The 131898-nt window shown below is 39.5% G+C and overlaps 3 protein-coding genes and 1 long non-coding RNA gene across 5 annotated transcripts; 1 reads left to right on the forward strand and 3 right to left on the reverse strand.

Moving 5' to 3' along the window:
* Window positions 1–298: 298 nt before the first annotated feature.
* On the reverse strand, window positions 299–922 carry LOC127932682 (uncharacterized). Its single transcript, XR_008146348.1, has 3 exons — window positions 804–922; window positions 645–716; window positions 299–545 (listed from the first exon to the last, which is right to left on the reverse strand). It is a non-coding gene; the product is annotated as an uncharacterized LOC127932682 (long non-coding RNA).
* A 3991-nt stretch (window positions 923–4913) lies between these two features.
* Window positions 4914–11118, reverse strand: LOC118388255 (F-actin-capping protein subunit alpha-1). The gene is made up of 10 exons (XM_035777113.2): window positions 10969–11118; window positions 9109–9172; window positions 8937–8988; window positions 8779–8842; window positions 7233–7439; window positions 7061–7140; window positions 6775–6853; window positions 6466–6537; window positions 6082–6144; window positions 4914–5964 (listed from the first exon to the last, which is right to left on the reverse strand). The coding sequence occupies exons 1-10, from the start codon at window positions 11005–11007 to the stop codon at window positions 5824–5826; spliced, it is 861 nt and encodes a 286-aa protein (XP_035633006.1). The 5' UTR covers window positions 11008–11118; the 3' UTR covers window positions 4914–5823.
* Window positions 10911–39577, forward strand: LOC118388254 (suppressor of tumorigenicity 7 protein-like). 2 transcript variants are annotated; one of them, XM_035777112.2, is made up of 15 exons: window positions 10911–11058; window positions 11949–12031; window positions 12242–12401; window positions 12538–12592; window positions 12790–12905; window positions 13118–13196; window positions 13341–13429; window positions 13552–13652; window positions 14127–14241; window positions 14756–14828; window positions 15066–15168; window positions 18911–19061; window positions 19191–19283; window positions 19408–19547; window positions 37231–39577. In XM_035777112.2, exons 1-15 carry the CDS (start codon window positions 11016–11018, stop codon window positions 37324–37326), a joined length of 1497 nt encoding a protein of 498 aa, XP_035633005.1. In that variant the 5' UTR covers window positions 10911–11015; the 3' UTR covers window positions 37327–39577. The 2 variants fall into 2 exon arrangements, with proteins under 2 accessions (XP_035633005.1, XP_035633003.1); XM_035777110.2 differs by lacking the exon at window positions 10911–11058 and adding an exon at window positions 11127–11295.
* A 5871-nt stretch (window positions 39578–45448) lies between these two features.
* Window positions 45449–69660, reverse strand: LOC118389619 (protein Wnt-2b-A-like). Its single transcript, XM_052526535.1, has 5 exons — window positions 68913–69660; window positions 55678–55898; window positions 51478–51755; window positions 50909–51173; window positions 45449–50065 (listed from the first exon to the last, which is right to left on the reverse strand). The coding sequence occupies exons 1-5, from the start codon at window positions 69080–69082 to the stop codon at window positions 49830–49832; spliced, it is 1170 nt and encodes a 389-aa protein (XP_052382495.1). The 5' UTR covers window positions 69083–69660; the 3' UTR covers window positions 45449–49829.
* Window positions 69661–131898: the final 62238 nt, after the last annotated feature.

Raw genomic sequence — 131898 nt, forward strand, 5'->3', positions numbered from 1 at the left:
CAGAAAGACAGCAAAATCTGTATTTTGAATGTCAGGTTGAGAAGTACCTCCAGTATGATCTTAGTAGTACCTGTACAGCGTCGCTGGTGTCGAGAGGGTTTACAGCCCAGTCCTCCACTCTGGATGGACCTGCTGCTGGAGGTCCCTCTTCTCTGTTGGACCTGAGCCAGACTCCACCAGGATTTTAAGAGAAACCAGAGTACCCCAGTGTACACTGGTTAGTGTTCTGAGACTGTTCACTATCCTCCACACACTGTGTGAACAGTCTCAGAACACTAACCAGTAGGTGTACAGTGTGTTCTTGTTAGTGAGGAAGCTGAGGTTAAAGTCTTGGTCTATCTTGAAGTAGACACCAGTGGCGGCTGCTGAGGGGAGAACGGCTCATAATAATGTCCGGAACGGGGCCAGTGGAATGGCAAACACCTGAAAACCATGTTTGTTGTATTTCATATCATTCCACTCCAGTCATTAAGGTGCCACCAAGCTCCTGTGGTGGACACCATGATCTTCCTATCCCGTCCCTACAACTCCTCCACTGAACCCACCTGGAACAACAACATGGTTAAGAAACAACAATCATCAACACTCAAGGCCTAGCCTGAACAAGGGCCCCGTACACACTCAGATTTGAAGACGGGACTCACCTTGAGCTCCTTGCTGTCCTTCCATTGATTCAACTGTTTGACAGACTTTAGAGCATTCTGGATTTTCTCAACCTGTTTAAAACAGCAGATGAACGTAGGTAAAACTCTTCCTTCACATAAGATATTTAGTGATGGGTGCTTTAACTCTCCTGTACGGACCGATGATGTTGATGTCTTTAAGGGAGAGTCTGCCCTTGGTCTCCATCAACTTGGTGAGGTAGACCACCAGGACCTTCTTCAACGTGTTGGAGGTGGGGGACGGACTGTTGGCCTCTCTCTCATTCTTCCCCATCACTTCATAGATTATCCCTGTACAGAAGCACCACTGAAATGCATCCCATACTGGAGACTTTTCCACCCCCCACACAATCACAACTTAACCCATGATTACCATCCTGCAACAGGGGCACTCATATTTGATATAGCATTTTATTTTGAAATATTCATGAAAAAAACTCAGGAGAAAAAGGTGTCGAAACAGACCTGTAGCTGCATGTTTTAGACAGAGGAAGATGTCTTGTTAAATATGCTGCTGCTAATGAGGATTCAGGAATAGCTCTGTGGACGGATGGACAGACAGACAGACAGACAGACAGTGAGCTGCCTGTGGAGAAGAGTCCCACAGACAGACAGTGATCTGCCTGGGGAGAAGAGTCCCAAAGACAGACAGACAGTGAGCTGCCTGGGGAGAAGAGTCCCAAAGACAGACAGACAGTGAGCTGCCTGGGGAGAAGAGTCCCACAGACAGACAGTGAGCTGCCTGGGGAGAAGAGTCAGACAGACGGACGGACGGACGGACGGACGGACGGACGGACAGACAGATATTGTGAGCTCCAAAAATATTGGAACAGTGACAGATTGTTTTGTCTCTCTACTCCAGCACTTTGGATTTGATACAATACATGACTATGAGGTTAACGTGCAGACTGTCAGCCTTCATTTGAGGGTATTTTCATCCATATCGGGTCAACCGTTTAGAATCTACAGCACTTTTTCTGCATAGTCCCCCACATTTTAGGGGACCAAAGGTTTTGGGACAGATTCACTTATACAGTATGTGTATTAAAGTAGTAAATGTTAAGTACAGTATTTTTGGTCCCATATTCATAGCACGTAATGACTACATCAAGCTTGTGACTCTTCATATTTGTTGGATGCGTTTACAGTTTGTTCAGGTTGTGTTTCAGATTATTTTGTGCCAAATAGAAATTAATGGTAAATAATGTATTGTGTAATTTTATAAATAAGAATATGATGTTTCTAAACACTTGTACATTAACGTGGATGCTACCATGATTACGGACAATGCTGAATGAATGGTGAATAATAATGAGTGACAAAGTTACAGACTGTTACAGGTTTTGGTTTTTCCTTTGAGGTTTTGAGGTTGGACTTCAGCACGTATAGCTTGTTAGCATGTAGGGCTCACCGATTGGCGTCACCTCGTTCGTCAGTATGTGTTACACCTGTGCTGGGTGCCATTTCATTAGTGGGAAGGTATTAAGAAGCCTTTTGAACCTAGACTTGTGTCATGACGTGGCCCTTTCTGGGTATAGATCATGGCATCCCCCGCTCTCTCTTGTACACCCAGGTTCTGTTATCTCAGGTCATAAATTCCTGGAGGAGACTCTCTTCGCCTGGCCATGGAGAAAGAGAGACACATCGAGAGAACAAATGAAACCTCCGTTTAAAATAAGCGGTCTAAGGCACTCAAGCACTAAGGTCTCAGTGCTTGAGGAGTCACTACAGACACCCTGGTTCGAATACAGGCTGTATCACAACTGGCCGTGATTGGGAGTCCCATAGGGTGGCGCACAATTGGCCCAGCGTCATCTGGGTTTGGCCGGTGTAGGCCGTCATTGTAAATAAGAATTTGTTCTTAACTGGCTTGCCTAGCTCAATAAAGGTTTGAAAAAAGTCCCGTTACTTGAAAGCTGCAGCTCTACCCTTAAGCTCAGTGTAGATGTTGCCTGTAATCCATGGCTTCTGGTTGGGGTATGTATGTACAGTCACTGTGGGGACGACATCATCAATACACTTATTGATGAAGAAAGTGATGTGGTGTACTCCTATATGCCATCGGAAGAATCCCACAACATATTCCAGTCTGTGCTAGCAAAACAGTCCTGCAGCTTAGCATCTGCTTCATCTGACCAGTTTTTTTATTGACTGAGTCACTGGTGCTTCTTGCTTTAGTTTTTGCTTGTAAGCAGGAATCAGGAGGATAGAATTATGATCAGATTTGCCAAATGGAGGGCGAGCTTTGTACACATCTCTGTGTGTGGAGTAAAGGTGGTCTAGAGTTTTTTTTTCCCTCTGGTTGCACATTTAACATGGTGGTAAAAATGAGGTAAAACGGATTTAAGTTTCCCTGCGTTAAAGTCCCTGGCCACTTGGAGCACCGCCTCTGGATGAGCGTTTTCCTGTTTGCTTATGGCCGTATACAGCTCAATGAGTGAGGTCTTAGTGCCAGCATCAGTTTGTGGTGGTAAACAGACAGCTACGAAGAATATAGATGAAAACTTTCTTGGTAAATAGTGTGGTCTACAGCTTATCATGACATACTCTACCTCAGGCGAACAAAACCTTGAGACTTCCTTAGATATCGTGCACTAGCTGTTGTTTACAATTATACATAGACCGTCACTCCTTGTCTTACCAGAGGCTGCTGTTCTATCCTGCCGATAGGGTATAACCCGCCAGCTGTATGTTATTCATGTCATCGTTCAGCCACGACTCGGTGAAACATAAGATATTGCAGTTAATGTCCCGTAGGTAGGATATACGTGCTTGTAGTTTGTCCTATTTTATTATCCAATGATTGTACGTTGGCTAATAGGACTGATGGTAAAGGCAGATTACCCACTCGCTGCGGGATCCTTACAAGACACCCCAACCTTTGTCCTTTCTCCTGCGAATGACGTGGATGAGGACCTTGTTGGGTGTCTGGAGTAAATCACTCTCATCCGACTCAATAAAGAAGATATCTATGTCCAGAAGCTCTTTTTGGTCAAAGAGACGGTAGCAGCAACATTATGTACAAAAGTTACAAACAATGTGAAAAAAAAAAAATCCAGTTGTTTAGGAGCCCATAAAACGGCAGCCATCCCCTCTGGCGCCATTATAGTGAGTGACATTTTTGGTTTTCTTGCTGGGGAGCGTAACACAGACTCAATTACAACCAATAGATTACAGCAACACTCCCAAAAATGGAAGAGGCAGCGGGAGTAGGTCAGGAATTGGTCTTTCTGCCCAATATAAAGAATCAAAACTGGCAGAGGAAAATGGCAGAAATAGGACAGTATACCAGTTCCATTTGAGGGCCAGGATGTGGACTGCTGTGCTATACAGATTGCAAAATAGCTGAGAAGAAAATAAATACACTGATTCCATGGCACAGGATGTATGAGTTGATATTTAAACCGACGCAAGATTCAACACTTCGTACAGCTTCATACAGGACTAGAAAAGGAGAAGGCAAAAGCAGGAGAACGTGAAAACCGCAGGTTGACTTGGAAACATACAAGATGAACTGGCACAGCGAGACAGGAAACACAGGGATAAATACACTGGTACAGAGACAGGAAACACAGGGATAAATACACTGGGGAAAACAAGCAACACCTGGAGGGTGTGGAGACAATAACGAGGACAGGTGAAACTGATCAGGGTGTGACACATAATGCAAATCACTTGTCTGATCTAAAACATGGAGTTTTAAGTTCTGTGCTTAGTTTTAAGATAACTGATTGTGTTGTCTGTCATCTCTTGTCCTGTGAATTGTTATTTAGTCATATTTCATGTTGAAAACCTCAAATGAAAAATGTTACAATCTAAAATGGGCCGTAAATGCTTTCACTAAAGCAGCACAACAGCATGTGGAGATACGATTTATCATGCCGGTATAATGAAGGTAAGGTCATATCAAAGCGTTCAGTGAAAGGGACTGAAAGCAGAGAATAATTGTGTTTTTGTCCATCAACACGGTTTTACACATTCGACACAAAATGTGCAGACAACGCAGATTAAATTTACCGACACAAAATGTCAAGAGGCGCATTTTAAGGTGCGCTCCATTAAAGTGATATACAATAATCTGTTTCTTTATTCAAATGTCCCTTTTACTTTTTGCTGTACTAGCCAGCATTTACACACAAATACACATTTGGCACCAAATCAGATTATTTCCCAATCAGCATATTTCTACATAATGGTAAGTAAAACGCTTTATGGTTAACGGTTAATGATGACAATAGTTACAGCATAGTATTTGGTGCAACTTCTTTATTCCTTTGAATTATACATGTTCTTACATTTTGTATAAAAAAATATAGCAAAAAGCTAAAGGAAGGCATGTGGGCGGTAAGGAGGAATATAGGTATATTATATATTAAGTTGGCCGAATCACTGATAGTGGATACTGATGGTGCTCTGCTTGTTAAGGCCTGATTAAACCTTTGTACAAGTACATCTCTTTCCAACGGGAAAGCTTGCAGGGGACAGAGCTGATATTTAGAACCTTAAGGGGGTGTACTAAATCTAGTCACTTAGGAGTATACACCTCACTTGCAGGAGACCTTGGGTTATAGATATATAGGTCTTGGCCAATCTAAAATATAGGTCATGATTCAATCCAATGACCTGTGCACAGCGATAGGCTTTTAAAGGTAATTTCCCAGACATCACGCAGCGGATGGCAGCTGAGTCAGAAATCGCCTTTAAAGATGAACCACAATGCACCGGGTCGTTTATCTGCATTTGTTTGAATCCTGGCCATAGTGGGTTACGAAATGGGCTTAAACGGATGACTACCTGTGGCCCCCAGACACAAAGTGAACCAAATGAGGGGTATGAGGATATGACTGATTTTTGAAGCATCAGTGTGTGAGAGCGAGGTTGACCCATGTAATCCAAACTTTCAGTGTCACTAAAGGCATTTTGTTCAAATGAAAAATTTGCAAATGAGCGAGAGCTAAACAATCCAAAATGTCCTCTTAAAATGAAGCCATCCCTCCTAATGCGCCTGAAGAAAGCATACCAACTCCATACACCAAATCAAACCGTGGCATTCTTTAACAAAGACAGAATAGAGTAGCATTTATTCCCACTTTGATGCCTCTTTTCCCCTACTCTCTCTGTCTTTGCAGTAACACAGTAACAATGACCGACACACTGTCCTCTAAGCATTCTGCATCTCCTTGCCAATCTTGTAGCTGAGGATCTTGTTCCAGTCAATCTTGGTGCGGGTGACAGGAAGCTGCCGGCGCAAGGCTTTGAATGTGGTGTCAGACATGGTCTGGTAGTTCTCACTGATGGCCGTCTGGAAACAAGGAAAACAAATGTTTAGACTCTTGCCCCCCTCATTGAGGGAAAAAAATACATTAAACTGATTTATTCCAATTATGGTAATATTACTGTGAGGAAACATGTTGCATACCTGGTATTCATTTTCTGCATCCTCAATGATTTTCACAAACTCCTTTGCAGTCTGAGTCTCACTCTGCCAAAACAAGACAATGAATGCTTTTGACAATTGAATTGCCTGTAAACTTGACAGATTGAAGACCATCTCTATCATAAAGGACATTTCACTTGTTATTTTACTTCATCCTACTTCTCTTGCACTAATGAACAGCACTAGGGTTGCAAAATTCCTGGAACATTCAATACATTTGAGGATTCCCAGAATCAGGAGGAAATAAGCAGGACATCCGGAATTCTACAACCAGGATTTCTGTAGAACAAGGAAAAGGTTTTACACCCTTCTCCCTTTGAATGCTTATGTTCAGGTCCAAAATATCCTACTGAAAGGGGAACTCACATTTACAGTGAGGGATTCCTGTACTTCCTTGTGGCTGACCAGCTGCACATTTCCATCCTCATAGTAATGCACCTGCAACCACAAGATGGCGGGTGAGGGAGACTATATACCATATGACAAAACAATATCCATTTTCAGTTCATCAATTTAACTTGCATGGGCCTGTGCCCTAGCCTCGTACGAACGATCCTGATCTCACAAGCTAACATTCTGCAGGCTACCTGTGCCCAACCAGTTGTCTTTGAACAGGCTTTTAGACAGCCTGACAAAATGGTGGACAACCCTTGGAGATGGACACTACTAGCCTACCTGTATTTTGAGGACCCCAACGACTTGAGCTGTAGATTGGGAGATGCTGAACTTCCATTCAGACCGACAACGACCATTCCTGAGAACAGAAATCAAATATTAGTCCTTTCCCAAAGTTATAGTGCTTTTGCGTTATGTCTAAGACACTATTAGACAGAATTACATGTTTAATACAAACAATGGACATATAGTATATTGCTTCAAAATGCACATTTTAGTATACTCCTTCCCTGATAAATGAAAGGTTAGATAGAAAAATTATTGGTAACCATGAGACTACACTTACCAGAAGTTCTTTGGTTGAAATTGATGACCTTCAATACAAGCAATTATGGTTTGCTGGCCGTCAATAGTTTTCCCATAAACCTGTGATAAATAAAACAAGGTCCTGTCATTGTTTAACATGCTCATGTTAAAGATAACGTTATTGTGTCCTGCAGGTGAAAGACGGGACGTACAGTGCAGACGCCGCTGGGGTAGTGCTCCTTGACGTAGGCCCTCAGAGCGCTGTCACACGCGTCTCTCCAGGGTCTGAGAGCTGCCTCTCCCTCGTGGGGCTGGGGGTCACTGGCCTCCTTCCTCAGGTGGTCAAATTTGAATGACCGCTTGTTGCGGGGGTCAAAGAAACGGCCATTGCCCAGGTCTCCATGCTCTGTGATCAGCACCTGGAGGGGAAATGGATCACAGGGACACAGATAGAGGTCCTCAGTTGCTGCATTGATCTTACAGGGATTTTTCTACCATAAAAACTCTTGGGCAGGCCTCCTAAGCATTTTTGCAGGACACCTAAGTTCAAACTGTCAGTAAAAAAAAGTTTATAATGTATATATATTAATTAGAAAAAAGTTTTTATATATACACACTTTCGTGATGGAAAAACGCTTTCAGCATAAATGCTTATAGTGTGAATTTAAATGACTAAAACCAGATATAAAAGATAATGGACCTATATTTTTTATTATAATATAATATTTGAGAACTAAAACTACCAAGATAAAAGCTAGAAAGTCAGTGGAATTGAAATCCAAAAACAATGACTTTAACAGTATTGATTTTGCTATTATGTCTAAGCAAAGGAACACAGCATTAGCCATGGCAAAATGCACAGGAAAATAACTTTAAATTCTCTCTCAGTTCCATTGCAGAATATGTAGAATCCCTGGAAATGTGCTTTAAACTACTAAGATTTATTGGCTCCATGGAGAAATTCCAGGCTTAAAAATGCTTTATCACCAAGATGGGGGGCATTAAAATTCTAAAATTTTGCAACGGCAACCATTGCCACGCCCCCTGCCACGCCCCCTGCCACGCCCACCACCTAAGCCACCTTTTTATCCAGAAGAAAAACTGTATTTTAATGATGCGTTCAATCTACACTGACTGCAAAAAACATTAAGGACACCTGCTCTTTTCATGTAAAAGACTGACCAGGTGAATCCAGGTGAAAGCAGGTGAAAGCTACGATCCCTTACTGATGTCACTTGTTAAATCCACTTCAATCAGTGTAGATGAAGGGGAGGAGACAGGTTAAAGGAGGATTTGTAAGCCTTGAGACAATAGACATGGATTGTGTATGTGTACCATTCAGCTGGTGAATGGGCAAGACAAAAGATTTGTGCCGTTGAACAGGGTAGGTATGGTAGTAGGTGCCAGGCACACCGGTGTGTGTCAAGAACTGCAACGCTGCTGGGTTTTTCACCCGCAACAGTTTCCCGTGTGTATAAAGAATAGTCCACCACCCAAAGGACATCCAGACAACTTGACACAACTGTGGGAAGCACTGAAGTCAACATGGGCCAGCATCCTTGTGGGATGCTTGACACCTTGTAGAGTCCATGCCCTGGCAAATTGAGGCTGTTCTGAGGGCAAAAGGGGATGGTGCAACGCAATATTAGGAAGGTGTCCTTAATGTTTTGTACACTCATTGTTGGTTTCATACTGTGATATATACAAGACTCAAAACAGCTGGGAAGGAGTCACAGCTCAAATGACTGAGCATCTTACCTGATCATCATACCCTTCAAGTTTGGCAAGGGTGAACTGATCCATGTTGTACTGGGCAAAGGCACTGTTTTCCAATGGAGAAAAACAAACAAAATACAGCATTTAACACACACATTTGCACAACAATACAGTAAATAAATCAATAAAATACTACTCACTGTGCTGCACCCTCCCTGAGAAGATTGTCATTGTTGAGCAGTAGCCGCACATCTGAAACGAAGAGACTGCCTTATCAAGAGATTGCCAACGCCTTAACAGACTATATAACAAATCAAGTGTATTGGTAAATAAACAAGTAGTACAAAGAATAAGATTTCTAAGCACACTCACCGTTGAAGACTTCATTGAATTCTCCAGGTGGAGCATGGACAACAAAATTAGCCGCAATGCGCACCTGAGGGAAAGAAAATACGAGGTAAATAGGCAACTATCCACTTTTTGGCTAGACAGCTTTTACACCTGAGTGCCAACGGAACATTTTTGGTACTATATGATAAAATGTTTACTCTATTCTACCGAGTCATTTGCTTTATGTTCATATTCTTAACTTTTCTTATTTATGTTGCATTGTCGAGAAGAGACCTGCAAGTAAGCATTTCATTGGATGGTGCATACCATGTGTATCCTGTACACACGACTAATAAAACTTGAAAAGATATTGCATATACAGTTTATTAATATTTCTACCACTGATATGAGACCCAGAGACAGTGTAATTATGCAGCCAAGTAATTATTACACTGGCCACTAGGGTGAAGCAGAGAGCAGTGACTAACTTGGCTTCCTGACTAGCCTACCTCTGCGCTGCCCACGCCACTCCTTAGACGGCAAGAGCTTTTCTTAGCAGCTGTAATGCATGTGTAAGCATGTGGTGTCAGATCAGAACCAAAAACAGTGAGGGGGAGGAGGGGGGGGGACTAGGCAATCTTCATTAGGGCTCCCCTGAACCTGAAAGTCTAGAGTTGCACTGAAATCAGTACGCAGAACGTCAGTATTTTAGGCTCTAATGTATGTCTTCATGTCCAGAAACAGACCCAAAGGTTGCATGGGTTACACACAACACTTCACAGTATATTGTAATACTACCAACAGGTTCTGGAACTTCTGGTGTGTGTGTGCTGTTGCCATATAGTTAGATGCTCCCAAACACTGTTCCTTCCCATGCTAAGTATTGTATTTACAAAATACCTATGCCCATTCTACTGGTCTGTACATGTATCTGACCGCATCCCTGCTGTGGGCCTGCCACTGAAGCGGAAGGAATGCGAGACACCAGTAGGCAGCCTCAAACATGTATCTATCTGCATGCTGCTGACAGCAACAATGGTCAAACCCAAGCTCTCATATTAAGGTTGTTTAGTTTTTGGTGATTCAATCTCAATTGGTTGAAAATGCCTACAATCACTTTTATCGTGTATGACCTTCAGAAGTCTTGTAAATAGGGTTGTATGTATTTGTGGACTTTTTCATGAAATCAGGACTTCAATGATTCCTACACCAAGTAATTGGTCAATCGAAAGTTTGTGTTGTAATGCGTTACAGTCAATAGGCCAGGGGCCATCCCAAGACAGAAAATGGGATTATAAAGTATGCCTAATATATCCACAATTGTTTCTAGAAGGGTGTGGAGGCTGTTGCAATCAATACAGGAAGTAGTGGCCTTTTCTAGCATATTAGTTCATATGTTTTTAGACTAAAGCCATTTGCAAATAACCCATGAACAATTGTATGACCATGTATTGCTAGATAGTAACTACCTGACCCAGGGGGACAATTGCCATTGTAATGTTAGCTAGGCACCGTGCAAAAGCCCAAATGTGGCAAAGCCCAGTTAAAGTCAGACTTGACAATGCTAAGGCACATACTGTACTAGCTAATATTTGGCTAAGGAACATGGCTAACATTTACAAACATTTTAGCTAGCTAAGCAGTAAGCAAACTGCTTCTTGTGTATGGTATGTTTTAGCATGGTGTATGGAGTTGTATCTAGCTACTGTATTTAACTAGGTGATACAATGTATTCCCGTGTCAGTTTGTTCGCTAACTGTAGCTAGAGTGTAGTGTTAATTTAGCGAGCTAGTTGTAGCTTAGCAAAAAAAAAATTTGCGGCCAAAATATTTGAGTAAGGACACAAACAACCGAATTTACTAAACTTCGTAAAACAATGAGCAAAGCTTCTCAAGACTATACCTTCTCTTCCTCAGTGAGCTGTTCTTCGAAATCGGCCATCTTGGCTCATGAGACAAACCTCTTCTGATCCGCGACTGACTGCAGCGGACGGTGAGGAAGCGGATCTTGACAGTGCCACTGGCACATGATTCCTCTGTTTACAGCCATCCGTTAAAAACATGGAGGACGCGACCAGCAGTAATCCTCAATCTCTTGGATTTACAGATAAATTAAAATCATGGTTGTCCTGGTCATGGACATACATATGTGCCGTTTGGTTTGCTATGGTTTTAACTATGATCTATGTTCTGCGAAGCCCCTTGAAACTGCAGGACACTCTTACCTCAGGTGAGTTAGCTAACGCTAGCTTTCTAAGAGTGGGCTAGCTAGCGAATGTAATGTAGCTAGTTAGCCAGCCTTCTAACGTTAGCGAGCTAGCAAATAGAAATCGAGAGACAGTGGAGGAACTGAAAGTTTGACAGGAGGCTGGCTAACTGTATGACAACACATTGCACAAAAACATATCCCAGGTTGGTTTATTTATTGAATGGTAGCGAGACATATTAGCTAGCTAATGTGGCTACTAGCTATCTACGTTAGCTATTTTAGCTACTAGCTGTTAATGTTACTCTTGTGCATAACTAGCCAGCTAGCTAACGTTAGCTAACATCATTCAAACAATGCATAATACTAGCTAGAATTTCATTAAAAAATATATATTTAACTAAGCAAGTCGGTTAAGTGTACCTGCCGTCCGCGGAAGTTTATTTGTCAGTGTGTCTATTAGCTTGTTACATAACATTAGCTATAGCTATAACATTAACATCATGGTACTTCAACATCACACCGAATCAGTCAGCATCTGTCAGTGTGGTGGGCTCTGCATGATCAGCAAGGTACTAGCTACCTTCAGAGTTGCCAGTCTGAATCTCTGTTAGGCAAGTGTCATTCATTTTTTGTGCGATGTGTTTGAGCTAACTTAGCGTTCATTGTTGTTTCAGCATCTGTGTTCTTGAATACACTGACCCCTAAATTCTATGTTGCACTCACTGGAACATCCTCTCTCATCTCTGGCCTAATCTTGGTGAGTTGTAATGATCACAGTTATTTGTAGTTTGATTATAGACACTACATTTGGAAATGTGGATTTCAAATACCAACACCAAAGGTAGCATATATTCATTGTACAGTTGGTGCACAATAATGATATGATAATCAAATAAATTGTTTGTGTAGAAGATTTGTGTACCGGTACATTGCTCTCTGTATGACTGTCCCAATCCCCTGTCCCCAGATATTTGAGTGGTGGTACTTCCGTAAGTATGGAACCTCATTCATCGAGCAGGTGTCTGTTAGCCATCTGCGACCCCTCCTAGGTGGGGTGGAGAGCAGCTCAACCACTGGCCTGTTCTCCTCAGTCAACGGAGAGGCTGAGCCCAGACCCAGTGTCTCAGGTAAACATTTCATCAACTAAAATGTTTCCCCATTTTGCAACAGAAAACTAAAATGGCCGTGGGTTAAATATGTGATTCGGGTTTGCAAGGCCATCAATGTAACAAAGTAATGATACAATGACACTGTCTTTTGCAGAGTGTAAAGTTTGGAGGAATCCATTAAATCTATTCAGAGGAGCAGAATACAGCAGGTAGGGTGAGACCCCACAGAATGTCACTGTCTTCATGTTGTACTTTAGCCTAATACTGTCTTCATGTTGTACTTCAGCCTAATACTGTCTTCGTGTTGTACTTTAGCCTAACACTGTCCATGTTCATGTTGTACTTCAGCCTAACACTGTGTTGTACTTCAGCCTAACACTTCCTGTTGTACTATACCCATCTAAAGGTACACCTGGGTGACTGGAAAGGAACCTTTGACGTACTACGATATGAACCTGTCTGCTCAAGACCACCAGACTTTCTTCACTGGTGACACTCAGCAAATCAAGGCTGAAGATACTGGTTAGAATCCAAACTTTTTCATCAGCATATCATTGAAAAGTGTTAGCCAAAGTGTAAATGTCTGCGAAGGAATAGAACACTTTAATTCCTTTTGAAAGACTGCTTTGGTCCTCATCGGCCTCATTCCTACTCCTGTGTTGATATTTTTCTGGATCCGTCTCTTTGTAATGCATTCAGTTGAGTATTTGTTGTCTGGTTCTGGCCTGTTACAGTGATGCAGAAGGCCTGGAGGGAGAGGAATCCCCAAGCCAGGATAAGAGCAGCTTATCAGGCCATAGAGATGAACCACGAGTGAGTTCCACCGTAACAGTTTCTGTTTAAAAGACTGCATGCTCATTCAGGAAAATCCCAAATTAAGTTTCTCATTCAGTAAAACAAGTATGTATATTCTTATGAACTAGATTGCATAGCAAATGTCTTCCCTGTGGTTTTTAGGTGTGCTGCTGCCTATGTGCTACTGGCAGAGGAGGAAGCCACTACCATCACAGAGGCTGAGAGGCTGTTTAAACAAGCCCTGCGAAGTGGTAAGAGAGAACAGAGTACAGGACACCGTCACAAGCCTTAGGCCTCTGACCCTTAGTTTAAAAGCATTAGTCAGGGTTGCGATTGTTATAATAAAATGTATTCATTTTCCTCTCTTCCATAGCTGGCAAAGACATCAACTTGCTGGTGTACATCAAACGCAGACTGGCCATGTGTGCACGCAAGCTGGGACGCATCAAGGAGGCAGTGAAAATGATGAGAGATGTGAGTGTTGCCATTTCCTCAATCAGGGGTGTTCAAATCAGGGCCTTGAATTCTGCATTATGGCTGCTTTTCTTTGCTCCCTAGTAGCTGATGTCATTGATTGGCTAGAGGGAGTGTTCACACACATGTTGTCCCAGGTCTGAACCAGTCGCTGTTTAGAGAATAGAAGAACAACCATAAGTATTGTTGAACTGGAGGCCCTGGGGCGCACTCAGCAGGACGCAACGTTTTGGAACCTTTGGATATAAATATGCTATGTAGAACAAACATGCCTTTGACATGTAGAATGACAAGGAATCATGATGGCTCTATTAGAAGAATTTCCATCTGCAACGTTCATGAACGTTTGACTACTGAACGTAGCCCTGATATGTGTAGTTGTGTCTTTAGTCCTCTTCTATGCTCCTTTAATACTGGTTAGTCCTGCCATTTTTATGATTCCTTCGTTCACTCACTGTTCCTTACTTCTCCCAGTTAATGAAAGAATTCCCACTGTTGGGAATGTTGAATATACATGAAAACCTCCTGGAGGCACTACTGGAGCTGCAGGCCTACGCTGATGTACAAGCAGTCCTCGCCAAATACGACGGTAAGATATGTGCCATGTAGCAGATGCTTTTATCCAAGGCGACAGTAGTGAGTCTGTGGCCGGCAGTGGGAATCAAAGCCATGATCATGGCGTTGAAAGCATCATGCTACCAACTGAGCCACGCAGGACCACATCAGCAAAACAGGATTCAAGCCAACTAACAACATACAACATTGAACCAGTCCTTTGTCACTTTACCCCTACCTATATGTACTAATGACCTCCGCTAACCTCTATTCCCGCTCATTGACTCGGTACCGGTACCCCCTGAATATAGTCTCGTTATTGTTTTTTTTGTTGTTTTGTTTTTTTACTGTCATTTATGTAGTAAATATATTCTTAACTTTAATTTCTTAACTGCATTGTTGTTTAAGGGCTTGTAAGTAAGTATTTCACGTTAAGGTCAACACCTGCTGTATTCGGCTCATGTGACAAATTTGATTTTGATACTCATGATTTCCAGACTCCTCGTTTGAGTTTAAAGTGAAATAACCGTCATGTGTTCTCGTTGTAGATATCAGCTTGCCAAAGTCAGCCACTATATGCTACACATCTGCACTGCTGAAAGCACGGGCTGTATCAGAGAAGTATGTCCCTGTGGAAAGACAGAACTGTGTTTTAACATTTTTAAGATATAAACAAACAGTATGATCTATACTTGACATGGATGCATCTGTCTTTATAGGTCAGACTAATCTTTAAGACTTGTTTGTGGGACATCAAACCCCCTATTTGTGACTGAAGTGCATGACATCTCCTACTTAAAGCTGTCCTGACTCCTGTGTCTTACCATGGGTGTGTCTTCTCTTTCTCTTATCTCCCAGGTTTTCTCCTGAGGCAGCATCCCGGCGGGGCCTGAGCACTGCAGAGATGAACGCTGTGGAGGCTATACACAGAGCCGTGGAGTTTAACCCACATGTGCCAAAGGTCAGTCCAGACCCTCAGTCACAGATCTAGTATCAGTTTACCCAATCCAAATCCTAACCTTAACGATTAGTGGGGAGAAATGTACAGATCTTGGATCATTTTAGCTTATCCTATCTAACTCCTGACCTGAACCAATGGTGGGGTTAACACGACTGATATACGACATTGTCTGTATATACAGTTTGCTTTATTTGTATGCCATACTCCTCTTGAGTGATAACTGCAGAGCTGACTTTGCTCTACTGTATTACCTGTAATGATCTATGTTAGCCAGCGGGTGTCAATATTGCACTGCATAGTAAACGTAGCTGCTGTTGTCAGGACTGGACCTGTGAGCCACTTCTACTCTCTCCCTCTCTGCTGCACAGAAGAACATGGTACCAAACACTTTGTGGATTTTACTAAAAGAGACACTATTAGTCTAATTATTATTCCTTTGTCATGGCTATCTATCAGTGGACGATAAAGAGTTCATAGTGAGATCTGGGTCGTGTTCAGTACGGCACATTGTAGCAAAATCTTTTGCAATGGAAAATACAAATCTGTGTTATTATTGCACAAGGTCAGGTAGTACATCCCCAGTTTCAAAACTTTTCTACCTACTGAACAGGAAGTGCACCCTCTCTGATCATACGTCTGTCTGGGCTCTGGGCGACAACAAGGGGCCCCTGCCTCTCTGATGTATCTCCCTGCAGTAGACGGACAGAAACAATTCCTGCACATTTCTTCCCACAGGGATTAGGCTTGGATGCCCCATACTAAAACACACTCTCTCTCTCACACTCACTCATATGCACACACACACAGGTCGCAGTACCCCCTACAGCAAAATGTAGTCTGTGTGTTGCATCCTGTGTGCTCCTTGTGTGTGTGTGAGCTGCAATGTGTGGTAGTCACAGGCAGAGAGGGGGAAACTCAGCTCTTTGATCCAGGCTTTGATGACAGGTCCCTCATCCTGAGTGTCACCCGCCCCCAGGGGCACTGCTGCCCCCCCGCTACGGCGTTGACATACACACAGGGAGGGTCAGACTATAAAGTAGTGATCCCAGAGATAGTTCACATCTACAGTACCTCGCTTTCAACTGGTGATACCCTAGACCGTTGAGGTAGAAGAGATTAGTCTCTCCTATCTGTCAATCTCTGTCCCATTGAAGCACAGCCTCTCCCTCAGTCTTTCACATGGGCTTCACGTCTCATAATAGACAGGCAGACAGACAGACCGGCTGAGCTCTGAGTCTGAGACAACCCGAGGAGGAGGAACTCAGCTGTGCTGTCAAAATGGCCGCTGACATGCAGCGCTGTTGATGTGACGACCTGTAAAGGGTTGTCGGTCGGAGTGTTCTAAGGAGTGAAGCATGTTCTGTGGCCTCACCGTGTCAACTCACCTCATTGACTCCACTAATGTTCTTATAGTGAAAGCTTTTGGCTGTTGTTGACTGAAATTTAGCAGTTAGTGGGAATATTTCCATTTATTTGTGTCAGACCTGTCTTTCTTTATTTATCAAGTTGAGTCCCATTGAGATCTTCTGTATCTCTTTCGCAGGGGAGCCCTGTCTATGTCTGTCTAAATGGTCAGTGAGTGCACCTGTAGCCGTAGAGCCTGAGGCATGCCTGGCGTGGGCTGTTTTCTGCCCAGAAGCCAGTGTTCACACACAGATACCAGTGGTTCACTGGACTGGAGCGAGCTGATCTGGCTCTGTTGTGGGTGGGCTTCCATTCCCAGCAGCTTCCCCACATTCTCCGCTTCAATCAACGAGTAAGACCCCTCCCCATCCACCCCAATTCCTTTCTTGGCCTTGGCAACTTGACCCCTCAGCAGCCAGCTAGCCAGCCAGTCCGCCAGCCAGTCAGCCAGCCAGCCAGCCAGCCAGCCCCCCAGCTAGCCAGCCAGCCAGCCAGTCCCCCAGCTAGCCAGCCAGCTAGTCCCCCAGCCAGACAGCCCCCCAGCCAGCTCCCCAGCTAGCCAGCCAGCTCACCAGGCAGCCTGGGAAGGGCAGTGTAATGAAGGCCAGATTTCTGTGGCGTGGGGAGTGTTAGGGCCAGCATCGCAGCAGGCCTGAAGGGATAATATATGGACATCACGCTACATCACATGAACAGACGGCACTAAATGCTCCACACACCCAGCTGTTTCAGTGCTCAACAGCCATGCTTGCTCCACCTTTAGCCTGTCTGTCCCAATCAATCTCTCTCCCCCTTTCTTTTTCCTTCTCTCTCATGCACTCTCTACCCCCTACTCCAAGGTACGGTAGAAAGGTTGAGCAACCGGACTGAGGGCAGCCTGCTGGTCATGTGTTAAGGACACCTGAATGTGTTTTAAATTTATCACACTCCTGTGGTAACAATTCCTCACGCCTTTGGAGTGGGCTTCTTTGTGCCTGGTAGCCTGTGTTGTGGCGATGGCCTCCTCAGCTCTGTTCAGGATTCAGGGGGATGGAGGCTTCACATAGGTAGTAGCAGGTGTGACGCAACACCTGAGACCGAGAGTAGTAGTTATAGACTGACTCTAGTAGGAAGAAGCCTTAGCACAGATCTAGGGTCAGCTTCCCTTCACCAGACCCTAATCATCGGATGAAACCATTCAAAACTGACCTAAGATCAGTGTCTATGGTCAATATCATTCTCTTCTCTGGATCTGTCCAGTACCGTCCACAGATGCCTGAGGGTGACCTAACATGGTAGATGGCCTCAGAGGTCATCTGTATCCTCACCAGCACTGTGAGCCAATGAGACGATGGCTAGATTATGTCATTAATGTCGAAGTGTTCCATTGTGCTAAATGCCGAAGATCTGAGGGAGGCTTATGAGTTAAACTCCAGTTCATCAGTGTTCCAAGATAAAAGGGGAGTGTCAATGAAACGCAATCTCTTCATCAAAGAGGCGACTGGGGATGGGCTGGGTGGGTGTTACCCACCCTTATGCCAGGACATGCCAGGCAGGACAGCTGCCAGTCAAATGCTTTGGTAAACATCACCTCTATCCTCTTATTAAACTCTGGGATACCTGGGTAAAGATGCTGCTTGCAACAGTATAGAGAATGACCAGCACCTTTTTGTAGTAAGTGCTGACCCACGTTAAAGTCTCAACTTTGGAGAGGACATGAAAGTCGCACGACTTGGCAGTCAAATAAAACACAGCAGTGAGGAGTGGTGTGTGTGCAGAACATGTTTGAACACTTATCCAAGCATACCCATCACCACCACATCCACACTGTAGCCCGCTAGCTACCACCACCTAACTGTCCCTGAGAGAAGAGCAGAGGGTTGGGGCTTGTCTCCCTCTCCTGCCCCTGGGTGCGCCCCAGGGCGGCTCTTCACTGGGCTGCTCTGCACTAGGCTGGCTGGTTGGCTGAGCTTGTGACCATGGGGGGGATTAGACAGGATTAGCTTTATGGTAACCTTCCCAAAGTGTCAGACTGAGACTCATAGTCCTGTGAAGCAGGCGGCCTGGGAATCCAGCAGGCCCAACGCCAATGGCCCCCGCGGCCTCCACAGCCCAGGGGACCAGTTCAGAGGGGATTAACGCCACAGCCACGCCGCCATACACACACCACACACACACACACACACACACACCGTGTCTGCTAAATAACTATGATGTAAATGCCTTTGACTATAATCTAATCGTGTTACTTTCCTGTCTCCCTCTGTCTAGTTTTTATTAGAGATGAAGAGTGATCCTGTCTCCCTCTGTCTAATACTTATTAGAGATGAATAGTCTGATCCTGTCTCCCTCTGTCTAGTATTTATTAGAGATGAAGAGTCTGATCCTGCCTCCAGAACATATCCTGAAGAGGGGGGACAGCGAGGCGGTGGCCTACGCCTTTTTTCACCTGCAGCATTGGAAGAGGGCCGAGGGAGCCTTAAACCTGCTCCACTGCACCTGGGAAGGCAGTACGTACTAGGTGTAGGACATTGATTGATTGATGAATTAGTGGGTTAATTGGTTGACTTAGTTAAAGGATTATGCACTCGCATTAAAAGTCATTGATGTGTTTTTTTTTCTTAATTTCTCTCCTGCAGCTTTTCGGATAATTCCCTACCCTCTAGAGAAGGGTCACCTGTTTTACCCCTACCCTGGGTGCACAGAAACAGCAGATCGGGAACTGCTGCCCTGTAAGTAGTAGGACAAGTCACTACTATACAGTATACTCAATGCAATGGTCAATTCTGCTGTCCACTCATGATATGTGCCTCTCTACCCCCACCCCACCTCTCTCACTCTCCTTCTCTTCTGCAGCCTTCCATGAGGTGTCTGTGTACCCGAAGAAAGAGCTTCCCTTCTTCATCCTCTTCACAGCAGGCCTTTGCTCCTTCACTGCCATGCTGGCCATGCTCACACACCAGTTCCCTGAGCTCATGGGTGTCTTTGTCAAAGCAGTAAGTCCTGCACTTCTCTTCCACTGATCCTAGAATAATTGTTTGATATTGGCCTGGATCTGTTTAAATTAGAAGTTAGTTTTAATGGGAACAATTCAATTACTGAGATGTGTATGCATGGCTTCAGTGCCTCTCATTACCAAATACACATAGCATCAGCAATCCAGCAAAACACCGTTGGTTGTATGCATGTTATTATGTACTCTGACCCGGTTGACCTCTGGTGTAGTCGCTGCCTCTCGTCTCTGTCAACAACGAGGCTCATGGGATGCCTGGGTCTGGTGGTCGAGACGCCGGTTTGTTTCACTGCACATTCACTCCCTACACCTCAACTGCTGCTCTCCAACAACTTGTTGTGCACCGCAGTTAAGCAATCCAGCCAAAATCGTGTATGATTTAATATCTTATTTCATGGGTCTGTTTTGTTTCCAAGGTTTGAGAATGAAATGAGGCCTAACCATATCCTTTTGTAGATTTCAAGAGTACTGTATGACTTGGCGCAGAATAGGGATGGCACAATTACCGTATAATTGTGTATCCGACAATTATGGATGAAAACCATAATGAAAATAAAATAACCGTCATAACCGGTATGAAAAAAATAAACTGGAACGAGCATCTGACTGACGACGGGATGGCCGGGAATTTGTGCGGTTGAGTCCATTTCCGCGGTAACATGGACACTTTACAACGTGATGAAAATGTGTTGCTCCTTGCTGAAGCAAGCAAGGTGTTGTAGCAATCAAGTCTTTGGTTTCCTAGGCAACGTCCCCTCCCTGCAGTCAAGAGCGGAGGTGGGGGGAAGAATGTGTGTATTAAATAACAAACTGACAATTATAACGGTGACCTGCGGTCATTTGACTGACGAATAACTGTCCTCCAAAATTCCATGAATGTCACAGCACAGAAGCAGCATCTCCATCTAAGCTCTGTCCCAGCCAGGTAGTTAGTAGTTCAGTTCACTGTATTGGATAGCAGGACTTGAAGACCATCCAAGAACCAACAGCTAGGAGGGCCACTCGTGGGTACTAGTTCAGATCTAGGATAGTAACAGTCTTAACTGGCTCGTCTTGCATTGCCAGTTCCATGTCTCGTGGGAAAGACGGAAACGTTGGTTCAGAACAGGCAAACGACACCTCTGTTCAACAGCACTGTACTTGGATAGTATATCAGACCTGAGGATGTAGCTTGCTTTGATGATGCCAGTTTTCCACAGAGCCGCACCCTGTCAGGAGGGTCAGCTTCAGGATGATAGAGTGCCTGTCACTACGACAACAGGCTAACACCGCCACTCAGTCATTTTCAAAGGGCTGTTCCCAGGCCAGCCCAGGCTCAATTTCTTAGGGCACAATGCCAGTTAAACATCAAAAGCAAAGAAAACTGCAGTCCAATTGCCCCCATAGACGAATTCACCAAGCCCCTTTTCCTTGACGTTATGGCCATATATGGTGGCCGAAAGAGTGTGTAAGCAGCTGATAACACAATGCAACATATACTCTATACCCTTGACAGACAGACTTAACGGTATGTTGCCAAAATAATACAAATCTGGCAATGTTTTTTAGAGACAAATTCATACAGTCCCATTTTGACCACATTCTTTCCGGGACAAGCCTTTTATATATATTTGAATAAATCCATTGAATATACACCATTACAAAGAAATCCATTTATTAATGTGTTTTAGGCAGGTTTTAAGAAACATTATTAGACTAAAATATAGACTAAAATATATTTTCAAAAGAATAGAATGGCACATTTTTTGTTAAATGATGTTACTGGTCTGTGCAGCCTATAGGCTACATGGCTGCACAGGAAATCAATAGTGATTTTGTTCATTAAACAGACAAGACACACTTAGGCTACCCTGATCACAGTCAAAACACATATTTTATAATGGGTTAAGAATATAAGGAAATATAACAGAATCAAATACAAGTCATATTTTTCCCACAACTTTTGTGTCACGGCAACATCTGGAACCGCTGTCATATAAAAAAAAGTGATATTTTGAAACAAGCCCAGGCTTTTTACCCACGTTTCATCTGTTTCCTACTCTCGCATTCACTTTGTTAGGGAGCAGGCGTAGGGTCTTACATTGAGAATATCATGATACCGATAGAAAATAATAGGCCTACACTTGATTAAGACTACATTATTGCATGCTAAATGGTTCTGATCAGCGATCGATGAGTAAACGAATAGATGAACTACCACCTCCAATTGTTTGCCAGCCAGAAAATTAACCAAATATACAGATGGAGAATCAATGAGAATAAAAATCCAATTGATTAAGACAAATACAGGCTTTTGGTTGCCTGTAGGCCTAGGCTACTGTGAGTGAAGTGAAAAACAATCCACTTGTTAAACTACATAACATGCTGACAAAATGTTCTGATCAGAGCAAATGAATGAGCCAACTCGACATTTCCACAGCCTAATTCTAACCTAACCTATATAATAATATCCAAACAGATTCAGTAAAAATACAAATCTGACATCGATTGACATCGATTGATTATCAAGATGACTCTCCACGGTGGTCTAAAAGCAGCAGGAAATGGTGCTGAAATAATGAACACACTGGCAGGCTATTGTTTCAAATGTATTATAACATGTGGATGACTTTGGGAGATTCAATATACGCAACAATTTGACTTCCACTTGCATTCGCCTTCTTCATTCCTTCCACTTGCATTCGCCTTCTTCATTCCTTCCACTTGCATTCGCCTACTTTATTCCAATATTTACGTCAACCAGTGATATTTATTCCCCCAGTAATTCTTTATGGATCCATCCAGTTGTGGTTAAGAAAACAGTGCCTCTGGTGGACTATGTGAAGAGACGGTGAGGTGACATGCCTCGCAAAGTTTAGAACTGGCAGGAGGATAGTAGTAACGGGCGCTGCCTAGCAACCATCAAGAGCTTAATTAAGAGCGTAGTTGGTGCGTGCCAATGCCGCCTCAGCATTACGACTACATTTCATACTAGGCTGTAGGCAGAACTTTACAAAATTCATGACAAGGTTGGTTGCTGGAAATACACTGAACAAAAATATAAATGCAACATGCAACAATTTCAATGATTTTACTGAGTTCCAGTTCATATAAAGAAATCGGTCAATTTAAATAAATTCATTAGGCCTTAGTCTATGGATTTCGCATGACTGGGCAGGGGCGCAGCCATAGGTGGGCCCGGGACGGCAAGGTCCACCCACTGGGGAGCCAGGCCATGCCAATCACAATGAGTTTTAGCCCCACAAAAGGGCTTTATTACAGGCAGAAATTCTCCTCATCAGCTGTCCGGATAACTGGTCTCAGATGATCCCGCAGGTGAAGAAGTGTGGAGTGGAGGTCCTGGGCTGGTGTGGTTACACGTGGTCTGCGGTTGTGAGGCCGGTTGGACGTACTGCCAAATTCTCTAAAACAATGTTGGAGGGCGGCTTATGGTAGAGAAATTAAGAACATTAAATTATCTGGCAACATCTCTGGTGGACATTCCATTCCAGTCAACATGCCAATTGCGCTCCCTCAGCTTGAGACATCTGTGGCATTATGTTGTCGGGCAAAACTGCACATTTTAGTGGCCTTTTATTGTCCCCAGCACAAAGTGCACTTGATATACCACACCTGTCAGGTGGATGGATTGTCTTGGCAAAAGAGAAATGCTCACTAACAGGTATGTAAACAAATTTGTGCACAAAATTGGAGAGAAATATGTTTTTTGTGGGTATGGAACATTTCTGGGATATTTTTCTCCAGCTCATGAAACATGAGACCAACATGTTTTAATGAATGTGATTTAGTCCCATTTCTTATGTTTTCATAAGACACGTGTTGCAGACTCTGCGTTTCTGTTTTTAGCTTGTTTGGCTAGGCCCTCTATCACACTAGGCTAATCCTCTGTTTACAGTGGCCCTGTTTATTAGCTCTCACCTTACACAGCAGGGCTATTAGCCTGGGTAAAAGCAAGCCCTCAGAGACCGTCTCATGCTCAGACTTTTGTTATGGGAAAGGCTACCTCTAGATAGTGGAGAGCCTGGTTTTTACATCACGGCGGAGAGCCTGGTTTTTACAGCCTGGTGGAGAGCCTGGTTTGTGTAAGGGCCAGATAGAGAGAGGCACTACATGAAAGCCTCAGAGGCTGGAGGGAAGAACGGCCAGGCCCCCACCATTCTCTGAGGTTAACTGCCCCCCTGGCTTCCTCTTATTCACTCCTATTCCCACTACATGACAGCTGTAATCTACTCCTAGTCACACTACATGTTAGCCATAGCTGTCCTCATCTAGGACTGTGCGGTATACCGTATTTTACTATATACCGGTATTGATGCATGGACCAGTTTGGGTTTTTACTTTACCTTCTATAACTATTTGAATGTTTGGTTTGTTAAATGTGATATTCCGTGTGTAACGTCCATTTTTATTGTTTACACTGCTACAACTTAGACCGCTGTGCCACTCGGGAGCCCTAAGGCACTGCATCTCAGTGCTAGAGGCATCACTACAGACCCTGGTTCGATTCCAGGCTGAATCACAACCGGCCGTGATAAGGAGTCCCATAGGGCAGCGCACAATTGGCCCAGCATCGTCTGGGTTAGGGGAGGGTTTGGACAGGGTAGGCCGGCATTGTAAAAAAAAAATGTACTCAACTGACTTGCCTAGTTAAATAAAGGTTAAATAAAAAACATTAAAAAAAAAAAAACTTGAGTCATCCCCCCATCCTGTCCATCTCTCCATGCCGCTTTCCTCACATACTTCGCCCCGCCCCCTATCACTCAAGGAGCGCATTTGTTGTTGCTTGACCACCAGACACTTGCGTTCAGCCTGCATCGTCAATGAAGCACATGCAACAATTTTGATGACATTTGCTTAATATAAATCCACAAGCGTTCTATAATTACACTTCGTTTCTTACATCTGCAAACATCTAGTTTCTCTTTTCTTAGTTAAGCTAAATCGTGTTAGCCGCTAATTCTAATCGTTAGTTAGCTGGCTAGCTAGCTAATAAATGTACTGAGTCAGAGCAAACGTAGCTAGCTAATACAGCCAAAGATTATAGTGTCCCAGATGAAACACTGATCTGCCTGCAATTTTCATTCATTGTCATGTCAAACAACACTATACAAAGTGCCCACTATTATATTCTAACTATAGAATTAGAATGATTATTCTATTTCCATGATTCCTACAGTTCACCCAAGTGTTTTGACCTAAATCGCAAGTCAAATTGCAATTGTTGGTTAAAAATAAGGCCTAGTTTTTCCCCCATATTGTGCAGCCCTACATGGCAGTGTGAAAATTACCTCAAATAAGTGCAGTAAATGCAAAAATGTATGGAAATGCAGGAAATTGAATTGAACAGTATTAAACAATCAGAATGGAGAAAGACCCATTTGAAATCACTTAGAATGTATGTGTTACCACCCTAGGGTCACGCACTACTCATAAAGCAAGTTTAGAACTTTTATTATTGAAAAAAAAAACATAAAATACCATCATACTGTCAAAAAATAGGCTACCTCATTGGTGGCAGTTGGTCAGTAGAGACTCGCCTAATTCAATGTGTGCTTTGTAACTCTCTCCATCTTATGGAGGATGGAGGATGTTTTCAGTTTTCAGACGTACAGTGTTCACCCCCTTGGCATTTTCCCTATTTTGTTGCCTTACAACCTGGAATTAAAAATAGATTTTTGGGGATTTGTATCATTTGATTTACACAACATGACTACCACTTTGAAGATGCACTTTTAAAAAAATTGTGAAACGAACAAGAAATAAGACAAAAACTGAGAACTTGAGCATGCGTAACAACCCCTCCCCCCCTCCCAAGTTAATACTTTGTAGAGCCATCTTTTGCAGCAATTACAGCTGCAAGTCTCTTGGGGTATGTCTCTCTGAGCTGGGCACATCTAGCCACTGGGATTTTTGCCCATTCTTCAAGGCAAAACTGCTCCAGCTCCTTCAAGTTGGATGGGGTGTACAGCAATCATACCACAGATTCTTAATTGGATTGGGGTCTGGGCTTTGACTAGGCCATTCCAAGACATTTAAATGTTTCCCCTTAAACCACTCCAGTGTTGCTTTAGCAGTATGCTTGGAGTCATTGTCCTGCTGGAAGGTGAACCTTCGTCTCAGTCTCAAATCTCTGGAAGCCCGAAAAAGGTTCCCCTCAAGAATTTCCCTGTATTTAGCACCATCCATCATTCTTTCAATTCTGACCAGTTTCCCAGTCCCTGTCGATGAAAATCATCCCCACAGCATGATGCTGCCACCACCATGCTTCACTGTGTGAATGGTGTTCTCAGTGTGATGAGAGGTGTTGGGTTTGCAACAGACAGCGTTTTCCTTGATGGCCAAAAGCTACATTTTAGTCTCATCTGACCAGAGTGTACCTTCTTCCATATGTTTGGGGAATCTCCCACATGCCTTTTGGTGAACACCAAATGTGTTTGCTTATTTTTTTCTTTAATCAATGGATTTTTTCTGGCCACTCTTCCGTAAAGCCCAGCTCTGTGGAGTGTACGGCTTAAAGTGGTCCTATGGACAGATTCTCCACTGTGGAGCTTTGCAGCTCCTTCAGGGTTATCTTTGGTCTCTTTGTTGCCTCACTGATTAATGCCCTCCTTGCCTGGTCTGTGAGTTTTGGTGGGTGGCCCTATCTTGGCAGGTTTGTTGTGGTGCCATATTCTTTCAATTTTTTAAGAATGGATTTAATGGTGCTCTGTGGTATGTTCAAAGTTTGATATTTTTTTTATAACCCAACCCTGATCTGTACTTCTCCACAACTTTGTCCCTGACCTGTTTGGAGAGCTCCTTTGTCTTCATGGTGCTGATTGCTTGGTGGTGCCCCTCGCTTAGTGATGTTGCAGACTCTGATACTGAGATCATGTGACAGATCATGTGACACTTATATCACACACAGGTGGACTTTATTTAACTAATGATGTGACTTCTGAAGGTAATTGGTTTCACCAGATCTTATTTAGGGGCTTCATAGCAAAGGAGATGAATACATATGCATGCACCACTTTTCTGTTTTTTAGTTCATAGAATGTTTTTGAAACAAGTAATTTTTTTACATTTCACTTCACCAAATTCAGCTATTTTGTGTATGTCCATTACATGAAATAAAAATCCATTTAAATTACAGGTTGTAATGCAACAAAATAGGAAAAGCGTCAAGGGGGATGAATACTTTTGCAGGGCACTGTAGGTGATTGAGTGTTATGACGAAAGAGAAAGTTGTTTCCTTGTAGATCTTATCTGATGGAGTGTCTTTAAACACTTTGAAACATCTGACTGCTCGTCACTGCACACTGTTCTGTTTGGGTCTGGGTGGACGTGTCTAGATTTCTGATTATTGAAATGTTTACCAAGAGACGTGTTTTTATAAACACAAGCAAATAGTTGGCCAAAATACACTTCAACAAGGAATGTATGAAGACCACACTCCAGATGAAACTTTGCAATCTTGTATAATGTCGCTTACCTGAATGTGAAAAACCATAATCAATTGTGCTGATATCTTAAAACCAGGATCAATTAAGCTGATATCTTAAAACCATGATCAATTGGGTTGATATGTTACGTGAAGTATAGACATTATACATTCCAGTTGTTGTACTAGGTGTGAAGAGTCACCTATGTTATCATATTGTGTGGTGTCTTCGCTGTATTTTGCACAATTTCCTCATTACAGTCCCCTGCTTCATTAAGGATTGAGTGTGTAGGCTTGGGCGGTATACCGTGTATGTACTGCATACCAGGGTATTTTGAAATACTGACAGACAGTATGATTTTCAATACCGTTTGGGGCACCCTAAAGCTTGAGGGGTGCGTGCTATGCCCTTGCTTAACTATCTTAGGTGTGCAAAATAAATTTTCTCCAACTCAGGGCTCCAGCTATGCATTTGGTCATGACACCCTGTTCTGTTTGAGTCTGGGTTGACGTGTCTGTAGACCTGTGACTATTGAAATGTTTACCAAAAGGCTTGTTTTTATAAACGCAAGCAAATAGTTTGCCAAAATACACTTCAGCAAGGAATGTGTGAAGACCACACTCAAGATGAAAATTTGCAGTCAGTACTTTGCAGTCTATAATGTTGTCTACCTGAATGTGAAAAACCATGTTAACATGAAGTATAGACATTATACATTCCAATTGTTGTACTAGGCATAAAGACTAGCCTATGTTTTCATATTGTGTGTGGGGGGTACATCCTACCTTAAATTATTTGGCAAATCTAAGATAGTTATCTCCAGCTCAGGGCTCCAGCTATGCATTTGCTTTGTTAACTTGCTAGCTGAGTGACTCTTGCAAAATCCAGATTCTTGGTCACAGTAGAGACAACCAATCCCCTCCTGGATGAAGATCTTTACTGCTTAAATTTGCTTTGCGAGTATAAAAAAAAGTGTAAAAATGTAAATAACTCATGGTGTGATTGTGGTAACGTTCAGGAACACAAATCCTTTTGTTCTCCCGATCTGGAATATTTCACCATCAAATGCCGAGCACATTACCTCCCGGGATAATTTTATTCTGTTATCTCTGTTATCGTCACGGTCGTGCATATCCCCCAAGGAACTAGACTGGACTTTGTGGAAACTGCATATCCTGAGGCCACATTTATAGTAGCTGGGGACTTTAATAAAGGAAATAAGAGGAAAAGGTTAACTAAGTTTTATCAGCACATCTCCTGTGCTTCTCGCTCATCGAGCACTCTTGACCATTGCTACTCCCCCTTCCTGGATGGCTATAAGGCATTGCCCCCCCTTCCTTCGGCAAATGAGATCACACCTCCATTTTGCTCCTTCCCTCTGTTGTGTCTTTACTATCATTAACTGAAGACTGATAGTTTTTTATCAAAGATTCTCTGTAATTAGTTATTACGCGATCAACTGATTAATCACGTAACTAATTAACGGCCTTCCCAAGCCGTGTCCTCAGAGCATGTGCAGACCAACTGGCTGGAGTGTTTACGGACCTATTCAATCTTTCACGATCCCAGTCTGTTGTCCCCACTTGCTTCAAGATGTCTTAACATTGTTCCTGTACCCAAGAGAAGCGACAGTCATTTAGTTCAGTTACCATCGCCTTATAGCACTTACTCCTGTCATCATGAAGTGCTTTGAGAGGCTAGTTAAGGTTCGATCCCAGGCTGTGTCACAAACGGCCGTGACCAGGAGTCCCATTGAGTTGCGTCCGGGTGAGGGGAGGGTTTGGCTGGGGGGGGCTTTACTTGGCTCATCGCGCTCTAGTGACTCCTTGTGGCGGGCCGGGTGCTTTCTGGCTGACTTCAGTCTTCAGTTGAACAGTGTTTTCTCCGACACATTGTTGCGGCTGGCTTCCAGGTTAAGCGGGCGAGTGTTAAGAAGCACGGTTAGGTTGGCTCATGTTTCGGATGATGCATGACTCGACCTTCGCTTCTGCCGAGCCTGTTGGGGAGATGTAGTGATGAGACAAGATCGTAATTGGATATCATGAAATTGGGGAGAAAAAGGGGGGTAAAATACACAACAACAAAAAATAAGAATGCTCAGCCTTCAACACCATAGTGCCCTTCAAGCTCATCACTCAGCTCATGGCCCTGGGTCTGAACCCCGCCCTGTGCAACTGGATCCTGGACTTCCTTATGGGCCAACCCCAGTTGGTGAAGGTAGGCAACAACACCTCTGCCACATTGATCCTCAACACAAGGGGCCCTACACGAGTGCATGCTCAGCCCCCTCCTGTACTCCCTTTTCACCCATGACTGCGTGTCCACGCACGTCTCCAACTCAATCATCAAGTTTGCTGACGACACAACAGTGGTAGGCCTGATTACCAACAATGACGAGACAGCCTACAGGGAGGAGGTGAGGGCCCTGGTGGAGTGGTGCCAGGAAAATAACCTCAACGTCAACAAAACGAAATACCTGATCTTGGACTTCAGGAGACAGCAGAGAGAGCACACCCCCATCCACAATAATGGGGCCGCAGTGGAAAGGGCGAAAATCTTTAAGTTCCTCTGCGTGCCCACCACTGACATCCTAAAATGGTCCATCCACACAGACAGTGGTGAAGGCTTAACAGCGCCTCTTCAACCTTGGCCCCTAAGACACTCATACACTTCTACAGATGCACCTTTGAGAGGATCCTGTTGGGCTGTATCACCGCCTGGTACGTTAATTTCACCATCCACAACCACAGGGTTCTCCTGGAGGGAGTGGTGCGGTCAGCCCAACACATCACCGGGGGCGCATTGCCTTCCTTCCAGGTCATATACAGCTCCTTGTGTCACAGGAAGGCCAAGAAGATCATCAAGGACCTCTGCCACTTTGGCCACGTCCTGTTCACCCCACTACCATCTAGAAGGAGGAGACCGTACAGGTGCATCAAAGCTTGGACAGAGAGAGCTGTTTTTCAGTCTATCTCAGGCCATCAGGCTGTTAAATAGTCACCACTACCCGGCCTCTGCCCAGTACCTTGCCCTGAACTTAGTCACTGTTACTAGCTGGCTACCACTCGGTATTCTGCTCTGCACCTTAGAGACTGCTGCCCTACATTTTTTCTTCCTTTAAAAGTTACGAGCTTATGCCGCGACCGTTAGTGGTAAATGGTGGCATTCTGGCATTGCACCACACTATCACAAGGGGGAGTTAGAACGCTGATCTATCGGTAGTCTAAACTGTGGCAATTAATGGAGGTGTTTTCAGTCTGAGAGTCTCCTGGCACTAGAGTCCTGCATCAGTCAACAACAACAAAACTGTCGGTGGTCCTGGAGTTAAGAGAGAACTTGGGTAAATACAATGGGGTTATTTCACTTGACATGTGGACTGACGATTTTCGAAAAATAGCAACGGTGGGCTTTTGGTTTCTCTCCCTCTAAAAAATCCCTCTGACAAATTCGTAAGAATGTCTCACCCCATGTTCAATAATGGCCTTTTTACCTTTATTTGGATTACAGTTGCTCACTTGAAACAAAATAATCTCCAAATTATTGTTATTTTTTAAACAAGCCATAGAAAGTTGGTTGCAAAAAAAAAGTAAGGAACTTGTCTGTCGGCCCTGCATTAAAGACTAAAATTGGTTAAAGAAAATTGTGATAAATAAAAAATATATACCAGTTTCATTTAAGGACCAAAAAATTGACAGCAGTGCCATATAGGTATTTTCAATGTATCGATTACATGGCATATGGTTTATGAATTGACATGCAATTTTCCGCTCCTCCTGAAAGCCCTAATATTAAAAACAGTCAAATGCATGCTCTCCGTCGCCCACACGCACTTTAAACATTTGCATAATAAAGCATTTAAAGGCTGACATTAGTTGATTTTAGTACTTCTGACAGCCAAAATTCTTACTCCACCCATAACTTCTGGACTTTTAAACATTCCCAGAAGGCTTGGATTATTATAACCTACTGCAGGCCTAAAATGTATGGGTGCAAACAAGGTTTCCATGATGGGCTCTTAGCAGGACAGTAGACTCTTCAACCTTTACAAAAGGATAGCTCGGGCTAGGTGTGGAAATAAAATCCCCCTAACTTGCAATGCAGTAAGTACTCTAAAGTTTTACATTTCTAACTCCAAACATCATGCAACTGCAAAATGTCGGGTAAAGCATATACTGTACACTATTTCTTCATCAACATCTTAATGCTTTCGTTAATAAAATAATGATAAAAAAAACGTTTTCAAAATGCAGAATAAATATCACTGAATGACATTGCATGGGGTCTGGTCTTGATAAATCAATCATGGGCCTATTAATATAATGAATATGAATTCAGAGGGCAGAAATTATTAAATATTAAAGCATTAGACCTCTCACTAAAGGCGTCAGTCATACAAAAGTTATACTTAAATCCGAACAGGTTTTGCAGTTTGTCACGAATCATTGGTTCTCCCCAGACCTGACTGCCCTTAACCAACACAAAAACATCCTATGGCGTTCTGCATTAGCATCGAACAGCCCCCGTGATATGCAGCTGTTCAGGGAAGCTAGAAACCGTTATACACAGGCAGTTAGAAAAGCCAAGGCTAGCTTTTTCAAGCAGAAATTTGCTTCCTGCAACACTAACTCAAAAAAGTTCTGGGACACTGTAAAGTCCATGAAGAATAAGAACACCTCCTCCCAGCTGCCCACTGCACTGAAGATAGGAAACACTGTCACCACTGATAAATCCACCATAATTGAGAATTTCAATAAGCATTTTTCTACGGCTGGCCATGCTTTCCACCTGGCTACTCCTACCCAGCACTGCACCCCCAACAGCAACTCGCCCAAGCCTTCCCCATTTCTCCTTCTCCCAAATCCATTCAGCTGATGTTCTGAAAGAGCTGAAAAATCTGGACCCCTACAAATCAGCAGCAACTCTGTGTCGTTGTATCTGTCGAACTGCTTTGCTTTATCTTGGCCAGGTCGCAATTGTAAATGAGAACTTGTTCTCAACTTGCCTACCTGGTTAAATAAAGGTGAAATAAATAAAAAATTGGGTCGAAACTACAGAACAGTACAAAACAAGAGAACACACATGGTTAATGTTATGGAAATAAATAGAAAATATATATAATTTTTTTAAATGTATATGTACAGTGGGGCAAAAAAGTATTTAGTCAGCCACCAATTGTGCAAGTTCTCCCACTTAAAAAGATGAGAGAGGCCTGTAATTTTCATCATAGGTACACTTCAACTATGACAGACAAAATGAGAAGAAGAAATACAGAAAATCACATTGTGGGATTTTTTTATGAATTTATTTTCAAATGATGGTGGAAAATAAGTATTTATCGCTGTATTTGGGGAGTTTGTCCCATTTTTCTATGCAGATCCTCTCAAGCTCTGTCAGGTTGGATGGGGAGCGTTGCTGCACAGCTATTTTCAGGTCTCTCCAGAGATGTTTGATCGTGTTCAAGTCCTGGCTCTGGTGGAGCCATTCGTGCGTTGTCTTGGCTGTGTGCTTCGTGTCATTGTCCTGTTGGAAGGTGAACCTTTTGCCTCCGGTCCTGAGAGCTCTGGAGCAGGTTTTCATTAAGGATCTCTCTGTACTTGGTTCTGTTCATCTTTCCCTCTATCCTGACTAGTCCCCCTGCCGCTGAAAAACATCCCCACAGCATGATGCTGCCACTACCATGCTTCACCGTAGGGATGGTGCCAGGTTTCCTCCAGACGTAACTCTTGGCATTCCGGTCAAATAGTTCAATCTTGGTTTCATCAGACCAGAGAATCTTGTTTCCAAGTGGGCTGTCATGTACCTTTTAATGAGGAGTGGCTTCCGTCTGGCCACTGTACCATAAAGGCCTGATTGGTGGAGTGCTACAGAGATGGTTGTCCTTCTTGACAGTTCTCCCATCTCCACAGAGTGACCATCGGGTTGGTCTCCTCCCTGACCAAGGCCCTTCTCCCCCGATTGCTCAGTTTGGCCGCTCTAGGAAGAGTCTTGGTGGTTCCAAAATTCTTCAGTTTAATAGTGGAGGACACTGTGTTCTTGGGGACCTTCAATGCTGCATAAATGTTTTGGTACCCTTCCCCAGATCTGTGCTTCAACACAATCCTGTCTTGGAGCTCTATGTAAAATTCCTTCGACCTCATGGCTTGTTTTGTTTTTTATATAGACAGGTGCGTGCCTTTCCAAATCATGTCCAATCAATTGAATTTACCACAGCTGGACTTCAATCAAGTTGTAGAAACATCTCAAGGATGATCAATGGAAACAGGATGCACCTGAGCTCAATATCAAATCTCTTAGCAAAGGGTCTGAATACTTTTATGTAAATAAGGTATTTCTTAATTTGAAGTTTTATACATTTGCTAAAAAAAATTCAATTCTCACCACTTGACTTTTTTCACATTTAGTTGTTTTACAGCCTGAGTTTAAAATGAATTATATTGAGATATTTTCTGACAATACACCTTAATGCAAAGTGGAATTATTTTTTGTTTGTTTGTTTTTTGTTTGACAAATGTATAAATTAAATGCTGAAATGTCTTTTAGTCAATAAGTATTCAACCCTTTTCTTATGGCAACTACAAAAAAAAAATCAGGAGTCTGGGCTTAACAAGTCACAAGTTGCATGGACTCACTGTGTGCAATAATAGTGTTTAACATGCTTTTTGCTACTTCAGTCGATCAGTGAATTTAAAACAAAGATTCAACCACAAAGACAAGGGAGGTTTTCCAATGACTCACAAAGAAGGGCACCAATTGGTAGATTAAAAAAAGAGCAGACCTTGAATAGCCCTTTGAGCATTAAGTTATCAATTACACTTTGGATGGTGTATCAATACACCCAGTCACAACAAGGATACAGGCTTCCTTCCTAACTCAGTTGCTGGAGAGGAAGGAAACTGCTCAGGGATTTTGCGATGATGGTGACTTTAAAACAGTTACAGAGTTTAATGGCTGTTATATGAGAACTGAGGATGGATCAACATTGTAGCTACTCCACAATACTAACATAATTTACATAATTGATTGAAAAGAAGGAATGCAAATATCCCAGAACATGCATCCTGTTTGCAACCAGGCACTAAAGTAATACAGCAAAATAAATTGGTAAAGTAATTCACATTTTGTCTTGAATTTAAGTGTTATGTTTGGGGCAAATCCAATACAAAACATTACTGAGTCCCACTCCAAATTTTCAAGCATAGTGGTGGCTGCATCACGTTATGGGTATGCTTGTAATCGTTAAGAACTGGGGAGTTTTTCATGATAAAAAAAAGAAACAGAATGGAGCTAAGCACAAAATACTAGAGGAAAACCTGGGTCAGTATGCTTTCCACCAGACTCTGGGAGATGAATTCACCTTTCAGTAGGACAATAACCTAAAACACAAAGCCAAATCTACACTGGAGTTGCTTATGTTCCTGAGTGGCCGAGTTACAGTTTTGACTTAAATCTGCTTGAAAATCTATGGCAAGACCTGCAAATGGTTGTCTATCAATGATCAACAACCAATTTGGACTGGGAAGTTTATTATAAATAAATAAATTGAGTCACCGAATCTGCAATAGAAATAATAAAATGTAGCTCCTGTAATATGGGTCATATTTGGGTCATATTTGAGCAGTTTGAGATAGAGGCCATTAAAATACAAAACTATTTTTTCACAAGCTACTCATTTACAGCCTGCATATTTTGTTATTGTGTAGGCCTAATTAGAAACAAAGTAATGTAATTGCGTTTTGGTTTTTAGAACCATGCATTTTTTATTCATTACTGATTTCATTCATCATTGCTACACTTATGATGTATATAGTGCTATTTCTGTTGTTCTATGTATTACCATTTTCATTGTTTTATTTTTACTTAGTGTCCGAGCTCCAACATGTATGACTAAGATGTTTACTGTACCCTGCAATCACACCTGCAGTCCTGTACATGTGACTATTAAACACTGAATCTGAATTATGAGAACAAAAATCTTTCTACTGTAGCCTACCTTGAGAATCTTGCCTTTTTTAAGATGAGTGAAAATTAAACGGTTTTACGTTTGAACAAATCTGTAGCCTGCAACTACTATCAATTGTCATTCTGTTTAATAGTGGTCTTTTTGAACAACAACCATTGTGAGGAGAATATAAACAGAATAAGCATGAAAAGTATGAGGAATAACAAAAGTGTAGTCTCAGCAAGCACACTAGTGTTCCGCTTCAACTCCGACCATCGTTTGAAGCTCCGTCTCCATCAACATGTTTAAATTGAACAGCACCGTACATATTTGATGAGAAGAGGGTTGAAATGAGTTTTACCAAACCAAGCAGAGCTGTTTTATCGTGATACAAATATCCTGTGCTTTTTCATTTGGGCGTAGGTGCATTTGGGCGTTGGCTACATTGTAACTCTGAAGCGGCCACAGTGCGCTGGCATATGGGGCTCACCCAGGAAATGACACAATGAAAATGATATGTAACAACACCATTGGACCAAACACTGACATGAAACAACAATACAAATGAAACGACAGCGCAACAAAATAGATGTAAATAAATATTTAGCAGGTCATATTGAACACCAGCGGTGCAACTAGTGCTTTGTAACTTTACGGAACATCACAGAGCATGCAGGAATGAAGACTTTCTATTGGTCAATAGCGTTCATCTTGAGGCAACGGGGAGTGGGTTCAAATTGTATTATTATATCTTTTGTGACTGATTTAACCATTATTTAACTAGGCAAGTCAGTCAAGAATAAAGTCTTATTTACAATGACTGCCTACCCCGGCCAAACCTGGACAACGCTGGGCCAAGTGGACCGGTGCGCTACTTGGGAGCCCAAAATGCAATCTGTTAAATATTATACAGTGTCATATATAAAATGGACATATCTATTTTAATACAGACTACTTTAAAATATTACTAATCATTGGAAATTACATTACCCAATACATCATGATCATTTTTTGGTAAAAAAGTGAGGGTGCAAAAACATACGTTTGCAACCCTATTTTGAAAGTGTGGGTCCAGCTGCTCCATTGCTCAGGCACCTATACGTATACCCCAGTATGGTACAAGAATGGTATGAACATCTGGATACCACCCAGCCCTAGTTTGTGTATCTATTAAGAGAGGGTTAGAACTGGGGAAGAGAGACCCATTACATGGCATGCTTGGCCATAGTTCCACATACTACAACAATGCTGCTTCCCACATCCTGTCAAAACCATCTGTTCACCTCGCGAATGTATTGCTTCATAAACACAAAGTGTTGTTTATGGTGGATTGAACTATTGGGGTTGAACATATTTCAGATGTGTGATTGTGGATGATTTCTATTGGTTATGCTGGAGAGGGAGAGGCCTCAGTAAGGGTTATGGTTCTCCTATCTCTACTTGCTTACTTGTTTTGGGAGAGCATTTTATAGAATTACACGTGGGTTACCTAGTAGTAGTAGTAGTCGTAGTGATGCAAGCTCTGGTATTCAGCCTTAGATGAAGGGTACATTCTAACGTGCCCCCTGTCCTCAGTACAAGTTGCCATGCTTCTGCTGGTATTCAGCCTTAGATGAAGGGTACATTCTAACGTGCCCCCTGTCCTCAATACAAGTCACCATGTTTCTGCTGGTATTTCCACTTTAATTTATCCTCCCTATGTGTAACCTTTATTTAATTAGGCAAGTCAGTTAAGAACAAATTGTTATTTACAATGACGGCCTACCCCTCAAAATGACGGCCTAACCCTCACAATGACAGCCTACCCCTCACAATGACGGCCTAACCCCCACAATGATGGCCTAACCCCCACAATGACGGCCTAACCCTCACAATGACGGCCTAACCCTCACAATGACGGCCTACCCCTCACAATGACGGCCTACCCCAGCCAAATCCGGACGACGCTGGGCCAATTGTGCACCGCCCTATGGGACTCCCAATCACAGCTGGATGTGATGCAGCCTGGATTCAAACCAGGGACTGTAGTGATGCCTCTTGTACTGAGATGCAGTGCCTTAGACTGCTGCGCCATTCGGGAGCCCAGCTATATAGTGCTCTAAATACCCCCAATTCATGTTGTTAAATTCAAAAGAATACAACATAAAAATTGCTGACACCATTCAAACCAATGGGGGTTCGGAATTAGCCAATTATCTCAGAATCATATTTTTTGCATATAGAACCGTATATATCCCCATCTCTGGATGGGTTGTAGGCTTATTGAATGTGGTGTATTGAAATGACTTTGTTTTGTTCCTCAGTTCTTCAGCACCCTCTTCACACCCCTGGGTTTCTTCGCAGACAAGATGGAGAGCTTCATGCCATCCAGTTTCTGGCATCAGCTGACTCGAATCTGACCCCAACTCACACACGTACACATACACACCCCTCAGACACCAACACTCCAAAACTACAGACAGAAATGTTTGCTCTCCTGTCTTCAGCGTGCACACACACTTGTTGTTTTGGTACTGATTATGTTGGCCAAGTCTTGTATCAACATCCAGATGCAACTCAGAGATGCAACTGCTAAGAAGCCAGGTTTTTAAAGTAAACATTTACCAGATATTCACGCAGTTATTCGTTTATTATTATTATAGGAACTTGAAGTTATGTTGAGTTACACAGAACGGTAAATAGAAAGTATTTCAGCCTACATTTTACTTCCAAGTCCCACCTCTAAATTACGTCAATCTCTCATACACTTCTGAATTAAGTGCTGAAACAATAAATGTATTATTAGGTCATGTTTCATTATTGTGAAGGCTAACACTACAGTTCATGGAAGTAGTATCCCTCTGTTCTAGTTAGGGTTGCAAAATTTCAGGAACATTTGATAAATTCCCTGATTTTCCTGAGATCCTGGTTGTAGAATTCCAGATTTCCTCCTGATTCCTCTACTGTTTCCCGTACTGATTCCCCTACTGATTCTGGGAATCCTCCAACTGGGATTTTGGGAAAAACATGGAATTTATTGAAAGTTCCCGAAATTTTGCCACCCTGGTTCTAGTGTTGCTATTCATAATATCTTGCCAAATGTATTGTCTGTTAGCTGGTGCAGCAGGAGACAGATGGATGTCTATAGAAAAGCGTACTAGAAGGCCTGTTTTCCACGATCGCATGTCTGAACAGACACATTAATGTTCACTAGAATAAGGTAGAGCCATGTATTTCGAGAGTTAGGACATTGTGGTTTCTGCTTTATGATGCATTTACATGAGACAACAATACATGGCAGCCATGTTAGCGGCCATTTACATTACATGGGAAATATGTCTATAACAATGTCTAGAATTAGAACAATATCATTTTAAAAAATCTAAATACATGGCTCTGGAATAAGGTATGTGTGTCATGCCAGTTCAGATGAGTTGAAACAAAGCATAGCCTTTATGGTACATAGTCATCCTATGGGGCAGAGTTTAAGTTTGTGAGACCTAAAAACAGATCCTTGATTTACTGCTTCACTCTGTCTGTAGTGTATACAATGCCTGCAGTGTTTTGCCAGTTGTTGCCACAGCATGCCACCTCCGCGCTATATCACTGGCAACCTGCGCCCCCTCAAACGTAGCATAAACATGTAAGTGGGATTATGACCGGTTACGGCATGGGTAGTCATGGCATCACTCACAGCCAATCACATAACTGAACGCTGCGTTTCCAGGTCCTCTATGAGTTGTAGTCAACTCGTATTGCTCAGGTGTAATCAGCCAATCACAACAGGCCGCTTTGTTTGAATCACTGTGGTTTCACCGTAGCCTCAACAGCAAATACTCTGAACCGTGATCTAAGACTAGTCAATAGCCTACAGTATATATTGTGGCAGGACTCGATATTTGATCATGAATAGCACAAAGGGCCTTTTGTACCTCATTGGCTCAACAGACAGATTGGATTTAAGCAGCTTGATGAAATTAAAAGCTATTTCTCACAATACTCCCAGATATGTATTGTATTGATGAACCAATGTTTCGTCACACAGTGGTTTCAGAACCTGCTCATTCATTTGCTAATTCCTTAAACTATTTTATGTATTTTATCATACTTAAACCCAATTATGAGTAAAGATGGCAGCAAGAGCTGACTGTTTATTGGTTGCTGGTAGTGCATTGCATCCAGGGCCGGACTAATGCATTTTGGGCCTCGGGGCCCCAAAAAATATATATTTTGGGAGGAGAATACAGCTAAATTTCTGCATTTCAACATGTGCAGTTTTATAATGCAATTCTACCCATTTTGTCACGTGCCCGTTTGGTAATCCCGCCCTGTTTGCATAATGTGATATTTGTGCACTGTGCTTGAACAGCACTTAAAATTGGTTTGCTACTTTCATTCAATTTATGTGTCAGAGCTATCAACACTCCTACCTGGCTATACTGTGCACTATCTGGGTGTAATTACTGTACACTATTTTAATTCCATACTGTTGGATTATATTTGGGATAGTCCAGAATAACAAGATGAAATGCTGAAGACAGAAGTCCTATTTGAACTTACTACCATATGAGTTAGATAGCTCACAATAAATTGGTTCTTGAATGTAAATCTAATGCGTTTGTGTTTTGAATTTTTGTTGTACTTTGTGAACAAATAAATCTAAAAAACAGATTCAAGACTGATTTGTATGTTTTGGGGATGTGGCCTAGGCCCTATGGTTTACCATAGACCAGGGATGCCCAACCCTCTTCCTGGAGATCTACTGTCCTGTAGGTTTTCAGTCCAACCCTAATTTAGCGTATCTGATTCAGCTAGTTAAGGTCTTGTTGAGCAGCTAATAAGTAGAATCAGGTGTGTTAGGGTTGGACTGAAAACCCACAGGATGGTAGATCTCCAGGAAGAGGGTTGGGCAGCCCTGCCCTAGACAGTGAACATACATGTAAGACAAGCTGAGAGTACCTACATTGTACGTCCTTACCATTTCGCTATATTTGGTGTTTGGATGAAAAGCAGCTTTGACGTTATGACCCACATCAATGTTCCCTTTCCCCCACCGCGAGAGAGAGCCCATCTCCTAACACTAGACTAGGGGTTGTTCAACTGTTATATTTACATTTATACTTGCAGTTTGGCGCTTAGAGGAAGTTGGCCACTTATTGAAGTTGTATCAGGTCCAGGGGTTTGTGACAGTTACTAATGATGATGTTTGTGTTTGAACCAACAAATTGCTGGTGAATGTTCCTCAGACTCTGGGGCCGTGACAACAACAGCAGGGACAAAACACTCTCATCGGTCCCCTATAAAGATACACAAACAGCCACTTTGTCTTTGTCAGTAGAGATACACAGAGACTTATAGAGAGTGGTTACCATGACTCATTGGCTTGGAGCATGGTGCTTGGGTTAGGGTTAGTGCTTGCAACACCAAAGTGGGGGGTTTGAAACAACCCTTATCGCCTCTAGGTATTTGTGTATATCTGAAAGGATTGGGTAAGCATTACTACAAAATCCCACTTCACACTCCATATCCCCAGATGGCAGTAGCTATACTGTTAAAGCTACTGTTCTATATACTCTCAAAGCTACTATTCTCTATACTCTCAAAACGCCAAACTAGTTTGGGACTTGCGGAGGCTATGTGGTGGGATAGAGGTGGACGTTTGGTGTGCTCCTGCACATGGAGACTGGATGGACTGATGTGGGACCCAAGTCCCTTTGATGAATCTCATAATTTATTGTATATACCTGGTATCACCTCATCTACAAACCAAACAATACAGGAGCTGGCCGGCCCGGATAGTCAACTCTGTTAATCAGAGGTCAGAAGCTGGAGAGGAGAGGGTAAGCTGACTACCTCGGGGTAGACAGACTGAGGCATGTAAGATAAACCACTAGCCTGGTCCCAGATCTGTATGTGCTTTAGCAAATTCTTGTCTGTTGCATATGTAGGCTATACAACAATAGTGAGAGGTGTTGGTTTAATACAGATCTGGGGCCAGGCTAATAATCCACCAAATGGCAGGGAGAATAAAACCCTTGTCACACTACTGAGTCAAACAAAGAGATGCTAGAGTTGCTGGAACCGTACTGGAAGAGACAGAAGAAATCTGAGCCAGCACAGAGCGGTTCAAGTTAATCTCTCGTAGACAGACTACGTAAACATAAATGGTAACACAGATCTGTCATGATACAACGGCATGCGTGAGATAACCAGCAGCATTAGTCGTGAAATAACCAGCAGCATTAGTCGTGAGATAACCAGCAGCATTAGTCGTGAGATAACCAGCAGCATTAGTCGTGATATAACCAGCAGCATTAGTCATGAAATAACCAGCAGCATTAGTCGTGAAATAACCAGCAGCATTAGTTGTGAGATAACCAGCAGCATTAGTCGTGAGATAACCAGCAGCATTAGTCGTGATATAACCAGCAGCATTAGTCGTGAAATAACCAGCAGCATTAGTCGTGAAATAACCAGCAGCATTAGTCGTGAAATAACCAGCAGCATTAGTCGTGAGATAACCAGCAGCATTAGTCGTGAAATAACCAGCAGCATTAGTCGTGAGATAACCAGCAGCATTAGTCGTGGAATAACCAGCAGCATTAGTCGTGAGATAACCAGCAGCATTAGTTGTGAGATAACCAGCAGCATTAGTTGTGAGATAACCAGCAGCATTAGTTGTGAAATAACCAGCAGCATTAGTTGTGAGATAACCAGCAGCATTAGTTGTGAGATAACCAGCAGCATTAGTCGTGAGATAACCAGCAGCATTAGTCGTGAGATAACCAGCAGCATTAGTCGTGAGATAACCAGCAGCATTAGTTGCGAGATAACCAGCAGCATTAGTTGTGAGATAACCAGCAGCATTAGTTGTGAGATAACCAGCAGCATTAGTCGTGAGATAACCAGCAGCATTAGTCGTGAGATAACCAGCAGCATTAGTTGTGAGATAACCAGCAGCATTAGTCATGAAATAACCAGCAGCATTAGTTGCGAGATAACCAGCAGCATTAGTCGTGAGATAACCAGCAGCATTAGTTGTGAGATAACCAGCAGCATTAGTTGTGAGATAACCAGCAGCATTAGTCGTGAGATAACCAGCAGCATTAGTTGTGAGATAACCAGCAGCATTAGTCGTGAAATAACCAGCAGCATTAGTCGTGAGATAACCAGCAGCATTAGTCGTGGAATAACCAGCAGCATTAGTCGTGAAATAACCAGCAGCATTAGTCGTGAGATAACCAGCAGCATTAGTCATGGAATAACCAGCAGCATTAGTCGTGAAATAACCAGCAGCATTAGTCGTGAGATAACCAGCAGCATTAGTTGTGAGATAACCAGCAGCATTAGTCGTGAGATAACCAGCAGCATTAGTTGTGAGATAACCAGCAGCATTAGTCGTGAGATAACCAGCAGCATTAGTCGTGAAATAACCAGCAGCATTAGTCGTGAGATAACCAGCAGCATTAGTCGTGAGATAACCAGCAGCATTAGTCGTGAGATAACCAGCAGCATTAGTCGTGAGATAACCAGCAGCATTAGTCGTGAAATAACCAGCAGCATTAGTCGTGAAATAACCAGCAGCATTAGTCGTGAGATAACCAGCAGCATTAGTCGTGAGATAACCAGCAGCATTAGTCGTGAAATAACCAGCAGCATTAGTCGTGAAATAACCAGCAGCATTAGTCGTGAAATAACCAGCAGCATTAGTTGTGAGATAACCAGCAGCATTAGTCGTGAAATAACCAGCAGCATTAGTCGTGAGATAACCAGCAGCATTAGTCGTGAAATAACCAGCAGCATTAGTCGTGAAATAACCAGCAGCATTAGTCGTGAGATAACCAGCAGCATTAGTCGTGAAATAACCAGCAGCATTAGTCGTGGAATAACCAGCAGCATTAGTCGTGAGATAACCAGCAGCATTAGTTGTGAGATAACCAGCAGCATTAGTTGTGAAATAACCAGCAGCATTAGTCGTGAGATAACCAGCAGCATTAGTCGTGAGATAACCAGCAGCATTAGTCGTGAGATAACCAGCAGCATTAGTCGTGAGATAACCAGCAGCATTAGTCGTGAGATAACCAGCAGCATTAGTTGCGAGATAACCAGCAGCATTAGTTGTGAGATAACCAGCAGCATTAGTTGTGAGATAACCAGCAGCATTAGTCGTGAGATAACCAGCAGCATTAGTCGTGAGATAACCAGCAGCATTAGTTGTGAGATAACCAGCAGCATTAGTCGTGAGATAACCAGCAGCATTAGTTGTGAGATAACCAGCAGCATTAGTCGTGAGATAACCAGCAGCATTAGTTGTGAGATAACCAGCAGCATTAGTCGTGAGATAACCAGCAGCATTAGTTGTGAGATAACCAGCAACATTAGTTGAGATGTGAGATAACCAGCAGCATTAGTTGTGAGATAACCAGCAGCATTAGTCGTGAGATAACCAGCAGCATTAGTTGAGAGATAACCAGCAGCATTAGTCATGAGATAACCAGCAGCATTAGTTGTGAGATAACCAGCAGCATTAGTCGTGAGATAACCAGCAGCATTAGTTCGTGAGATAACCAGCAGCATTAGTCGTGAGATAACCAGCAGCATTAGTTGTGAGATAACCAGCAGCATTAGTCGTGAAATAACCAGCAGCATTAGTCGTGAGATAACCAGCAGCATTAGTCGTGGAATAACCAGCAGCATTAGTCGTGAGATAACCAGCAGCATTAGTCGTGAGATAACCAGCAGCATTAGTCGTGGGATAACCAGCAGCATTAGTCGTGAGATAACCAGCAGCATTAGTTGTGAGATAACCAGCAGCATTAGTTGTGAGATAACCAGCAGCATTAGTCGTGAGATAACCAGCAGCATTAGTTGTGAGATAACCAGCAGCATTAGTTGTGAGATAACCAGCAGCATTAGTCGTGAAATAACCAGCAGCATTAGTTGTGAGATAACCAGCAGCATTAGTCGTGAAATAACCAGCAGCATTAGTCGTGAGATAACCAGCAGCATTAGTTCTGGTTCTTTGGATCATACACTATTTCACAGGTGTTAATATCTTTTGAATTTCGGAAGGGCCAATTTGGCCTATAGACTTGCCCGTAACTTGCAAAGAGAGAGGGTGGAGCTCCTCGTTCCGGTTCCGATCTCTTCTCGGCCCAGAACATAATCGAGCATCTAACTAATTACACAAGACTTTAGTTCTAGGTCGAGCAAGATTTGGCCTGGGTCAGCACATTCGTGGAAAAAGGGTTGGCCTATAACTGAGCAGACGCTATCTTCGTATCCATCTTCTGTTCATCCTCTCTACAGAAACAGACAGTTACACAAAAACTTGGTGAGAGACGCATTCTTGACAGTTGACTCACTAGATAAGGGTTTTCATGTGTTAATCCTCTGCCGCCAGCCCGGTAATCTCACCCGGACAGCGAACGTGTTAATAGACCATGAACCTCGCCTGGGAACATTGCCATACATGTCCCTGAAGGTCACGTATATATATTACAATTAACTCCCCTATAAATCTGCCCCAGGGACCTATCCCTGGCACTGACCCTAAGCCTGCTGCTATGCTGCGCTGTTGTGGACTGCGGTCGGCTCGGACAGACAGGTAAGTAGCAAACACATGGCTCAACCAAACACTGACCCACCACCCAACTCTAAAGCAGCCCCCTAGATCGCAACGCGGTGGGACCAGGTGTGGGATGTGTATTGACTATGGGTTTACCACAATATGCTATATCAATATGCTATATCTTGTTGAATTCATGACAGATTTGGCAAGGAGTGCATAGTGAACCGCAGAGGCCCCCAGTAACTTTTTGTAGTAAATAAATAGAAATTACAATAATTGATACTGATAAAGATGCTTTTGCATGTAAACTAACTGTTGTATGATTAAAGAAGTGAATACATTACGATACTTGTTTATTTTTATTGTGTCACTGAGTGCATTGAGGTCTTCCACCCTCAGCTTTCTTTCCCCTGGGACAATTTTAGAATGATCGTCCTGTCACTAAATAGATGCCCATTAGATATCACTATGATGGGAGGAGAATGCAGGCAGTGACAAGCTGGTTATTTTAAAAGACTGATGTGAGAAAGGCAGGTGTTTCCTGTTCCATGTTCACTACATGAGATTTGGCAGGACATTTCCACAAGGACACAACTGCACTGCCCTTTAAAAAGATTTAGAGACCAATAAAAGCTTTTTTCAAAAGTGATTAATATGACTAATCATTTCACAATAATGCTCTGTGAAAATAAAACAGTCTGAATAATATCCCCTGGTTTATACAGTCTATGAAATAGAGAAATAATTCAAACTTCTGGCATTGGTGAGGAGTACTCTGTAATTGGAGGGCCTTCACCACGGATTTGGCGAGTGCTGAGTCTGGCGCTGACATTAGGAGGACTTTTTTTAATCTATCCTAATTTAATGAATTACTCAAGAACAGTGTGGAGTAGCCTACATTCAGTGAATATCAGCTCCTGTATCTCAGTGACATGGGCAGCAGTATGAGGATGGAAGAAAACTGATGTGAATGACAGAAGGATCAACAAGGTTTAATATAGAACTAGTGTGGTATTTTTGGGTCTTACCCAAGGTGACAATAACTCTTCAACTAACATGACAATACAACTTACCCACCACTCCCAACCGTTCGAGAACATTGCATTAAAATCATATCAGTTACCATTTACATTTGAAAATGTTGATCTTTTTAACATAAACTGACACCTCATTCAGCTTAAAAAGTAGTTATGATCATCACATGTATTTTACTGCTTTTGTTCAATTACAGCCTTGTTCTAAAATTGATACAATTATACACACAATACCCCATAATGACAAAGTAAAAACAGGTTGTTAGAATTTTTTGCAAATGTATTACAAATAAAAACTTGAAATATCACATTTACATAAGTATTTAGACACCTTTACTCAGTACTTTGTTGAAGCACCTTTGGCAGCAATTACAGCCTTGAGTGTTCTTGAGTACGACCTTAAAACTTGGCACCTCTGTATTTGGGGAGTTTCTCCCATTCTTCTCTGCAGATCCTCTCAAGCTTTGACAGGTTGCACAGCTATTTTCAGATGTCTCCAGAGATGTTTGATCGGGTTCAAGTCTGTGCTCTGGCTGGGCCACTCAAGGACATTCAGAAACTTGTCTTGGCTGTGTGCTTAGGGTTGTTGTCCTGTTGGAAGGTGAACCTTCACCCCAGTCTGAGGTGCTGAGCACCCTGCAGCAGGTTTTCATCAAGGATATCTCTGTACTTTGCTCCATTCATCTTTCCCTTGATCCAGATTAGTCTCCCAGTCCCTGCAGCTGAAAAACATCCTCAAAGCATGACGCTGCCACCACCATGCATCACCGTAGGGATGGTGTCAGGTTTTATACAGATGTGACACTTGGCATTCAGGCCAAAGAGTTCAATCTTGGTTTCATCAGTCCAGAGATTCTTGTTTCTCATTGTCTGAGAGTCCTTTAGGTGCCTATTGGCAAACTTCAAGCGGGCAGTCATGTGTCTTTTTCTGAGGAGTGGCTTCCGTCTGTCCACTCTACTACAAAGGTCTGATTGGTGGAGTGCTACAGAGATGGTTGTCCTTCTGGAAGGTTCTCCCATCTCCACAGAGGAACTCTGGACCTCTGTCAGAGTGACCATTGGGTTCATGGTCACCTCCCTGACCATGGCCCACTCCCTTGATTGCTTAGTTTGGCCAGGCGGCCAGCCCTAGAAATAGGCTTGGTGGTTCCAAACTTCTTCCATTTAAGAATGATGGAGGCCACTATGTTCTTGGGGACCTTCAATACTGCAGACATTTTTTGGTATTCCCCAGATCTGTGCCGCGACAAAATCCTGTCTCGGAGTTCTACGGACAATTCGTTCAACCTCAGAGCTTGTTTTTTTCTCTGATATGCACTGTCAACTGTGCATGTCAGATATATAGACAGGTGCGAGCCTTTCCCAATCATGTCCAATCAATTTCATTTACCACAGGTGGATTCCAATCAAGTTGTAGAAACATCTCAAGAATGATCAATGGAAACAAGATGCATCTGAGCTCAATTTCAAGTCTCATAGCAAAGGGTCTGAATACTTATGTAAAAAAGGTATTTCTGTTTTTTATTTGTGATACATTTTCAAACATTTGTAAAAACCTGTTTTCGCTTTGTCATTATGGGGTATTGTGTAGATTGATGAGAAAAATGTTAAGAATAAGGCTGTAATGTAAGAAAATGTGAACAAAGTCAAGGGGTCTGAATACTTTCTGAATATACAGTAGAAGCTAGCAGCTTCAGTAATTGGAAACCAGTGATAAATAATAAGAGATGACAGCTCCCATCCATCACACCGTATACATTTAGGAACACGTACAATAATAGATTGATAGCACATACTGTAAGAGTACCTGTCACACTGAAGAGAGAGGAGACATACTATCCATCTCAGTCGACAACGTTTGTTTCACTTTACTCTTATAACAGAAACATTTATTTAAATGAATTTCTTTGCTTCGTATTTAGCTACAGTAACAGTCAGAATTTTGGACACCTACTCATACCAGGGTTTTTCTTTATTTTTGCTATTTTCTACATTGTAGAATAATAGTGAAGACATCACCACTATGAAATAACAGATATAGCATCATGTAGTAACCAGAAAAGTGTTAAACAAATCTAAATATATTTTAGATTCTTCAAAGTAACCAACCTTTGCCTTTATGACAGCTTTGCACACTCCTGGCATTCTCTCAACTAGCTTAATGAGGTAGTCACCTGGAATGCATTTCAATTAACAGGTGTGCCTTGTTAAATGTTCATTTGTGGAATTTCTTTCCTTCTTAATGCGTTTGAGCCAATCAGTTGTGTTGTGACAAGGTAGAGGTGGTATACAGAAGATAGCCCAATTTGGTAAAAGACCAAGTCCATATTATGGCAAGAACAGTTCAAATAAGCAAAGAGTCCATGAGTTTAAGACATGAAGGTCAGTCAATCCGTGCAGTCGCAAAGACCATCAAGCGCTATGATGCAACTGGCTCTCATGAGGACCACCACAGGAAAGGAAGACCCAGAGTTACCTCTGCTGCAGATAAGTTCATTAGAGTTACCAGCTTCAGAAATTGCAGCCCAAATAAATGCTTCACAGAGTTCAAGTAACAGACACATGTGAACATCAACTGTTCAGAGGAGACTGCATGAATCAGGCCTTCATAGTCGAATTGCTGAAAAGAAACCACTACTAAAGGACACCAATGATAAGATGAGACTTGCTTGGACCAAGAAACACGAGCAATGGACATTAGACCGGTGGAAATCTGTCCTTTGGTCTGATGAGTCCAAATTTGGGATTTTTGGTTCCATTCGCAGTGTCTTTGTGAGAAGCAGAGTAGGTGAACGGATTATCGCTGCATGTGTGGTCCCCACCATGAAGCATGGAGAAGGAGGTGTGATGGTGTGGGGGTGCTTTACTGGTGACGCTGTCTGTGATTTATTTAGAATTCAAGGCCCACTTTACCAGCATGGCTACCACATCATTCTGCAGTGATACGCCATCCCATCTGATTTGTGTTTAGCGGGACTATCATTTGTTTTTCAACAGGACAGTGACCCAACACACCTCCAGGCTGTGTAAGGGATATTTGACCATTAGGTGGAGAGTGATGTAGCTGCTGCATCAGATGACCTGGCCTCCACAATCACCAGACCTCAACCCAATTGAGATGGTTTGGGATGAGTTGAACCGCAGAGTGAAGGAAAAGCAGACAACAAGTGCTCAGCATATGTGGGAACTCCTTCAAGACTGTTGGAAAAGCATTCCAGGTGAAGCTGGTTGAGAGACAGGCAAGAGTGTGCAAAGCTGTCATCAAGGCAAAGGGTGGCAACTCAAATATAAAATATATTTAGATTTGTTTAAAACCTTTTTGGATACTACATAGTGGTCCTTCTGTAGCTCAGTTGGTAGAGCATGGTGCTTGTAACGCCAGGGTAGTGGGTCCGATTCCTGGGACCACCCATACGTAGAATGTATGCACACATGACTGTAAGTCGCTTTGGATAAAAGCGTCTGCTAAATGGCATATATTATTATTATTATGATTCCATATGTGTTATTTCATAGTTAAGATGTCTTCACTATTATTCTACAATGTAGAAAATAGTAAAAATAAAGAAAAACCATTGAATGAGGAGGTGTGTCTAAATGTTTTGACTGCTACTTTACATGAGTGTCTATAGAGCAGCTCTCTGGCCCGCGGTAAACGTTGATCGTTAGACTTTCTGCTGTACATCAATCCCAATGCACTTTACCAGTAGGGTAAGTCCTCCATTTTTAAATATAATTTTTTACTCCTAACAACTGAATACATGTCAGTCTTTCCATTATATCAAGCAGAGTACAATTTCAGTTCTTCATCTCTTTCTATTGTAAGGCCAATGAAACACTGAACAAAGTGATCACAGATTTAGAGAGAACATAGTCTTAAACAAAGCAAAAAAGCAACAACACATACACCAGCCAACAATCCTAACTCAATCTCTGGTGTGCTCACAGTACAATGTCCTGTTCTGCATTTCCACAACAGATACTGTGTGAATGAATGTCTGTAGAAAAATAGTGTCCTCGGCACCTTGGAAGCAGCACACAATCAACACAAACAAACAAAAACATAAATAGGAACTATCCCCTCTCCCAGCCCAACCATTCTCTTAGAAAGCCTTCCCACCGAACAGTCCCATACAGCACTGCACCATCCAAACCAAGTTGGGATACGGCGCCTTGGGAAAGGTTCTTTAGGATGTCACTTTAGAAGGGGTTGTCAGATGTAATGGAGGTCCGAAAGGAGTGCGTAAGGAGTCAGGAGTAGGAAATACATATCCCACAATGCAGTTGACCACTACTACGTTCTTTTAAAGAATGGGCCTCAGCGTCTGGTTTGGTCCAGCCAATCGGGTCGCCTGTGGGGCTTACAGGTGTGAACGTCCACAGTGTTCTCACAGTCCTTACACTCCACGGCGCAACACCACTTGAACTTGCACTCGCACTTGGTGACTCGCTTGGCGCGCATTGTGTCGTAGCCCCGTCCGCAACACATGACCTCGCAGCTGTCTGTGCCCCTAGAAGACTTGTTGCAGACTCTCCCTGCCGTTCCCAGGGAGCCTTTGGAGAGGGCACAAGACAGACGCCATGGTTAAAGACAAGCCGGCCCGTGAGTGAAGGGGTGTGAGTGGAGGTATTCCCCTTGAGCATTTGGGAGTGGAGCTTAATAGGGACCACAGAAGGATTTGAAAAATTACCCTGGTATATCCTTAGGGTGTGAATTCCTATACAATAGAGATTAGCGGATACGAGAGCTATAAGCCCTTTAAAATCAGCCCTGCTGCACCTTGAAGTAGTCTAGGGGCGTAGTGTAGCTTCTCTTCTTAATTAACATTAGTTCACTAGGTGTCAACCTATAACCATAGGTCTAACAGAGATTAGGAAGATACCAGTAACACACAATACATCCAAGGTATCATAACCAGAGCCTGTTAGCTGTTCTAGAGCTCTTTGAACTCTCTGCTGAAGTGATAGGACATGAGGGGCATGAGAAACAGAGATTACCAAGGCAGAGAAAACACAGTTGGAATTAGAGAGAAGTTAAAGGTCAAATAATTGAACTCTAAGCTATGGAGGTATGCAGGCCTTCGGCAGATGAGTCTGGTATTCTCATAGACGTATTTGAGGAGTAGGCCGCTATATTATCTACCTTCTGGGTAACAGTCTTTACTCAGAGCAGCTAGGTTTCTGATTGCAAAATATACGTTTGGTGATAAGTATTTGAATAACATCCATCAAACTATGTATGACTAACTGTGATATTATTCTGAATCATATACTCAATTTTTTTGCATAAAGAGATTTCCTCTTAGCTAAAACATCTGTGTTTTTCTCTGTCAGGTCATGTGTTGAAGAAAAACTCCTGGCCCTACCTAACACCTTGAACTGGTTGAGTTGACCCACCTGCTGCTCTGTCCATGAGGCAGTAGTCAGGGGACTTTTCTACATACACCAGCTCATTCTTGGTGGTTCCCTTGAAGTCCTTGTCAGCCACCATGAACCCGGTGCCATCCTGGTTCATGGTCACCTCGATGGCCGTGTTGTACTTCTTCCGGAGGTAGTCTCCGGTCCTCCGGAAGTCCGACATGGCCAGCCAGCAGGTTCTAAGGGCACAGGAGCCGCTGACGCCATGACACTTGCACTCCAGTTTCATAAAGCGCTTCACTGCCTGAAATCGAAATGGTTGGATAATGTCATTGGTGGTTAAGACACAGGCTCACTTGTGACCAACCCAGTACACTCACTATTCAGGTCTAGAGCATTTACAGAATGTCTGTTTAACAGTGGCTTGAATTTTACCCAGAATGTCTGTTCCATTGTAGTAACCATGTTGTTACACAGTAGTTATAGCATGCTCTGTTAGTTGAAAGGGACTGCCTGTCAGCCAGTTAGCTGTGTGTATCAAGTCCAGATGCATCACAGTGCACATTTCAAAAAGTATAATGCCCCTTAACCCCTACGCCATTGCTCACCATTCGTCCACAGCGGTTGTTGTGTAGATTCATCAGTGCCCGAGCGTCCTTCACCATCTTTTCTCTGGCATCAACAAAGGTCTTGGTGAACTTGATGCCATAGTTGATGTTGTCGCTGCAGCCGCCCCAGTCAAATTCGCCCCTGTCGTCACTAGCCTGGCCCCGCTTTTGGGCGTCGCAGCTGCAGATCTTGAGGTCCCCCTGGCTGCAGGCCCTGGTAATTGCATAGACCACGCCTGCCGAGGAGATGGCGTACACAAATGCTGCCTCCCGACTACCTGGGGTGATATGATGGAGGGGATTTTGTGTTAGAAGATGTCATCGTTAGATAGCCTCTGTTAAGGTCAGGGAAGGGAGGGGCAGATGTGTTCCCATAGCTGTGGGGAGTAGGGGTGCTGCAGCACCCCAATGTTTTTAAACAAATAATAATAACTTTATTAAAAAAGTTTAAAATAATTGAAAAACATATTTTTTCACAAAAGTAGTGCACTGGGCCTTTATTAGTCCTGTATTAGTGGACCAATAAAGACCTCTGTTGCGTGGGCAAAAAAAAATGTTTTCAGCATCTCAGCTTTGGCAAAAAAAGGTAGTTGTATAATTAAGAACAGTATCTTGCAGGATTCAGTTGTTGGAATTGTCTACACTCCCTGATTCATGAATGTAATTTATTATGGAATTGATTGAATGGATTGAGAATACACACACCTCATTTCTCAGTTCTATAATCAGTCACCAAGTTGAAGAGTAGGAAAACCGTAGACAGTCCACATGGAACAGAGCTGGCTGAACCTGGTTATGGCCAATTCACAATATAAATAGATGTTCTGAATTGGTGAAAGTAAGGCTGGAGCTGTTTTTATCTTCGTTTTTTTTGTTGGTCAAAACAAAGTCTGTCTCAAACAGGCAAAACAAAGTCAGTCTCAAACAGGCAAAACAAAGTCTGTCTCAAACAGGCAAAACAAAGTCTGTCTCAAACAGGCAAAACAAAGTCAGTCTCAAACAGGCAAAAGAAAGTCTGTCTCAAACAGGCAAAAGAAAGTCTGTCTCAAACAGGCAAAACAAAGTCAGTCTTAAACAGGCAAAACAAAGTCAGTCTCAAACAGGCAAAACAAAGTCTGTCTCAAACAGGCAAAACAAAGTCTGTCTCAAACAGGCAAAACAAAGTCAGTCTCAAACAGGCAAAACAAAGTCTGCCTCAAACAGGCAAAACAAAGTCTGTCTCAAACAGGCAAAACAAAGTCAGTCTTAAACAGGCAAAACAAAGTCAGTCTCAAACAGGCAAAACAAAGTCTGCCTCAAACAGGCAAAACAAAGTCTGTCTCAAACAGGCAAAACAAAGTCAGTCTTAAACAGGCAAAACAAAGTCTGTCTCAAACAGGCAAAACAAAGTCAGTCTTAAACAGGCAAAACAAAGTCTGTCTCAAACAGGCAAAACAAAGTCAGTCTTAAACAGGCAAAACAAAGTCTGTCTCAAACAGGCAAAACAAAGTCTGTCTCAAACAGGCAAAACAAAGTCAGTCTCAAACAGGCAAAACAAAGTCAGTCTCAAACAGGCAAAACAAAGTCAGTCTCAAACAGGCAAAACAAAGTCAGTCTTAAACAGGCAAAACAAAGTCCGTCTCAAACAAGTGGTTACACTATACACTGTAGTTACATCAGTCTAGAGCCAACTTCATGCTTTGAACACTAACATATGCCCAACTGAAAGCTTTCGACTTGCATAGTGCAGATGACATTGCACAGAAACAAACATGCCTATATTTGATTAAAATCTGTTTGTGTGCACTATATCCCATGCAATCTAAATTTAAACAGTGTCTACGTTCCTTGGAACTTGGGCATTTTGTCTCTGTACAATGTTCCTGTACAATCCGTCCATGTACAGCAGGCCTATGGTGGATAGCTAGAACAAAGAAACATGGCTACCAACAGCCCATTTAAGGTGCCTCTCGTTTTCACCCTTTAATTTGCACAGATGGCAGCTTTCTCAGTCACTAGGTATCTTTTCATCTGAGAGGAGAGCAGATACAGGGTTATTTGGTCTGCTTTTCCCACCCACCTCTAGTTTTCATTCCTCCTCACGCAATGAACCAGAAAACAGGCGATATGTATGAACTAGAAGCACAAGGGCATTTAACATCTGCTAACCATGTGTATGTGACAAATAAAATTTGATTTGATTTGATTTGATTTGTCTGCCTGCCAGAAACATCTACCCAAATATTTACATCTCCTATTACTGTTTAGACATCACCATGTGGATCTCTCTATCTGCTACCTGTCTTCAGAGAATACCCACTTTCTGCAACTCTCCTCATTCCTGAAGAAGGTGAAACTATTACTGAACAAAAATATAAACACAACATAATCCCATTTTTCATGAGCTAAAATAAAAGATTCCAGAAATGTTCAATACACACAAAAAGCGTATTTCTCTTAAATGTTGTGCATAAATTTGTTTACATCCCTGTTAGTGAGCATTACTCCTTTGCCAAGATAATCCATCCACCTGACAGGTGTGGCATATCGAGAAGCTGATTAAACAGCATGATCATTACACAGGTGCACATTGTGCTGGGGACAATAAAATGCCACTTTAAAATGTGCAGTTTTGTCACACAACATAATGCCACAGATGTCTCAAGATTTGAGGGAGTGTGCAATTGGCATGCTGACTGCAGGAATGTCCAACAGAGCTGATGCCAGAGAATTGAATGTTCATTTCTCTACCATAAGCCGCCTCCATCTTTTTAGAGAATTTGGCAGTATATCCAACCGGCCTCACAACCACAGATCAAGTGTAACCACGCCTGCCCAGGACCTCCACATCTGACTTCTTCACCTGCGGGATCGTCTGAGACCAGCCACATGGACAGCTGATGTATTAAATACTCCTTAGTTTCATCAGGTATTCAGTCAGTTAATTGAAATAAATAAATTAGGCCCTAATCTATGGATTGCACATGACTGGGCACAGGGGCAGCCATGGGTAGGCCTGGGGGACATAGGCCCACTCACTTGGGAGCCAGCTCCACCCACTGGGGAGACAGGTCCACCCTCTGGGGAGACAGGTCCACCCTCTGGGGAGCCAGGCCCAGCCAATCATAATGAGTTGTCGCCATAAAAGGGCTTTATTGCAGACAGAACCCTTGCACGATTATCTATTTATTCTAAAAGAAGTTGAAATTGAAAAAACGTTTAATGTTCACATTTTTTGTATTTGTTTGATTTACACAGAACCAAGAAAAATGACCTCAACTGAATTTGAGATTTTTCACTTCATAGTAAAAAATTGTGAAATTATTAAAAATTCAAAAATTCAAATTCATTGGGTTGGAGGAAAGTTTTCTCATTTACTATGTAATTTATCTCACCTGTGGTAAGTTGCAGGTGCTTACAGGGTAAAAATGTACCTCCATTGAAAAGAGAAAACAGAACATTCTGCTACATTGCACACAATTGCAAGCGGTGCCAATATATTTGTCCGCATTTGTACATAGAGATGATAAACTGTTGTATGAAGTGTTGAACTGAGATATGTATATAACATGCATATACCCTTAAAGGGAAGTTTCACACCATCAGCATATGTAAAAATATCATGTTTTTATGTTTTGTAAAAAAAAAATAGATAGAGGAAGATCTGTGTTTTTTGCAATGACATCAACCAATTAGTAGACAATAACAGGACAATTGGTAGACAAATTAGTAGGCACTTAGTAGGCAACAACTCCTCATAATTGGTAAGAATTACACGATGCACACTGATGATGTCTTGGAAAAACACATATTCCTCTATCTTTTTTACTGCAAAACATAGAAACGTGCCATTTTCACGTATACTGATGTTAGAGAGGTGCTGGAGATGATGAACATGAAGTTGAACATTGTTGGACATTTTCCTTTAAGGCTGGGATGTCTGTAAGTCTAAAAGGAAACTGAGCGGTCCCGTTATAGTTCTGTAATAGTCTACAACAATCCATCAGTTTTATGTACTGTATCAAATTCATGTAGTGAATGTTACATCCAAGATTCAAGTGGTTGAATACTAAACACACACACACACACACACACACACACACACACACACACACACACACACACACACACACACACACACACACACACACACACACACACACACACACACACACACACACACACACACACACACACACACACACACACACGCAGACTTACTGCGCAGCATGACCCTGCCAAAGACGGTGTGGTCTCGGTCCAGCGTGCTGCAGTTCCAGCGATGATGGCGGAACTGGTGCTGGCACTCGCGGATCCACTCCTTGGCACCCTCCCCAATAGACTGCATGAGGTCCGGGTGGCGCTGGCACAGCTGGCGCTGCTTGTTCACCAGGCCTGGAATGTTGTCACAGATCACCCGTGCACCCAGGGCTCCAATGTACCTGCAGATCAGATAGACAGGTGCACTGTCAGTGGGAGGCCAGGGAAACTTCCAGGGACGATTATTATGCAAAAACAAATGTGTTTCTTTCTAATTTTCTTTCAGAAGGACAAGATACTGTATATTGTGAAGTCAAGTCCAGTCAGATGCGTGACAAGCTATATTTTTCAAGAATCAATGGGTATTCATCGTCAGTTTAATTGACTATTGAACAGCAGGAATTCTTACAAAGTGTGCATTTAACCATTCTGTCCCGCTTCATTGTAATCCCACGCTGTGAAACATGCCATAAAAGTGTTATGAAGTGTGAGATCTTCAGAAGCACTTTCACAGACAGGGAAGAGTCCACACAGTTAACTAAGAGTGACCCCTGACCACTGAGACTGGAATAGGAACACAGAGTGCAGTGAAGCAACCATACAGTATGACATGGTCTCCTATAAGACTCCAGTCTCCTATAAGACTCCAGTCTCCTATAAGACTCCAGTCTCCTATAAGACTCCAGTCTCCTATAAGACTTCAGTCTCCTATAAGACTCCAGTCTCCTATAAGACTCCAGTCTCCTATAAGACTCCAGTCTCCTATAAGACTCCAGTCTCCTATAAGACTCCAGTCTCCTATAAGACTCCAGTCTCCTATAAGACTCCAGTCTCCTATAAGACTCCAGTCTCCTATAAGTCACCAGTCTCTTATAAGACTCCAGTCTCCTATAAGACTCCAGTCTCCTATAAGACTCCAGTCTCCTATAAGACTCCAGTCTCCTATAAGACTCCAGTCTCCTATAAGACTCCAGTCTCCTATAAGACTCCAGTCTCCTATAAGTCTTCAGTCTCCTATAAGACTCCAGTCTCCTACAAGTTCGCCAGTCTCCTATGAGTGACCAGTCTGGTATAAGTTGCCAGTCTCCTATGAGTGACCAGTCTGGTATAAGACTCCAGTCTCCTATAAGACTCCAGTCTCCTATAAGACACCAGTCTCCTATAAGTTGCCAGTCTCCTATAAGTCTCCATTCTCCTATAAGACTCCAGTCTCCTATAAGTCCCCAGTCTCCTATGAGTGACCAGTCTCCTATGAGTGACCAGTCTCCTATAAGTCCCCAGTCTCCTATGAGTGACCAGTCTGGTATAAGTCCCCAGTCGCCTATGAGTGACCAGTCTGGTATAAGTCCCCAGTCTCCTATGAGTGACCAGTCTGGTATAAGTCCCCAGTCTCCTATGAGTGACCAGTCTCCTATAAGTCCCCAGTCTCCTATGAGTGACCCGTCTCCTATAAGTCCCCAGTCTCCTATGAGTGACCAGTCTGGTACAAGTCACCAGTCTCCTATAAGTACACAGTCTCCTATAAGTCCCCAGTCTCCTATGAGTGACCAGTCTCCTATAAGTCCCCAGTCTCCTATGAGTGACCAGTCTCCTATAAGTCCCCAGTCTCCTATGAGTGACCAGTCTCCTATAAGTCCCCAGTCTCCTATGAGTGACCAGTCTGGTACTAGTCACCAGTCTCCTATAAGTCACCAGTCTCCTATAAGTCACCAGTCTCCTATAAGTCACCAGTCTCCTATAAGTCACCAGTCTCCTATAGGTCACCAGTCTGGTATAAGTCACCAGTCTCCTATAAGTCACCAGTCTGGTATAAGTCACCAGTCTCCTATAAGTCCCCAGTCTCCTATAAGTCACCAGTCTCCTGTAAGTCACCAGTCTCCTATAAGTCACCAGTCTGGTATAAGTCACCAGTCTCCTATAAGTCACCAGTCTCCTATGAGTCACCAGTCTGGTATAAGTCACCACCAGTCTCCTATAAGTCACCAGTCTCCTATAAGTCACCAGTCTCCTATAAGTCACCAGTCTGGTATAAGTCACCAGTCTCCTATAAGTCACCAGTCTCCTATGAGTCACCAGTCTGGTATAAGTCACCACCAGTCTCCTATAAGTCACCAGTCTCCTATAAGTCACCAGTCTCCTATAAGTCACCAGTCTGGTATAAGTCACCAGTCTGGTATAAGTCACCAGTCTCCTATAAGTCACCAGTCTCCTATGAGTCACCAGTCTGGTATAAGTCACCAGTCTCCTATAAGTCACCCGTCTCCTATAAGTCACCAGTCTCCTATGAGTCACCAGTCTGGTATAAGTCACCAGTCTCCTATAAGTCACCAGTCTCCTACAAGTCACTAGTCTCCTACAAGTCACTAGTCTCCTATAAGTCACCAGTCTCTTATAAGTCATCAGTCTCCTACAAGTCACTAGTCTCCTAAAAGTCCCCAGTCTCCTACAAGTCACTAGTCTCCTAAAAGTCCCCAGTCTCCTATAAGTCACCAGTCTCCTATAAGTCACCAGTCTCCTATAAGTCACCAGTCTCCTATAAGTCACCAGTCTCCTATAAGTCACCAGTCTGGTATAAGTCACCAGTCTCCTATAAGTCCCCAGTCTCCTATAAGTCCCCAGTCTCCTATAAGTCACCAGTCTCCTATAAGTCCCCAGTCTCCTATAAGTCACCAGTCCCCTACAAGTCACTAGTCTCCTATAAGTCCCCAGTCTCCTATAAATTACCAGTATCCTATAAGTCCCCAGTCTCCTATAAGTCACCAGTCTCCTACAAGTCACTAGTCTCCTATAAGTCACCAGTCTGGTATAAGTCACCAGTCTGGTATAAGTCACCAGTCTCCTATAAGTCACCAGTCTCCTATGAGTCACCAGTCTGGTATAAGTCACCAGTCTCCTATAAGTCACCAGTCTCCTATAAGTCACCAGTCTCCTATGAGTCACCAGTCTGGTATAAGTCACCAGTCTCCTATAAGTCACCAGTCTCCTACAAGTCACTAGTCTCCTACAAGTCACTAGTCTCCTATAAGTCACCAGTCTCTTATAAGTCATCAGTCTCCTACAAGTCACTAGTCTCCTAAAAGTCCCCAGTCTCCTACAAGTCACTAGTCTCCTAAAAGTCCCCAGTCTCCTATAAGTCACCAGTCTCCTATAAGTCACCAGTCTCCTATAAGTCACCAGTCTCCTATAAGTCACCAGTCTCCTATAAGTCACCAGTCTGGTATAAGTCACCAGTCTCCTATAAGTCCCCAGTCTCCTATAAGTCCCCAGTCTCCTATAAGTCACCAGTCTCCTATAAGTCCCCAGTCTCCTATAAGTCACCAGTCTCCTACAAGTCACTAGTCTCCTATAAGTCCCCAGTCTCCTATAAATCACCAGTATCCTATAAGTCCCCAGTCTCCTATAAGTCACCAGTCTCCTACAAGTCACTAGTCTCCTACAAGTCACTAGTCTCCTATAAGTCACCAGTCTCTTATAAGTCATCAGTCTCCTACAAGTCACTAGTCTCCTAAAAGTCCCCAGTCTCCTATAAGTCACCAGTCTCCTATAAGTCACTAGTCTCCTACAAGTCACTAGTCTCCTATAAGTCACCAGTCTCTTATAAGTCATCAGTCTCCTACAAGTCACTAGTCTCCTAAAAGTCCCCAGTCTCCTATAAGTCCCCAGTCTCCTATAAGTCACTAGTCTCCTACAAGTCACTAGTCTCCTATAAGTCACCAGTCTCTTATAAGTCATCAGTCTCCTACAAGTCCCCAGTCTCCTATAAGTCCCCAGTCTCCTATAAGTCCCCAGTCTCCTATAAGTCACTAGTCTCCTATAAGTCCCCAGTCTCCTATAAGTCCCCAGTCTCCTATAAGTCACTAGTCTCCTATAAGTCCCCAGTCTCCTATAAGTCCCCGTCTCCTATAAGTCACTAGTCTCCTATAAGTCCCCAGTCTCCTATAAGTCCCCAGTCTCCTATAAGTCACTAGTCTCCTATAAGTCCCCAGTCTCCTATAAGTCCCCAGTCTCCTATAAGTCAACAGTCTCCTATAAGTCCCCAGTCTCCTATAAGTCACCAGTCTCCTATAAGTCCCCAGTCTCCTATAAGTCCCCAGTCTCCTATAAGTCACTAGTCTCCTATAAGTCCCCAGTCTCCTATAAGTCCCCAGTCTCCTATAAGTCCCCAGTCTCCTATAAGTCACCAGTCTCCTATAAGTCACTAGTCTCCTATAAGTCCCCAGTCTCCTATAAGTCACCAGTCTCCTATAAGTCACTAGTCTCCTATAAGTCCCCAGTCTCCTATAAGTCACCAGTCTCCTATAAGTCCCCAGTCTCCTATAAGTCACCAGTCTCCTATAAGTCCCCAGTCTCCTATAAGTCCCCAGTCTCCTATAAGTCACTAGTCTCCTATAAGAACCCAGTCTCCTATAAGTCCCCAGTCTCCTATAAGTCCCCAGTCTCCTATAAGTCCCCAGTCTCCTATAAGTCACTAGTCTCCTATAAGTCCCCAGTCTCCTATAAGTCCCCAGTCTCCTATAAGTCCCCAGTCTCCTATAAGTCCCCAGTCTCCTATAAGTCACCAGTCTCCTATAAGTCCCCAGTCTCCTATAAGTCCCCAGTCTCCTATAAGTCACTAGTCTCCTATAAGTCCCCAGTCCCCTATAAGTCCCCAGTCTCCTATAAGTCACCAGTCTCCTATAAGTCCCCAGTCTCCTATAAGTCCCCAGTCTCCTATAAGTCACCAGTCTCCTATAAGTCCCCAGTCTCCTATAAGTCACCCAGTCTCCTATAAGTCCCCAGTCTCCTATAAGTCCCCAGTCTCCTATAAGTCACTAGTCTCCTATAAGTCCCCAGTCTCCTATAAGTCCCCAGTCTCCTATAAGTCCCCAGTCTCCTATAAGTCCCCAGTCTCCTATAAGTCCCCAGTCTCCTATAAGTCACTAGTCTCCTATAAGTCCCCAGTCTCCTATAAGTCCCCAGTCTCCTATAAGTCCCCAGTCTCCTATAAGTCCCCAGTCTCCTATAAGTCACTAGTCTCCTATAAGTCCCCAGTCTCCTATAAGTCACCAGTCTCCTATAAGTCACCAGTCTCCTATGAGTCACCAGTCTGGTATAAGTCACCAGTCTCCTATAAGTCACCAGTCTCCTATAAGTCACCAGTCTCCTATGAGTCACCAGTCTGGTATAAGTCACCAGTCTCCTATAAGTCACCAGTCTCCTACAAGTCACTAGTCTCCTACAAGTCACTAGTCTCCTATAAGTCACCAGTCTCTTATAAGTCATCAGTCTCCTACAAGTCACTAGTCTCCTAAAAGTCCCCAGTCTCCTACAAGTCACTAGTCTCCTAAAAGTCCCCAGTCTCCTATAAGTCACCAGTCTCCTATAAGTCACCAGTCTCCTATAAGTCACCAGTCTCCTATAAGTCACCAGTCTCCTATAAGTCACCAGTCTGGTATAAGTCACCAGTCTCCTATAAGTCCCCAGTCTCCTATAAGTCCCCAGTCTCCTATAAGTCACCAGTCTCCTATAAGTCCCCAGTCTCCTATAAGTCACCAGTCCCCTACAAGTCACTAGTCTCCTATAAGTCCCCAGTCTCCTATAAATTACCAGTATCCTATAAGTCCCCAGTCTCCTATAAGTCACCAGTCTCCTACAAGTCACTAGTCTCCTACAAGTCACTAGTCTCCTATAAGTCACCAGTCTCTTATAAGTCATCAGTCTCCTACAAGTCACTAGTCTCCTAAAAGTCCCCAGTCTCCTATAAGTCCCCAGTCTCCTATAAGTCACTAGTCTCCTACAAGTCACTAGTCTCCTATAAGTCACCAGTCTCTTATAAGTCATCAGTCTCCTACAAGTCACTAGTCTCCTAAAAGTCCCCAGTCTCCTATAAGTCCCCAGTCTCCTATAAGTCACTAGTCTCCTACAAGTCACTAGTCTCCTATAAGTCACCAGTCTCTTATAAGTCATCAGTCTCCTACAAGTCCCCAGTCTCCTATAAGTCCCCAGTCTCCTATAAGTCCCCAGTCTCCTATAAGTCACTAGTCTCCTATAAGTCCCCAGTCTCCTATAAGTCCCCAGTCTCCTATAAGTCACTAGTCTCCTATAAGTCCCCAGTCTCCTATAAGTCCCCGTCTCCTATAAGTCACTAGTCTCCTATAAGTCCCCAGTCTCCTATAAGTCCCCAGTCTCCTATAAGTCACTAGTCTCCTATAAGTCCCCAGTCTCCTATAAGTCCCCAGTCTCCTATAAGTCACCAGTCTCCTATAAGTCCCCAGTCTCCTATAAGTCACCAGTCTCCTATAAGTCCCCAGTCTCCTATAAGTCACCAGTCTCCTACAAGTCACTAGTCTCCTATAAGTCCCCAGTCTCCTATAAATCAGCAGTATCCTATAAGTCCCCAGTCTCCTATAAGTCACCAGTCTCCTACAAGTCACTAGTCTCCTAAAAGTCCCAAGTCTCCTATAAGTCACCAGTCTCCTATGAGTCACCAGTCTCCTATGAGTGACCAGTCTCCTATAAGTCCCCAGTCTCCTATGAGTGACCAGTCTCCTATAAGTCCCCAGTCTCCTATGAGTGACCAGTCTGGTATAAGTCACCAGTCTGGTATAAGTCACCAGTCTCCTATAAGTCACCAGTCTCCTATGAGTCACCAGTCTGGTATAAGTCACCAGTCTCCTATAAGTCACCAGTCTCCTATAAGTCCCCAGTCTCCTATGAGTGACCAGTCTGGTATAAGTCACCAGTCTCCTATAAGTCACCAGTCTCCTACAAGTCACTAGTCTCCTACAAGTCACTAGTCTCCTATAAGTCACCAGTCTCTTATAAGTCATCAGTCTCCTACAAGTCACTAGTCTCCTAAAAGTCCCCAGTCTCCTACAAGTCACTAGTCTCCTAAAAGTCCCCAGTCTCCTATAAGTCACCAGTCTCCTATAAGTCACCAGTCTCCTATAAGTCACCAGTCTCCTATAAGTCACCAGTCTCCTATAAGTCACCAGTCTGGTATAAGTCACCAGTCTCCTATAAGTCCCCAGTCTCCTATAAGTCCCCAGTCTCCTATAAGTCACCAGTCTCCTATAAGTCCCCAGTCTCCTATAAGTCACCAGTCCCCTACAAGTCACTAGTCTCCTATAAGTCCCCAGTCTCCTATAAATTACCAGTATCCTATAAGTCCCCAGTCTCCTATAAGTCACCAGTCTCCTACAAGTCACTAGTCTCCTACAAGTCACTAGTCTCCTATAAGTCACCAGTCTCTTATAAGTCATCAGTCTCCTACAAGTCACTAGTCTCCTAAAAGTCCCCAGTCTCCTATAAGTCCCCAGTCTCCTATAAGTCACTAGTCTCCTACAAGTCACTAGTCTCCTATAAGTCACCAGTCTCTTATAAGTCATCAGTCTCCTACAAGTCACTAGTCTCCTAAAAGTCCCCAGTCTCCTATAAGTCCCCAGTCTCCTATAAGTCACTAGTCTCCTACAAGTCACTAGTCTCCTATAAGTCACCAGTCTCTTATAAGTCATCAGTCTCCTACAAGTCCCCAGTCTCCTATAAGTCCCCAGTCTCCTATAAGTCCCCAGTCTCCTATAAGTCACTAGTCTCCTATAAGTCCCCAGTCTCCTATAAGTCCCCAGTCTCCTATAAGTCACTAGTCTCCTATAAGTCCCCAGTCTCCTATAAGTCCCCCGTCTCCTATAAGTCACTAGTCTCCTATAAGTCCCCAGTCTCCTATAAGTCCCCAGTCTCCTATAAGTCACTAGTCTCCTATAAGTCCCCAGTCTCCTATAAGTCCCCAGTCTCCTATAAGTCAACAGTCTCCTATAAGTCCCCAGTCTCCTATAAGTCACCAGTCTCCTATAAGTCCCCAGTCTCCTATAAGTCCCCAGTCTCCTATAAGTCACTAGTCTCCTATAAGTCCCCAGTCTCCTATAAGTCCCCAGTCTCCTATAAGTCCCCAGTCTCCTATAAGTCACCAGTCTCCTATAAGTCACTAGTCTCCTATAAGTCCCCAGTCTCCTATAAGTCACCAGTCTCCTATAAGTCACTAGTCTCCTATAAGTCCCCAGTCTCCTATAAGTCACCAGTCTCCTATAAGTCCCCAGTCTCCTATAAGTCACCAGTCTCCTATAAGTCCCCAGTCTCCTATAAGTCCCCAGTCTCCTATAAGTCACTAGTCTCCTATAAGAACCCAGTCTCCTATAAGTCCCCAGTCTCCTATAAGTCCCCAGTCTCCTATAAGTCCCCAGTCTCCTATAAGTCACTAGTCTCCTATAAGTCCCCAGTCTCCTATAAGTCCCCAGTCTCCTATAAGTCACCAGTCTCCTATAAGTCCCCAGTCTCCTATAAGTCACCAGTCTCCTATAAGTCCCCAGTCTCCTATAAGTCCCCAGTCTCCTATAAGTCACTAGTCTCCTATAAGTCCCCAGTCTCCTATAAGTCCCCAGTCTCCTATAAGTCACTAGTCTCCTATAAGTCCCCAGTCTCCTATAAGTCCCCAGTCTCCTATAAGTCACCAGTCTCCTATAAGTCCCCAGTCTCCTATAAGTCACCAGTCTCCTATAAGTCCCCAGTCTCCTATAAGTCCCCAGTCTCCTATAAGTCACTAGTCTCCTATAAGTCCCCAGTCTCCTATAAGTCCCCAGTCTCCTATAAGTCCCCAGTCTCCTATAAGTCCCCAGTCTCCTATAAGTCCCCAGTCTCCTATAAGTCACCAGTCTCCTATAAGTCCCCAGTCTCCTATAAGTCCCCAGTCTCCTATAAGTCCCCAGTCTCCTATAAGTCCCCAGTCTCCTATAAGTCACTAGTCTCCTATAAGTCCCCAGTCTCCTATAAGTCACCAGTCTCCTATAAGTCACCAGTCTCCTATGAGTCACCAGTCTGGTATAAGTCACCAGTCTCCTATAAGTCACCAGTCTCCTATAAGTCACCAGTCTCCTATGAGTCACCAGTCTGGTATAAGTCACCAGTCTCCTATAAGTCACCAGTCTCCTACAAGTCACTAGTCTCCTACAAGTCACTAGTCTCCTATAAGTCACCAGTCTCTTATAAGTCATCAGTCTCCTACAAGTCACTAGTCTCCTAAAAGTCCCCAGTCTCCTACAAGTCACTAGTCTCCTAAAAGTCCCCAGTCTCCTATAAGTCACCAGTCTCCTATAAGTCACCAGTCTCCTATAAGTCACCAGTCTCCTATAAGTCACCAGTCTCCTATAAGTCACCAGTCTGGTATAAGTCACCAGTCTCCTATAAGTCCCCAGTCTCCTATAAGTCCCCAGTCTCCTATAAGTCACCAGTCTCCTATAAGTCCCCAGTCTCCTATAAGTCACCAGTCCCCTACAAGTCACTAGTCTCCTATAAGTCCCCAGTCTCCTATAAATTACCAGTATCCTATAAGTCCCCAGTCTCCTATAAGTCACCAGTCTCCTACAAGTCACTAGTCTCCTACAAGTCACTAGTCTCCTATAAGTCACCAGTCTCTTATAAGTCATCAGTCTCCTACAAGTCACTAGTCTCCTAAAAGTCCCCAGTCTCCTATAAGTCCCCAGTCTCCTATAAGTCACTAGTCTCCTACAAGTCACTAGTCTCCTATAAGTCACCAGTCTCTTATAAGTCATCAGTCTCCTACAAGTCACTAGTCTCCTAAAAGTCCCCAGTCTCCTATAAGTCCCCAGTCTCCTATAAGTCACTAGTCTCCTACAAGTCACTAGTCTCCTATAAGTCACCAGTCTCTTATAAGTCATCAGTCTCCTACAAGTCCCCAGTCTCCTATAAGTCCCCAGTCTCCTATAAGTCCCCAGTCTCCTATAAGTCACTAGTCTCCTATAAGTCCCCAGTCTCCTATAAGTCCCCAGTCTCCTATAAGTCACTAGTCTCCTATAAGTCCCCAGTCTCCTATAAGTCCCCCGTCTCCTATAAGTCACTAGTCTCCTATAAGTCCCCAGTCTCCTATAAGTCCCCAGTCTCCTATAAGTCACTAGTCTCCTATAAGTCCCCAGTCTCCTATAAGTCCCCAGTCTCCTATAAGTCACCAGTCTCCTATAAGTCCCCAGTCTCCTATAAGTCACCAGTCTCCTATAAGTCCCCAGTCTCCTATAAGTCCCCAGTCTCCTATAAGTCACTAGTCTCCTATAAGTCCCCAGTCTCCTATAAGTCCCCAGTCTCCTATAAGTCCCCAGTCTCCTATAAGTCACCAGTCTCCTATAAGTCACTAGTCTCCTATAAGTCCCCAGTCTCCTATAAGTCACCAGTCTCCTATAAGTCCCCAGTCTCCTATAAGTCACCAGTCTCCTATAAGTCCCCAGTCTCCTATAAGTCCCCAGTCTCCTATAAGTCACTAGTCTCCTATAAGACCCCAGTCTCCTATAAGTCCCCAGTCTCCTATAAGTCCCCAGTCTCCTATAAGTCCCCAGTCTCCTATAAGTCACTAGTCTCCTATAAGTCCCCAGTCTCCTATAAGTCCCCAGTCTCCTATAAGTCACCAGTCTCCTATAAGTCCCCAGTCTCCTATAAGTCACCAGTCTCCTATAAGTCCCCAGTCTCCTATAAGTCCCCAGTCTCCTATAAGTCACTAGTCTCCTATAAGTCCCCAGTCTCCTATAAGTCCCCAGTCTCCTATAAGTCACTAGTCTCCTATAAGTCCCCAGTCTCCTATAAGTCCCCAGTCTCCTATAAGTCACCAGTCTCCTATAAGTCCCCAGTCTCCTATAAGTCACCAGTCTCCTATAAGTCCCCAGTCTCCTATAAGTCCCCAGTCTCCTATAAGTCACTAGTCTCCTATAAGTCCCCAGTCTCCTATAAGTCCCCAGTCTCCTATAAGTCCCCAGTCTCCTATAAGTCCCCAGTCTCCTATAAGTCCCCAGTCTCCTATAAGTCACTAGTCTCCTATAAGTCCCCAGTCTCCTATAAGTCCCCAGTCTCCTATAAGTCACTAGTCTCCTATAAGTCCCCAGTCTCCTATAAGTCCCCCGTCTCCTATAAGTCACTAGTCTCCTATAAGTCCCCAGTCTCCTATAAGTCCCCAGTCTCCTATAAGTCACTAGTCTCCTATAAGTCCCCAGTCTCCTATAAGTCCCCAGTCTCCTATAAGTCACCAGTCTCCTATAAGTCCCCAGTCTCCTATAAGTCACCAGTCTCCTATAAGTCCCCAGTCTCCTATAAGTCCCCAGTCTCCTATAAGTCACTAGTCTCCTATAAGTCCCCAGTCTCCTATAAGTCCCCAGTCTCCTATAAGTCCCCAGTCTCCTATAAGTCCCCAGTCTCCTATAAGTCACTAGTCTCCTATAAGTCCCCAGTCTCCTATAAGTCCCCAGTCTCCTATAAGTCCCCAGTCTCCTATAAGTCCCCAGTCTCCTATAAGTCCCCAGTCTCCTATAAGTCCCCAGTCTCCTATAAGTCACTAGTCTCCTAAAAGTCCCGTCTCCTATAAGTCCCCAGTCTCCTATAAGTCCCCAGTCTCCTATAAGTCCCCAGTCTCCTATAAGTCACTAGTCTCCTATAAGTCCCCAGTCTCCTATAAGTCCCCAGTCTCCCCAGTCTCCTATAAGTCCCCAGTCTCCTATAAGTCCCCAGTCTCCTATAAGTCCCCAGTCTCCTATAAGTCCCCAGTCTCCTATAAGTCACCAGTCTCCTCTAATTTTCCCGCTCCCTACGATGACCGAACATCATTACTGCCAGGCTTAATCACAGCTACATTGTGTCGTGCCACTGAGACAGCAACAGAAAAGGGTTTCCATTCCAGTTATGGCTGTCCCTGTCCCTTCCCCCCAACAATCTGCCTTCATTCCCTGCTGCCAGAGCCTGAGCAGGAAAGCAGAGCAGAGACACAGTGTTTATTCTCTCCATAGAGAGAGTAGAGAGCTGAGCCAAAAGACCCTGACTGTTTCTACGCCTCATACATAGTTTGGAGGGAGGACAATCAGTCCAGAACACCAGAGAACACGTTGCTGCTTATCTGAATGATCAAGATCATGATGAGGAAAAAAAACTGGACTACATAAATCATATTTAGACCCTTAGTCTGGAGAGAGCTACCATGTCTCCCCGCTCTGCCTCACTTCACTGTTTTAATTACACACACTGCCTTATTTTTATTCAGTCATACAATTCCTCAGTGTTGTTTACATAAAATTATGTTTTGAGTTGAGCCCACTTGAATTATTTAATCTACTTTAACTAGTTCAACTATAAAAACAGAATAGAAAATTAAGATTTTGCCCCTAGCTGAAAGCTGATTTATCATGTTTTGCGCAGTAAGATTGGAGTGTTGGAGGTAGGCACTTCCTTTATACACCCTGGGTTCTTACCCTCAAGAGAAATCATCAAGGAACACTTTTTCATGCACCACTGCCTGCATCTGCCATTTCCAATATGCAAGATTGATAGTGGAAAGTCCCTCAGTCCATGTATCTTCATGAACACAGTGTGCAGCTGTTTGTTTTGATGTTTTAAAACTCCAATCCACACACATCCCCCCTGTGGCTGTTTGAATTGGAGTTGGCTGCGATCTCTTTACAGGTTCCAGCAGGGTATAAGTCTAATTCTAAGGTGTGATGGAGGTATAGACTTCAAAGGGTGTATTGAGTTAAACTATTTGAATATTGAATGTGTTTGCCACATAATAGTGATATAGCCTATCATTTAGTGTTTCTTATTGTTCCCATCTCCTGCATCCCGAGGATAATTCACATTTCTCAAGACATAATTGGCAATCTCGGGCTTGGGATAAACATAGACATGAACTCAGGTTTCAGTGCAAAGCAAATGTAGCCTCCTCAGAATATACTCTTACAAAATTAATTATTATTATAGAATTTTTGATTGTATGCCTAAACCATTTCCCTAAAACCTTCATTGAAATCCAAACATGCTTTACATTTGATCTTGACTTTGTTCAAGACGTTTCGCATATTTAATGACTTTATAATGATATCTTTATTTCTTACATTCATATTTATCCATCATATATGAATTAGGCAATATGACTTCTTCCCACTTATATTTTCGACTCCCAAATAGCCAACATAAATAGGGCTAGCTTTTGCAAGGTCTTGGAATATTCTAGAATTAGCTCATTAAGAAGACAACTGGTCATCCAAAACCACTGGAAACTCAGATCTAATCTTGGATATCAATGACAGAGCTCTCCTAGACATAAATTAAAGATGTAATCTTGGATAGAAACGATATGATTATTTCAGCAGGATCAAGCGCACATGAAAGAAAGCACTCACCACCAGGAAGAATCCACTCTAGGCGTGAAGATGAGAAGCAGCAGAATAAAGGTAAAGTATAGCCTTGAGGTTGAGTTGGAGGAGTGTCGGGATATTGTCCCATTTCTAGACCCAGTCCTGGTCCTGGAATATCCTCGGGGTTTGAAGAAACAAAACATTTCTATTTTCATGAACAGAAGGCATACAATATAAAATGAAGAATACAAGTCCTGGGCGTTGGTTTGCTGTTCATAATTGGGGGAAAACCTGCCTATCTATAGAAGTTGAACAAGTTGAACAATTTTATCCATCTTGTTTCAAAAGGCTAATTTGATATCTTGTCAATTCATCAATGCCATTGTTTGTCTCTGATTTATTCGAGACGAGGCAGTGCTCATCAAAAGTCAGTCTGGTAAAAGAAAATCGAATTAAGACAAATCTTCTGAGAAACTGTCAAATGTCCAGCCAGATGTTCAGGTTGCCAACGACAACACTTTCCTTCGTTGTTGCCTATTGTTTTTGTAGCCTAGGCTATTTGTTTGACATTCGACGTGAATAACAGGTGAAGCTGAAGAAGTTGCAAACCCAAACACAGGTATCACAGACTGTGAAAAAAGATGGCACTGAAACCACTGCTTGTCCCTGGCAGGTAAAGTCAGTCACTCATCTGTCCGAGGATGAGACAGATAGCTACGCTGCGGTCTTCTTCTCAGTCGGGACTGAAGATGCGCCGCAGGACAAAATACTGCACCAGCACGTCAGCTGTCCATGCCCCCCTTTTGTTAGACAATTACGTACACCGGTATGTGCACGGTAGGGTCCGGGACGTTATATTTAGATGTCGACAAGTAAAAGTTATCTACCTTACATAGCCGTCTAAATATTGGTGATCCCCATATTGGAAATAATTTGACAAATCAAATCGAATTTTATTGGTCACATACACATGGTTAGCAGATGTTAATGCGAGTGTAGCGAAATGCTTGTGCTTCTAGTTCTAACAGTGCAGGAATATCTAACAAGTAATCCAAACAATTCCCAACCACTACCTAATACACACAAATCTATAACAGTAATCTAACAATTCTCCAACCACTACCTAATACACACAAATCTATAACAGTAATCTAACAATTCCCCAACAACTACCTAATACACACAATTCTATAACAGTAATCTAACAATTCCCCAACAACTACCTAATACACACAACTCTATAACAGTAATCTAACAATTCCCCAACAACTACCTCATACACACAACTCTATAACAGTAATCTAACAATTCCCCAACAACTACCTAATACACACAACTCTATAACAGTAATCTAACAATTCCCCAACAACTACCTAATACACACAACTCTATAACAGTAATCTAACAATTCCCCAACAACTACCTAATACACACAACTCTATAACAGTAATCTAACAATTCCCCAACAACTACCTAATACACAAATATCTAAAGGGGTGACCCTTCATTGGCTGATGACAAAGCCTCCCTATGAAGAAGATTATCCAAGTACTTTTTCATCTCAATGACTTTTCATTGTTAACTAAGTCATATGGAAATAATTGAATTAAGGAATTGAACTATGTGTTTATGTGGCCAGACCATGCATAAAAGAAGAGCTCCCTTTTCTTTTCAAGTTTTATAACCAATAATGAAATGCCTATGTTTTGGCTCCAACCAAATTAAAACTATATAAATGAGTTCAGTAATTTATGGATGGATGAAAGGGGTGACATTCTAGTTTCATGTTGTTTGGTGTTGGTGTCCTTTTCATCCCAGCCTTTCATTTCCTTTGCCACTATTTTCCACATGAAACACAGCCAAATAGATCAAATACATTTCTATATGTGTTATACAAATACATAGCTATCTAAGAAACAACCCAAAACTGTAATATATTTCACTGCTTACATATGCATTGTGGTGTTGTGTTAAGCCCATAAAACCATTACTATGAGGACCACATGGTGCGATGGCTGGGACCACACAATCTGTAGTTTATTTTAGGAGATGACATTGCACACTGCTTAGGCCTATGAAATGCATCTGAAATTACCAATTAAACAGAAATGACTGAATAAACAGACCGCTATTGACAGTGTATTGTAAGGCAGTTAGTGCACGGAGCTCCGTGAGGTGAATATTAACCATAAATCTCATTGGTAACTACTCTCATCTCTTGATTTTCTTGAGATGACATCAACTTATCTCATCTAGATGTTTTACATTTGGCACATAGCATTGTAAGCTATGATGTGGGAGTAAAACAGGTATGTGTCTGGAGTTTCATTGTGTCAGCACAGCAAGTGCTGGAGAAAGTTTTGCATGGGGCACCTTCAACTATGAGAGGTCAAGCTTTCATGCTTTGACACATCATTAACTAGGAACTTTGTTTCTCCATAGAGATAGACTGAAAGGCCTCATAATCTGTCCGGGGAAGGGGGGCTGTTTCAGCACATGCTTAGCCTGGCCTGGCCTGGCCTGGTTGGCTGTTTCAGTACATGGCCTGGCCTACCATTGGATCCCAGCTGGATGCCTTTGAGAGTGAATGGTTGTCATCAGGGATTCAAGAGCGCTGGGCCAGTAACCAGCGCTCTTGAATCCCTGAGCCAGCAAGGTGGAAAAATCTGCCGTTCTTTCTGCCCTTGAGCAAGACAGTTAACCGCCAACACCAACTGTTCCCCAGGCGTCGCTGACGTCGATTACGGCAGCCCACCGAACATTCAAAGGGAATGGGTTAACTGCGGAAGACACATTCAGTTGTGCAACTGACTAAGTTTTCCCTTCACTATCAGACCATAGTCTACTACAAAGGACGGAGTACACTGTCTCTCAAATATATTATTTTAAACGCTATACCCCTAACCCTAACCCATACAGTAACCTCACCTATATAACCTTCAACCTTTAGAGAAAATACCTTATGGATTTGGCATATCAATTGTGAGGATAAAGTAAGTGTTTTCCTTTGTAGCATGGTCCTCTTGATAACTCTTGAGAAGAGACCGTGGTCTAAACAAAACATGTAGAGGTCTATTTATTTGAAGAGCAGGAGATCAGAAAGGTTGAGAGGGAAAAAACAAGAGAACTTGAACCTTAAGGCCAGGAAAATGTATGTCCTGGGTCTGCATATAGAATAATACATGTATGTACTGGGTCAGCATATAGAATAATACATGTATGTACTGGGTCTGCATATAGAATAGTACATGTATGTACTGGGTCAGCATATAGAATAATACATGTATGTACAGGGTCAGAATATAGAATAATACATGTATGTACTGGGTCAGCATATAGAGTAATACATGTATGTACTGGGTCAGCATATAGAATAATACATGTGTGTCCTGGGTCAGCATATAGAATAATACATGTATGTCCTGGGTCAGCATATAGAATAATACATGTATGTCCTGGGTCAGCATATAGAATAATACATGTATGTCCTGGGTCAGCATATAGAATAATACATGTATGTCCTGGGTCAGCATATAGAATAATACATGTATGTCCTGGGTCAGCATATAGAATAATACATGTATGTCCTGGGTCAGCATATAGAATAATACATGTATGTCCTGGGTCAGCATATAGAATAATACATGTATGTACTGGGTCTGCATATAGAATAATACATGTATGTCCTCGGTCAGCATATAGAATAATACATGTATGTACTGCGTCAGAATATATAATAATACATGCATGTACTGGGTCAGCATATAGAATAATACATGTATGTACTGGGTCTGCATATAGAATAATACATGTATGTCCTGGGTCAGCATATAGAATAATACATGTATGTACTGGGTCAGCATATAGAATAATACATGCATGTACTGGGTCAGCATATAGAATAATACATGTATGTACTGGGTCTGCATATAGAATAATACATGTATGTCCTGGGTCAGCATATAGAATAATACATGTATGTACTGGGTCAGCATATAGAATAATACATGTATGTACTGGGTCAGCATATAGAATAATACATGTATGTCCTGGGTCAGCATATAGAATAATACATGTATGTCCTGCGTCTGCATATAAAATAATACATGTATGTCCTGGGTCAGCATATAGAATAATACATGCATGTACTGGGTCAGCATATAGAATAATACATGTATGTACTGGGTAAGCATATAGAATAATACATGTATGTACTGGGTCTGCATATAGAATAATACATGTATGTCCTGGGTCAGCATATAGAATAATACATGTATGTCCTAGGTCAGCATGTAGAATAGTACATGTATGTCCTGGGTCTGCATATAGAATAATACATGTATGTACTGGTTCAGCATATAGATTAATACATGTATGTACTGGGTCAGCATATAGAATAATACATGTATGTACTGGGTCTGCATATAGAATAATACATGTATGTCCTGGGTCAGCATATAGAATAATACATGTATGTACTGGGTCAGCATATAGAATAATTCATGTATGTACTGGGTCTGCATATAGAATAGTACATGTATGTACTGGGTCAGAATATAGAATAATACATGTATGTCCTGGGTCAGCATATAGAATAGTACATGTATGTACTGGGTCAGAATATAGAATAATACACGTGTGTCCTTGGTCAGCATATAGAATAGTACATGTATGTCCTGGGTCTGCATATAGAATAATAGATGTGTGTCCTGGGTCAGCATATAGAATAACACATGTATGGCCTGGGTCAGCATATAGAATAATACATGTATGTACTGGGTCAGCATATAGAATAATACATGTATGTACTGGGTCTGCATATAGAATAATACATGTATGTACTGGGTCAGCATATAGAATAATACATGTATGTACTGGGTCAGCATATAGAATAACACATGTATGGCCTGGGTCAGCATATAGAATAATACATGTATGTCCTAGGTCAGCATGTAGAATAGTACATGTATGTCCTGGGTCTGCATATAGAATAATACATGTATGTACTGGGTCAGCATATAGAATAATACATGTATGTACTGGGTCTGCATATAGAATAATACATGTATGTATTGGGTCAGCATATAGAATAATACATGTATGTACTGGGTCTGCATATAGAATAGTACATGTATGTACTGGGTCAGCATATAGAATAATACATGTATGTACAGGGTCAGAATATAGAATAATACATGTATGTACTGGGTCAGCATATAGAATAATACATGTATGTACTGGGTCAGCATATAGAATAATACATGTATTATGTCCTGGGTCAGCATATATAATAATACATGTATGTCCTGGGTCAGCATATAGAATAATTCATGTATGTACTGGGTCTGCATATAGAATAGTACATGTATGTACTGGGTCAGCATATATAATAATACATGTATGTACTGGGTCAGCATATAGAATAATACATGTATGTCCTGGGTCAGCATATAGAATAATACATGTATGTCCTGCGTCTGCATATAAAATAATACATGTATGTCCTGGGTCAGCATATAGAATAATACATGCATGTACTGGGTCAGCATATAGAATAATACATGTATGTACTGGGTAAGCATATAGAATAATACATGTATGTACTGGGTCTGCATATAGAATAATACATGTATGTCCTGGGTCAGCATATAGAATAATACATGTATGTCCTGGGTCAGCATATAGAATAATACATGTATGTACTGGGTCTGCATATAGAATAATACATGTATGTCCTGGGTCAGCATATAGAATAATACATGTATGTACTGGGTCAGCATATAGAATAATACATGCATGTACTGGGTCAGCATATAGAATAATACATGTATGTACTGGGTCTGCATATAGAATAATACATGTATGTCCTGGGTCAGCATATAGAATAATACATGTATGTACTGGGTCAGCATATAGAATAATACATGTATGTACTGGGTCTGCATATAGAATAATACATGTATGTCCTGGGTCAGCATATAGAATAATACATGTATGTCCTAGGTCAGCATGTAGAATAGTACATGTATGTCCTGGGTCTGCATATAGAATAATACATGTATGTACTGGGTCAGCATATAGATTAATACATGTATGTACTGGGTCAGCATATAGAATAATACATGTATGTACTGGGTCTGCATATAGAATAATACATGTATGTCCTGGGTCAGCATATAGAATAATACATGTATGTACTGGGTCAGCATATAGAATAATTCATGTATGTACTGGGTCTGCATATAGAATAGTACATGTATGTACTGGGTCAGCATATAGAATAATACATGATGTACTGGGTCAGAATATAGAATAATACATGTATGTCCTGGGTCAGCATATAGAATAGTACATGTATGTACTGGGTCAGAATATAGAATAATACACGTGTGTCCTTGGTCAGCATATAGAATAGTACATGTATGTCCTGGGTCTGCATATAGAATAATAGATGTGTGTCCTGGGTCAGCATATAGAATAATACATGTATGTCCTAGGTCAGCATGTAGAATAGTACATGTATGTCCTGGGTCTGCATATAGAATAATACATGTATGTACTGGGTCAGCATATAGAATAATACATGTATGTACTGGGTCTGCATATAGAATAATACATGTATGTATTGGGTCAGCATATAGAATAATACATGTATGTACTGGGTCTGCATATAGAATAGTACATGTATGTACTGGGTCAGCATATAAAATAATACATGTATGTACTGGGTCAGAATATAGAATAATACATGTATGTACTGGGTCAGCATATAGAATAATACATGTATGTACTGGGTCAGCATATAGAATAATACATGTATGTCCTGGGTCAGCATATATAATAATACATGTATGTCCTGGGTCAGCATATAGAATAATACATGTATGTCCTGGGTCAGCATATAGAATAATACATGTATGTCCTGGGTCAGCATATCATAATACATGTATGTCCTGGGTCAGCATATAGAATAATACATGTATGTCCTGGGTCTGCATATATAATAATACATGTATGTCCTGGGTCAGCATATAGAATAATACATGTATGTACTGGGTCAGCATATAGAATAATACATGTATGTACTGGGTCTGCATATAGAATAATACTTGTATGTCCTGGGTCAGCATATAGAATAATACATGTATGTACTGGGTCAGCATATAGAATAATTCATGTATGTACTGGGTCTGCATATAGAATAGTACATGTATGTACTGGGTCAGCATATAGAATAATACATGTATGTACAGGGTCAGAATATAGAATAATACATGTATGTACTGGGTCAGCATATAGAATAATACATGTATGTACTGGGTCAGCATATAGAATAATACATGTATGTACTGTGTCTGCATATAGAATAGTACATGTATGTACTGGGTCAGCATATAGAATAATACATGTATGTACAGGGTCAGAATATAGAATAATACATGTATGTACTGGGTCAGCATATAGAATAATACATGTATGTACTGGGTCAGCATATAGAATAATACATGTATGTCCTGGGTCAGCATATAGAATAATACATGTATGTACTGGGTCAGCATATAGAATAATACATGTATGTACTGGGTCTGCATATAGAATAGTACATGTATGTACTGGGTCAGCATATATAATAATACATGATGTACTGGGTCAGCATATAGAATAATACATGTATGTCCTGGGTCAGCATATATAATAATACATGTATGTCCTGGGTCAGCATATAGAATAATACATGTATGTCCTAGGTCAGCATGTAGAATAGTACAGGTATGTCCTGGGTCTGCATATAGAATAATACATGTATGTCCTGGGTCAGAATATAGAATAATACATGTATGTCCTGGGTCTGCATATAGAATAATACATGTATGTACTGGGTCTGCATATAGAATAATACATGTATGTCATGGGTCTGCATATAGAATAATACATGTATGTACTGGGTCTGCATATATAATAATACATATATGTCCTGGGTCAGCATATAGAATAATACATGTATGTACTGGGTCTGCATATAGAATAATACATGTATGTCCTGGGTCAGCATATAGAATAATACATGTATGTCCTGGGTCTGCATATAGAATAATACATGTATGTCCTGGGTCAGCATATAGAATAATACATGTATGTCCTGGGTCAGCATATAGAATAATACATGTATGTACTGGGTCAGCATATAGAATAATACATGTATGTACTGGGTCTGCATATAGAATAATACTTGTATGTCCTGGGTCAGCATATAGAATAATACATGTATGTACTGGGTCAGCATATAGAATAATTCATGTATGTACTGGGTCTGCATGTAGAATAATACATGTATGTACTGGGTCAGCATATAGAATAATACATGTATGTACTGGGTCTGCATATAGAATAGTACATGTATGTACTGGGTCAGCATATATAATAATACATGATGTACTGGGTCAGCATATAGAATAGTACATGTATGTCCTGGGTCTGCATATAGAATAATACATGTATGTCCTAGGTCAGCATGTAGAATAGTACAGGTATGTCCTGGGTCTGCATATAGAATAATACATGTATGTCCTGGGTCAGCATATAGAATAATACATGTATGTCCTGGGTCTGCATATAGAATAGTACATGTATGTACTGGGTCAGCATATAGAATAATACATGATGTACTGGGTCAGAATATAGAATAATACATGTATGTCCTGGGTCAGCATATAGAATAGTACATGTATGTCCTGGGTCTGCATATAGAATAATAGATGTGTGTCCTAGGTCAGCATGTAGAATAGTACATGTATGTCCTGGGTCTGCATATAGAATAATACATGTATGTACTGGGTCAGCATATAGAATAATACATGTATGTACTGGGTCTGCATATAGAATAATACATGTATGTATTGGGTCAGCATATAGAATAATACATGTATGTACTGGGTCAGCATATAGAATAATACATGTATGTACTGGGTCTGCATATAGAATAATACATGTATGTCCTGGGTCAGCATATAGAATAATACATGTATGTCCTAGGTACATGGGTACATGTCCTGGGTCTGCATATAGAATAATACATGTATGTACTGGGTCAGCATATAGAATAATACATGTATGTACTGGGTCAGCATATAGAATAATACATGTATGTACTGGGTCTGCATATAGAATAATACATGTATGTCCTGGGTCAGCATATAGAATAATACATGTATGTACTGGGTCAGCATATAGAATAATTCATGTATGTACTGGGTCTGCATATAGAAATACATGTATGTACTGGGTCAGCATATAGAATAATACATGATGTACTGGGTCAGAATATAGAATAATACATGTATGTCCTGGGTCAGCATATAGAATAGTACATGTATGTACTGGGTCAGAATATAGAATAATACACGTGTGTCCTGGGTCAGCATATAGAATAGTACATGTATGTCCTGGGTCTGCATATAGAATAGTACATGTATGTCCTGGGTCTGCATATAGAATAATAGATGTGTGTCCTAGGTCAGCATGTAGAATAGTACATGTATGTCCTGGGTCTGCATATAGAATAATACATGTATGTACTGGGTCAGCATATAGAATAATACATGTATGTACTGGGTCTGCATATAGAATAATACATGTATGTATTGGGTCAGCATATAGAATAATACATGTATGTACTGGGTCTGCATATAGAATAGTACATGTATGTACTGGGTCAGCATATAAAATAATACATGTATGTACAGGGTCAGAATATAGAATAATACATGTATGTACTGGGTCAGCATATAGAATAATACATGTATGTACTGGGTCAGCATATAGAATAATACATGTATGTCCTGGGTCAGCATATATAATAATACATGTATGTCCTGGGTCAGCATATAGAATAATACATGTATGTCCTGGGTCAGCATATAGAATAATACATGTATGTCCTGGGTCAGCATATAGCATAATACATGTATGTCCTGGGTCAGCATATAGAATAATACATGTATGTCCTGGGTCTGCATATATAATAATACATGTATGTCCTGGGTCAGCATATAGAATAATACATGTATGTACTGGGTCAGCATATAGAATAATACATGTATGTACTGGGTCTGCATATAGAATAATACTTGTATGTCCTGGGTCAGCATATAGAATAATACATGTATGTACTGGGTCAGCATATAGAATAATTCATGTATGTACTGGGTCTGCATATAGAATAGTACATGTATGTACTGGGTCAGCATATAGAATAATACATGTATGTACAGGGTCAGAATATAGAATAATACATGTATGTACTGGGTCAGCATATAGAATAATACATGTATGTACTGGGTCAGCATATAGAATAATACATGTATGTACTGGGTCTGCATATAGAATAGTACATGTATGTACTGGGTCAGCATATAGAATAATACATGTATGTACAGGGTCAGAATATAGAATAATACATGTATGTACTGGGTCAGCATATAGAATAATACATGTATGTACTGGGTCAGCATATAGAATAATTCATGTATGTACTGGGTCTGCATGTAGAATAATACATGTATGTACTGGGTCAGCATATAGAATAATACATGTATGTACTGGGTCTGCATATAGAATAGTACATGTATGTACTGGGTCAGCATATATAATAATACATGATGTACTGGGTCAGCATATAGAATAGTACACGTATGTCCTGGGTCTGCATATAGAATAATAGATGTATGTCCTGGGTCAGCATATAGAATAATACATGTATGTCCTAGGTCAGCATGTAGAATAGTACAGGTATGTCCTGGGTCTGCATATAGAATAATACATGTATGTCCTGGGTCAGCATATAGAATAATACATGTATGTCCTGGGTCTGCATATAGAATAATACATGTATGTACTGGGTCTGCATATAGAATAATACATGTATGTCATGGGTCTGCATATAGAATAATACATGTATGTACTGGGTCTGCATATATAATAATACATATATGTCCTGGGTCAGCATATAGAATAATACATGTATGTACTGGGTCTGCATATAGAATAATACATGTATGTCCTGGGTCAGCATATAGAATAATACATGTATGTCCTGGGTCTGCATATAGAATAATACATGTATGTCCTGGGTCAGCATATAGAATAATACATGTATGTCCTGGGTCAGCATATAGAATAATACATGTATGTACTGGGTCAGCATATAGAATAATACATGTATGTACTGGGTCTGCATATAGAATAATACTTGTATGTCCTGGGTCAGCATATAGAGTAATACATGTATGTACTGGGTCAGCATATAGAATAATTCATGTATGTACTGGGTCTGCATGATAATACATGTATGTACTGGGTCAGCATATAGAATAATACATGTATGTACTGGGTCTGCATATAGAATAGTACATGTATGTACTGGGTCAGCATATATAATAATACATGATGTACTGGGTCAGCATATAGAATAGTACACGTATGTCCTGGGTCTGCATATAGAATAATAGATGTATGTCCTGGGTCAGCATATAGAATAATACATGTATGTCCTAGGTCAGCATGTAGAATAGTACAGGTATGTCCTGGGTCTGCATATAGAATAATACATGTATGTCCTGGGTCAGCATATAGAATAATACATGTATGTCCTGGGTCTGCATATAGAATAGTACATGTATGTACTGGGTCAGCATATAGAATAATACATGATGTACTGGGTCAGAATATAGAATAATACATGTATGTCCTGGGTCAGCATATAGAATAGTACATGTATGTCCTGGGTCTGCATATAGAATAATAGATGTGTGTCCTAGGTCAGCATGTAGAATAGTACATGTATGTCCTGGGTCTGCATATAGAATAATACATGTATGTACTGGGTCAGCATATAGAATAATACATGTATGTACTGGGTCTGCATATAGAATAATACATGTATGTATTGGGTCAGCATATAGAATAATACATGTATGTACTGGGTCTGCATATAGAATAGTACATGTATGTACTGGGTCAGCATATAAAATAATACATGTATGTACTGGGTCAGAATATAGAATAATACATGTATGTAATATATAGAATAATACATGTATGTACTGGGTCAGCATATAGAATAATACATGTATGTACTGGGTCAGAATATAGAATAATACATGCATATATGTACATGTATGTCCTGGGTCTGCATATAGAATAATAGATGTGTGTCCTGGGTCAGCATATAGAATAATACATGTATGTCCTAGGTCAGCATGTAGAATAGTACATGTATGTCCTGGGTCTGCATATAGAATAATACATGTATGTACTGGGTCAGCATATAGAATAATACATGTATGTACTGGGTCTGCATATAGAATAATACATGTATGTATTGGGTCAGCATATAGAATAATACATGTATGTACTGGGTCTGCATATAGAATAATACATGTATGTATTGGGTCAGCATATAGAATAATACATGTATGTACTGGGTCAGAATATAGAATAATACATGTATGTACATGTGGGTCAGCATATAGAATAATACATGTATGTACTGGGTCAGCATATAGAATAATACATGTATGTACTGGGTCTGCATATAGAATAATACTTGTATGTCCTGGGTCAGCATATAGAATAATACATGTATGTACTGGGTCAGCATATAGAATAATTCATGTATGTACTGGGTCTGCATATAGAATAGTACATGTATGTACTGGGTCAGCATATAGAATAGTACATGTATGTACTGGGTCATATAGAATAATACATGTATGTACAGAATAATACATGTATGTACTGGGTCAGCATATAGAATAATACATGTATGTACTGGGTCAGCATATAGAATAATACATGTATGTACTGGGTCTGCATATAGGTACATGTATGTACTGGGCATATAGAATAATACATGTATGTACAGGGTCAGAATATATAATAATACATGTATGTACTGGGTCAGCATATAGAATAATACATGTATGTACTGGGTCTGCATATAGAATAGTACATGTATGTACTGGGTCAGCATATATAATAATACATGTATGTACTGGGTCAGCATATAGAATAATACATGTATGTACTGGGTCTGCATATAGAATAGTACATGTATGTACTGGGTCAGCATATATAATAATACATGATGTACTGGGTCAGCATATAGAATAGTACACGTATGTCCTGGGTCTGCATATAGAATAATAGATGTATGTCCTGGGTCAGCATATAGAATAATACATGTATGTCCTAGGTCAGCATGTAGAATGTACAGGTATGTCCTGGGTCTGCATATAGAATAATACATGTATGTCCTGGGTCAGCATATAGAATAATACATGTATGTCCTGGGTCTGCATATAGCATGTATGTAGCAATAGAATAATACATGTATGTCATGGGTCTGCATATAGAATAATACATGTATGTACTGGGTCTGCATATATAATAATACATTTATGTCCTGGGTCAGCATATAGAATAATACATGTATGTACTGGGTCTGCATATAGAATAATACATGTATGTCCTGGGTCAGCATATAGAATAATACATGTATGTCCAGGGTCTGCATATAGAATAATACATGTATGTCCTGGGTCAGCATATAGAATAATACATGTATGTCCTGGGTCAGCATATAGAATAATACATGTATGTACTGGGTCAGCATATAGAATAATACATGTATGTACTGGGTCTGCATATAGAATAATACTTGTATGTCCTGGGTCAGCATATAGAGTAATACATGTATGTACTGGGTCAGCATATAGAATAATTCATGTATGTACTGGGTCTGCATGTAGAATAATACATGTATGTACTGGGTCAGCATATAGAATAATACATGTATGTACTGGGTCTGCATATAGAATAGTACATGTATGTACTGGGTCAGCATATATAATAATACATGATGTACTGGGTCAGCATATAGAATAGTACACGTATGTCCTGGGTCTGCATATAGAATAATAGATGTATGTCCTGGGTCAGCATATAGAATAATACATGTATGTCCTAGGTCAGCATGTAGAATAGTACAGGTATGTCCTGGGTCTGCATATAGAATAATACATGTATGTCCTGGGTCAGCATATAGAATAATACATGTATGTCCTGGGTCTGCATATAGAATAATACATGTATGTACTGGGTCTGCATATAGAATAATACATGTATGTCATGGGTCTGCATATAGAATAATACATGTATGTACTGGGTCTGCATATAGAATAATACATATATGTCCTGGGTCAGCATATAGAATAATACATGTATGTACTGGGTCTGCATATAGAATAATACATGTATGTCCTGGGTCTGCATATAGAATAATACATATATGTCCTGGGTCAGCATATAGAATAATACATGTATGTCCTGGGTCAACATATAGAATAATACATGTATGTACTGGGTCAGCATTTAGAATAATACATGTATATCCTGGGTCTGCATATAGAATCATACATGTATGTCCTGGGTTAGCATATAGAATAATACATGTATGTACTGGGTCAGCATATAGAATAATACATGTATGTACTGGGTCTGCATATAGAATAATACATATATGTCCTGGGTCAGCATATAGAATAATACATGTATGTACTGGGTCTGCATATAGAATAATACATGTATGTCCTGGGTCTGCATATAGAATAATACATATATGTCCTGGGTCAGGATATAGAATAATACATGTATGTCCTGGGTCAGCATATAGAATAATACATGTATGTACTGGGTCAGCATATAGAATAATACATGTATGTCCTGGGTCTGCATATAGGATAATACATGTATGTCCTGGGTCAGCATATAGAATAATACATGTATGTACTGGGTCAGCATATAGAATAATACATGTATGTCCTGGGTCAGCATATAGAATAATACATGTATGTACTGGTTCTGCATATAGAATAATACATGTATGTCCTCGGTCTGCATATAGGATAATACATGTATGTCCTGGGTCTGCATATAGAATAATACATGTATGTACTGGGTCAGCATATAGAATAATACATGTATGTACTGGGTCAGCATATAGAATAATACATGTATGTACTGGGTCAGCATATAGAATAATACATGTATGTCCTGGGTCAGCATGTAGAATAATACATGTATGTCCAGGGTCTGCATATAGAATAATACATGTATGTCATGGGTCAGCATATAGAATAATACATGTATGTCCTGGGTCAGCATATAGAATAATACATGTATGTCCTGGGTCAGCATATAAAATAATACATGTATGTCCTGGGTCTGCATATAGAATAATACATGTATGACCTGGGTCAGCATATAGAATAATACATGTATGTACTGGGTCAGCATATAGAATAATACATGTATGTACTGGGTCTGCATATAGAATAATACATGTATGTCCTGGGTCAGCATATAGAATAATACATGTATGTCCTGGGTCTGCATATAGAATAATACATGTATGTACTGGGTCAGCATACAGATTAATACATGTATGTACTGGGTCAGCATATAGAATAATACATGTATGTACTGGGTCAGCATATAGAATAATACATGTATGTACTGGGTCTGCATATAGAATAATACATGTATGTCCTGGTTCAGCATATAGAATAATACATGTATGTCCTAGGTCAGCATATAAAATAATACATGTATGTCCTGGGTCTGCATATAGAATAATACATGTATGTCCTGGGTCTGCATATAGAATAATACATGTATGTACTGGGTCAGCATATAGATTAATACATGTATGTACTGGGTCAGCATATAGAATAATACATGTATGTACTGGGTCAGCATATAGAATAATACATGTATGTACTGGGTCTGCATATAGAATAATACATGTATGTACTGGGTCAGCATATAGAATAATTCATGTATGTACTGGGTCTGCATATAGAATAATACATGTATGTACTGGGTCAGCATATAGAATAATACATGTATGTACTGGGTCAGCATATAGAATAATACATGATGTACTGGGTCAGCATATAGAATAGTACACGTATGTCCTGGGTCTGCATATAGAATAATACATGTATGTACTGGGACAGCATATAGATTAATACATGTATGTACTGGGTCAGCATATAGAATAATACATGTATGTACTGGGTCAGCATATAGAATAATACATGTATGTACTGGGTCTGCATATAGAATAATACATGTATGTCCTGGGTCAGCATATAGAATAATACATGTATGTACTGGGTCAGCATATAGAATAATTCATGTATGTACTGGGTCTGCATATAGAATAATACATGTATGTACTGGGTCAGCATATAGAATAATACATGATGTACTGGGTCAGCATATAGAATAGTACACGTATGTACTGGGTCAGCATATAGAATAATACATGTATGTACTGGGTCTGCATATAGAATAATACATGTATGTCCTGGGTCAGCATATAGAATAATACATGTATGTCCTAGGTCAGCATGTATAATAGTACATGTATGTCCTGGGTCTGCATATAGAATAATACATGTATGTACTGGGTCAGCATATAGATTAATACATGTATGTACTGGGTCAGCATATAGAATAATTCATGTATGTACTGGGTCTGCAAATAGAATAATACATGTATGTACTGGGTCTGCATATAGAATAATACATGTATGTCCTGGGTCAGCATATAGAATAATACATGTATGTACTGGGTCAGCATATAGAATAATTCATGTATGTACTGGGTCTGCATATAGAATAATACATGTATGTACTGGGTCAGCATATAGAATAATACATGTATGTACTGGGTCAGCATATAGAATAATACATGATGTACTGGGTCAGCATATAGAATAGTACACGTATGTCCTGGGTCTGCATATAGAATAATACATGTATGTACTGGGTCAGCATATAGAATAATACATGTATGTACTGGGTCTGCATATAGAATAATACATGATGTACTGGGTCAGCATATAGAATAGTACACGTATGTACTGGGTCAGCATATAGAATAATACATGTATGTCCTGGGTCTGCATATATAATAATACATGTATGTCCTGCGTCAGCATATAGAATAATACATGTATGTACTGGGTCAGCATATAGAATAATACATGTATGTACTGGGTCTGCATATAGAATAATACTTGTATGTCCTGGGTCAGCATATAGAATAATACATGTATGTACTGGGTCAGCATATAGAATAATTCATGTATGTACTGGGTCTGCATATAGAATAGTACATGTATGTACTGGGTCAGCATATAGAATAATACATGTATGTACTGGGTCAGAATATAGAATAATACATGTATGTACTGGGTCAGCATATAGAATAATACATGTATGTACTGGGTCAGCATATAGAATAATACATGTATGTACTGGGTCTGCATATAGAATAATACATGTATGTACTGGGTGCATATAGAATAATACATGTATGTCCAGGGTCTGCATATAGAATAATACATGTATGTATGTCATGGGTCATATAGAATAATACATGTATGTCCTGGGTCAGCATATAGAATAATACATGTATGTCCTGGGTCAGCATATAAAATAATACATGTATGTCCTGGGTCTGCATATAGAATAATACATGTATGACCTGGGTCAGCATATAGAATAATACATGTATGTACTGGGTCAGCATATAGAATAATACATGTATGTACTGGGTCTGCATATAGAATAATACATGTATGTCCTGGGTCAGCATATAGAATAATACATGTATGTCCTGGGTCATGCATATAGAATAATACATGTATGTACTGGGTCAGCATATAGAATAATACATGTATGTACTGGGTCAGCATATAGAATAATACATGTATGTACTGGGTCTGCATATAGAATAATACATGTATGTCCTGGTTCAGCATATAGAATAATACATGTATGTCCTGGGTCAGCATATAGAATAATACATGTATGTCCTGGGTCTGCATATAGAATAATACATGTATGTCCTGGGTCTGCATATAGAATAATACATGTATGTACTGGGTCAGCATATAGATAATACATGTATGTACTGGGTCAGCATATAGAATAATACATGTATGTACTGGGTCAGCATATAGAATAATACATGTATGTACTGGGTCTGCATATAGAATAATACATGTATGTACTGGGTCAGCATATAGAATAATTCATGTATGTACTGGGTCTGCATATAGAATAATACATGCATGTACTGGGTCAGCATATAGAATAATACATGTGTGTACTGGGTCAGCATATGAATAATACATGATGTACTGGGTCAGCATATAGAATAGTACACGTATGTCCTGGGTCTGCATATAGAATAATACATGTATGTACTGGGACAGCATATAGAATAATACATGTATGTACTGGGTCAGCATATAGAATAATACATGTATGTACTGGGTCAGCATATAGAATAATACATGTATGTACTGGGTCTGCATATAGAATAATACATGTATGTCCTGGGTCAGCATATAGAATAATACATGTATGTACTGGGTCAGCATATAGAATAATTCATGTATGTACTGGGTCTGCATATAGAATAATACATGTATGTATGCATATAGAATAATACATGATGTACTGGGTCAGCATATAGAATAGTACATGTATGTACTGGGTCAGCATATAGAATAATACATGTATGTACTGGGTCTGCATATAGAATAATACATGTATGTCCTGGGTCAGCATATAGAATAATACATGTATGTCCTAGGTCAGCATGTATAATAGTACATGTATGTCCTGGGTCTGCATATAGAATAATACATGTATGTACTGGGTCAGATTAATACATGTATGTACTGGGTAATACATGTATGTACTGGGTCTGCAAATAGAATAATACATGTATGTACTGGGTCTGCATATAGAATAATACATGTATGTCCTGGGTCAGCATATAGAATAATACATGTATGTACTGGGTCAGCATATAGAATAATACATGTATGTACTGGGTCTGCATATAGAATAATACATGTATGTACTGGGTCAGCATATAGAATAATACATGTATGTACTGGGTCAGCATATAGAATAATACATTATGTACTGGGTCAGCATATAGAATAGTACACGTATGTCCTGGGTCTGCATATAGAATAATACATGTATGTACTGGGTCAGCATATAGAATAATACATGTATGTACTGGGTCTGCATATAGAATAATACATGATGTACTGGGTCAGCATATAGAATATACACGTATGTACTGGGTCAGCATATAGAATAATACATGTATGTCCTGGGTCTGCATATATAATAATACATGTATGTCCTGGGTCAGCATATAGAATAATACATGTATGTACTGGGTCAGCATATAGAATAATACATGTATGTCCTGGGTCAGCATATAGAATAATACATGTATGTCCTGGGTCAGCATATAGAATAATACATGTATGTCCTGGGTCAGCATATAGAATAATACATGTATGTCCTGGGTCAGCATATAGAATAATACATGTATGTCCTGGGTCAGCATATAGAATAATACATGTATGTACTGGGTCTGCATATAGAATAATACATGTATGTACTGGGTCAGCATATAGAATAATACATGTATGTACTGGGTCTGCATATAGAATAATACATGTATGTCCTGGGTCAGCATATAGAATAATACATGTATGTACTGGGTCAGCATATAGAATAATACATGTATGTACTGGGTCTGCATGTAGAATAATACATGTATGTACTGGGTCAGCATATAGAATAATACATGTATGTACTGGGTCTGCATATAGAATAATACATGATGTACTGGGTCAGCATATAGAATAGTACATATATGTCCTGGGTCAGGATATAGAATAATACATGTATGTCCTGGGTCAGCATATATAATAATACATGTATGTCCTGGGTCAGCATATAGAATAATACATGTATGTCCTAGGTCAGCATGTAGAATAGTACAGGTATGTCCTGGGTCTGCATATAGAATAATACATGTATGTCCTGGGTCAGAATATAGAATAATACATGTATGTCCTGGGTCTGCATATAGAATAATACATGTATGTACTGGGTCTGCATATAGAATAATATATGTATGTCCTGGGTCTGCATATAGAATAATACATGTATGTCATGGGTCTGCATAGAATAATACATGTATGTACTGGGTCTGCATATAGAATAATACATATATGTCCTGGGTCAGCATATAGAATAATACATGTATGTACTGGGTCTGCATATAGAATAATACATGTATGTCCTGGGTCTGCATATAGATATGTCCTGGGTCACATATAGAATAATACATGTATGTCCTGGGTCAGCATATAGAATAATACATGTATGTACTGGGTCAGCATTTAGAATAATACATGTATATCCTGTCTATGTACATGTATGTCTGGGTTAGCATATAGAATAATACATGTATGTACTGGGTCAGCATATAGAATAATACATGTATGTACTGGGTCTGCATATAGAATAATACATATATGTCCTGGGTCAGCATATAGAATAATACATGTATGTACTGGGTCTGCATATAGAATAATACATGTATGTCCTGGGTCTGCATATAGAATAATACATGTATGTCCTGGGTCAGCATATAGAATAATACATGTATGTCCTGGGTCTGCATATAGAATAATACATGTATGTACTGGGTCTGCATATAGAATAATATATGTATGTCCTGGGTCTGCATATAGAATAATACATGTATGTCATGGGTCTGCATATAGAATAATACATGTATGTACTGCGTCTGCATATAGAATAATACATATATGTCCTGGGTCAGCATATAGAATAATACATGTATGTACTGGGTCTGCATATAGAATAATACATGTATGTCCTGGGTCTGCTGTCCTGGGTCTGCATATAGAATAATACATATATGTCCTGGGTCAGCATATAGAATAATACATGTATGTCCTGGGTCAGCATATAGAATAATACATGTATGTACTGGGTCAGCATTTAGAATAATACATGTATATCCTGGGTCTGCATATAGAATCATACATGTATGTCCTGGGTTAGCATATAGAATAATACATGTATGTACTGGGTCAGCATATAGAATAATACATGTATGTACTGGGTCTGCATATAGAATAATACATATATGTCCTGGGTCAGCATATAGAATAATACATGTATGTACTGGGTCTGCATATAGAATAATACATGTATGTCCTGGGTCTGCATATAGAATAATACATATATGTCCTGGGTCAGGATATAGAATAATACATGTATGTCCTGGGTCAGCATATAGAATAATACATGTATGTACTGGGTCAGCATATAGAATAATACATGTATGTCCTGGGTCAGCATATAGAATAATACATGTATGTACTGGGTCAGCATATAGAATAATACATGTATGTCCTGGGTCAGCATATAGAATAATACATGTATGTACTGGGTCTGCATATAGAATAATACATGTATGTCCTGGGTCTGCTGTCCTGGGTCTGCATATAGAATAATACATATATGTCCTGGGTCAGCATATAGAATAATACATGTATGTCCTGGGTCAGCATATAGAATAATACATGTATATCCTGGGTCTGCATATAGAATCATACATGTATGTCCTGGGTTAGCATATAGAATAATACATGTATGTACTGGGTCAGCATATAGAATAATACATGTATGTACTGGGTCTGCATATAGAATAATACATGTATGTCCTGGGTCAGCATATAGAATAATACATGTATGTACTGGGTCTGCATATAGAATAATACATGTATGTCCTGGGTCTGCATATAGAATAATACATATATGTCCTGGGTCAGCATATAGAATAATACATGTATGTCCTGGGTCAGCATATATAATAATACATGTATGTCCTGGGTCAGCATATAGAATAATACATGTATGTCCTGGGTCAGCATATAGAATAATACATGTATGTCCTGGGTCAGCATATAGAATAATACATGTATGTCCTGGGTCAGCATATAGCATAATACATGTATGTCCTGGGTCAGCATATAGAATAATACATGTATGTCCTGGGTCTGCATATAGAATAATACATGTATGTACTGGGTCAGCATATAGAATAATACATGTATGTACTGGGTCTGCATATAGAATAATACTTGTATGTCCTGGGTCAGCATATAGAGTAATACATGTATGTACTGGGTCAGCATATAGAATAATTCATGTATGTACTGGGTCTGCATGTAGAATAATACATGTATGTACTGGGTCAGCATATAGAATAATACATGTATGTACTGGGTCTGCATATAGAATAGTACATGTATGTACTGGGTCAGCATATATAATAATACATGATGTACTGGGTCAGCATATAGAATAGTACACGTATGTCCTGGGTCTGCATATAGAATAATAGATGTATGTCCTGGGTCAGCATATAGAATAATACATGTATGTCCTGGGTCAGCATATAGAATAATACATGTATGTCCTAGGTCAGCATGTAGAATAGTACAGGTATGTCCTGGGTCTGCATATAGAATAATACATGTATGTCCTGGGTCAGCATATAGAATAATACATGTATGTCCTGGGTCTGCATATAGAATAATACATGTATGTACTGGGTCTGCATATAGAATAATATATGTATGTCCTGGGTCTGCATATAGAATAATACATGTATGTCATGGGTCTGCATATAGAATAATACATGTATGTACTGGGTCTGCATATAGAATAATACATATATGTCCTGGGTCAGCATATAGAATAATACATGTATGTACTGGGTCTGCATATAGAATAATACATGTATGTCCTGGGTCTGCTGTCCTGGGTCTGCATATAGAATAATACATATATGTCCTGGGTCAGCATATAGAATAATACATGTATGTCCTGGGTCAGCATATAGAATAATACATGTATGTACTGGGTCAGCATTTAGAATAATACATGTATATCCTGGGTCTGCATATAGAATCATACATGTATGTCCTGGGTTAGCATATAGAATAATACATGTATGTACTGGGTCAGCATATAGAATAATACATGTATGTACTGGGTCTGCATATAGAATAATACATATATGTCCTGGGTCAGCATATAGAATAATACATGTATGTACTGGGTCTGCATATAGAATAATACATGTATGTCCTGGGTCTGCATATAGAATAATACATATATGTCCTGGGTCAGGATATAGAATAATACATGTATGTCCTGGGTCAGCATATAGAATAATACATGTATGTACTGGGTCAGCATATAGAATAATACATGTATGTCCTGGGTCAGCATATAGAATAATACATGTATGTACTGGGTCAGCATATAGAATAATACATGTATGTCCTGGGTCAGCATATAGAATAATACATGTATGTACTGGGTCAGCATATAGAATAATACATGTATGTCCTGGGTCAGCATGTAGAATAATACATGTATGTCCAGGGTCTGCATATAGAATAATACATGTATGTCATGGGTCAGCATATAGAATAATACATGTATGTCCTGGGTCAGCATATAGAATAATATATGTATGTCCTGGGTCAGCATATAAAATAATACATGTATGTCCTGGGTCTGCATATAGAATAATACATGTATGACCTGGGTCAGCATATAGAATAATACATGTATGTACTGGGTCAGCATATAGAATAATACATGTATGTACTGGGTCTGCATATAGAATAATACATGTATGTCCTGGGTCAGCATATAGAATAATACATGTATGTACTGGGTCAGCATATAGAATAATACATGTATGTACTGGGTCAGCATATAGAATAATACATGTATGTACTGGGTCAGCATATAGAATAATACATGTATGTACTGGGTCTGCATATAGAATAATACATGTATGTACTGGGTCAGCATATAGAATAATACATGTATGTACTGGGTCAGCATATAGAATAATACATGTATGTACTGGGTCAGCATATAGAATAATACATGTATGAATAGAATAATACATGATGTACTGGGTCAGCATATAGAATATACATGTATGTCCTGGGTCTGCATATAGAATAATACATGTATGTACTGGGTCAGCATATAGAATAATACATGTATGTATGTACATATAGAATAGTACATGTATGTCAGCATATAGAATAATACATGTATGTACTGGGTCAGCATATAGAATAATACATGTATGTACTGGGTCTGCATATAGAATAATACATGTATGTATTGGGTCAGCATATAGAATAATACATGTATGTACTGGGTCTGCATATAGAATAGTACATGTATGTACTGGGTCAGCATATAAAATAATACATGTATGTACTGGGTCAGCATATAGAATAATACATGTATGTACTGGGTCAGCATATAGAATAATACATGTATGTACTGGGTCAGCATATAGAATAATACATGTATGTCCTGGGTCAGCATATATAATAATACATGTATGTCCTGGGTCAGCATATAGAATAATACATGTATGTCCTGGGTCAGCATATAGAATAATACATGTATGTCCTGGGTCAGCATATAGAATAATACATGTATGTCCTGGGTCAGCATATAGAATAATACATGTATGTCCTGGGTCTGCATATAGAATAATACATGTATGTCCTGGGTCAGCATATAGAATAATACATGTATGTACTGGGTCAGCATATAGAATAATACATGTATGTACTGGGTCAGCATATAGAATATTACATGTATGTCCTGGATCAGCATATAGAATAATACATGTATGTACTGGGTCAGCATATAGAATAATACATGTATGTACTGGGTCTGCATATAGAATAGTACATGTATGTACTGGGTCAGCATATAGAATAATACATGTATGTACAGGGTCAGAATATAGAATAATACATGTATGTATCAGCATATAGAATAATACATGTATGTACTGGGTCAGCATATAGAATAATACATGTATGTACTGGGTCTGCATATAGAATAGTACATGTATGTACTGGGTCAGCATATAGAATAATACATGTATGTACAGGGTCAGAATATAGAATAATACATGTATGTACTGGGTCAGCATATAGAATAATACATGTATGTACTGGGTCAGCATATAGAATAATTCATGTATGTACTGGGTCTGCATGTAGAATAATACATGTATGTACTGGGTCAGCATATAGAATAATACATGTATGTACTGGGTCTGCATATAGAATAGTACATGTATGTACTGGGTCAGCATATATAATAATACATGATGTACTGGGTCAGCATATAGAATAGTACACGTATGTCCTGGGTCTGCATATAGAATAATAGATGTATGTCCTGGGTCAGCATATAGAATAATACATGTATGTCCTAGGTCAGCATGTAGAATAGTACAGGTATGTCCTGGGTCTGCATATAGAATAATACATGTATGTCCTGGGTCAGCATATAGAATAATACATGTATGTCCTGGGTCTGCATATAGAATAATACATGTATGTACTGGGTCTGCATATAGAATAATACATGTATGTCATGGGTCTGCATATAGAATAATACATGTATGTACTGGGTCTGCATATAATAATACATATATGTCCTGGGTCAGCATATAGAATAATACATGTATGTACTGGGTCTGCATATAGAATAATACATGTATGTCCTGGGTCAGCATATAGAATAATACATGTATGTCCTGGGTCTGCATATAGAATAATACATGTATGTCCTGGGTCAGCATATAGAATAATACATGTATGTCCTGGGTCAGCATATAGAATAATACATGTATGTACTGGGTCAGCATATAGAATAATACATGTATGTACTGGGTCTGCATATAGAATAATACTTGTATGTCCTGGGTCAGCATATAGAGTAATACATGTATGTACTGGGTCAGCATATAGAATAATTCATGTATGTACTGGGTCTGCATGTAGAATAATACATGTATGTACTGGGTCAGCATATAGAATAATACATGTATGTACTGGGTCTGCATATAGAATAGTACATGTATGTACTGGGTCAGCATATATAATAATACATGATGTACTGGGTCAGCATATAGAATAGTACACGTATGTCCTGGGTCTGCATATAGAATAATAGATGTATGTCCTGGGTCAGCATATAGAATAATACATGTATGTCCTAGGTCAGCATGTAGAATAGTACAGGTATGTCCTGGGTCTGCATATAGAATAATACATGTATGTCCTGGGTCAGCATATAGAATAATACATGTATGTCCTGGGTCTGCATATAGAATAGTACATGTATGTACTGGGTCAGCATATAGAATAATACATGTATGTACTGGGTCAGCATATAGAATAATACATGTATGTCCTGGGTCTGCATATAGAATAATACATGTATGTCCTGGGTCAGCATATAGAATAATACATGTATGTCCTGGGTCTGCATATAGAATAATACATGTATGTACTGGGTCAGCATATAGAATAATACATGTATGTACTGGGTCTGCATATAGAATAATACATGTATGTATTGGGTCAGCATATAGAATAATACATGTATGTACTGGGTCTGCATATAGAATAGTACATGTATGTACTGGGTCAGCATATAAAATAATACATGTATGTACAGGGTCAGAATATAGAATAATACATGTATGTACTGGGTCAGCATATAGAATAATACATGTATGTACTGGGTCAGCATATAGAATAGTACATGTATGTACTGGGTCAGAATATAGAATAATACACGTGTGTCCTTGGTCAGCATATAGAATAGTACATGTATGTCCTGGGTCTGCATATAGAATAATAGATGTGTGTCCTGGGTCAGCATATAGAATAATACATGTATGGCCTGGGTCAGCATATAGAATAATACATGTATGTCCTGGGTCTGCATATAGAATAATACATGTATGTACTGGGTCTGCATATAGAATAATACATGTATGTACTGGGTCAGCATATAGAATAATACATGTATGTACTGGGTCTGCATATAGAATAATACATGTATGTACTGGGTCAGCATATAGAATAATACATGTATGTACTGGGTCTGCATATAGAATAGTACATGTATGTCCTGGGTCAGCATATAGAATAATACATGTATGTCCTGGGTCAGCATATAGAATAATACATGTATGTACTGGGTCAGCATATAGAATAATACATGTATGTACTGGGTCTGCATATAGAATAATACTTGTATGTCCTGGGTCAGCATATAGAATAATACATGTATGTACTGGGTCAGCATATAGAATAATTCATGTATGTACTGGGTCTGCATATAGAATAGTACATGTATGTACTGGGTCAGCATATAGAATAATACATGTATGTACTGGGTCAGCATATAAAATAATACATGTATGTACAGGGTCAGAATATAGAATAATACATGTATGTACTGGGTCAGCATATAGAATAATACATGTATGTACTGGGTCAGCATATAGAATAGTACATGTATGTACTGGGTCAGAATATAGAATAATACACGTGTGTCCTTGGTCAGCATATAGAATAGTACATGTATGTCCTGGGTCTGCATATAGAATAATAGATGTGTGTCCTGGGTCAGCATATAGAATAATACATGTATGTCCTAGGTCAGCATGTAGAATAGTACATGTATGTCCTGGGTCTGCATATAGAATAATACATGTATGTACTGGGTCAGCATATAGAATAATACATGTATGTACTGGGTCTGCATATAGAATAATACATGTATGTATTGGGTCAGCATATAGAATAATACATGTATGTACTGGGTCTGCATATAGAATAATACATGTATGTATTGGGTCAGCATATAGAATAATACATGTATGTACTGGGTCTGCATATAGAATAGTACATGTATGTCCTGGGTCAGCATATATAATAATACATGTATGTCCTGGGTCAGCATATAGAATAATACATGTATGTACTGGGTCAGCATATAGAATAATACATGTATGTACTGGGTCTGCATATAGAATAATACTTGTATGTCCTGGGTCAGCATATAGAATAATACATGTATGTACTGGGTCAGCATATAGAATAATTCATGTATGTACTGGGTCTGCATATAGAATAGTACATGTATGTACTGGGTCAGCATATAGAATAATACATGTATGTACTGGGTCAGCATATAGAATAATACATGTATGTACTGGGTCTGCATATAGAATAGTACATGTATGTACTGGGTCAGCATATAGAATAATACATGTATGTACAGGGTCAGAATATATAATAATACATGTATGTACTGGGTCAGCATATAGAATAATACATGTATGTACTGGGTCAGCATATAGAATAATTCATGTATGTACTGGGTCTGCATGTAGAATAATACATGTATGTACTGGGTCAGCATATAGAATAATACATGTATGTACTGGGTCTGCATATAGAATAGTACATGTATGTACTGGGTCAGCATATATAATAATACATGATGTACTGGGTCAGCATATAGAATAGTACACGTATGTCCTGGGTCTGCATATAGAATAATAGATGTATGTCCTGGGTCAGCATATAGAATAATACATGTATGTCCTAGGTCAGCATGTAGAATAGTACAGGTATGTCCTGGGTCTGCATATAGAATAATACATGTATGTCCTGGGTCAGCATATAGAATAATACATGTATGTCCTGGGTCTGCATATAGAATAATACATGTATGTACTGGGTCTGCATATAGAATAATACATGTATGTCATGGGTCTGCATATAGAATAATACATGTATGTACTGGGTCTGCATATATAATAATACATATATGTCCTGGGTCAGCATATAGAATAATACATGTATGTACTGGGTCTGCATATAGAATAATACATGTATGTCCTGGGTCAGCATATAGAATAATACATGTATGTCCAGGGTCTGCATATAGAATAATACATGTATGTCCTGGGTCAGCATATAGAATAATACATGTATGTCCTGGGTCAGCATATAGAATAATACATGTATGTACTGGGTCAGCATATAGAATAATACATGTATGTACTGGGTCTGCATATAGAATAATACATGTATGTCCTGGGTCAGCATATAGAATAATACATGTATGTACTGGGTCAGCATATAGAATAATTCATGTATGTACTGGGTCTGCATGTAGAATAATACATGTATGTACTGGGTCAGCATATAGAATAATACATGTATGTACTGGGTCTGCATATAGAATAGTACATATATGTACTGGGTCAGCATATATAATAATACATGATGTACTGGGTCAGCATATAGAATAGTACACGTATGTCCTGGGTCTGCATATAGAATAATAGATGTATGTCCTGGGTCAGCATATAGAATAATACATGTATGTCCTAGGTCAGCATGTAGAATAGTACAGGTATGTCCTGGGTCTGCATATAGAATAATACATGTATGTCCTGGGTCAGCATATAGAATAATACATGTATGTCCTGGGTCTGCATATAGAATAATACATGTATGTACTGGGTCTGCATATAGAATAATACATGTATGTCATGGGTCTGCATATAGAATAATACATGTATGTACTGGGTCTGCATATAGAATAATACATATATGTCCTGGGTCAGCATATAGAATAATACATGTATGTACTGGGTCTGCATATAGAATAATACATGTATGTCCTGGGTCTGCATATAGAATAATACATATATGTCCTGGGTCAGCATATAGAATAATACATGTATGTCCTGGGTCAGCATATAGAATAATACATGTATGTACTGGGTCAGCATTTAGAATAATACATGTATATCCTGGGTCTGCATATAGAATCATACATGTATGTCCTGGGTTAGCATATAGAATAATACATGTATGTACTGGGTCAGCATATAGAATAATACATGTATGTACTGGGTCTGCATATAGAATGATACATATATGTCCTGGTTCAGCATATAGAATAATACATGTATGTACTGGGTCTGCATATAGAATAATACATGTATGTCCTGGGTCTGCATATAGAATAATACATATATGTCCTGGGTCAGGATATAGAATAATACATGTATGTCCTGGGTCAGCATATAGAATAATACATGTATGTACTGGGTCAGCATATAGAATAATACATGTATGTCCTGGGTCTGCATATAGGATAATACATGTATGTCCTGGGTCAGCATATAGAATAATACATGTATGTACTGGGTCAGCATATAGAATAATACATGTATGTCCTGGGTCAGCATATAGAATAATACATGTATGTACTGGGTCTGCATATAGAATAATACATGTATGTCCTGGGTCTGCATATAGGATAATACATGTATGTCCTGGGTCTGCATATAGAATAATACATGTATGTACTGGGTCAGCATATAGAATAATACATGTATGTACTGGGTCAGCATATAGAATAATACATGTATGTACTGGGTCAGCATATAGAATAATACATGTATGTCCTGGGTCAGCATGTAGAATAATACATGTATGTCCAGGGTCTGCATATAGAATAATACATGTATGTCATGGGTCAGCATATAGAATAATACATGTATGTCCTGGGTCAGCATATAGAATAATACATGTATGTCCTGGGTCAGCATATAAAATAATACATGTATGTCCTGGGTCAGCATATAGAATAATACATGTATGACCTGGGTCAGCATATAGAATAATACATGTATGTACTGGGTCAGCATATAGAATAATACATGTATGTACTGGGTCTGCATATAGAATAATACATGTATGTCCTGGGTCAGCATATAGAATAATACATGTATGTCCTGGGTCTGCATATAGAATAATACATGTATGTACTGGGTCAGCATACAGATTAATACATGTATGTACTGGGTCAGCATATAGAACAATACATGTATGTACTGGGTCAGCATATAGAATAATACATGTATGTACTGGGTCTGCATATAGAATAATACATGTATGTCCTGGTTCAGCATATAGAATAATACATGTATGTCCTAGGTCAGCATGTAGAATAGTACATGTATGTCCTGGGTCTGCATATAGAATAATACATGTATGTACTGGGTCAGCATATAGAATAATACATGTATGTACTGGGTCAGCATATAGAATAATACATGTATGTACTGGGTCAGCATATAGAATAATACATGTATGTACTGGGTCTGCATATAGAATAATACATGTATGTACTGGGTCAGCATATAGAATAATTCATGTATGTACTGGGTCTGCATATAGAATAATACATGTATGTACTGGGTCAGCATATAGAATAATACATGTGTGTACTGGGTCAGCATATAGAATAATACATGATGTACTGGGTCAGCATATAGAATAGTACATGTATGTCCTGGGTCTGCATATAGAATAATACATGTATGTACTGGGACAGCATATAGAATAATACATGTATGTACTGGGTCAGCATATAGAATAATACATGTATGTACTGGGTCAGCATATAGAATAATACATGTATGTACTGGGTCTGCATATAGAATAATACATGTATGTCCTGGGTCAGCATATAGAATAATACATGTATGTACTGGGTCAGCATATAGAATAATTCATGTATGTACTGGGTCTGCATATAGAATAATACATGTATGTACTGGGTCAGCATATAGAATAATACATGATGTACTGGGTCAGCATATAGAATAGTACACGTATGTACTGGGTCAGCATATAGAATAATACATGTATGTACTGGGTCTGCATATAGAATAATACATGTATGTCCTGGGTCAGCATATAGAATAATACATGTATGTCCTAGGTCAGCATGTATAATAGTACATGTATGTCCTGGGTCTGCATATAGAATAATACATGTATGTACTGGGTCAGCATATAGATTAATACATGTATGTACTGGGTCAGCATATAGAATAATTCATGTATGTACTGGGTCTGCATAGAATAATACATGTATGTACTGGGTCAGCATATAGAATAATACATGTATGTACTGGGTCAGCATATAGAATAATACATGTATGTACTGGGTCAGCATATAGAATAATTCATGTATGTACTGGGTCTGCATATAGAATAATACATGTATGTACTGGGTCAGCATATAGAATAATACATGTATGTACTGGGTCAGCATATAGAATAATACATGTATGTACTGGGTCAGCATATAGAATAATACATGTATGTACTGGGTCTGCATATAGAATAATACATGTATGTACTGGGTCAGCATATAGAATAATACATGTATGTACTGGGTCAGCATATAGAATAATACATGATGTACTGGGTCAGCATATAGGGTACTGTATGTACTGGGTCAGCATATAGAATAATACATGTATGTCCTGGGTCTGCATATAGAATAATACATATATGTCCTGGGTCAGCATATAGAATAATACATGTATGTACTGGGTCTGCATATAGAATAATACATGTATGTACTGGGTCTGCATATAGAATAATACATGTATGTCCTGGGTCAGCATATAGAATAATACATGTATGTACTGGGTCAGCATATAGAATAATTCATGTATGTACTGGGTCTGCATATAGAATAGTACATGTATGTACTGGGTCAGCATATAGAATAATACATGTATGTACTGGGTCTGCATATAGAATAATACATGTATGTACTGGGTCAGCATATAGAATAATACATGTATGTACTGGGTCAGCATATAGAATAATACATGTATGTACTGTGTCTGCATATAGAATAGTACATGTATGTACTGGGTCAGCATATAGAATAATACATGTATGTACAGGGTCAGAATATAGAATAATACATGTATGTACTGGGTCAGCATATAGAATAATACATGTATGTACTGGGTCAGCATATAGAATAATACATGTATGTCCTGGGTCAGCATATAGAATAATACATGTATGTACTGGGTCTGCATATAGAATAGTACATGTATGTACTGGGTCAGCATATAGAATAATACATGTATGTACTGGGTCAGCATATAGAATAATACATGTATGTACTGGGTCTGCATATAGAATAGTACATGTATGTACTGGGTCAGCATATAGAATAATACATGTATGTACAGGGTCAGAATATAGAATAATACATGTATGTACTGGGTCAGCATATAGAATAATACATGTATGTACTGGGTCAGCATATAGAATAATACATGTATGTCCTGGGTCAGCATATAGAATAATACATGTATGTCCTGGGTCAGCATATAGAATAATACATGTATGTCCTGGGTCAGCATATAGAATAATACATGTATGTCCTGGGTCAGCATATAGAATAATACATGTATGTCCTGGGTCAGCATATAGAATAATACATGTATGTCCTGGGTCAGCATATAGAATAATACATGTATGTCCTGGGTCTGCATATAGAATAATACATGTATGTACTGGGTCAGCATATAGAATAATACATGTATGTACTGGGTCTGCATATAGAATAATACTTGTATGTCCTGGGTCAGCATATAGAGTAATACATGTATGTACTGGGTCAGCATATAGAATAATTCATGTATGTACTGGGTCTGCATGTAGAATAATACATGTATGTACTGGGTCAGCATATAGAATAATACATGTATGTACTGGGTCTGCATATAGAATAGTACATGTATGTACTGGGTCAGCATATATAATAATACATGATGTACTGGGTCAGCATATAGAATAATACATGTATGTCCTGGGTCTGCATATAGAATAGTACATGTATGTCCTGGGTCAGCATATAGAATAATACATGTATGTCCTGGGTCAGCATATAGAATATGTATGTCCTACATGTAGAATATACAGGTATGTCCTGGGTCTGCATATAGAATAATACATGTATGTCCTGGGTCAGCATATAGAATAATACATGTATGTCCTGGGTCTGCATATAGAATAATACATGTATGTACTGGGTCTGCATATAGAATAATATATGTATGTCCTGGGTCTGCATATAGAATAATACATGTATGTCATGGGTCTGCATATAGAATAATACATGTATGTACTGGGTCTGCATATAGAATAATACATGTATGTCCTGGGTCAGCATATAGAATAATACATGTATGTACTGGGTCTGCATATAGAATAATACATGTATGTCCTGGGTCTGCATATAGAATAATACATATATGTCCTGGGTCAGCATATAGAATAATACATGTATGTCCTGGGTCAGCATATAGAATAATACATGTATGTACTGGGTCAGCATTTAGAATAATACATGTATATCCTGGGTCTGCATATAGAATCATACATGTATGTCCTGGGTTAGCATATAGAATAATACATGTATGTACTGGGTCAGCATATAGAATAATACATGTATGTACTGGGTCTGCATATAGAATAATACATATATGTCCTGGGTCAGCATATAGAATAATACATGTATGTACTGGGTCTGCATATAGAATAATACATGTATGTCCTGGGTCTGCATATAGAATAATACATGTATGTCCTGGGTCAGCATATAGAATAATACATGTATGTCCTGGGTCAGCATATAGATACATGTATGTACTGGGTCAGCATATAGAATAATACATGTATGTACTGGGTCAGCATATAGAATAATACATGTATGTACTGGGTCAGCATATAGAATAATACATGTATGTCCTGGGTCAGCATATAGAATAATACATGTATGTACTGGGTCAGCATATAGAATAATACATGTATGTCCTGGGTCAGCATGTAGAATAATACATGTATGTCCAGGGTCTGCATATAGAATAATACATGTATGTCCTGGGTCAGCATATAGAATAATACATGTATGTCCTGGGTCAGCATATAGAATAATACATGTATGTCCTGGGTCAGCATATAAAATAATACATGTATGTCCTGGGTCTGCATATAGAATAATACATGTATGACCTGGGTCAGCATATAGAATAATACATGTATGTACTGGGTCAGCATATAGAATAATACATGTATGTACTGGGTCTGCATATAGAATAATACATGTATGTCCTGGGTCAGCATATAGAATAATACATGTATGTACTGGGTCAGCATATAGATTAATACATGTATGTACTGGGTCAGCATATAGAATAATACATGTATGTACTGGGTCAGCATATAGAATAATACATGATGTACTGGGTCAGCATATAGAATAGTACACGTATGTCCTGGGTCTGCATATAGAATAATACATGTATGTCATATAGATTAATACATGTATGGTCAGCATATAGAATAATACATGTATGTACTGGGTCAGCATATAGAATAATACATGTATGTCCTGGGTCAGCATATAGAATAATACATGTATGTCCTGGGTCAGCATATAGAATAATACATGTATGTACTGGGTCAGCATATAGAATAATACATGTATGTACTGGGTCAGCATATAGAATAATACATGTATGTACTGGGTCAGCATATAGAATAATACATGTATGTACTGGGTCTGCATATAGAATAATACATGTATGTCCTGGGTCTCATATAGAATACTGGGTCAGCATATAGAACATGTATGTACTGGGTCAGCATATAGAATAATACATGTATGTACTGGGTCAGCATATAGAATAATACATGTATGTACTGGGTCAGCATATAGAATAATACATAACTGGGTCAGCATATAGAATGTATGTACTGGGTCAGCATATAGAATAATACATGTATGTACTGGGTCTGCATATAGAATAATACATGTATGTACTGGGTCAGCATATAGAATAATACATGTATGTACTGGGTCTGCATATAGAATAATACATGTATGTACTGGGTCAGCATATAGAATAATACATGTATGTACTGGGTCAGCATATAGAATAATACATGATGTACTGGGTCAGCATATAGAATAGTACATGTATGTCCTGGGTCTGCATATAGAATAATACATGTATGTACTGGGTCAGCATATAGAATAATACATGTATGTACTGGGTCAGCATATAGAATAATACATGTATGTACTGGGTCAGCATATAGAATAGTACATGTATGTACTGGGTCTGCATATAGAATAATACATGTATGTACTGGGTCAGCATATAGAATAATACATGTATGTCCTGGGTCAGCATATAGAATAATACATGTATGTCACTGGGTCATGTCCTGGGTCTGCATATAGAATAATACATGTATGTACTGGGTCAGCATATAGAATAATACATGTATGTCCTGGGTCAGCATATAGAATAATACATGTATGTACTGGGTCAGCATATAGAATAATACATGTATGTACTGGGTCTGCATATAGAATAATACATGTATGTCCTGGGTCAGCATATAGAATAATACATGTATGTACTGGGTCAGCATATAGAATAATACATGTATGTACTGGGTCAGCATATAGAATAATACATGTATGTACTGGGTCAGCATATAGAATAATACATGATGTACTGGGTCAGCATATAGAATAGTACACGTATGTCCTGGGTCTGCATATAGAATAATACATGTATGTACTGGGACAGCATATAGATTAATACATGTATGTACTGGGTCAGCATATAGAATAATACATGTATGTCCTGGGTCTGCATATAGAATAATACATGTATGTCCTGGGTCAGCATATAGAATAATACATGTATGTACTGGGTCAGCATATAGAATAATTCATGTATGTACTGGGTCTGCATATAGAATAATACATGTATGTACTGGGTCAGCATATAGAATAGTACATGTATGTACTGGGTCAGCATATAGAATAATACATGATGTACTGGGTCAGCATATAGAATAATACATGTATGTCCTGGGTCAGCATATAGAATAATACATGTATGTACTGGGTCAGAATATAGAATAATACATGTATGTCCTTGGTCAGCATATAGAATAGTACACGTATGTCCTGGGTCTGCATATAGAATAATAGATGTATGTCCTGGGTCAGCATATAGAATAATACATGTATGTCCTAGGTCAGCATGTAGAATAGTACATGTATGTCCTGGGTCTGCATATAGAATAATACATGTATGTACTGGGTCAGCATATAGATTAATACATGCATGTACTGGGTCAGCATATAGAATAATACATGTATGTACTGGGTCAGCATATAGAATAATACATGTATGTACTGGGTCTGCATATAGAATAATACATGTATGTCCTGGGTCAGCATATAGAATAATACATGTATGTACTGGGTCAGCATATAGAATAATTCATGTATGTACTGGGTCAGCATATAGAATAATACATGTATGTACTGGGTCAGCATATAGAATAATACATGATGTACTGGGTCAGCATATAGAAATACAACTATGTCCTGGGTCTGCATATAGAATAATACATGTATGTCCTGGGTCAGCATATAGAATAATACATGTATGTACTGGGTCAGCATATAGAATAATACATGTATGTCCTGGGTCTGCATATAGAATAATACATGTATGTCCTGGGTCAGCATATAGAATAATACATGTATGTACTGGGTCAGCATATAGAATAATTCATGTATGTACTGGGTCTGCATATAGAATAATACATGTATGTACTGGGTCAGCATATAGAATAGTACATGTATGTACTGGGTCAGCATATAGAATAATACATGATGTACTGGGTCAGAATATAGAATAATACATGTATGTCCTGGGTCAGCATATAGAATAGTACATGTATGTACTGGGTCAGAATATAGAATAATACACGTATGTCCTTGGTCAGCATATAGAATAGTACACGTATGTCCTGGGTCAGCATATAGAATAATACATGTAGGTCAGCATGTAGAATAGTACATGTATGTCCTGGGTCTGCATATAGAATAATACATGTATGTACTGGGTCAACATATAGAATAATACATGTATGTACTGGGTCAGCATATAGAATAATACATGTATGTACTGGGTCTGCATATAGAATAATACATGTATGTACTGGGTCAGCATATAGAATAATACATGTATGTACTGGGTCAGCATATAGAATAATACATGTATGTACTGGGTCCATATAGAATAATACATGTATGTCCTGGGTCAGCATATAGAATAATACATGTATGTCCTGGGTCAGCATATAGAATAATACATGTATGTCCTGGGTCAGCATATAGAATAATACATGTATGTACTGGGTCTGCATATAGAATAATACATGTATGTCCTGGGTCAGCATATAGAATAATACATGTATGTACTGGGTCAGCATATAGAATAATACATGTATGTACTGGGTCAGCATATAGAATAATACATGTATGTACTGGGTCAGCATATAGAATAATACATGTATGTACTGGGTCAGCATATAGAATAATACATGTATGTACTGGGTCAGCATATAGAATAATACCACATATAGAATAGTACACCTATGTACTGGGTCAGCATATAGAATAATACATATATGTACTGGGTCTGCATATAGAATAATACATGTATGTCCTGGGTCAGCATATAGAATAATACATGTATGTCCTAGGTCAGCATGTAGAATAGTACATGTATGTCCTGGGTCTGCATATAGAATAATACATGTATGTACTGGGTCATATAGATTAATACATGTATGTACTGGGTCAGCATATAATACATGTATGTACTGGGTCTGCATATAGAATAATACATGTATGTACTGGGTCAGCATATAGAATAATACATGTATAGAATAATACATGTATGTACTGGGTCAGCATATAGAATAATACATGTATGTACTGGGTCTGCATATAGAATAATACATGTATGTCCTGGGTCAGCATATAGAATAATACATGTATGTACTGGGTCAATATAGAATAATTCATGTATGTACTGGGTCAGCATATAGAATAATACATGTATGTACTGGGTCAGCATATAGAATAATACATGATGTACTGGGTCAGCATATAGAATAGTACATGTATGTCCTGGGTCTGCATATAGAATAATACATGTATGTCCTGGGTCAGCATATAGAATAATACATGTATGTACTGGGTCAGCATATAGAATAATACATGTATGTCCTGGGTCTGCATATAGAATAATACATGTATGTCCTGGGTCATATAGAATATATGTAGAATAATACATGTATGTACTGGGTCTGCATATAGAATAATACATGTATGTACTGGGTCAGCATATAGAATAATACATGTATGTACTGGGTCAGCATATAGAATAATACATGATGTACTGGGTCAGAATATAGAATAATACATGTATGTCCTGGGTCTGCATGTAGAATTATACATGTATGTACTGGGTCAGCATATAGAATAATACATATATGTACTTGGTCAGCATATAGAATAATACATGTATGTACTGGGTCTGCATATAGAATAATACATGTATGTACTGGGTCAGCATATAGAATAATACATGTATGTCCTAGGTCAGCATGTAGAATAGTACACGTATGTCCTGGGTCTGCATATAGAATTATACATGTATGTACTGGGTCAGCATATAGAATAATACATATATGTACTTGGTCAGCATATAGAATAATACATGTATGTACTGGGTCAGCATATAGAATAATACATGTATGTACTGGGTCTGCATATAGAATAATACATGTATGTCCTGGGTCATATAGAATAATACATGTATGTACTGGGTCAGCATATAGAATAATTCATGTATGTACTGGGTCAGCATATAGAATAATACATGTATGTACTGGGTCAGCATATAGAATAATACATGATGTACTGGGTCAGCATATAGAATAATACAACTATGTCCTGGGTCTGCATATAGAATAATACATGTATGTCCTGGGTCAGCATATAGAATAATACATGTATGTACTGGGTCAGCATATAGAATAATACATGTATGTCCTGGGTCTGCATATAGAATAATACATGTATGTCCTGGGTCAGCATATAGAATAATACATGTATGTACTGGGTCAGCATATAGAATAATTCATGTATGTACTGGGTCTGCATATAGAATAATACATGTATGTACTGGGTCAGCATATAGAATAGTACATGTATGTACTGGGTCAGCATATAGAATAATACATGATGTACTGGGTCAGAATATAGAATAATACATGTATGTCCTGGGTCAGCATATAGAATAATACATGTATGTACTGGGTCAGCATATAGAATAATACATGTATGTCCTGGGTCTGCATACAGAATAATACATGTATGTCCTGGGTCAGCATATAGAATAATACATGTATGTCCTAGGTCAGCATAGAATAGTACATGTATGTCCTGGGTCATATAGAATAATACATGTATGTAGAATAATACATGTATGTACTGGGTCAGCATATAGAATAATACATGTATGTACTGGGTCTGCATATAGAATAATACATGTATGTACTGGGTCAGCATATAGAATAATACATGTATGTACTGGGTCAGCATATAGAATAATACATGTATGTACTGGGTCAGCATATAGAATAATACATGTATGTCCTGGGTCAGCATATAGAATAATACATGTATGTCCTGGGTCAGCATATAGAATAATACATGTATGTCCTGGGTCAGCATATAGAATAATACATGTATGTACTGGGTCTGCATATAGAATAATACATGTATGTCCTGGGTCAGCATATAGAATAATACATGTATGTACTGGGTCAGCATATAGAATAATTAATGTATGTACTGGGTCTGCATATAGAATAATACATGATGTACTGGGTCAGCATATAGAATAGTACACCTATGTACTGGGTCAGCATATAGAATAATACATGATGTACTGGGTCAGCATATAGAATGTATGTACTGGGTCATATAGAATAATACATATGTACTGGGTCTGCATATAGAATAATACATGTATGTCCTGGGTCAGCATATAGAATAATACATGTATGTCCTAGGTCAGCATATAGAATAATACATGTATGTCCTGGGTCTGCATATAGAATAATACATGTATGTACTGGGTCAGCATATAGATTAATACATGTATGTACTGGGTCAGCATATAGAATAATTCATGTATGTACTGGGTCTGCAAATAGAATAATACATGTATGTACTGGGTCAGCATATAGAATAATTCATGTATGTACTGGGTCTGCATATAGAATAATACATGTATGTACTGGGTCAGCATATAGAATAGTACATGTATGTACTGGGTCAGCATATAGAATAATACATGATGTACTGGGTCAGAATATAGAATAATACATGTATGTCCTGGGTCAGCATATAGAATAGTACATGTATGTACTGGGTCAGAATATAGAATAATACATGTATGTCCTTGGTCAGCATATAGAATAGTACATGTATGTCCTGGGTCTGCATATAGAATAATAGATGTATGTCCTGGGTCAGCATATAGAATAATACATGTATGTCCTAGGTCAGCATGTAGAATAGTACATGTATGTCCTGGGTCTGCATATAGAATAATACATGTATGTACTGGGTCAGCATATAGATTAATACATGCATGTACTGGGTCAGCATATAGAATAATACATGTATGTACTGGGTCAGCATATAGAATAATACATGTATGTACTGGGTCTGCATATAGAATAATACATGTATGTCCTGGGTCAGCATATAGAATAATACATGTATGTACTGGGTCAGCATATAGAATAATTCATGTATGTACTGGGTCAGCATATAGAATAATACATGTATGTACTGGGTCAGCATATAGAATAATACATGATGTACTGGGTCAGCATATAGAATAGTACAACTATGTCCTGGGTCTGCATATAGAATAATACATGTATGTCCTGGGTCAGCATATAGAATAATACATGTATGTACTGGGTCAGCATATAGAATAATACATGTATGTCCTGGGTCTGCATATAGAATAATACATGTATGTCCTGGGTCAGCATATAGAATAATACATGTATGTACTGGGTCAGCATATAGAATAATTCATGTATGTACTGGGTCTGCATATAGAATAATACATGTATGTACTGGGTCAGCATATAGAATAGTACATGTATGTACTGGGTCAGCATATAGAATAATACATGATGTACTGGGTCAGAATATAGAATAATACATGTATGTCCTGGGTCAGCATATAGAATAGTACATGTATGTACTGGGTCAGAATATAGAATAATACACGTATGTCCTTGGTCAGCATATAGAATAGTACACGTATGTCCTGGGTCAGCATATAGAATAATACATGTATGTCCTAGGTCAGCATGTAGAATAGTACATGTATGTCCTGGGTCTGCATATAGAATAATACATGTATGTACTGGGTCAACATATAGATTAATACATGTATGTACTGGGTCAGCATATAGAATAATACATGTATGTACTGGGTCTGCATATAGAATAATACATGTATGTACTGGGTCAGCATATAGAATAATACATGTATGTACTGGGTCAGCATATAGAATAATACATGTATGTACTGGGTCAGCATATAGAATAATACATGTATGTCCTGGGTCAGCATATAGAATAATACATGTATGTCCTGGGTCAGCATATAGAATAATACATGTATGTCCTGGGTCAGCATATAGAATAATACATGTATGTACTGGGTCTGCATATAGAATAATACATGTATGTCCTGGGTCAGCATATAGAATAATACATGTATGTACTGGGTCAGCATATAGAATAATTAATGTATGTACTGGGTCTGCATATAGAATAATACATGTATGTACTGGGTCAGCATATAGAATAATACATGTATGTACTGGGTCAGCATATAGAATAATACATGATGTACTGGGTCAGCATATAGAATAGTACACCTATGTACTGGGTCAGCATATAGAATAATACATATATGTACTGGGTCTGCATATAGAATAATACATGTATGTCCTGGGTCAGCATATAGAATAATACATGTATGTCCTAGGTCAGCATGTAGAATAGTACATGTATGTCCTGGGTCTGCACATAGAATAATACATGTATGTACTGGGTCAGCATATAGATTAATACATGTATGTACTGGGTCAGCATATAGAATAATTCATGTATGTACTGGGTCTGCAAATAGAATAATACATGTATGTACTGGGTCAGCATATAGAATAATACATGTATGTACTGGGTCTGCATATAGAATAATACATGTATGTACTGGGTCAGCATATAGAATAATACATGTATGTACTGGGTCAGCATATAGAATAATACATGATGTACTGGGTCAGCATATGTACATGTATGTCCTGGGTCAGCATATAGAATAATACATGTATGTACTGGGTCATATAGAATAATACATGTATGTACTGGGTCAGCATATAGAATAATACATGTATGTCCTGGGTCAGCATATAGAATATACACGTATGTACTGGGTCAGCATATAGAATAATACATGTATGTACTGGGTCTGCATATAGAATAATACATGTATGTCCTGGGTCAGCATATAGAATAATACATGTATGTCCTAGGTCAGCATGTAGAATAGTACATGTATGTCCTGGGTCTGCATATAGAATAATACATGTATGTACTGGGTCAGCATATAGATTAATACATGCATGTACTGGGTCAGCATATAGAATAATACATGTATGTACTGGGTCAGCATATAGAATAATACATGTATGTACTGGGTCTGCATATAGAATAATACATGTATGTCCTGGGTCAGCATATAGAATAATACATGTATGTACTGGGTCATAGAATAATTCATGTATGTACTGGGTCAGCATATAGAATAATACATGTATGTACTGGGTCAGCATATAGAATAATACATGATGTACTGGGTCAGCATATAGAATAGTACAACTATGTCCTGGGTCTGCATATAGAATAATACATGTATGTCCTGGGTCAGCATATAGAATAATACATGTATGTACTGGGTCAGCATATAGAATAATACATGTATGTCCTGGGTCTGCATATAGAATAATACATGTATGTCCTGGGTCAGCATATAGAATAATACATGTATGTACTGGGTCAGCATATAGAATAATTCATGTATGTACTGGGTCTGCATATAGAATAATACATGTATGTACTGGGTCAGCATATAGAATAGTACATGTATGTACTGGGTCAGCATATAGAATAATACATGATGTACTGGGTCAGAATATAGAATAATACATGTATGTCCTGGGTCAGCATATAGAATAATACATGTATGTACTGGGTCAGAATATAGAATAATACACGTATGTCCTTGGTCAGCATATAGAATAGTACACGTATGTCCTGGGTCTGCATATAGAATAATACATGTATGTCCTGGTCAGCATATAGAATAATACATGTATGTCCTAGGTCAGCATGTAGAATAGTACATGTATGTCCTGGGTCTGCATATAGAATAATACATGTATGTACTGGGTCAACATATAGATTAATACATGTATGTACTGGGTCAGCATATAGAATAATACATGTATGTACTGGGTCTGCATATAGAATAATACATGTATGTACTGGGTCAGCATATAGAATAATACATGTATGTACTGGGTCAGCATATAGAATAATACATGTATGTACTGGGTCAGCATATAGAATAATACATGTATGTCCTGGGTCAGCATATAGAATAATACATGTATGTCCTGGGTCAGCATATAGAATAATACATGTATGTCCTGGGTCAGCATATAGAATAATACATGTATGTACTGGGTCTGCATATAGAATAATACATGTATGTCCTGGGTCAGCATATAGAATAATACATGTATGTACTGGGTCAGCATATAGAATAATACATGTATGTACTGGGTCTGCATATAGAATAATACATGTATGTACTGGGTCAGCATATAGAATAATACATGTATGTACTGGGTCAGCATATAGAATAATACATGATGTACTGGGTCAGCATATAGAATAGTACACCTATGTACTGGGTCAGCATATAGAATAATACATGTATGTACTGGGTCTGCATATAGAATAATACATGTATGTACTGGGTCAGCATATAGAATAATACATGTATGTACTGGGTCAGCATATAGAATAATACATGTATGTACTGGGTCAGCATATAGAATAATACATGTATGTACTGGGTCAGCATATAGAATAATACATGTATGTACTGGGTCAGCATATAGAATAATTCATGTATGTACTGGGTCTGCATATAGAATAATACATGTATGTACTGGGTCAGCATATAGAATAATTCATGTATGTACTGGGTCTGCATATAGAATAATACATGTATGTACTGGGTCAGCATATAGAATAGTACATGTATGTACTGGGTCAGCATATAGAATAATACATGATGTACTGGGTCAGAATATAGAATAATACATGTATGTCCTGGGTCAGCATATAGAATAGTACATGTATGTACTGGGTCAGAATATAGAATAATACACGTATGTCCTTGGTCAGCATATAGAATAGTACACGTATGTCCTGGGTCTGCATATAGAATAATAGATGTATGTCCTGGGTCAGCATATAGAATAATACATGTATGTCCTAGGTCAGCATGTAGAATAGTACATGTATGTCCTGGGTCTGCATATAGAATAATACATGTATGTACTGGGTCAGCATATAGATTAATACATGCATGTACTGGGTCAGCATATAGAATAATACATGTATGTACTGGGTCAGCATATAGAATAATACATGTATGTACTGGGTCTGCATATAGAATAATACATGTATGTCCTGGGTCAGCATATAGAATAATACATGTATGTACTGGGTCAGCATATAGAATAATTCATGTATGTACTGGGTCAGCATATAGAATAATACATGTATGTACTGGGTCACATATAGAATAATACATGATGTACTGGGTCAGCATATAGAATAGTACAACTATGTCCTGGGTCTGCATATAGAATAATACATGTATGTCCTGGGTCAGCATATAGAATAATACATGTATGTACTGGGTCAGCATATAGAATAATACATGTATGTCCTGGGTCTGCATATAGAATAATACATGTATGTCCTGGGTCAGCATATAGAATAATACATGTATGTACTGGGTCAGCATATAGAATAATTCATGTATGTACTGGGTCTGCATATAGAATAATACATGTATGTACTGGGTCAGCATATAGAATAGTACATGTATGTACTGGGTCACATATAGAATAATACATGATGTACTGGGTCAGAATATAGAATAATACATGTATGTCCTGGGTCAGCATATAGAATAGTACATGTATGTACTGGGTCAGAATATAGAATAATACACGTATGTCCTGGGTCAGCATATAGAATAATACATGTATGTCCTGGGTCAGCATATAGAATAATACATGTATGTCCTGGGTCAGCATATAGAATAGTACATGTATGTCCTGGGTCTGCATATAGAATAATACATGTATGTACTGGGTCAACATATAGATTAATACATGTATGTACTGGGTCAGCATATAGAATAATACATGTATGTACTGGGTCTGCATATAGAATAATACATGTATGTACTGGGTCAGCATATAGAATAATACATGTATGTACTGGGTCAGCATATAGAATAATACATGTATGTACTGGGTCAGCATATAGAATAATACATGTATGTCCTGGGTCAGCATATAGAATAATACATGTATGTCCTGGGTCAGCATATAGAATAATACATGTATGTCCTGGGTCAGCATATAGAATAATACATGTATGTACTGGGTCAGCATATAGAATAATACATGTATGTACTGGGTCAGCATATAGAATAATACATGTATGTCCTGGGTCAGCATATAGAATAATACATGTATGTACTGGGTCAGCATATAGAATAATACATGTATGTACTGGGTCAGCATATAGAATAATACATGTATGTACTGGGTCAGCATATAGAATAATACATGATGTACTGGGTCAGCATATAGAATAATACATGTATGTCCTGGGTCAGCATATAGAATAATACATGTATGTACTGGGTCTGCATATAGAATAATACATGTATGTCCTGGGTCAGCATATAGAATAATACATGTATGTCCTAGGTCAGCATGTAGAATAGTACATGTATGTCCTGGGTCTGCACATAGAATAATACATGTATGTACTGGGTCAGCATATAGATTAATACATGTATGTACTGGGTCAGCATATAGAATAATTCATGTATGTACTGGGTCTGCAAATAGAATAATACATGTATGTACTGGGTCAGCATATAGAATAATTCATGTATGTACTGGGTCTGCATATAGAATAATACATGTATGTACTGGGTCAGCATATAGAATAATACATGTATGTACTGGGTCAGCATATAGAATAATACATGATGTACTGGGTCAGCATATAGAATAGTACACGTATGTCCTGGGTCTGCATATAGAATAATACATGTATGTACTGGGTCAGCATATAGAATAATACATGTATGTACTGGGTCTGCATATAGAATAATACATGATGTACTGGGTCAGCATATAGAATAGTACACGTATGTACTGGGTCAGCATATAGAATAATACATGTATGTACTGGGTCTGCATATAGAATAATACATGTATGTCCTGGGTCAGCATATAGAATAATACATGTATGTCCTAGGTCAGCATGTAGAATAGTACATGTATGTCCTGGGTCTGCATATAGAATAATACATGTATGTACTGGGTCAGCATATAGATTAATACATGCATGTACTGGGTCAGCATATAGAATAATACATGTATGTACTGGGTCAGCATATAGAATAATACATGTATGTACTGGGTCTGCATATAGAATAATACATGTATGTCCTGGGTCAGCATATAGAATAATACATGTATGTACTGGGTCAGCATATAGAATAATACATGTATGTACTGGGTCAGCATATAGAATAATACATGTATGTACTGGGTCAGCATATAGAATAATACATGATGTACTGGGTCAGCATATAGAATAGTACAACTATGTCCTGGGTCTGCATATAGAATAATACATGTATGTCCTGGGTCAGCATATAGAATAATACATGTATGTACTGGGTCAGCATATAGAATAATACATGTATGTCCTGGGTCTGCATACAGAATAATACATGTATGTCCTGGGTCAGCATATAGAATAATACATGTATGTACTGGGTCAGCATATAGAATAATTCATGTATGTACTGGGTCTGCATATAGAATAATACATGTATGTACTGGGTCAGCATATAGAATAGTACATGTATGTACTGGGTCAGCATATAGAATAATACATGATGTACTGGGTCAGAATATAGAATAATACATGTATGTCCTGGGTCAGCATATAGAATAGTACATGTATGTACTGGGTCAGAATATAGAATAATACACGTATGTCCTTGGTCAGCATATAGAATAGTACACGTATGTCCTGGGTCTGCATATAGAATAATAGATGTATGTCCTGGGTCAGCATATAGAATAATACATGTATGTCCTAGGTCAGCATAGAATAATACATGTATGTCCTGGGTCTGCATATAGAATAATACATGTATGTCCATATAGGGTCATGCATATAGAATAATACATGTATGTACTGGGTCAGCATATAGAATAATACATGTATGTACTGGGTCTGCATATAGAATAATACATGTATGTACTGGGTCTGCATATAGAATAATACATGTATGTCCTGGGTCAGCATATAGAATAATACATGTATGTACTGGGTCAGCATATAGAATAATTAATGTATGTACTGGGTCTGCATATAGAATAATACATGATGTACTGGGTCAGCATATAGAATAGTACACCTATGTACTGGGTCAGCATATAGAATAATACATATATGTACTGGGTCTGCATATAGAATAATACATGTATGTCCTGGGTCAGCATATAGAATAATACATGTATGTCCTAGGTCAGCATGTAGAATAGTACATGTATGTCCTGGGTCTGCACATAGAATAATACATGTATGTACTGGGTCAGCATATAGAATAATACATGTATGTACTGGGTCAGCATATAGAATAATTCATGTATGTACTGGGTCTGCAAATAGAATAATACATGTATGTACTGGGTCAGCATATAGAATAATTCATGTATGTACTGGGTCTGCATATAGAATAATACATGTATGTACTGGGTCAGCATATAGAATAGTACATGTATGTACTGGGTCAGCATATAGAATAATACATGATGTACTGGGTCAGAATATAGAATAATACATGTATGTCCTGGGTCAGCATATAGAATAGTACATGTATGTACTGGGTCAGAATATAGAATAATACATGTATGTCCTGGTCAGCATATAGAAATAATATGTCCTGGGTCTGCATATAGAATAATAGATGTATGTCCTGGGTCAGCATATAGAATAATACATGTATGTCCTGGGTCAGCATATAGAATAATTCATGTATGTACTGGGTCTGCAAATAGAATAATACATGTATGTACTGGGTCAGCATATAGAATAATTCATGTATGTACTGGGTCTGCATATAGAATAATACATGTATGTACTGGGTCAGCATATAGAATAATACATGTATGTACTGGGTCTGCATATAGAATAATACATGTATGTCCTGGGTCAGCATATAGAATAATACATGTATGTACTGGGTCAGCATATAGAATAATTCATGTATGTACTGGGTCAGCATATAGAATAATACATGTATGTACTGGGTCAGCATATAGAATAATACATGATGTACTGGGTCAGCATGTATGTCCTGGGTCTGCATATAGAATAATACATGTATGTCCTGGGTCAGCATATAGAATAATACATGTATGTACTGGGTCAGCATATAGAATAATACATGTATGTCCTGGGTCTGCATATAGAATAATACATGTATGTCCTGGGTCAGCATATAGAATAATACATGTATGTACTGGGTCAGCATATAGAATAATACATGTATGTACTGGGTCAGCATATAGAATAATACATGTATGTACTGGGTCAGCATATAGAATAGTACATGTATGTACTGGGTCAGCATATAGAATAATACATGTATGTACTGGGTCAGCATATAGAATAATACATGTATGTCCTGGGTCAGCATATAGAATAGTACATGTATGTACTGGGTCAGAATATAGAATAATACATGTATGTCCTTGGTCAGCATATAGAATAATACATGTATGTCCTGGGTCAGCATATAGAATAATACATGTATGTCCTAGGTCAGCATGTAGAATGTACATGTATGTCCTGGGTCTCAGAATAATACATGTATGTACTGGGTCAACATATAGATAATACATGTATGTACTGGGTCAGCATATAGAATAATACATGTATGTACTGGGTCTGCATATAGAATAATACATGTATGTACTGGGTCAGCATATAGAATAATACATGTATGTACTGGGTCAGCATATAGAATAATACATGTATGTACTGGGTCAGCATATAGAATAATACATGTATGTCCTGGGTCAGCATATAGAATAATACATGTATGTCCTGGGTCAGCATATAGAATAATACATGTATGTCCTGGGTCAGCATATAGAATAATACATGTATGTACTGGGTCTGCATATAGAATAATACATGTATGTCCTGGGTCAGCATATAGAATAATACATGTATGTACTGGGTCAGCATATAGAATAATACATGTATGTACTGGGTCTGCATATAGAATAATACATGTATGTACTGGGTCAGCATATAGAATAATACATGTATGTACTGGGTCAGCATATAGAATAATACATGAACTGGGTCAGCATATAGAATAGTACACCTATGTACTGGGTCAGCATATAGAATAATACATGTATGTACTGGGTCTGCATATAGAATAATACATGTATGTCCTGGGTCAGCATATAGAATAATACATGTATGTCCTAGGTCAGCATGTAGAATAATACATGTATGTCCTGGGTGCACATAGAATAATACATGTATGTACTGGGTCAGCATATAGATTAATACATGTATGTACTGGGTCAGCATATAGAATAATTCATGTATGTATGCAAATAGAATAATACATGTATGTACTGGGTCAGCATATAGAATAATACATGTATGTACTGGGTCTGCATATAGAATAATACATGTATGTACTGGGTCAGCATATAGAATAATACATGTATGTACTGGGTCAGCATATAGAATAATACATGATGTACTGGGTCAGCATATAGAATAATACATGTATGTACCTGGGTCAGCATATAGAATAATACATGTATGTACTGGGTCTGCATATAGAATAATACATCAGCATATAGAATGTACACGTATGTACTGGGTCAGCATATAGAATAATACATGTATGTACTGGGTCTGCATATAGAATAATACATGTATGTCCTGGGTCAGCATATAGAATAATACATGTATGTCCTAGGTCAGCATGTAGAATGTACATGTATGTCCTGGGTCTGCAAATAGAATAATACATGTATGTACTGGGTCAGCATATAGAATAATACATGTATGTACTGGGTCTGCATATAGAATAATACATGTATGTACTGGGTCAGCATATAGAATAATACATGTATGTACTGGGTCTGCATATAGAATAATACATGTATGTCCTGGGTCAGCATATAGAATAATACATGTATGTACTGGGTCAGCATATAGAATAATTCATGTATGTACTGGGTCAGCATATAGAATAATACATGTATGTACTGGGTCAGCATATAGAATAATACATGATGTACTGGGTCAGCATATAGAATAGTACAACTATGTCCTGGGTCTGCATATAGAATAATACATGTATGTCCTGGGTCAGCATATAGAATAATACATGTATGTACTGGGTCAGCATATAGAATAATACATGTATGTCCTGGGTCTGCATATAGAATAATACATGTATGTCCTGGGTCAGCATATAGAATAATACATGTATGTACTGGGTCAGCATATAGAATAATTCATGTATGTACTGGGTCTGCATATAGAATAATACATGTATGTACTGGGTCAGCATATAGAATAGTACATGTATGTACTGGGTCAGCATATAGAATAATACATGATGTACTGGGTCAGAATATAGAATAATACATGTATGTCCTGGGTCAGCATATAGAATAGTACATGTATGTACTGGGTCAGAATATAGAATAATACATGTATGTCCTTGGTCAGCATATAGGTCACGTATGTCCTGGGTCTGCATATAGAATAATAGATGTATGTCCTGGGTCAGCATATAGAATAATACATGTATGTCCTAGGTCAGCATGTAGAAATACATGTATGTCCTGGGTCTGCATATAGAATAATACATGTATGTACTGGGTCAGCATATAGATTAATACATGCATGTACTGGGTCAGCATATAGAATAATACATGTATGTACTGGGTCAGCATATAGAATAATACATGTATGTACTGGGTCTGCATATAGAATAATACATGTATGTCCTGGGTCAGCATATAGAATAATACATGTATGTACTGGGTCAGCATATAGAATAATACATGTATGTACTGGGTCAGCATATAGAATAATACATGTATGTACTGGGTCAGCATATAGAATAATACATGATGTACTGGGTCAGCATATAGAATAGTACAACTATGTCCTGGGTCTGCATATAGAATAATACATGTATGTCCTGGGTCAGCATATAGAATAATACATGTATGTACTGGGTCAGCATATAGAATAATACATGTATGTCCTGGGTCTGCATATAGAATAATACATGTATGTCCTGGGTCAGCATATAGAATAATACATGTATGTACTGGGTCAGCATATAGAATAATTCATGTATGTACTGGGTCTGCATATAGAATAATACATGTATGTACTGGGTCAGCATATAGAATTGTACATGTATGTACTGGGTCAGCATATAGAATAATACATGATGTACTGGGTCAGAATATAGAATAATACATGTATGTCCTGGGTCAGCATATAGAATAGTACATGTATGTACTGGGTCAGAATATAGAATAATACACGTATGTCCTTGGTCAGCATATAGAATAGTACACGTATGTCCTGGGTCTGCATATAGAATAATAGATGTATGTCCTGGGTCAGCATATAGAATAATACATGTATGTCCTGGGTCAGCATATAGAATAATACATGTATGTCCTAGGTCAGCATGTAGAATAGTACATGTATGTCCTGGGTCTGCATATAGAATAATACATGTATGTACTGGGTCAACATATAGATTAATACATGTATGTACTGGGTCAGCATATAGAATAATACATGTATGTACTGGGTCAGCATATAGAATAATACATGTATGTACTGGGTCAGCATATAGAATAATACATGTATGTACTGGGTCAGCATATAGAATAATACATGTATGTACTGGGTCAGCATATAGAATAATACATGTATGTCCTGGGTCAGCATATAGAATAATACATGTATGTCCTGGGTCAGCATATAGAATAATACATGTATGTCCTGGGTCAGCATATAGAATAATACATGTATGTCCTGGGTCAGCATATAGAATAATACATGTATGTCCTGGGTCAGCATATGGAATAATACATGTATGTCCTGGGTCAGCATATAGAATAATACATGTATGTACTGGGTCTGCATATAGAATAATACATGTATGTCCTCGGTCAGCATATAGAATAATACATGTATGTACTGGTCAGAATATATAATAATCATGCATGTATCAGAATAATAATACATGTATGTACTGGGTCATGTATGTCCTGGGTGCATATAGAATAATACATGTATGTACTGGGTCAGCATATAGAATAATACATGTATGTACTGGGTCAGCATATAGAATAATACATGTATGTACTGGGTGCATATAGAATAATACATTTATGTCCTGGGTCAGCATATAGAATAATACATATATGTCCTGGGTCAGCATATAGAATAATACATGTATGTACTGGGTCAGCATATAGAATAATACATATATGTCCTGGGTCAGCATATAGAATAATACATGTATGTCCTGGGTCAGCATATAGAATAATACATGTATGTACTGCGTCAGAATATATAATAATACATGTATGTCCTCGGTCAGCATATAGAATAATACATGTATGTACTGCGTCAGAATATATAATAATACATGCATGTACTGGGTCAGCATATAGAATAATACAGGTATGTACTGGGTCTGCATATAGAATAATACATGTCTGTCCTGCGTCTGCATATAAAATAATACATGTATGTCCTGGGTCAGCATGTAGAATAATACATGTATGTACTGGGTCAGCATATAGAATAATACATGTATGTACTGGGTCAGCATATAGAATAATACATGTATGTCCTGGGTCAGCATATAGAATAATACATGTATGTCCTGCGTCTGCATATATAATAATACATGTATGTCCTGGGTCAGCATATAGAATAATACATGTATGTCCTGGGTCAGCATATAGAATAATATATGTATGTCCTGGGTCAGCATATAGAATAATACATGTATGTACTGGGTCAGAATATAGAATAATACATGCATGTACTGGGTCAGCATATAGCATAATACATGTATGTCCTGGGTCAGCATATAGAATAATACATGTGTGTCCTGGGTCTGCATATAGAATAATATATGTATGTACTGGGTCTGCATATAGAATAGTACATGTATGTACTGGGTCAGCATATAGAATAATACATGTATGTACAGGGTCAGAATATAGAATAATACATGCATGTACTGGGTCAGCATATAGAATAATACATGTATGTACTGGGTCAGCATATAGAATAATACATGTATGTACTGGGTCAGCATATAGAATAATACATGTATGTCCTGGGTCAGCATATAGAATAATACATGTATGTCCTGGGTCAGCATATAGAATAATACATGTATGTACCGGGTCAGCATATAGAATAATACATGTATGTACTGGGTCAGCATATAGAATAATACATGTATGTCCTGGGTCAGCATATAGAATAATACATGTATGTACTGGGTCAGCATATAGAATAATACATGTATGTACTGGGTCAGCATATAGAATAATACATGTATGTCCTGGATCAGCATATAGAATAATACATGTATGTACTGGGTCTGCATATAGAATAGTACATGTAGGTACTGGGTCAGGATATAGAATAATACATGCATGTCCTGGGTCAGCATATAGAATAATACATGTATGTCCTGGGTCAGCATATAGAATAATACATGTATGTACCGGGTCAGCATATAGAATAATACATGTATGTACTGGGTCAGCATATAGAATAATACATGTATGTACTGGGTCAGGATATAGAATAATACATGTATGTCCTGGGTCAGCATATAGAATAATACATGTATGTCCTGGGTCAGCATATAGAATAATACATGTATGTACCGGGTCAGCATATAGAATAATACATGTATGTACTGGGTCAGCATATAGAATATTACATGTATGTCCTGGATCAGCATATAGAATAATACATGTATGTACTGGGTCTGCATATAGAATAGTACATGTATGTACTGGGTCAGGATATAGAATAATACATGTATGTCCTGGGTCAGCATATAGAATAATACATGTATGTCCTGGGTCAGCATATAGAATAATACATGTATGTCCTGGGTCAGCATATAGAATAATACATGTATGTCCTGGGTCAGCATATAGAATAATACATGTATGTACTGGGTCAGCATATAGAATAATACATGTATGTACTGGGTCAGCATATAGAATAATACATGTATGTCCTGGATCAGCATATAGAATAATACATGTATGTACTGGGTCTGCATATAGAATAGTACATGTATGAACTGGGTCAGGATATAGAATAATACATGTATGTCCTGGGTCAGCATATAGAATAATACATGTATGTCCTGGGTCAGCATATAGAATAATACATGTATGTACCGGGTCAGCATATAGAATAATACATGTATGTACTGGGTCAGCATATAGAATAATACATGTATGTCCTGGGTCAGCATATATAATAATACATGTATGTCCTGGGTCAGCATATAGAATAATACATGTATGTACCGGGTCAGCATATAGAATAATACATGTATGTACTGGGTCAGCATATAGAATAATACATGTATGTCCTGGATCAGCATATAGAATAATACATGTATGTACTGGGTCTGCATATAGAATAGTACATGTATGTACTGGGTCAGGATATAGAATAATACATGTATGTCCTGGGTCAGCATATAGAATAATACATGTATGTCCTGGGTCAGCATATAGAATAATACATGTATGTACCGGGTCAGCATATAGAATAATACATGTATGTACTGGGTCAGCATATAGAATAATACATGTATGTCCTGGGTCAGCATATAGAATAATACATGTATGTACTGGGTCAGCATATAGAATAATACATGTATGTACTGGGTCAGCATATAGAATAATACATGTATGTCCTGGATCAGCATGTAGAATAATACATGTATGTACTGGGTCTGCATATAGAATAGTACATGTATGTACTGGGTCAGGATATAGAATAATACATGTATGTCCTGGGTCAGCATATAGAATAATACATGTATGTCCTGGGTCAGCATATAGAATAATACATGTATGTACCGGGTCAGCATATAGAATAATACATGTATGTACTGGGTCAGCATATAGAATAATACATGTATGTACTGGGTCAGGATATAGAATAATACATGTATGTCCTGGGTCAGCATATAGAATAATACATGTATGTCCTGGGTCAGCATATAGAATAATACATGTATGTACCGGGTCAGCATATAGAATAATACATGTATGTACTGGGTCAGCATATAGAATAATACATGTATGTCCTGGGTCAGCATATAGAATAATACATGTATGTACTGGGTCTGCATATAGAATAGTACATGTATGTACTGGGTCAGGATATAGAATAATACATGTATGTCCTGGGTCAGCATATAGAATAATACATGTACGTCCTGGGTCAGCATATAGAATAATACATGTATGTACCGGGTCAGCATATAGAATAATACATGTATGTCCTGGGTCAGCATATATAATAATACATGTATGTACTGGGTCAGCATATAGAATAATACATGTATGTACTGGGTCAGCATATAGAATAATACATGTATGTCCCGGGTCAGCATATAGAATAATACATGTATGTCCTGGGTCAGCATATAAAATAATACATGTATGTCCTGGGTCAGCATATAGAATAATACATGTATGTACTGGGTCAGCATATAGAATAATACATGTATGTACTGGGTCAGGATATAGAATAATACATGTATGTCCTGGGTCAGCATATAGAATAATACATGCATGTACTGGGTCAGCATATAGCATAATACATGTATGTCCTGGGTCAGCATATAGAATAATACATGTATGTCCTGGGTCTGCATATAGAATAATACATGTATGTCCCGGGTCAGCATATAGAATAATACATGTATGTCCTGGGTCAGCATATAGAATAATACATGTATGTCCTGGGTCAGCATATAGAATAATACATGAATGTCCTTGGTCTGCATATAGAATAATATATGTATGTCCTGGGTCAGCATATAGAATAATACATGTATGTACTGGGTCAGCATATAGAATAATACATGTATGTCCTAGGTCAGCATGTAGAATAGTACACGTATGTCCTGGGTCTGCATGTAGAATTATACATGTATGTACTGGGTCAGCATATAGAATAATACATATATGTACTTGGTCAGCATATAGAATAATACATGTATGTACTGGGTCTGCATATAGAATAATACATGTATGTACTGGGTCAGCATATAGAATAATACATGTATGTACAGGGTCAGAATATAGAATAATACATGTATGTACTGGGTGTACAGGGTCAGAATATAGAATACATGAATATGTACTGGGTCAGCATATAGAATAATACATGTATGTCCTGGGTCAGCATATAGAATAATACATGTATGTCCTGGGTCAGCATATAGAATAATACATGTATCTCCTGGGTCAGCATATAGAATAATACATGTATGTCCTGGGTCTGCATATAGAATAATACTTGTATGTCCTGGGTCAGCATATAGAATAATACATGTATGTACTGGGTCAGCATATAGAATAATACATGTATGTACTGGGTCAGCATATAGAATAATACATGTATGTCCTGGATCAGCATATAGAATAATACATGTATGTACTGGGTCAGCATATAGAATAATACATGTATGTACTGGGTCAGCATATAGAATAATACATGTATGTCCTTGGTCAGCATATAGAATAATACATGTATGTCCTGGGTCTGCATATAGAATAATACATGTATGTCCTGGGTCAGCATATAGAATAATACATGTATGTCCTGGGTCAGCATATAGAATAATACATGTATGTCCTGGGTCAGCATATAAAATAATACACGTATGTCCTGGGTCTGCATATAGAATAATACATGTATGTCCTTGGTCAGCATATAGAATAATACATGTATGTACTGGGTCAGCATATAGAATAATACATGTATGTACTGGGTCAGCATATAGAATAATACATGTATGTCCTGGGTCAGCATATAAAATAATACATGTATGTACTGGGTCAGCATATAGAATAATACATGTATGTCCTAGGTCAGCATATAGAATAATACATGTATGTACTGGGTCAGCATATAGAATAATACATGTATGTACTGGTTCTGCATATAGAATAATACATGTATGTACTGGGTCAGCATATAGAATAATACATGTATGTACTGGTTCTGCATATAGAATAATACATGTATGTACTAGGTCAGCATATAGAATAATACATGTATGTACTGGGTCAGCATATAGAATAATACATGTATGTACTGGTTCTGCATATAGAATAATACATGTATGTACTAGGTCAGCACATAGAATAATACATGTATGTACTGGGTCTGCATATAGAATAGTACATGTATGTACTGGGTCAGCATATAGAATAATACATGTATGTACTGGGTCAGAATATAGAATAATACATGTATGTCCTGGGTCAGCATATAGAATAGTACATGTATGTACAGGGTCAGAATATAGAATAATACATGTATGTCCTGGGTCTGCATATAGAATAGTACATGTATGTACTGCGTCTGCATATAGAATAATACATGTATGTACTGGGTCAGAATGTAGAATAATACATGTATGTCCTGGGTCAGCATATAGAATAATACATGTATGTCCTAGGTCAGCATATAGAATAGTACATGTATGTACTGGGTCTGCATATAGAATAATACATGTATGTACTGGGTCCGCATATAGAATAGTACATGTATGTACTGGGTCAGAATATAGAATAATACATGTATGTCCTGGGTCTGCATATAGAATTGTACATGTATGTACTGGGTCTGCATATAGAATAGTACATGTATGTACTGGGTCAGAATATAGAATAATACATGTATGTCCTGGGTCAGCCTATAGAATAATACATGTATGTCCTAGGTCAGCATATAGAATAGTACATGTATGTACTGGGTCTGCATATAGAATAATACATGTATGTACTGGGTCCGCATATAGAATAGTACATGTATTTACTGGGTGTCACGTTCTGACCTTAGTTATTTTATTATGTCATTGTTTTGGTATGGTCAGGGCATGAGTTGGGTGGGTTGTCTATGTTTGTTTTTTCTATGTTGTGTTTTGCGTTTTGGCTTGGTATGGTTCTCAATCAGAGGCAGGTGTCATTAGTTGTCTCTGATTGAGAATCATACTTAGGTAGCCTTTTTTCACCTGTGTCTGTTGTGTGTCTACACCAGCCAGAACTGTTTTCGGTTGTTTCTCTTTGTTATTTTTGTTATTTCCGTGTTCATTGTAATAAATATGGACACATACCACTCTGCACCTTGGTCCTCCGATCATTCTTACTACTCCTCCTCAGAAGAGTAGGACGAGAATCGTTACACTGGGTCTGTATATAGAGGAAGAAATGTATGTACTGGGTCTGCATATACAATAAGAAATGTATGTACTGGATCTGCATATACAATAAGAAATGTATGTGCTGGGTCTGCATATAGAATAAGAAAGGTATGTCCTGGGTGTGTATATAGAATAAGACATTTATGTACTGGGTCTGCATATAGAATATGAAATGTATATACTGGGTCTGCATATAGAATAAGAAATGTATGTACTGGGTCTGTATATAGAATAAGAAATGTATGTACTGGGTCTGCATATAGAATAAGAAATGTATGTACTGGGTCTGCATATAGAATAAGAAATGTATGTACTGGGTCTGTATATAGAATAAGAAATGTATGTACTGGGTCTGCATATAGAATAAGAAATGTATGTACTGGGTCTGCATATAGAATAAGAAATGTATGTACTGGGTCTGTATATAGAATAAGAAATGTATGTACTGGGTCTGCATATAGAATAAGAAATGTATGTACTGGGTCTGCATATAGAATAAGAAATGTATGTACTGGGTCTGCATATAGAATAAGAAATGTATGTACTGGGTCTGCATATAGAATAAGAGCAGAAGCTCTGTCGCTGCCAGCCCGCTGTACTCAGTTAGGTCTGGTCATGAAAACTCAACCTGACCTTCAGGTCAGATCCATGGACTTCTCCTGACTTACAGCCACTTACCTGTCAAACAAACACCCAGTGACCGACTCAATACTCAACATCACAGTTTAGGTTCACAGCATATTTTTAGTCAATGGAAGTGCATGGTATCTTACTGTCACTACAGACATGACTCTGGCCTGATAGTATTCATCAGCTCGTCTGGCTAATGTGGAAACAAAGAGCTATGTTCAAGGACACTCCTGGCCTTGTACTTATCACAGTTAATTTGTAGTTGCTAAGTGCTATGTGTGAGCAGCTAGGGAAGAGGCCCCTGGACAATGGGAGCATGTGTGAATATGTTGGGTCATAATAATCAGCACAAATCCAGGAGCATTAGTCAGACACCTAAGTAAAGGTTAAACAACAATACAGCAGCTGCCTAAAATGACCAACACATGAACAGTGGAGGTGGTGATGGGAGTGCTGGGTGTGGCCTAAAATGACCAACACATGGACAGTGGATGTGGTGCTGGAAGTGGCCCAAAATGACCAACACATGGACAGTTGAGGTGGTGCTGGGAGTGGCCTAAAATGACCAACACATGGACAGTGGAGTAGTGCTGGGAGTGGCCTAAAATTCCCAACACATGGACAGTGGAGGTGGTGCTCGTAGTGCTGGGAGTGACCTAAAATGACCAATACATGAACTGGTTTAGATATTATCTGTCAGAAAGATATCAGTTTGTCTCTGTGAATGGTTTGTCCTCTGACAAATCAACTGTAAATTTCGGTGTTCCTCAAGGTTCTGTTTTAGGATTACTATTGTTTTCACTATATTTCTTACCTCTTGGGGATGTCATTCAAAAACATAATGTTCACTTTCACTGCTATACGGATGACACACAGCTGTACATTTCAATGAAACATGGTGAAGCCCCAAAATTGCCCTCGCTAGAAGTCTGTGTTTTAGACAAGGAAGTTGATGGCTGCAAACTTTCTACGTTTAAACTTGGACAAAACAGAGATGCTTCTTCTCGGTCCCAAGAAACAAAGAGGTCTTCTGTTGAATCTGACAATTAATCTTGACAATCTGACAATTAATAAAACTGTGAAGGACCTCTGCATTACTCTGGACCCTGATCTCTCTTTTGACGAACATATCAAGACTGTTTCAAGGACAGCTTTTTCCATCTATGTAACATTGCAAAAATCAGAAACTTTCTGTCCAAAAATTATGCAGAAAATTAATCCATGCTTTTGTTACTTCTAGGTTAGACTACTGCAATGCTCTACTTTCGGGCAACCCGGATAAAGCACTAAATAAACTTCAGTTAGTGCCAAAAGCAGTCTGCTAGAATCCTGACTAGAACCAAAAAATTTGATCATATTACTCCAGTGCTAGCCGCCCTACCCTGGCTTCCTGTTAAGGCAAGGGCTGATTTCAAAGTTTTACTGCTAAACTACAAAGCATTACATGGGCTTGCTCCTACCTATCTTTCCGATTTGCTCCTACTGTACATACCTACACGTACGCTACGGTCACAAGACGCAGGTCTCCTAATTGTCCCTAGAATTTCTAAGCAAACAGCTGGAGGCAAGGCTTTCTCCTATAGAGCTCCATTTTTATGGAACGGTCTGCTTACCCATGTGAGATACGCAGACTCGGTCTCAACCTTTAAGTCTTTACTGAAGACTCATCTCTTCAGTGGGTCATATGATTGAGTGTTGTCTGGCCCAGGGGTATGAAGGTGAACGGAAAGGCTCTGGAGCAATGAACCACCCTTGCTGTCTCTGCCTGGTCGGTACCCCTCTCTCCACTGGGATTCTCCCCTATTACAGGGGCTGAGTCACTGGCTTACTGGTGCTCTTCCATGCCGTCCCTAGGAGGGGTGCGACACTTGAGTGGGTTGAGTCACTGACATGATCTTCCTGTCTGGGTTGGCGCCCCCCCTTGGGTTGTGCCATGGCGGAGATCTTTGTGGGCTATACTCGGCCTTGTCTCAGGATGGTAAGTTGGTCGTTGAAGATATCCCTCTGGTGGTGTGGGGGCTGTGCTTTGGCAAAGTGGGAGGGGTTATATCCTGCCTGTTTGGCCCTGTCCAGGGGTATCATCGGATGGGGCCACAGTGTCTCCTGACCCCTCCAGTATTTATGCTGCAGTAGTTTATGTGTCGGGGGGCTAGGGTCAGTCTGTTATATCTGGAGTACTTCTCCTGTCTTATCCGGTGTCCTGTGTGAATTTATGCTCTCTCTAATTCTCTCTTTCTCTCTTTCTTTCTCTCTCTCGGAGGACCTGAGCCCTAGGACCATGCCTCAGGACTACCTGGCATGATGACTCCTTGCTGTCCCCAGTCCACCTTGCTGTGCAGCTGCTCCAGTTTCAACTGTTCTGCCTGCGGCTATGGAACCCTGACCTGTTCACCGGATGTGCTACCTGTCCCAGACCTGCTGTTTTCAACTCTCTAGAGACAGCAGGAGTGGTAGAGATACTCTTAATGATCGGCTATGAACAGCAAACTGACATTTACTCCTGCATTGCTTGTTGTTTGGGGTTTTAGGCTGGGTTTCTGTACAGCACTTTGAGATATCAGCTGATGTAAGAAGGGCTATATAAATACATTTGATTTGAGTGGAGGTGATGCTGGGAGTGGTCTAAAA

Source organism: Oncorhynchus keta, chromosome 10, assembly GCF_023373465.1.
Source record: "Oncorhynchus keta strain PuntledgeMale-10-30-2019 chromosome 10, Oket_V2, whole genome shotgun sequence".
NCBI lineage: Eukaryota > Metazoa > Chordata > Actinopteri > Salmoniformes > Salmonidae > Oncorhynchus > Oncorhynchus keta.

Excerpts from the sequence above, each read along its gene's own strand:
- LOC118388255 (XM_035777113.2), bottom strand. The coding sequence starts at position 11,007 with ATGGCCGATTTCGAAGAACAGCTCACTGAGGAAGAGAAG. Across the intron at positions 6,854-7,060 it reads TTTCAACCAAAGAACTTCTG|GAATGGTCGTTGTCGGTCTG; the intron begins GTAAGTGTAGTC and ends TTCTGTTCTCAG. Across the intron at positions 6,145-6,465 it reads AGGAATCCCTCACTGTAAAT|AGTGAGACTCAGACTGCAAA; the intron begins GTGAGTTCCCCT and ends TTGTTTTGGCAG.
- LOC118388254 (XM_035777110.2), top strand. The coding sequence starts at position 11,127 with ATGGAGGACGCGACCAGCAGTAATCCTCAATCTCTTGGATTTACAGAT. Across the intron at positions 13,653-14,126 it reads CAGTGAAAATGATGAGAGAT|TTAATGAAAGAATTCCCACT; the intron begins GTGAGTGTTGCC and ends TACTTCTCCCAG. Across the intron at positions 19,548-37,230 it reads TGGGTGTCTTTGTCAAAGCA|TTCTTCAGCACCCTCTTCAC; the intron begins GTAAGTCCTGCA and ends TTTGTTCCTCAG.
- LOC118389619 (XM_052526535.1), bottom strand. The coding sequence starts at position 69,082 with ATGAAAATAGAAATGTTTTGTTTCTTCAAACCCCGAGGATATTCCAGG. Across the intron at positions 51,756-55,677 it reads TGGCAGGGTCATGCTGCGCA|GTAGTCGGGAGGCAGCATTT; the intron begins GTAAGTCTGCGT and ends ATATCACCCCAG. Across the intron at positions 50,066-50,908 it reads CCTCATGGACAGAGCAGCAG|GCTCCCTGGGAACGGCAGGG; the intron begins GTGGGTCAACTC and ends CCCTCTCCAAAG.